Source organism: Eleutherodactylus coqui, chromosome 11 (assembly GCF_035609145.1).
Source record: "Eleutherodactylus coqui strain aEleCoq1 chromosome 11, aEleCoq1.hap1, whole genome shotgun sequence".
In the NCBI taxonomy this organism is placed as follows: Eukaryota; Metazoa; Chordata; class Amphibia; order Anura; family Eleutherodactylidae; genus Eleutherodactylus; species Eleutherodactylus coqui.
Genome location: NC_089847.1, coordinates 54213396 through 54320974, shown reverse-complemented (window position 1 = coordinate 54320974; position 107579 = coordinate 54213396). Strand labels below are relative to the sequence as shown.

General features: G+C 45.6%; 1 protein-coding gene across 5 annotated transcripts; it reads left to right on the top strand.

Moving 5' to 3' along the window:
• Positions 1–35043: 35043 nt before the first annotated feature.
• Positions 35044–101194, top strand: LOC136582858 (transmembrane protein 272-like). 5 transcript variants are annotated; one of them, XM_066584129.1, is made up of 7 exons: positions 35044–35123; positions 46342–46377; positions 55506–55547; positions 75539–75598; positions 75685–75861; positions 78391–78545; positions 99782–101194. In XM_066584129.1, exons 2-7 carry the CDS (start codon positions 46353–46355, stop codon positions 99848–99850), a joined length of 528 nt encoding a protein of 175 aa, XP_066440226.1. In that variant the 5' UTR covers positions 35044–35123; positions 46342–46352; the 3' UTR covers positions 99851–101194. The 5 variants fall into 5 exon arrangements, with proteins under 5 accessions (XP_066440226.1, XP_066440228.1, XP_066440227.1 ...); XM_066584131.1 differs by lacking the exon at positions 35044–35123 and adding an exon at positions 35371–35505 and having other exon boundaries at positions 55509–55547; XM_066584130.1 differs by lacking the exon at positions 35044–35123 and adding an exon at positions 35380–35539 and having other exon boundaries at positions 55509–55547.
• The last annotated feature ends 6385 nt before the right edge of the window (positions 101195–107579 follow it).

Here is a 107579-nt window from a genome sequence, read left to right as displayed (position 1 = left end):
CCTCCCCACCCTAACGAAAATCAAGAAGCTATTACGTTCTTACGATCTCCCCTTTATTTCTTGGTTAGGCCGTAGGAACATCTTGAAGACCTATATTATCCCCATTATCCTCTATAAGATGAGGCTCCTCCCTATATATCTCCCACCCAGCTTCTTTAAGGCGCTCCGCTCACTTTTCTCCAGATATCTCTGGATGGGAAAAAAACCCAGACTGGCCTACAGCCTTCTGACTAGGGGGCGCACGGAGGGAGGAGTGGACCTACCCTGTCCGCGTGAATTCTATCTAGCTAACCTATTGAATCACTGGATAGAACTCACACATCCAAATAGAGACCCATTGATTCAGCGCTTAGCAAAAGGGTCCTATGGCCCTACCTTGGTGGAGGACCTCTGGTTCCCAGAGAACTGGAGGTGTAAGGTTCGCAGAAAAAAACCCCTTTTGGAGGGGGCGATGGAATCATGGGGCGCCCTAGGGAAAACTCTGGCGCCTCCCCCTTCCCCACGCACACCACTATCTGCCCTTTACAAATATATGAATCTTCCTTTGGACTCATGCTCGACACGGGCTTGGAGGATGCTTTCTGAAAAACACTTTCAAGATGTATTCGCCCTCACCCAGGAAGCACCCCTCACTACCCTAAATGAGCTCCTACCTAATCGCCCCCTCCCCTTCCTGACTCTGACCCATATGGTGAGAACCCTAAATGATTTCAGGAAAACCTGCATCTCCTCCAGGCCACTTACCCATTTTGAAACCGCGAATAGTAACCTCTCCACTCCCTCCCTGAGAAAAATAGCTCACATTCGCAAGAACTACGTATCTCGCCCTTCCCGGACGAAACCTGCCTTCCTCATCTCCTGGGAGATAGAACTTCGCATCACTCTATCTGATAGTGAGACCAGATCGATTTTAAAAACAGCATTTGGGCTCTCCGCTTGTGTTACCGCCCAGGAGTCCCATTATAAACTCCTGGCGCGGTGGTACAGGACCCCGCAATGGCTACACGATCACAAGCTGGTGGCAGGGAATGAGTGTTGGAGGTGTGGGAGCTCCACGGGTTCTTATCTCCACATATGGTGGGACTGTCCGATTATAGCTCCCTTCTGGAGCAGCGTGGCGGGTGAGATGAAAAAGATCTCCCCCGATTTAGTGCTCTCCCCTGATGTGGTCTTCCTGTGGAGACCTACCCCTACCTTTCGCCCGACCAAGCATAGACTGATCGCTCTCCTGGTGGATACAGCTAGATCCCTTATTCCAGTGATGTGGAAGCAGAAGGACCCTCCCACGTTAACTCTTTGGAGGGCCAGAGTCGATATGCTAGCAAACCTAGAAGAACTTTCAAGCTGGTCCAATGGAACGCATGACAGGTTCCTAGAGATCTGGGGGCCCTGGCGGGCCATCAGGAGAGCGATTCAGGGTTGAGCCATAGAGGAAGCGTAAGGGTTACGGCGGACAGGCACCCCATCCATACCACGGATGCCTCTCTTGAAACCTCCCCCCTCCCCCCCCCCTGTCGCCCATGTTGCTCCCGAGTTGATCTTCTCGGCACCTGATGGTGTCGGGTGAAAAACCCTTTGGGCAGCATTTCAAACTGACATTCCGGGACCGGCCTATCCTGGAGAGCACCATCTTCCTCCTCCCTCTCCCCCACCTCCCCTTCCCCCCCCCCCTCCACCCCCAACTTATCCTATTTGTACCGTTATTCGTCCTGTGCGTCAGAAAACAGCAGGTGGCTGTTTATATATTCAGGGCTATCAGCGCGGTTGCCACAGCCTCCCTTTTCATTCTCTTCTTTTTCATAGAAGAGGTTCATAGAGTTTGATTCTAGTAAAGTTCCTTTCCCTCTGAATCGTTTTTAGCCACTTTGGTTGTCTCCAACTGGGATAACCAAGGTGACACGAAAAGTATATTGGAATGCTGTTTGTACCTCTTAATATTACTTCTGACTGTTTTTGTTTCTGTAATTCTCACAAAACCAATAAACATTGATTTATAAAAAAAAAAAAAAAAAAAAAATATATGTATTGAGTAGGAACAATTTCCTTATGAAACAATGTTCACAATAAGGGCCTTTGAATGAATGCATTGCGGTGAAGAAATGAAGACACAAGTCCATAGAATTATCAGTAAAACCAAAGGCACACAGTTTACTTAAGTTTGCGGACTAAGAACAATGTTCACTTTCCTTGCATCAAACAGTAAATTCACCAACACTTCTGAAGCATATGCAATGACATATATTGATCCCTTGACCCTCTCTTGATGAAGGGAATGTGGTTGCAAGGCTGAGCAAAGAGGTTGCGGAACTACAGGGTTATTTGTGGAGGCATGGGGGAACAGTACAGGCTCTCCAGTAGGCACACTGTCTTATGACTGTACAGGGACAAGTTAGACTCATGGTTGCGGTGTCCGATTTTCTCCCAGCTTACACGGGGTCTGCCCTGGCTCAGGTTCCTTCTTGCAGGGTCAGAAAAGACTCCACTTCTGCTTTAGACTGTCGGATCAAATCTCTCGGCTCCTGCACTTCTCCAGTACTCCCTTGCTCCTATCTCTTACTTTTTTCTTAAAAGAGAGAATCTCGGGGCGTGGCCTAACCAGCGGAGAGTGCAGACGTGCGGGACCTCAGCTCCTGCCACCACACCGGGAAAACCGACTTAACCAGCGCTCCTGACACCGGACAAAGCTGCCTAACACCAGCACAAGCTGCTCCGCAGGTTGAGGAGCAAAACAAGCCGCTCCGGCCCTCACACGGCGGAAGAGCTCTTTCGGGCCTAGTAGACAGGAGGAGGCCGGGGACTAAATTTTTCGTGCCGCTCCGGAGGCGCGCGGCGGGAAGAGACGGGCGGGAGCCCCCGCAGCTCCACTCATCAGCGGCACGATCCGGCAGCCCTCAGAGGGGCTTCCCGGACGAAAGGTTTGGAGGGGGGAGGATTAAGTTGGCAGGCAGCCAGCGGCGCCGCGGCCGCGGCGACCATTGCGGAGGGGGAGATAATACAGCCAGTCCAGAGGGGGGGCCTGAAAGCAGCTCCCCTCACCAGCGGAAAGAGACAAACGAGGCCTAATTCTGAGCCTACCAGGCGGCGCTGCTCCGTCCCCGTTGTCAGCAGGGCGACCCCCCCTTACTGCACCTCTGCATTCTATTCTCAAAAGGTGCTGCTGAAGCCCATACCCATATCTGTGGGACTGCTAGCGACCTGAAAACAAGTCATACAGTGACCACATCTGACCTACAGGCACTCAGAGACTCTCTTCCCCCCTGCCTACTCACCCCATACTGAGGCACCTACCTGAGGCCCCCTCCTCCTTCCCTCCTGCCTCCCACTGCCTCGCTCTACCCCAGCTGACTAGAGCAGACATAAGGAGAATAGACATTAGCTCATTTAAAAGAGCACACACAGGCTCTGCCTGAATTTTTTAGGGGACCCCGGTCACGGACCCCGAGTAAACTTTACTGCATAAGCCCCCACCGGGCGTGTCTCTTGTTCTGCTCGGACGCACTAGCGGAGGCCTGTCAACTCACGGCGCGTTTTATTGACTGCGCTATTTGCACAGCCCAACCTTAGAACAAAACATCTCCGCCAGGCTCCATTTCAAAGTGATACCGGGCAGCAGGACCCGCCTGATGAATCAAGAATAAAACCATTCCAGGGGGCGGACCTCGTCGCACGAACGGGCCTGAACCGACTCCAATTCAGCATGGGGAAAAACAACAGAGATAAAAGCAGCGATTCCCTGAGCACACCACGACCAGCGAAAGGCCAATCAGATATGCAGAGGTTCCTTAAGGAGAGACCTTCCAGATCCCCACATTCCTCTAGCAAAAAAGCCCTGAATTTATCCGCACCTCCGCCGACCAACATAGAAAGAGAAGGAGAGGAGTCATCAGAAGGAGAGGAAACGGAGCAAGTATCCAGAAGCTTCATGAGAGACCTAATCAGCAAAGCTTTACAACCAATTGTCTCAGATCTCGCTGAGATCAAAGAAGAGGTCAAGCACACAAGTAAAAGAGTAGAAGCCCTGGAAGCCTCCTCATCCTCAATAATCTCACATTCAACAGAGCTCGAGCAAGTGATTAGAGAACATCACCTCCAGCTAAATCGAACCCTATTGCTCCAAGAAGATCTGGAAAATCGCAATAGGCGAAATAATATCAGAATGAAAGGTATTCCGGAATCATGGGCTGCGGAGGCCCTTCCCAAGATCGCAACAGAACTGTTTGCACAACTCCTGGGGCAAGAAAGAGCCGCCCTAATTAAAATAGAGCGTATCCACAGATCACTTCGACCCCCCCCCGGGTATCTCAGATCCGCCTAGGGATGTGATCTGTAAATTGCTAACATACACAGATACCCAGGCCGTATTGGATTCTGCAAGGCGCAATAAGGACACACTGTATGACGGAGCGCCAATTCAGTTCTTCCAAGACCTGTCCCCAACAACCTTAACCAAACGGCGCCTATTGAGACCCCTGTTGGAGGCACTGAGAGCCAGGGACATCAGGTATTCCTGGCTCTTTCCTTTTGGTCTGGGACTTAACATCAAGGGTCGCCGGTACAACATTCGTACACCAGAGGACCTGCAGAAATGCTGGCCCCTCCTTGAGATGGAACCGATGGACATCCCCTCATGGCTCCCGCTTCCGGAGCTCCCTACGCTTCCCTCTTTACTTCTGGCGGAGGCCGCCCAGAACTCAGGAGACACCAGATCCCCTAGAGGAAAGAAAAAGAAAAATAAAGAAGGCTCTCTGCAGGAGACCACCTGAGTATTCGTCATGCTGAAACCCGTGGCTGATTTAATGTTGGGAACTTAGACAGAGGGGATGCTTACTCCCCCTCTGGCTGACAGTTTCCCATAGGAGTTGATAACATTTGCGTTTTCATTTTCTTAGATATTATGACCTGTTGGTAGTGGCGGGGCCTGCCCCATCTGGGCCCAGGCCTAGCCTAATTGCTGATAATTTGTTATTGTTTCTCACCCCCCTCTTTTTACCAGGTTGCGGATTGGTGGGACTTCCAGTTGGACGAAAGTCGTTCTGGACAACGGGACACCGTCCCTAGCACTTGGCCTTTGCCCGAGCTGCCTTCCAGTACTACAGCCCCATCCTCAATCCACCTGCCTCTAACTACGTCTTACGGGCTCTCTTGTCAGCCCGCTCTCTAAAACCCACACCTCTCCTCCCCCCCCATTCCTTCCTCCCCCACTCTCACCTTTCTCCCCCCTTCCACCCTTGTCGTGGGCCTTTTGGACGCATTTGCTCTAACGCTCACACTTTACAAAACCCCCAAGGGAACGCCAAGGCAGACGCCTCGTGTCACAGTCTTATTCTCTCTCTTTCGTCTTTTGAACTTGCAGGTTTGGACCCTCTCCTAGGAAATCGGACCCACCATGTCTCCTGTGCGTATCACGTCGCTCAACGCCCGAGGTCTGAACTCGCCAAGCAAGAGGCATAATGTCGCCCATCTCCTCAAAAAATGTAAGACAAAAATCCTAATGCTACAAGAGACACATTATAAAAAAGACAAACATTTCACCCTCCCAGGGATGGGATTCCAACAACACTGCAATAGCACCAACCCAGCCTCGGCCTCCAAGGGAGTTGCCATTATGATACACAAGTCGGTTCCCTTTAAACTAGACTCCCTTTTGCAGGACGGAGAGGGCAGAGCGTTATTCCTAAAAGGCTCAATTGAAAACACAAAATTAACGCTAGCCAATCTCTATGCACCAAATGGGGATCAAGTTCCCTGGTTAATCAGACAATTAGAGACCCTAAAACAATTCGCGGTGGGCCATATCATCTTGGGGGGGGATCTAAATCTTACATTGAATCCGCTTTTAGATTCCTCAACACGCCGATCCCAAGTCCCTCAAACAAAACTAAGAAGGCTGCATAGAGCTATGCGGGAGGTGGGTGTCTTGGATGCCTGGCGCCTCCGTCACCCCTCCACTAGGGACTACTCCTTCTTTTCCCAGGTTCATGCTTCTTTCCAGAGACTAGACTACCTCTGCGTCTCCCCAGGCCTACTATCCTACATCAGGAATGCCTGTATTGATTCTATCACGGTCTCTGACCATGCTCCAATTCACCTAGACATCTCTATACCACAGCCTGTGCCTGGCGAGTGGAGGTGGCGCCTCAATGACTCCCTCCTAGATTCCTTGGAGGATAGAACTAGGATAGAAACCCTCCTAGAGGAATACTTCAGCATCAACTCAGAGGGGAGTGTTGGGAAGCCTGTAGTTTGGGAGGCCCATAAGGCTTATGTTAGGGGGTTATTGATAGCGTTTGGCTCCAAAGTAAAAAAGCAAAAACAAAAACAAATAGATAACCTGTTATCATCAATAGCTACAACCGAACAGGCCGCTAAACACTCCCAAACAAAAGACAGGCTGGACACACTAACCTCTCAAAGACATCAACTCCGTTGTCTCCTTACAGATAAGTACAACAAAAAACACCTGTATCGAAAGCAGGCATACTACGCCCACGGTAATAGAGGCAGCAAACTCACAACAGCTCTACTAAAGAAGGCTAGAACTAGGAATGTGATCCACTCCATAAAAACGCAGTCGGGGACCGCGGTCTCCTCCACGCATGAAATTGCGAAAGAATTCCAGCTCTTCTACACAAAGCTTTATAACCTGGAGGGGTGTGTGACTCCCCTAATAGCACAGAATATGACGGAAAATATAGACGCGTTCCTCGGGTCCCTAAACCTCCCCAAACTAAAAGCAGCTGAAGCCTCATCACTAATAGCCCCGATTACAGAAAGGGAGATAGAGGATGTCCTCAAATCCTTCCCTCTCGGCAAAAGCCCAGGGCCCGATGGCCTCTCACTAACCTACTATAAGGCCTTCATGAAACAATTAATCCCCAGATTAGCTGAGACGTTCAACGCTCTTCTGAGTGGAGCTGAACTCCCCAGGCAAGCACAGGAAGCGCATATCACCCTCATATTAAAGGATAGCAAGGACCCCGAGCAGTGTAGCAGCTACAGGCCCATCTCGCTTATAAATCAAGACGTTAAGATCTGGGCCAAACTCCTGGCTAGGAGAATGGGAGACTTTATACCTGCACTGATAACACCGGAACAGGCAGGTTTTGTTCAGGGAAGAGAGGGAAGGGAAAATTGTTTAAGACTCCTCCATGCTGCAAAATATGCACAAACACGTAAAATACCGGCTGCGTTTGTCAGCACTGACGCCGAGAAGGCGTTTGATAGGGTGAACTGGATCTTTATGGAAAGAGTGCTGCTTAGTTTCAAGTTCCCTCCCACTCTTGTCGCAGCTATCTTCTCCCTCTACTCAAAGCCGCATGCTAGACTTAAAGTTAACGAATCCTTATCGCCACCATTTGATATTCGGAACGGGACAAGGCAAGGTTGCCCTCTGTCCCCTACGCTTTTTATCCTCACCATAGAGCCGCTCCTCCAATGGATAAGACAGGACCCAGTTATTAGGGGACTGAAGGTCCATTCACACACCTTATCTGCGGCGGCATTCGCGGACGACATAATGTTTGTGGTCACCAAACCAGAAAGGAGCCTACCCAGACTCACTTCAATGCTAAAAGACTTTGGAGTTCTTTCGAATTTCAAGGTAAACTTTGATAAGTCCATTATACTTAACATCTCAATCCCGAAGGCACAATGTGACTCCCTGAGATCCAGTTCACCCTTCAAATGGTCGGAGACGGTGGTAGACTATTTGGGAGTGAAGCTACCCAAAAAGATTGAGGACTTATACCTCCATAATTTTCAACCACTCATCGCTCAAACAAAATCCTTATTGAGGCAATATGACCTCCCGCTACTTTCCTGGTTCGGGCGGAAAAACATTCTAAAGTCTTATGTACTCCCCGTAATCATTTACAAACTGCGCATGATCCCGATCCGCCTACCCCCCTCTTTCTTTAAATCGCTTAAATCGCTTTTCACAAGCTTTGTCTGGAGACAAAAAAGACCTAGACTTGCTTTCAGCTTAATGACAAGACGAAGAACAGAGGGGGGGATGGATTTGCCGAACATCCTGGATTATTATCAGGCCATCCAAATTAGCTACTGGGCGGACCTAACACACCCGGCGAGAGACCCAATACTTCAAAACCTGGCGAAGGCCTCTCAGAGCGACTCCCTATTGGAGGACCTGTGGTTCCCGTCAAAACACCAATATAGGGCAAAAGGATTCAATCCCCTACTTCGAGGCCCCTGCGAAACATGGGATAAATTCAAACAATCGCTTGCGCCAGACCCTTCGCCACTGCTACCCATCAGAGGACTGGGTAGATTAGTAGGAATCCAGCAAGACTCAGGCTCTATGAGCATCTGGAAACAATTTGCAAATAGTAAGCTGGAAGACATCCAGAATTTAGCACACAAATCGCCAGAGGAGATCATGTCCACCCTAGCCCCCAATAACTCCCTCTCCTTTCTGCAAAAAGCGCATGTGAAAAAAGTCCTTAATGACTTCCAGGTTAAATACAAATCAACCAGACCCAAGACACAATTCGAAAATGCCTTGAAAACAAACTCATCGGGCTCAAAGAAAATCTCTATTATAAGAAAGAGCTACATAGCGCCCCCTTTATATGCTAAACCCACTTTCATAATCACCTGGGAGAAGGAACTGGGGATCTCGCTCTCCACAGCCGACACCAAACTAATCCTGAGCCTGGCGTATGGCCTGTCCCCCTGCGTCCTTATGCAGGAGTGTCATTATAAATTATTAGTTAGGTGGTATAAAACCCCCCAGTGGCTCTTCAGCTATAAATTAGCCCCACACAATAGGTGCTGGAGGTGCGGAGGAGACGTGGGCTCCTTCCTCCACATCTGGTGGGAATGCCCGGGTATCTCAGGATACTGGACGGAGGTAGAGAGAGACCTGAGAGCCCTGTCCCCGGACTTCAATCTAACACCAGACAAGGTCTTCCTGTGGAAACCATCGACCCATTTTCACCCGCGCAAAAACAAGCTAATCGCACAACTGATTGATGCAGCCAAAGCTTTAATACCTCTGAATTGGCTCCAACAAACCCCGCCCACAGCAAACAAGTGGAGAGAAAAGGCTGATCTGATATGCAACCTGGAAGAGATCACGAGCTGGTCAAAGGGTAACCAGGAGGAGTTTATTACTACCTGGTACCCCTGGAGAGACCTGAGAAGGAAAGCTACTGAACAACAACACCGGGCCTTGGGTCTGGACAGGGGAGGAGGGACGACCTCCTCGCCCCTGCATCGGTCGGTTGTGGAGGAGTCGGGCGACAACTCGGTTTCTCGGGACGGGGGACCTGGCCTCGGGCGTTGAGCGGTGACGCACCTACATCGTGAGACGTGGAGCTCCGACGAGTGGAAGGTAAGGGAGAGAGGATCCTGTAGCAAGTCGCCTTGGGACCCCTCCCCAGTCCCCTGACCCCATCCCATCCTCCCCTCTCCCAATTTCCCCTTTTCTCTCACTTGACCTACCCTCCCCTCCCCTCTTCTTCTATATCCATAACTCTACGAGTTAGAGCTACAGCCTGCAGACTGTACTCCCCAGCATTTTTCTCCCGAAACGTTTTTCTAGTGTGTTTTCTGTTAGTTCCCTCCCTCGCTTCGGCCCCCGACGCCGGGGGGACGGGAGAGGGAAAGAATTTATTTTCCAAAAGCAGTTATGATACATTGACATGGCCAAGAATTTTTCACTGTAATGTTTGAGTAATGTGGCTATTGTGTATGTAAGCCTGAAAAAATTTTAATAATAAAAAACTTTGAGTTAAAAAAAAAAAAAAGAGAGAATCTCTTCTTCTAGTGACTTTCCAAATTATTCCATAATAAAACTTTATATGCATTAATATGGTGTATTCATATTATTGGTAGGTGCACGTAGACTTACCCTCTTTTTGCGAAGCCTTTATTGGTCAGACATGTAGATTGAAGTACATAGTGACATCAACTTCTAATGGCGCTACATGATGCATCACTTTTGCGCAGTTAATATTGTTCTTCAATTATTTTAGTTGTAGTTTTAGATAGCGTAATACATCATGTTGACCAATATCTAGTGACGCGGCACCTTATAGATGCCAGCGTCACTCCGGGGCATCACAGTGTTAACCGTATTGATTGGACCTTGGAGTTGGCCCTGATGAATCCTTTTTGACCTGGTTGAAAATGTATTATCTATCTCCTTTGGTCTAATTGACATTTGCATATCTCTCTATATGACTATATAACATTCTATGCAGCTAGCATCCTTTCTGACAGAGTTTCCATTCAAATATGCGATTGTTTGCCCTCTTTTTAGAGACGGCATAACATGTACATTCAGGATTTAGTTTATTGTTGGGGACAGTAACGATGGGCCTTTTTGGTCCGGTTCCCCGCAAACAGCGGTATTTCACATTGGGCTTCTCCTACCTATGACGTGGGGATAGTGGGAGTCCCTTGCGTGTCTCCATCTGCACATGCGCGCGGTGGGGTTACTCTCGCGAGAGTCTCTATGTTGGACTACAGCCGGGCCTCCCCCGATGATGTAGCAGGGGCGCTTTGGATATGACGCTGCACTAATTGGAAGGGCACGGCGTTGATGGTCTTCAGCTCCACATCCTCCTGACGGACTTCTCAGCGGTCCTATCGTATGTATGCAATCTGTGGGTTTGTCCTCATGTTCAACAGTCATTGGTGTAGTGGTTTTATAAATATGGTGTCTATGTACTAAGGCATTTGAGCTTGAAAAAGGCTGGTTCTTCAGCCGAAATGTTGCTGTCCGTTTTTAGTTTGTGTCTGGGGAATTTTGAATAAAGGTATGTTTTATACTTTACACAAGAAGGATGTGAATGACCTCTTCCATCTACTTAACGTCCTGTGCCGCTATGCTATATAATTTCTTGGATTGTATCTTTTTGGAGCCCATTGAAGTCTGGACTCAGCTTTAGGCCTTAGTCAGACGAGCGTTTTTTCGCGCGATTTGCGCATCGCATGTCGCATGCGCATGCGCAAATCGCGTGACCGGAGGCGAAAAATCGCGGGAAAAATCTGCACCTAGCCGCGTTTATCGTCGCTGCAAAACGCCCGTCTGACCGGAGAAAAATCGCAGTGCGCATCAAAATGCGCATGAAACTTCGTCTGACCGGTGAAAAAAATGATTTTGGTGCGCACATAAAACGCAGAACGCAGATAGGCGCGATCTGCGAATCGTCGTGTCCTATAATTTTTCGCATATGCGCATAAAAAGCGGACATGTGACCGATACCATAGCGAACCATTGGTTCTATATATGCGCAAATCGCATGCGCATGCGCAAATCGCGCGAAAAAACGCTCGTCTGACTAAGGCCTTAGAGTGCACGGCTTCTAATTTTTCTCACCCCCACTGAAAGTGGTATTTGCATAGGAGTGCTGCTGTATCTCTATTGTTCTCTATCTCTTACTTGTCGCTCTCTTCTTCCTCTCGCTTTCCGCGCTCTTCTCCACATGACTCTCTTTTATGGACTGCCCTTAATTCCTTCCCTTTCACCAGTCCTCTGGGACTCTCTCTCCTTCGTCACCTGACCAGTTTTCCCCAATCGCATAAATCCACTTAGATAAAGTGACTGAGCATTAGATAATTAGCTGCAAGCAGCCAATCAGAAAGCACGCTGTTGCTAGGCAGAACACTTTAACCCATTATTCGGGGAAAAACTGGGTTATTTCCCTGAAGGATGCCTCCTATGTCCCCCTAAGGGCTCATAGCAAGGTCCTTAAGACCTATTAACTCTATACCTACCTTGTAGGAACCTCCATGTCACTACAGTTCCCCCCTACTTAGAGCAGAGCCATCCTCAATGTTAACTATGATCTAAGGGATGAGACAGGATATCAACCAATGGTTACGATAGGTCGTTTATGTTTAAAAGAGAATTTGAGTACTTGCAAGTATTTTTTTTTCTGAATTAAAAACAGGTCAAGATGAAGTCTTGAGTCCCAGCTGGCTATGAGGCCCTCACATTATTCTTCTCCCCACATTCTGAAAACTGCACATATCACAGTTATGCATAAAACAACACTTAATTGAACTATAAGGCAGGTGACCTGGAAGGGAAGAATTAATAGGCTAGAAGCTGAAAAAGGTTATGAATCATAAGTCCCAAAAAGTCAACAGTGTTCAAACAACCTGGGAGAGAAAATATCTAAAACCATACTGTTAAGTACGGGTTAAAAAGTCTACAAGGTGACCACCTTTCTGCAATGAATTTAGAGATCATCTTCTGGTGCAAAGGGGCACACAGACCATAAGTTCAGGATGCACCATGCGGTCCTCTAGGACTGCATCCTTCATGAGCAAGTAAGAAGCTACAACAAACATCTCCAAGAAGTCCTTGGGGCAGCTGCCTTGAATGGTACAACTTCGCTGAGTAGTCTCTCAGGGCACGAACCTTGTAGTAGAGTCTCTGAGTAGTCTCTCAGTGTACAATTTTTTTGTATTTGTAATCCAAAGGAAAAAACAAGTTATAATCCAAGGGTAAATGAAAAAACACGGCAGAAAAAATCAAGGAAGAGAAAAAAAATTAGAAGCAGACAGTTACTCATGATAACGAGTTGGTAGCTGTCCTCTGGTGCTCCTTGTGGAACGTCTGGAGGCCAGCACTGGAGTTGCTAGCAGTCTTCTCTTGGGTGTAGGATGGGAGGAATCTGCTGTGGATTTGGTTGTGAAGTTCACTGTGCTGGGGACTGTAGCATCATCAATGGGCTGTGGTACCAGGTCATTGGATCAGCCAGGTCAAAGATAATTGGACAGGGAGTGTCTTGCTGCATTCTTGTTTCAGAGTACAAGACTCAGAGTACTACATATATCAGAATGGTCTGGCTCCTCAAGCTTCTGAATCTGTCTTTTCCTGGAGGTGGCCTGGTCACATGGCATAGTTCAAGCTGGTTGCGATGAACAATTTGAGGTCTCTTGTTAGTCTGAGTAATGTAGTACAATCCTTTCTCTTGAGAGGAAATAGATGATATAACGTAAGGTTTTAGCTCCCACCGGGAATCGAGCTTGCCAGTTTGATGTTCCTTTTGGAGCCAGACTTGATCTCCAATTTGAAATGATATAGCATGGGTATGTTTATTAAAGTCCACTTGTTGTTTTTGTCACACTCCTTCTGTTCAGGTATTAACAATAAGCTGAGCTTCCTTGAGGCATTGTTGATGTCACTGCACCCATTCGGTAGATGGTAAAGGATTAAGTTCATCGAAAACCTGAATTCCCAGCACAAGATTGGAGGGTAGTTTTACTTGTCTGCTGAACATCAAATAATAAAGTGTGTACCTGGTAGAGCAATGGTGGGTGTGATTGTAGATGTAGATAAGCTCTGGGAGAAGGTCAGACCATTGCATTCTTTGATGCTGAGGAATAGTCTGGTTTGTCTTTTCACAGAGTCCATTCCCTTGTGGATGGTAGGCAGTGGTATGGAGTTTCTTGCATTTGTAAACACTACAAAGTTCCTGAAACAATTGGGATTCAAAGGCATATACTCTATTCAAAATAATTTTCTCTGGACACCCGTAGTAGAGAATAAAGTGCTTCCAGACTATTGCAGCTGTGGGCTTTGCAGTCAGATCTTTGACTGGTACTGTAAGTACCAGTAGTGGTAATGGTGACTTTAGTATAATGATCTATCATGGTCACATAGTTTTTTCTTGAAAGACTAGGCTCAATCTTCAGGTGATCAATGGCTAAGAGTTCTAATGGTTGAGAGGCAATGATGGGATGGAGGGCAGCCTTGTGATCAGACTTGACTTTATCTAGTCTCACAGATCGAACACTCCTGACACCATTTTCTATGTTGGCTCTCATCCTGACCCAATATAACCTGTTTTGAGTTGTGGCTTCAGTCTTTTGGACTCTGAAATGCCTGGATTAGTCATGGTACGCAGCAAGGACTTGGCTAGCATCTCGTTTGGTAATCAGTGTTTAATGTACTCTGTTACCAGAGTCAAGATCTGTGAAATTTCTCAAGATAGGGCCTTTAAAAAAAAAGTATTTTTCTCTTCCTCCAGAGTCGCTGTAGTTCGGGGTCTGGCACTTTTCGACTAATCTGCTTGGGAAGCGAACCAGACAGTAAATACTCCTGGATGTTTCCAAAAGTTCTACTGTTCTGTTGGAGATGGAGCCATCTCTAGTTCTCATTCTGGAGATCCTGGAATTGGTTGGACGAGTCATTTGTGACTGAGCTTTGTTGGGATTGCCAGACACTGAAGTAAAGCATTTCCACCTCTTCCCATTGATCTTCTTCAGAGTAGTTTACAGACATAGGTAATTCGGACAGAGTATCAGCATTTTTGTTAGCTTTGCTAGCTTGGTATTTCACAGTAAAATTAAAGTTGGCTAATCTGGAGAACCATCTCTGCTCCAGGTCTCCAAGTTTTCACAGAGTTCAAGTGGCCTTCTGGATTGTTGTAAGTATAGGCTATACATTTTGCTGCAGCTAGATAGTCTTTAAAAACTTTTCGGTAACAGCCCACGTGAGGGCTAGAAATTCTAGTTTGAAGGAACTATAATTTTGGCTATTTTGTTCAGAAACTTTCAAGGACCAAGTAGTGTAAACAATCACTCTTTCCTTGCCTTCCTGTACTTGACTGAGGACTGCACCTAACCCCCTAAAGCTGGCAATCGTGTAGAGGCTGAAAGTCCGAGTGTAATCAGGGTATGCCAGAATTAGAGCAATCAATCTTTCTTTAAGGACTTGCAATGTGTGTTCCTGTTCTTATTCCCAATTGACGGGAATAGGCTTCCAGTGTGGCTCTTTGGAATGCCCTCTCAGTAACTCATACAACGGCTCAGCTATGCAGGTGAAATTTGGGATGAAAAGCCTGTAGTAACCTACAAACCCTAGAAAACTACAAACTTTCTTAAGGGTCTTAGGAGTGGGACAGTTTTTGACAGCCTCGGTTTTCTCTGGATTAGGATGTACACCTTCAGTGCTGACGATGTGGCTCAAGTTTCGGACTTGGGTCGGCAGTTTTTTCTCGATCAGGCTCGTACATTGGTACTTGCCAGTAGCCACTAGTGAGATGTAGTGTAGAGAAGTAAGCTGCAGAACCTAGAGCTGTCAAGGATTTCTCTACTCGGGCAGCGGGTATGCATATTTATGGGTGATATTATTCAGCTTGTGACAGTCAACACAGAAGCGGATACCTCCATCTTTCTTCATGACCAGCACTATGGGCACAGCCCAAGTGCTATAACTCCCTCGAATTATGTTAGCATCTTTCATTTCCTGAATCATGGACTTGACTTGCTGATAAGAAGATGGTATATGGTGATATCTCTCTTTTATAGGAAGTAGTCGCCCGTAGGAACGGTATGCAAGATGCTTTTAACACCCAGCAGGTACATTCTTGTTGACCGTAGCAGTGGCAGTGTTTGCAGAAGAACCGCGTACCTCATGGGTAGCTTCTGGCAGGCCGAGACAACCCCGGAGAAGGCCTACGCTCTCTTGCCACAGGCTACGAACAGTAGCTAAATTATGGGCCAGTTCAGCCATCTGTTTTCACATCTCCTGAATTGGCTGTTCCGCAGGCACACCAGTCTGGGTGGCCTGTCGAAGTTATTTACATTTGCAAGGATGAAGCAGCCTCTTTTCTCCCATGATACCAATAAAGGTTTTGGAATCGTCTATCTCAGCTGCTTGGGGTTCCGTTCCCAGTACTTGGATGGCCCATTCCTTGAAATCAAAAAAGCTACTAGTGGGGTGCTGGACAGACAGCATTTTTAATTGGCTGCTGAGGGTTTGTCAGTGTTCCCTCTATGAATTGTGCCCATAGGGCCTGATTGGATCCATCAGCTTCTCTAGGGTCAGGGTGGATCACCGCTTTCATGTCTTCCTGCAGGGACAAGGCGTAATCTCGGAGAGTCTCGACTGACTTTTGCCTTTTATTAAAAAAAAACATTTTTTGATTTCTGACATGTTGTGGGCCACAAAGATACCTTGCAGCCTTTCCAGGATTTGGTCCACTTCTTTCTTTTGCGCTCGGGGGCAAGGTCTTTATTTCCCGGGCAGCTGCTTCTTCTAATTGTCCCATCAAAGATTCAACCTTCTGCTCCATGGTGAGCGGGTACAGCCAGAACAAGGCTTCCATCCTGCTTCTAAACTCCCTCAATGTACGCCTCTCCCCACTGTACTTTGGCAGCCAAGGGGCACCTAAACAATAAGGCATCATCAGAGATGCAAACCTGGAAGAACTAGGGGCTGGAGGAGAGCTTGGCTGCTCTGTATCACTACTGTCGGGCAAGTTGGTATGTAGTTCAATGTTGTTTCACTTTTGGCGCTATTACTAAAAATGGGATGCTGCCACTTTAAATATTGAAATTTTCAGCAGAATCTCAGAACAGAGGTCTATATCCTGTTCGTGATGCCAAAAATCCCAATGCTGCTGCAAGGAGATGGCAGGGGTAGCTTGAGTGAGTGCGCCAACTCTGGCCTAGTCATGGTGGTGGTTACTCTGCCTAAAATGGTAGCTCATGTGGCAGGTGGGATTCCAAAGGGACTCTTGGCGATAACAATTAGAAATTTATGTGAGTCCGGTGTGATGCTAGTGCCTTTGAATGAATGCATTGCGATGACGAAATGAAGACACAAGTCCATAGACATATCAATAAACCCAAAGGCACACAGTTTACTTAAGTTTGCAGACTGAGGATAATGTTCACTTTCCTTGCAGCAAACAGTAAATTCCCCAACATTTCTGGAGCATGTGCAATGACTTACATTGATCCCTTGACCCTCTCTTGATGAAGGAAATACGATTACTAGGCTGAGCAGAGTTTGCGGAACTATAGGGCTATTTGTTGAGGCATGAGGGGAACAGTGCTCTCCAGTGGGTACACTGACTTTTGACTGCGCAGGGACTAGCTAGACTCATGGTTGCAGTGTCTGTTTTTCTTCCAGCTTACACAGGGTCTACCCTGGCTCAGGTTCCTGCTGGCAGGGTCGGAAAAGACTCCGCTTCTGCTCTGGTTTATGTCGGATCAAAGCTCTCTGCTCCTGCACTTCTCCAGTACTCCCTTGCTCCTCTCTCTCACTTCATGCTCTCTCCTTTCACTCACTTCTCACTCTCTTCTCCACCTGACTCTCTATCCCGCTGCACTTGACTCTTCTCCCCTTCAGCAGTCCTTTGCGACTCTTTCTCTCTACCTCTCTCTCTCCTGGGTCACTTGACTAGTTTCCCCCAATCACATACATCCGCTCAGATAGAGCGGCTGGCCAATTAGATAATTAGCTGCAAGCAGCCAATCAGAGGGTGTGCTGTTGCTAGGCAGAACACTTTTAATCCATAATTCATGGAAACACAGGGGTTTTCCCCCAAAGGGTGCCTCCTATGTCATCCTAAGGGCTCATGGCGAAGTCCCTAAAACCTATTAACCCTATGCCTACCCTGTAGGACCCATCCGGATTACTACATCAGTATATTAGTGTAGTGTAGTGTGATTAGTATATTAGTATAGATGTCGAGTGGTCAGTATATTAGTGTAGGTGTAGTGTGATGTGTCAGTATATTAGTATAGTGTTATTAGTATATTAGTGTAGTATAGTGAACAATATAGGAAGGGAAGTGAAAGGCTAGGCAAAAATATACAGCTAATTAATACCTTTGAGAACATTGCTATTAGAAGTGAAAAGAAAGAACAAAGACAAAAAATTCAGAAGGCAAGTAGAGCTGCTTTTACACCCTCTCTCATTGCAAACAGTCGGAGGGGAGGAGAAAGGAGATGAGCTGTCAAGGGAAGGGCGCACTAAGAGACGCCTACGGCCGCGTGGAGAGTCCCTCAGTCTCTGATTGGGCAAATTCTCAGAAGGGGTAAAGTCAAGGCACTATGCAGTGGCAAAGTATTGCGTGTCAATTATAAGGACAAGAGGGATGTCCTTATATTGAGCACAATACACGACCACAGCAATACCCCTTGGCCAGTACGAGGTACCAGTACAGAGACCTCCAAGCCAGACTGTGTCCTTGACTACAATAGGTACATGGGAGGGACGTACAATGTGGAAAACAAGGCTGTGGTATAAAAACTGGCCATGCACATCATACAGGTGGTTCTGTTTATTGCCTAAGTGCTATATCAATGTGCAGGCCAGAGGAGCACCGTTCTTGAATCTCAGGAGGAGGTCATCAAGACTCTAATTTTTGGGGACCGGGAAAGGAGGGAGCCCAGTATTTCTCGAAGTGATGCCACACATATTGTACCAGGTCAACACCATTCTAGTGAATTTTCCTCCACTTGTAGAAAAGGAAGGACCCAAAAAGTCTGTTACAAGGGAAGACACCATATATCACTGTGAAACGTGCCCCACACTGCCGTTTTATGATTTACCCTGATGTACTCCGCACAGCTTGTACATAAAGCCACGTGCTGGTCCTTCCCTTCTGAGCCCAGTTATGTGCCCAAACAGCAGTTTAAATCCACATGTGGGGTATTTCTGTGTCTGGGAGTAATATCTTTGGGTGCTTTTTTTCCTTTTGCCCCAGGCAAAAACTAAAAACCTGGGGATAGACCTAAATATTACTGGAAAAATTGTAATTTTTCGTTTCCAAATCAAATTATTAAAAAAAAAAGCAATCACAAAACACCTGTGGGGTCAAATCGCTTACCATCCCCCCCCCCCCCCCCCCCCTCGATGAATTCCCTGAGGGGTGTAGTTCCAAAAGGGGGTCAGTTCTTGGGGGTTTCAAACTTCTGCGCCCTGCTATGTGCCCAAGCAGCAGTTTACATCCACTTAGGAGGCATTTCTGAAAACTGCACAATCCGGGTACAGCATTTTGTTTCTCGGCTAAATCCTGCTGTTAAAAGAAAAAAATTGTTTTAACTTGAAAATGTGCAAAAGAAAAAAAATGGAACTGTTCTAATTTCTGAAGCATTTTTCTTTAATTCCTGGGAAACATCTAAAACATTAATAAACCTGATATATAGACTCTTAAAATCAACTTAATTAGGCCTTTCTCACACAGGTCATTTTTACAGCATTTAGGGCAGCATTTCAAATTCTGCGCTAAATAAATGCTGTGAAGCGTTTCCATTGAATTCAATAGGGGTTCCTAGACAAGCGTTCAAACGGCATTTCGAACTGCGCAATTTTGGAATGCTGTCTGTTCTATTTTAGTATGTTTCAGCACTTTTTAGTGCACTTCATCACCCAACGCAATCATTGGGTGCATTAAAAAATGCTCGCAAGCACCTTTGAAAATGTCGTAAGGCGACGTGTTTAAACAGATGCCAGTATGTGAGCAGCCTGAGGGTAACTTCACATTGATTTAAACGATAGCTGCGCCTGCCGTTACAAGTACCGACCGCTACACAGAGGTTGGCGCGGGGACTTCCGCTGCTTCAACTCTGAGCTCTGTGTAATTGCGGTGCTGACAGCTTGCGCCTACTCAGCTGATCGGTCGGAGTCCTGAGCGACAAACCCTATCCGATCAACTATTGATGACCTTTCTTATGTTACAATCGCATTGCAAAATAAAAAAAAAAATCGCAGAAGCGCAAACTTGCGATTTTTCTGTGATGCGATTTAAACATTAGAAAGTCCTATTGAAGTAGTGAAAAGACTTCTGCTCAAGCATTGGCTTCTGCAAAAAATACCAGGAATAACAGAACTGGTAGCCCAACTTAAATTCCTATTAGGCATGGAACGAGTGGAGACAGAGAGACACAAAGAAAAAGCAGCAAAAACATTTTTCAAAAAATGGCAGATCTTCCTCCAGTCACACTACACCGCCCTTTCAGTCTACAACCTGGTACCTAATAGAGGAGGCTAGAGACTAGGGATGAGCGAGTATACTCGCTAAAGCACTACTCGCTCGAGTAATGTGCTTTAGCCGAGTATCTCCCTGCTCGTCCCGGAAGATTCGGAGGCCGGTGCGGGGCGGGGAGCTGCGGGGGAGAGCGGGGGGGAACGGAGGGGAGATCTCTCTCTCCCTCTCTCCCGCCCGCTCTCCCCCTCTCCCCGCTGCGACTCACCTGTCAGCTGCAGCGGCTCCCGAATCTTCAGGGACGAGCAGCGAGATACTCGGCTAAAGCACATTACTCGAGCGAATAGTGCTTTAGCGAGTATACTCGCTCATCCCTACTAGAGACTCTCTGGGAAGACTGAAAATCAGCAGAAGACAGGAAAACGGGACAGACCGGAATGGAGCATGAGACATAGGATAGGGTCTGGATGGGGACAGCAAGAGGAGAGGAGGTTAAAAATATTGAAAGTACCCCCTTCTGGTTATTTTCTTTAACTTTTTATTTATTTATTTAATACATTTTTAACATTTATTTATTATTATTATTATTATTATTTTTTTTTTTTGTAACACACAGATTTATACAAAGATAATGGGAGGATTGAAAGTGCCGAGTAAACTATAACAAGAAAATAGTACAAAGGATCAATATGTTTAATATGGCATTGTATTTTTCCAAGATGTATTTTATTTGTATATTATTTTATTAAGATTACAATTCAAAAAAAAAAAGGAAATAATGAAAAATATTTGCAAAAATTAAAAATAAAAAAGATGTTTGAAAAAAAAAAAAAGTCCTATTGACATTTGCATTAAAAAAACGCTAGTGGGTAAAAGCCCGTAGGGCTAATGTCCATGACCATGCTGTCCACGACAGGCAGAGCTGCAGCGTTTTACACATATGGCTGTGGGCATGAGCTCTTACAAGGAGAAAGATGCAAAGTTTGTCAAAATTTTCAGTAAATTTTTATATTTTTTTATTAATAACTAGCTTACCTGTCACGCGTTGCTGCGAAGACAGACATAAATACATACATTTGTTTTTATATATCTAGATAACAACCAATCGCAGCGCAGCTTACATGTTACCTCAGCTTTATAATATATAACACCCAATCACAGCGCAGCTTTCATGTTACCTCAGCTGAAAGAAATAACAACCAATCACAGCGCAACTTTTATTCTGCCTCAGCAATATAAAAAAATAGCAACCAATCACAGCGCAGCATTCATTTTACCTCAACGGTATAATATATAGCAACCAATCACAGCATAGCTTTCATGTAACCTCAGTAGTATAAGAAGTAGCAACCAATCACAGCACAGCTTTCATGTAACCTGAGTAGTATAAGAAGTATCAACCAATCACAGCACAGCTTTCATGTTGCCTCAGCAGTATAATATATAGCAACCAATCACAGCACAGCTTTCATGTTACCTCAGCAGTATAAGAAATAGCAACCAATCACAGCACAGCTTTCATTTTACCTCAGCATTCTCAATATCCAGCAATTGTCTTGCGAAACGTTCAGCGGATGCATCATCTTGTAGTTGAACATGCATCCCGTTGCTCGTAATGCCTTTTGCTTTCGTGCTTGAAATGGAAATCAAACGATCTTTGTTTGGGGGGCATAACTGTCGACAATGTTCGCACACGCGGCACCTATGGTAGGATAGTTGTACTATGCCAGTAATCTTCCCAGGGGTGTACTCAACAACTTCCTAAAGTTTCATGGCAATTGGATGAATGGTGTAGTAATGCATAAAGGACAGACAGACAGACATACATTCATATTTATATATATAGATGACATCAGGAAGTGAGAGAATTAGATTCCGTACATAAAATTTGGACGCTAATTCTTTTGCGCTTAGAATTGAATAATCGAGTTGGGACCCATTACCTTTTCCTATTTATGATATAATCAATGCTCGTGCCAAATTACATTGGGAAGTGAGAAAATTAGATTCCGTATGTAAAATTTGGACGCTAATTCTTTGGTGCTTAGAATTGAATAATCGAGCTGGGACCCATTAGCGTTTCCTATTTATGACATAATCAATGCTCGTGCCAAATTTCAAGTTTCTATGACATTGGAAAGTGAGAGAATTAGATTCCGTACATAAAATTTGGACGCTAGTTATTTTTGTGCTAGAATTGAATAATCGAGTTGGGACTCATTAGCTTTTCCTAATTATGACATAATCAATGCTCGTGCCAAATTTCATGTTTCTACGACATCGGGAAGTGAGAGAAGTAGTGGCAATGATGGAAATCGAACGATCTACGTGGGGGGGGGGCGTAACTGTTGACGACGCTCGCACGCGCGCCATTTATCATAGGATAGTTGTACTATTCCTATAATCTTCCCAGGAGTGTACTCAACAACTTCCCAAAGTTTCATGACGATCGGATGAATGGTGTAGTAGCGCATAAAGGACAAACAGACAGACACGCAGACACACAAACAGACAGACAGACACGCATACATTCAGTTTTATATATATAGAAGACAAAATTTATTGATGAAAATTTACTACTAACAAATATGAAACGAAAAAACAATCTCAGAATTGCGTCAATAAGTAAAAGCATTCAAAAGGTATTACCACATAGGGTGAAATGAAAACAAAGATCTGGTATCGTGTTAGCCAGTAGAGCAAAATGTGATTGTATTTAAAACCATATTCCTAGACCCTCCCCTTCTGTGTTACAGGCAACCTCCTAACTTGAGGAACTTTATAATCAGGAGTGCATTGCACTCTGACACACAAAAAGGAACTTATCCCTGTAATGTAAGGAGCTGCAATACCTGCTCACATATACTGACTGCGGACAGGATACGGATCCCCAACACACAGCAGGACTATAAGATACCAGGGACATTTACATGTTCCTCATCCGATGTTGTGTACCTGATCATGTGCAGTAAATGTCCTGTTGGGGGTCTTTATGTTGGAGAAACAGGACAGAAACTGAAAGCAAGGATGAGATCTCATCGCCACACGATTAAACACAGAAAAAGAGAATTGCCTGTGGCCGAGCACTTCTCTAACCATGGACATGACATAGGAGATATGAGAGTTTTGATATTGAAGGATGGTTTCAATCACACATAGGGTGATCAATGTCAGATTTGAAAAATAAGGCTTAGTCCTTAACCCCTTAGTGACCAGCCCATTGCCTTTTTACGTCCTGGCCTGCTGGGCTTAATTCCCAGAGGACGTAAAAACATGCCTCCTCTGGGAATAAAAGAGATGAAAATGGAGGGTAGAGCAAGACCCAGTGAGGGTGGTGGAATATTTCTGGAGTACAAAGTGTTTCCAATGATGGAGTATTTAAAATGATGGAAGTGATGCCAACCAGATGACGCTCCACCAGGGTGGGTGTGAGTGTAGCGAAAAGAATGTGAAAAAAAACTGGTATGGGGGCGCCACCCTCTAATCTACTAGAAGATAAAAGATCCAATATGTGATAGTGAAGGCACTTCTTTTATTATTTTACAAGATAAAAACCAGCAATTGAGAACGCGTTTCGGGGACACACCCCTTCGTCAGTTCGGCTAGATTGGACACTGAGTGATATGTAGAAATAGATGGTGGGGGAGTGATTAACAAAGAAAGGGGAGACAAAAAGGGGAAGAGGGGAGGGGAAAAATAAACAAAATTCATATACACAATGAAATCTCACAAGTGTATCAATACGATAAATATATAATAGAAACATCTATCTGAATAGTGATAAGATATATATGACAAAAAAATAAATAAAAAATCTAAAAGAGAATGCAAACATCCGTACATGTAAAATAACATAGAATTTATACAAAACAAATATCTATATACCGTATATACTGGCGTATAAGACGACTTTTGAACCCCGAAAAATCTGCTCTGAAGTCGGGTTCGTCTTATACGCCGGTAATACAAAAAAAAGAAAGTGTCAAAAAAAAAAATCATTACTCACCTCCCCCGGCGTTCTGCGGCGCTGCTGCAGGCTGTCGCTCCCTCCTGGTCCCTGGCAGAGCATTGCTTTCTGGACGCAGGGCTTGAAATCCCCGCCTGCAGAAAGCTAATACTGTGATTAGCTAACACACGCTATCAGCCAATCACAGCCATTCAATGACATCATTGAATGGCTGTGATTGGCTGAAGGCACGTGTGTTTTCTGGAGGTGGGGATTTCAAGCCCTGCGTCCAGAAAGCAATGCTCTGCCGGGGACCAGGAGGGAGCGACATCCTGCAGCAGCGCCGCAGAACGCTGGGGGAGGTGAGTAATGATTTTTTTTTTTGCTCCGCTGTATTCCCGGCATATAAAGTGAAAGTTGGGGGGGTCATCTTATACGCCCCGTCGCCTTATACGCCGGTATATACGGTATATAAAATAGGATGAAGACAATCCTGAGTTAAATACCAATCTTAAAAATACCAATATGAAAGCAGATGGACTGAAAATCGTGTGCTTGCTTTCAGCTGACTAGAATGACTGCAGAATTAAAATGCATGTACAGCCTATTGGGAAACATGATATAATTACTACACCCAAGAGGGTGCATAAATAAGTGTGTATATGCATATGCATGTGAAAATGAGGGGGGAAAAAAACCAAAACATCTATTGGAAAGCTACTTCAGAATTGTGTGCATTTACAGCATTGGGTTCATGGTGTGGAATAAAGTTTGAAGAAAAAAAACAAAAAAAAACTTTTTGTGTCCAACAAAAATAAGAATAAAACTAAATAGAAATTGAATAAAAAGGAGCTCACCAACAGGATGCCTGGGGGTGACACAATCCCAAAGGTGTTTGGGGTGTGCCCATTAGGTTCTGGGCACAAAAGAAAAGTGATGAGTGTCACTTTTCTATTGTGCCCAAAACCTAATGTTCTCAGTATTCTACTCCCTACTATCTCTTTGCAGTCTCTGCAGCTTCTTATTAAGGATTTATTTTTCTATACATAACATCCTAGCTGTCAGAATCCTATCACACCTGGGGAATTCTGGGTGTGATCTGAATGTGTTGATCTCTTCCCATGTGAGTGTTATGCAGTCATTAAGGGCAAAGCATAAACTATCCCGTTTCTTACTAAGAAGGTCGCATAAATCAATACTGCATTTTACACTTACATCCAAGAAGCCATGCGGATACTGTCTGATACAGACTATTACATTCCCCTCTCTTCAGGCCCAACCATCCCAATTCAAAAGAATTTTCTTGATCTTATCCAGGCTGCATTCAATAGCAATATCCTCAATAAAAAAGAAAGAGATTTTTTCATTATTAGTCATCCTCGCACTCCTATTTTTTACCATTTGCCAAAAATCCATAAAGACACAATTAATCCCCCAGGCCGGCCCATAATCTGTGGTATAAACTATCACGTCTAACCTTTCTCAATATATAGATATCCTGCTCCAAGGATATGTAACAAGCCTGAGGTCCCACCTCAAGGATACCCCATCACTTATAAAATTACTATCCCAAATAGAATGGAAACCCGCTTACGTGTGGGCCACCTTGGATGTCTCTGCTCTGGGTTTTTTACCCTCATTTTCACATGCATATGCATATACACACTTATTTATGCACCCTCTTGGGTGTAGCAATTATATCATGTTTCCCGATAGTGTCCAATCCAGCCGAACTGACGAAGGGGTGCGTCCCCGAAACGCGTTTTCAACTGCTGGTTTTAATCTTGTGAAATAATAAAAAAGAAGTGCCTTCACTATCACATATTGGATCTTTTATCTTCTAGTAGCTTAGAGGGTTGCACCCCCATACCAGTTTTTTCCACATTCTTTTCCTCTGGGAATGACAGCCCTGCAGCCTCTGGACGTAACAGCTCCATGCTGCTGGTTGCTGGAGATAGCCGACAGCATGGAGCTGTCATTCCAGGCCGCGGGACCTCACCCCCAGTCACGCGATTGCCGGTATCCACGTTAAAGTTAATGAAAAGTTTAAAAAAGTTAAGATTTCAGCTCCCCTTACGGATCGGATCCATAAGGGGAGCTGAGAATACTCACCCCCTCATCCTCTGCGCCGTCCGGTGTCTTCTTCATTCTCCCCGGCCCTGCCGCCGGTGTCTGCGCATGCGAGCCAGACGCGTTACGTCACGCGCATGCGCAGAGAGTCGGGAGGCCCTGGAAATTTAAAAACTCTCCCGGCTAGTATGAGTAGCCGAGAGCAGGGAGCTGTCACCGGGAGCCACTGTATGCGGTTCCCGGTCACATGATCGCTGCTATCCAATGGATAACAGCAATCATGTAAAAGTTAAAAAAAGATGAAAAAGTGTAAAAAAAAAGAAAGTTTGTCTCATCTCCCCTCATGAAATTAGGTACCTAAGGTCCCCAGATTTATCCGCGAACCTTGCCCGCCTTCTGTGCACACGTCCGTCGCAAAATGGCGGACGCAGGCGCAAAAGCCGCAGATTGGCGGAGTAATTTAAAATCTCCCTGCATTTGGCTACTAAATGTAGCCAAGAGCCTGGAGATTTCATGGGGTGCCATGGTACACGTTTCCCAGTCACGTGATCGCCGTTATCCAATGGATAATGGCGATCACGTAAAAGTAAAAAAAAAGCTCAATTTTCACCTCCCGTCCGGGATCCGATCCGTGAGGGGAGGTGAAATTACTTAACCAAGGCCACTGCGATGTCCCCGATGGGATCCTTATCTGCAGACCTTTCCCCAGTTTTAGCGCATGCGCCCGTCGCCAAAATGGCGGACGCAAGCGCAAAAGCTGGGGAGGGCGAGAGGAAATTTAAAATCTCCTTGCTCCTGGCTACTAAAGGTAGCCAAGAGGTTGGAGATGTCACAGGGGGCTGCGGTGAGCAGTCTTCGGTCACATGATCGCCCATTATGCAATGGATAATGGTGATCACGTAAAAGTTAAAAGGCAGTTAAAGTTTGACGCTCCATTCAGTTTGGGCCCCGTTGTCCATTCAGACAGAAGATTAGGGCCACAATGGGTATGTTTCTGAACAAGGGACAAATGGGGGTATACATTTGGGATGAAAGTCTTTATTCCTATGTGTGCTGTACAAAATAAACTATTTTTAAAATGACACGATTGCCAAAAAAACAAAAATCTTAATTTTTTCCTTCTGCTTTGCTTTGATTCATTCACCGCTAGATGAATTCGTTAAGGGGTCTAGTTTTTAAAATGCGGTCATTTGTGGGGTTCTCTGTCTTTTTGGCCGCTCAAGGGCTCTACAAGTGGGCAAGCAAAATGTCTGTTCTGAAAACCACCCGCTGCTCCTTTCTGTTAGGACCCCGTTGTGCATACGGACAGAAGCTTAGGGCCACAATGGGTATGTTTCTGAACACGGGACAAACGGGTATCCATTTTTGGGTGAAAGTCTTCATTCATATGTCTGCTGTCCAAAAAAACGTGTTTTTAAAATGACATAATTGATTAAAAAAACATGCGCTAAGAGGTCTAGTTTCCAAAATGAGGTCATTTGTGGGGGTCCTCTGCGTTTTGGCCGCTCAAGAGAGGTGTGTGTACACAATACTCAGCACTTCATTGCGATGCGTGACTAACGGTGAGCCATTCCCCCTTTGTCATATGTTTGCAGTTGTCTCTTAATGAATGTCGGCTATTGATTGGTGTAGGTGTAATATATATGTAAGTGTTTTTCTAATGTGCTGCATGTTTGAAAAAGACCTTATACAGGTTGAAACGTCGCAGCTGTATATGGAGGAATAAAGGCTTTTTTTTACAACTATTAAGGAATCCTGGAATGCTGACTTCGCCATTTTCATAGAATTGGCCACTCAAGGGGTCTACAAATGGGCAATGGGGCGAAAACGCCTTCAAGCAAAATGTCTGATCTCAAAAGCCACCGGCTGCTCCTTTCGGTTTGGGCCCTGTTGTGCATACGGACAGAAGATTAGGGCCATAATGGGATGTTTCAGAACACAGGACAAACAGGGGTATCCATTTTGGGGTGTAAATTCTCATTTTCATGTGCATTATAGGAAAAAATCTTGTGTTTAAAATTACGTATTTGCAACAATATGAAATTTTATTTTTTCTCGTCTAAATTGCATTAAATCCTGAAAAGAAACTGTAGAGTCAAAATACTCCTGACCCCCCTCAGTGAATACATTAAGGGGTGTAGTTTATAAAATCGGTTAATTTGTGGGGGTATCTATCATTCTGACACCTATGAGCCTTTGCAATCTTGGCACGGTGCAGGAAAATAAAGTGTTCCTCAGAATGTTGATAATTAATGTTAAATTTGTACGGCTCCTAAATGGTTAAAAAAAAAGAAAGTGTTTCCAATGTGCGCCCAAAATAAAGTAAACGGATGGAAATATATATCCTATCAAAAATATCTATGTTATTTTTGCACATATTTGAGATATTGCAGTTGGAAATGTGAAATAATGATCTTTTTCAAAATTTTCCAATTTTGGCGCTTTTAATAAATATACACAAATTATACCGGTCTATATTTTCCGCCTAAATGAAGTACAACATGTGGCGAAAAAACAATGTCAGAATCACTTGGATATGCAAAACCTTTCTGGTGTTTTTCCATGTAAAAGTGACACATGTCAGATTTCCAAAATTTGGCCTGGTCATTAAGGCGCAAACAGGCTTGGTCACTAAGGGGTTAAGGCTAAAATAGGTCATGGCCTTAAAGGGGTTCTGTCAGCAAAAAAAAAATTCTATACTCTCCTGTACCTCACCGGGCCGTTCACCAGACACCCCCTCGTGACGTGTTGCGCGCCCGGTGTCACGTGCCAGCCACTGACCAGGGCAGAAGTACTTGCTACCCGGCAGTGGTCGAGGCAATTGCGGAAGCTGGAACTTTGCCAGCTCCTGCACTGCCTTATACAGCCTGCAGGACGGACATGGGAAGACGAGAAGGTGTCTGGTTAAAGGCCCGGTGAGGTACAGGTGGGTATAGAATTTTCTTTTTGCTGACAGAACCCCTTTAAGGGGTTAAAGGACAGTACTTATTGAACTGACATTGGTGATACCCTAAGGCTGGGTTCACATAGGGCAGATCTGGCGTGGAAATCTTGCCCCTGCGGAAAACCGGGAGATTTTAGCGGGATAAGCAGTTTCAAAAGCTGCGGCACTTAGCCGCGGGTTTTGGAGCAGCTTTGCCGCATGCTTCTCCGTTGTTGCCGGCTCTCCCATAGAGAGGAGCGAGGTCGCAACGGAAAAAAAAAAAGAATTGACATACTGCATCCCGGGAATCCGCAACAGCTAATGCTGGCTTTGCCCCGATGGATATCCCCCCCGTGTGGACGAGATTTTTGACAAATTTTGTCCACATGCCTTGCGAATCCTGGGATTGGCGGCTGCAGGTAGATTTGCTGCAGCCAAATTCCGCAGGGAAATTCTGTGGCAAATCCGCCCTGTGTGAACCCAGCCGAACACATCAGACACCGTCCCTCCAACAACATTTTCCAAAGAAACCTGCAAACCATCCCCTTCAGAGGAGCTTACAAACCTACAAAAACCCTTCTGCTGCTGCACTCCTATAGTTCTACAATGGGGAGCTAGGATTTCTGCGCACATCCCTGTGTCCTCTATTATCCCTTTCCTTTCAGTCTATTTTCGGTTTGCTTACACCGGCGCTGCTGATTTGTCTGGATCTTATTTCTCCTGAAAAGTTGGTGCATACCACATCTTTTTTTGCTGGATTTGTAAAATGACGGATTACTTGTTAGACCCCGTGAACGCTATAAATACGCTATTATGGCTCCGTGTAAAACAGAGTTATTGAACTAAAAACAAAACCCCATGAAAACCTGCACAAGTGAATGTGGCAGAAATTCCACAGCACACAGGCCCAATGTCCACGGGCGGAACTGAAATGTGGAATCCGCGTGGACAATTCACAGTTCAAGCCGCCCATAGAGGAACATGGGCGTCCGCGCTGGAATTAAAGCATGCAGATATCTTTTGTGGTCTAGAAAAGAAATCACAGCATGCTCCATTCCAGTGTGGGACCTGCACAGATGGCTTCCATTGACGTCAATGGAAACTGTCCGATCCGCGGCCCATCCTCAATGAACTGCGGAAGGGCCGCCGATTTTGTGGGAAAGCAGGAGTTAAACAAAAAAACTTTAAGTTGTGCTGCGCATGCGCGCCAGGCGGTGTGTCCACGTGCATCCATAGAACAGAAAAGAGAGGACCCGGACTCGGACAGGTAACGCAGTGTCCTCGGCCACGGGCAGGGTTGGATTTCGCTGTGAGCTCCTGTAGACATAAGCCTTACAGTACAAGTAATGTGGAAGAGATTTCTTTAAATTTTCAAATGGTGCAGAAAGTTTCTACAACGAATTTGCAGCGTTTTTGAAAAAAACATTCACAGCTTGTCTACGTATGCTGCAGATGTCTGCAGCAGATCCACTGAAAAAACATCAACACGGTCAGATCTTTAGCATTTAGTTGTGGATTTGGTCTCTACGGTTTTCCTGCATATCAGCTGCAGTAGATGCAGTCCGTATGAAGGAGGCGACATACTGGGTTCAGTCAGGGTGTTGGCTTACATTTATAAATGATATTAAAGACCTGCATTTTAGGCATCCAGCGCACGGCCAAGTGCAATATCGGGCTGTGAAACTCGATATTGCGCTCGGGAACATGCAGATGCAAGGCGTTTTCATGTTAAAAAAAACCCCTTCCCACGCTTCAGTGAGGTTGCGATTGCGAGGTCACGCTGGAGGATCGGCAAGTGTTTCCCATTGTTTTCAATGAGAACCCTTGCATCGCACTTGCGTACACATCACAATACGTTTTTATGTCCCATTGTAAAACAATGCACGATGCAGTCAGAGGGAACGCCCAAAGATAGGACATGACGCAATTTTTTTTCCACACCGCAATGAAAAATCGCTCCTGTATAAGGATCCATGCAAAAGTGTGGGGTACATATTCGTGCGTGATTTGTGTGTCTCGCAACTCGGAAATCTTGTGCGTTTTCCACGGCTATGTGAAAGTGGCCTCAGCAGTACTGTTTATACACTGTTGTTTTTCAGAAGTGAGTTTGAAAGTTACATTAACCCTTTAACATATAATTTCTCAAATATTTCTTTAGATTTTTTGCGTGCACAAATCATGTGCATTTGTGCGCAACAAAACACGCAACCGTGCTCCCACTCATTAAAATGGGCGATTAGATCAATATGCGCTCTTTCGTATGTAAATACACAAGAAAATAGAGCGTGCTGCATTTTTTTTGCACGAACAAAATACGCTTATGTGAACGAGCTCATTGAAATCAATGGATTCTATCCATTGCGTATTGCGCAAATTTGTTTGTGCTTAATACGCTGCACAAATACGTTTATGTGAATCCGGACTTACAATCTTTTTCTTTCATTATGGTTTTCAAACATTTCAATAGAAAATGTTCTCTGTCTGTGATTTTTGGATAAGATATCAAGAAAAAAGGAAAATTCAGGTTGTAAACCCTGAAACTAATATTGGAGGGCTGCTGGACGGACCGCTGGAGCACAGACTTTTTGTTGCTTTCTGCGGCGGGCTGTGAGGAGTCATGTGTTCAGCCTGTGGCATGTGACTCCGGGTCTCCTCCCCCTTAATCCACTTAGGCCCCCTGTCCACAGGCGTTGCGGTATCCCGCGGCGGATCTCCGCCGCCGCCGCCAAATCTCCGCCGGTCAGCCCTATCTGATAGGTAGGCTGACCGCGGAGAATCGCAATGATTCTCTGCTCGTGGCCAGTGTCGGGCGCTTTCCATAGCAGTGTTATGGAAAGCTTCAGAGGGCGTGATTCACGCCCGTGGACAGGCACCCTTACTGTAGCTGTGTGCGTTTGGCCTCTTCTCTTAGTACATAACCCTCCTTCACTACTAATGGCTACTATAGGCAGCAGAGCATCAGGCATCTGTTTCAGCCTGTCCCCCAATCGTTATCCCCTTAACAACCACCCATACATCTTTTGACGGCGGCCATGGTATGTAGAAGGCTGACAGGAGGAGGGGGCTCCCTCTGTCACCCATTGGACCCACATCATGTGATTGCAGGGTCCCAAAGAGTGGCAATGGCACCTGGAGGCTGGAATATAGGCTTGAATATTGTCACCCAGTGTTACTCATGCGTATATTTTGCAGGTAATATGCGGTGAATGGAGCCAATGGACTTTCATAGTTCCATTCACACCAGCGTGTAGACACTGCATATCGAATCGCATCAATGGAAGCCGTCCGCACGGAACCCGTCCTGAAATAGAGCATGCTGCGATTTGTTTTCTGCATGCGGAATGCAGCTTAAATTTAAAAATCCCCTCTTCCAGAAAGCACTGCATCTGATTGGCTGACCGCTGTGACCAATCAGAGGCAGCGCTCAGCCGTCATTGAATGGCTGAGCACGGCTTCTGACTGGCATACATGAGTGATGGCTTTTCATGTTCTTTGGAACGCATCGACCATTGTTTTCAATGTGACAGTGAAACCCATCACACGGCGTGCCCACGAGTGTGATGTGAGGTTTTCCATTGACAACAATGGGAAGCTCTTACTGATTCGCTAACGCACCTGAAAGCCACGCCTGGGGATCGCTACTGTACTGAAGTGATGGGAGGCCTCACATCGGCGCGCGTCTCTCAGGCCGATATCGCACTCGCCCGCATGTAGTTAACGTGAGACAATGCAAAAAAACTAAAAAATTTTGTTGGCCATTAAGGTGCAAACAGGAGTTAAGTTGCCCCAAGTGAGACTACGGAGAGGCTGAGGGGCGACAGCAGCAGTACCACAGAAGGTCTGACCGGCAGGGACCCCTCACTGAGGTGATGCCCCCCTTCCTACAACCCAGGCAGGGAGCCCTCAGTGAGGAGTCTCCCTCCACCCTACACACCCAGCAGGGACCTCTCACTGAGGAGACTCCCTCCACCTCAAACACCCGGCAGGGAGCCCTCACTGAGGAGACCCCCCACAACCTTACATGCCCTGCAGGGACCCCTTATTGAGGAGACCCCCTCTACCCTACAGGGACCACTCACTGAGGAGACCACCTCAAACACCCAGCTGCGGCCCGCACTAAGGAGACCCCCTCCACTTCACACACCCAGCAGGGGCCTGCACTGAAGAGACCCCGGACACCCCACAGGGACCCCTCAATGAGGAGACCCAATCCACCCCACAGGGACCCCTCAATGAGACCCTGGCCACCCCACAACCTGGTAGGTACATGTACTGAGGAGACCCCCTCTACCTCACACACCCGGCAGGGGCCTGTCACTGAGGAGACCCCCTCTACCTCACACACCCAGCAGGGGCCCGTCCCTGAGGAGACCCCCTCTACCTCACACACCCGGAAGGGGCCCATCACTGAGGAGACCCCCTCTACCTCACATACCCGGTAGGGGCCCGTCCCTGAGGAGACCCCCTCTACCTCACACACCCGGCAGGGGCCTGTTCCTGAGGAGACCCACTCTACCTCACAGACCCGGCTGGGGCCCATCCCTGAGGAGACCCCCTCTAGCTCACACACCCGGCAGGGGCCCTGTCCCTGAGGAGACCCCCTCTACCTCACACAACCGGCAGGGGCCCGTCCCTGAGGAGACCCTCTCTACCTCACACACCCGGCAGGGGCCCGTCCCTGAGGAGACCCCCTCTACCTCACAAACCCGGCAGGGGCCCGTCACTGAAGAGACCCCCCTCTACCTCACACACCCGGCAGGGGTCCGTCCCTGAGGAGACCCTCTCTACCTCACACACCCGGCAGGGGCCCGTCCCTGAGGAGACCCCCTCTACCTCACACACCCGGCAGCGGCCTGTCCCTGAGGAGACTCACTCTACCTCACACACCTGGCAGGGGCCCGTCCCTGAGGAGACCCCCTTTAGCTCACACACCCGGCAGGGGCCCGTCCCTGAGGAGACCCCCTCTACCTCACACACCCGGCAGGGGCCGTCCCTGAGGAGACCCTCTCTACCTCACACACCCGGAAGGGGCCCATCACTGAGGAGACCCCCTCTACCTCACATACCCGGTAGGGGCCCGGCCCTGCGGAAACCCCCTCTACCTCACACACCCGGCAGGGGCCTGTTTCTGAGGAGACCCTCTCTACCTCACACACCCGGCAGGGGCCCGTCCCTGAGGAGACCCCCTCTACCTCACACACCCGGCAGGGGCCCGTCCCTGAGGAGACCCCCTCTACCTCACACACCCGGCAGGGGCCCGTCCCTGAGGAGACCCCCTCTAGCTCACACACCCGGCAGGGGCCCGTCCCTGAGGAGACTCCCTCTACCTCACACACCCGGTAGGGGCCCTGTCCCTGAGGAGACCCCCTCTACCTCACACAACCGGCAGGGGCCCGTCCCTGAGGAGACCCTCTCTACCTCACACACCCGGCAGGGGCCCGTCCCTGAGGAGACCCCCTCTACCTCACACACCCGGAAGGGGCCCATCACTGAGGAGACCCCCTCTACCTCACATACCCGGTAGGGGCCCGTCCCTGAGGAGACCCCCTCTACCTCACACACCCGGCAGGGGCCTGTTCCTGAGGAGACCCACTCTACCTCACACACCCGGCAGGGGCCCATCCCTGAGGAGACCCCCTCTAGCTCACACACCCGGCAGGGGCCCGTCCCTGAGGAGACCCCCTCTAGCTCACACACCCGGCAGGGGCCCGTCCCTGAGGAGACCCCCTCTACCTCACACACCCGGTAGGGGCCCTGTCCCTGAGGAGACCCCCTCTACCTCACACAACCGGCAGGGGCCCGTCCCTGAGGAGACCCTCTCTACCTCACACACCCGGCAGGGGCCCGTCCCTGAGGAGACCCACTCTACCTCACACACCCGGCAGGGGACCGTCACTGAAGAGACCCCCCTCTACCTCACACACCCGGCAGGGGCCCGTCCCTGAGGAGACCCCCTCTACCTCACACACCCGGCAGCGGCCTGTCCCTGAGGAGACTCACTCTACCTCACACACCTGGCAGGGGCCCGTCCCTGAGGAGACCCCCTTTAGCTCACACACCTGGCAGGGGCCCCGTCACTGAGGAGATCCCCTCTACCTCACACACCCAGCAGGGGCCTGTCCCTGAGGAGACCCCCTCTACCTCACACACCCGGCAGGGGCCGTCCCTGAGGAGACCCTCTCTACCTCACACACCCGGAAGGGGCCCATCACTGAGGAGACCCCCTCTACCTCACATACCCGGTAGGGGCCCGTCCCTGAGGAAACCCCCTCTACCTCACACACCCGGCAGGGGCCTGTTTCTGAGGAGACCCTCTCTACCTCACACACCCGGCAGGGGCCTGTCCCTGAGGAGACCCCCTCTACCTCACACACCCGGCAGGGGCCCGTCCCTGAGGAGACCCCCTCTACCTCACACACCCGGCAGTCCCTCTGCCTATTGCTGAACGTCTGTATATCACGGCGCTGCATCTTCCCGCACGGAGGTGAGAGGCTCCTTGCTGCTCACTAGTGGGACAGTCGCATCCATCACCCGCAGGCTCCCGTTATATCGTACACCGGCTGTTATGTACTGTGTATAGTGCAGGCTACAACGCGAGACTCCGTCCCCGCATCCAGCCCTTGAGCTCCCGGTCATCCAGCCCTTGAGCTCCCGGTCATCCAGCCCGTGAGCCCCCGAGTATTGAGCTCTTTACGGGACTTGAACTGATTCCAACTTGGAGCTGTGTGCCGCCTCCTCCCTCTGCTGCAGTGAGGGGCCGGTCCTGGGCCGGGCCTGCAGCTGTTCGGCTGTCCTCAGCACTGGTACCAGGCCAGACGGTGCTGGAGGCAGGGACGGGGACATTAGAGAGCGCCTTATCCGCCGAGGTGAGGACGGTATACCGAGGCTGCAGCCCGTGAGGTAGATGACTGCAGTATATAGCTACATGTATGTATATGGGGGTGCGGGCAGCAGCGCACTTGTTTACACAGTGGAGGGAAGGCATGCAGGGACGGCAGGGCGGCGGCATTGGCAGACCTGATAACTTCAGGCTGCGGAGTGGTCGGTAAGTGATGCACTGCAGATCTCTGTCATCCGCGAAGGTCAGGGAAACTTCCCAGAAGTAGTCTGCTGGATGTGTGCAGCAGCCTGCATCTGTAGGGGACTAGTTCCCAGCATTGCTGTGTAATTCCCTCACACGGGGCGGCAGTACTTTCCATTATAGAACTGCTGTGACTGCAGACAGTCCGTCACTAGAGAGTGTGAATATACGCTACGGCCGCGCTCACACGCCGTCGGTAAGACGTAACGCTTCAAACGTAGAGGTTTTACCGTAAATTACAAGCGGCGTTTTGAAATACATTGTACCGAGTTCAACAGCGTTTTTTAACGCTCCCGACCATTGTGATGGGTGATGAGGTGAGTGTGAAACGCACAAAAATAGAGCAGACAGCAGTAGAAAATCGCGGCATTGGAAACGCTGTGTTCAAACGCTAGTCTGCAAGGGCCCATTGAAATCAATGGAGGCGCTGTACAGTGTTTACCGTGGCGTTTCAAACACCGCGATAAACGCTTTAAAGGGCAGGCAGGCTGAGAATGGCCTCAGGGGGGTCTCACACGAGCGAATTTTAATTGCAGATTCCGTAATCTTTGTCCGTGCGGATGATAGGCAGTAACACCGGGCATTGAAATGCATGGACTAACGCCGGGTCACTCACACTTGCAGGAAGCAAAATCGCAACATGCTCTATTTTACCGTGGATTACGCGATATGAGCTCCATTCATGATGCATTCGATCCGCAGGGCATATGCTATTAACATTGCGTATGGGCACGGATTCGTACGCACGTTGCTAGGAGAGCAAATAACAAATGGTATGAAGACAGCAGGAATTTGTGGACAGACAATGCAGGACTGTCTGGGGAGCAACAACCCGTCTAAACTGTCCGAAGCCTCCACTTGTTCTTCTGGGCTCCTCCTCAACAAGTGGTTTGTACTACAGCATTATACATTAGCCAAGGCTGGAGAGCACTAGCCCATTCTGAAGACATGGAGCCCGGAAAGAAGTATCCCGCCCTGAAGGCATGGAGCTCAGAGAGCACTAGCCCACCCTGAAGGCATGGAGCCCAGAGAGCACTAGCCCACCCTGAAGGCATGGAGCCCAGAGAGCACTAGCCCACCCTGAAGGTATGGAGCCCAGAGAGCTTTTGCCTGTCCTGAAGGTATAGAGGCCCAGAGAGCACTAGCCCACCCTGAAGACATGGAGCCCAGAGAGCACTAGCCCGTCCTGAAGGCATGAAGCCCAGAGAGCACTAGCCCTCCCCGAAGACATGGAGCCCAGAGAGAACTAGCCCGCCCCGAACACATGGAGCCCAGAGAGAACTAGCCCGTCCTGAAGGTATGGAGCCCAGAGAGCACTTGTTCGTCCTGAAGGCATGGAGTCCAGAGAACACTAGCCCGTCCTGAAGGCATGGAGCCCAGAAAACACTAGCCCACCCTGAAGGCATGGAGCCCAGAGAGCACTAGCCCGTTCTGAAGGCATGGAGTCCAGAGAGCACTAGCCCGTCCTGAAGGCATGGAGCCCAGTGAGCACTAGCCCACCCTAAAGGCATGGAGCCCAGAGAGCATTAGCCCATTCTGAAGACATGGAGCCCAGAGAGCAGTATCCCGGCCTGAAGGCATGGAGCTCAGAGAGCAGTAGCCCACCCTGAAGGCATGGAGCCCAGAGAGCACTAGCCCACCCTGAAGGCATGGAGCCCAGAGAGCACTAGCCCACCTTAAAGGCATGGAGCCCAGAGAGCACTAGCCCTCCCCGAAGACATGGAGCCCAGAGAGCACTAGCCCGCCCCGAAGATATGGAGGCCAGAGAGAACTAGCCCGCCCCGAAGACATGGAGCCCAGAGAGAACTAGCCCGTCCTGAAGGTATAGAGCCCAGAGAGCACTTGTTTGTCTTGAAGGCATGGAGTCCAGAGAACACTAGCCCGTTCTGAAGGCATGGAGCCCAGAGATCACTAACCCGTCCTGAAGGCTTTCAGAACGTCTCACCATGACAGCACAAGAGAATATCACCTCAGCGATAGAAGGGCGTTTCGGGGGGTTTGGCTACTTTCTGATTCCATTCCCTACTTGGGACCTTTCTTCTGTGCGGACGATACGCTGTCCATACGCGTACATCAGTGCTGAAAACTACATTCATATGCAACCATTCGCAGTTAGTTTCCGTGGTCATTCGCAGGTCTTCCGCTGCAGACATCCACATGCGGAATCCAACCCGCCTGTGTGAGCCCGGCCTAAGTCCACTTTCACACGGCAGTATTTTGGATCTGTTAGTATAAGTCAAAAACAGCAAAGAATCTTGTTGAGAAAGATATGGCTCTCTGCCGGCGACCTTGCTTACCTGTCTTTTCTTCTGTACTGCGGATTGGGTTGCCGGCGCACATGCGCAGTACAGATTTCCCCCGCTCTGTCGCTAGGTAGTGACACGGATTCCACTGCCTTTCTACAATGATTATTGCGGAAGGGCCGTGGATCGGATGGCTTTCATTGACTTTAATCAAAGCCGTCTGCATGGAAAACGCTCTAAAATAGAGCATGTCGCAATTTTTTTTATCCGTGAGCGGAAACCACAACTGGATTCCACTTGTGTGCATGAAAATCACTTTCCCATTGTATGCTAAGGACGGACATTGCTGCGGAATCCACGGACAGACGCCCGCCCACCGCAGATTCCGCAGCAGAAATCCACCCATGTGCATGAGCCTTTAGGGCTTAAAACAGACAAACGTGTTTGCGAAGGTTTTCACGTGCGTGAAACTCATGCCTCGTGCGCAAATCCTGTGTACAAGAAGGGATCGGAGGAAAGCGGCTCCTTAACACTTTTAATTTTCTTGTAGTCCAAAAAATCCATAAAATTACAAATGGTAGGTACCACGGTCAGCCCGACCACCTGAAAACCTTCACGCTAAACTGGGGTAAGTACTTCCTACTACCCAGATGAAGATAGAGTTGTGTTATGCAAGTCTAGGGCAGCTTACAAAAAGGGAGGGGAAGGTATGACCCGGCATGAAACGCAGGGATTAGAAGACAGCTGGCCCTAATTTGTCTTTAAATAGCCATTCTATTCCACGGTAAGGGAATATCGCGCACGTGGGAACTGGCATTTTCAGCGCACCAATTACATTACTATGCGCTGGCACGTGCGTATCAGCCTGTTTAGGACCATCTCCAAACCCTGCGCATGCTCAAATACACTTAGCTGCTTTAAGCATATTTTAAGATACATTCATCTGTTGAAGCCCTCAGGATTTATTCCCACGAGCGTATATACACGGATATATGCGACCATCTGAATCATTGGTTTCCAATGCATTCGTTCACACAGGCGAATTTATGGTAAAAACTTCACACCATAAAAAATGGAAGATACGCGACCAAATCTGCACCTTCAATTATACCCTGGGTAAAAAAAGAGTTCTGCTTCTAACTATTGACCGATATACGCCGGAGGCTCCCATAGGAGTTGGAAAAAAAGGGAGAAGGAGGCAGTATAGGGTTTTCCAGGGTTGTGGCGTATTTTTTCACTAATACGACGTACCCAGCCATGTGAATGGACGAGAAAACGCTAATTAAGCTCAGGACTTGATCGCGGAAAATCGTCCATTCATGTGAATTTACAGGGCGGACGTGTGAACGTAAAAATGCATATGCTCGTGTGAAGGAGCCCTAAGACTGGCTTCACACTGCGCCTTGCGAGAAAAGGGTCATACACATGAGCAATAATGTGGAAAAACATCACGGCACGTCCTATCTTTGTGTGTGGTCTCGCATCACATCTCCCATTGTTCTCAATGGGGCCAGTGGCAGCATCGCACCGCGGCAGACGATCACTTCTTCCCCAAAGTGATGCAAGGCTTTTTCTTGTCCAATGCCGGGAAAATATGACAGCTGCCACTATTTAACTATTAGAAGTAAGGCTGGATTCACACTAACGTATATCGGCTCGGTTTTCACGCCGAGCCGATATACGTCGTCCTCATCTGCAGGGGGGGGGAAGGATGGAAGAGCCAGGAGCAGGAACTGAGCTCCCGCCCCTCTCTGCCTTCTCTCCGCCCCTCTGCACTATTTGCAATAAAAGGAGGTGGGAAGGGGTGGGGGCAGAATTAGTCCCGCCCCATCCTGCCTCTCCCCATTGCAAATAGTGCAGAGGGGCGGAGAGGAGGCAGAGAGGGGGCGGGAGGTCAGTTCCTGCTCCTGGCTCTTCCATCCCCCCCCCCCCCCCGCAGATGAGGACGAGGTATATCGGCTCAGCGTGAAAACCGAGCCGATATACATTCGTGTGAATCCAGCCTAATTCTAAGGATTTATACCGACCGGGGGATTTCTGGGCTGCGGCGTATTTTTTTGCTAATACGTTGCACCCAGCTGTGTAAATGGACAATGCTACGTTTGTCCGTGACTTGATTGTGGCTTTTACCTTTTCACTTTCTATCCATTAGAAATATTACAGGCAGAATCCCTGTCGGTCCATATCACAAGCCCCTAGTTGTCATGCCTTAGCACATGCGGCCATTGTTTATTTTTTTTCTTCAAGAAACTGGTTTCCTGGTATAAAACTAGCATGAGCTCTCCTGCAGCGAATAGATCTTTACATGTTTAGTTCAGCCCAATGCACACAGGCGTATTTACACTGCGGGATCTGGAGCTCTGGATCCTGCAGCCTATACAGCCCATAGGACATGCATTGAAAAATCAACTGCGATATTCAGCTCGCGGGGTGGAAATCACAGCACATCCTATTCTAGTGAGACCCTCACAGAGGCTTGCACTATCCACGTCATCGCTGGCCTAACGGCTTTGACAGGTAAGCCGAGGGTCAAAGGCATTAGGCCGAATGCACATGGCCGAGTTGGATTCTAACTGCGAGGTTCTCGCAGCGGTATGCAATAATATGCCCTTGCAGTGATCTCCGGCTTACCTATTTGGCGCCTTCACGCTGCGCTGTGGACGTCCCAGCTGGTGCACATGCGCAGTGCAGAGCGAGCGCGTCAGCAATGATGTGGATGTGCGAGCCTGTGCGAGGCTCGCACTGAAATAGGACATGCTGTAATTTCCTCACTGCGAGTGGAATATTGCAGTTGATTTCCGCTCATGGGCACGGAAATGCATGTCCTATGGGCTGTATTTGCTAATACAGCCCGTGTGCATTAGGCCTACTCTGAGGACTTTAAATAGTGCATGGTCAAGTCTGCTAGTGGGACTAAAAAATGTAAGAAAACAAAAATTTACTTTTTCCTTTATAAAGTCTTTTATTAGTGGATTGAAATAAAAGATTAAAAATAATTATACATAATTTGTTTTGCTGCGTCCGTAATGAGCTGAACTATACAATTATCAAGTTATTTTACCTGCATAGTGAATACTGTAAGGAAAAATAAAAAAATGTCAGTATTACTGGTTTTTGGTCATCCCAGCTCTCAAAAAAAGCTGAAAAAAGTGATCAAAAAATTGTATCCTAAAAGGACCCAAAGATATCAATGCAAACATCACCTGCAAAGAAGAAGCCGCCGCAGAGCGCAGGCAATAAGGAACAAAACAGTTATGGCTCCCGGGCTATAGCAACACAAAAAGGGGCGAGCGTGATATTGGGCCATACAACTCGGCCCGATATTACGCCCCGGAACGTGCGATTTCCACACAGATGCAAGGCGTTTTTGTGTCAATGAGAAACCTGGCATTGCACTCACATCCTCCTCATATGCTGTGCGATGTTTTTTTCTGGCCCCATTCTGGGGCGAGGCGTTCTCGACGGAATGCCCAAAGATAGGGCGTGCCACGATCCTTTCCCACACCTCGATGCGGAGGGGAAAAAAGAATGTTTATGTGTATGACCTCATTGAGAATAATAAGTGGGATGGTATTGAGTAAATGAATGGATGGATAAGTAACCCTGTAGTACATATTTGTTCAGGACCTCTTTTCATATGTATATGGAGTGTTGATGCAACTCATTTCTGGTAGTTTCACGCAGTTTTTTTGTTTTTGGCTTTTAGGGCTCATTCACACGGGCGTTGGCGATTTTCAGTGGGCCGTGTCGCAGCCACAGCGCGTCCAAAAATCACATGAATGAGCGCACAAACCTCCTTATTTTAGGAGTAGGGAATCACATCGCATCTCACGAAAATTGCTACTTTGTAAAATGCGATAAATAAGGAGGCTCCATAGGGAAGCATGGGCTGCAAAACATCGACAATCGCGGCAGCATAGAGCATGTTGCGACTTTTTTTTCTCACAACATCACATCAGACAAAACATGTGGTTTGTAGCACTGTCGCATCGCGAGAAAATCGCGCAATTTTGTCGCCCCTATGAAAGCGGCCTCACTCTCATAGAATAATAGAAACCCTTTTAAAAAGATTATATATTTTCGGCTTTTCCCATTCATAGTCCCATAACATTTTTATTTTCATGTCGACAGAGCCTGTGAAGGCGTTTTATTGCGAGACAAGCTTTAAATGGTACAATTTTTTGGTTTATACAACATTTTTAGCACTTTTTCTTTAGTTTTTTTTATGAGAAAAAAAAATTGGAATTTTGACCATATTACCTATGGACTTTTTTCACAGCATTCACTGTGCGGGTCACATAATGCTCTATGTTTTGGTCACTATTTAGTGATACCAATTTTGTAAATGATTTTTAGGTTTTTTTTACATAATAATAAGGCAGCGCTCACACAATCGTATTGGGATTGCGTATTATGCGGGCTGTGTACATCCATGTGGTACGCAGTAGCTCGCAGGCGATCTATTACATTGCCTTACGCAGTTCCGCTCGCATTAGCACGTCAATATTGCGCAATCTGCCAGTGCAAAATAGAACGCAGCATGTTCTATTTTGCCGCTATGTATGCGAGATAGAGCCCATTGTTCTCTATTTTGACATATATACAATTACATTGTGTATGGGCTGCGGGTATACTCATCATCGGTAAGCGACGGTACAGGAGATATAAACAAAAGGTGTACAGCGCATTACTGCCTGCGTGAGTATACGGTCATGTGCAGTACAATTTTACCGCCATACGCTGCCGTACGCAGGGTCACGGGCAGGTCCACAGCTGTGAAACGCTACAGAAGCCCGTCGGCCTAAGTGGGGACAAGCGGGTGTTTAAAAAAACTGTAAATATTTCATCATCATTGATGAGGTGCGCCAAACACAAGAAATAGAACAGACTCCGCTTGAAAATGAACAGATGTCTGCTAGGCTCCATTGTACACAATGGGACCGTTATACTGCGATTAGCGCAGCGCTCAGAACACCACGCTACTCACCGTAAAAAGCGCCTTCGCGAGGAAGGCCTGACACGGGCATTTTTTTGTGTGTGTTTAACGCTGAATTTTCAGCGCAGCGCAAGACGCTGTCATGGCTTTGTCTGGGTAGAGCTGGAGGGATCGCCCACAGCTCGCAAGTGCCTACCTAGACGGAGGTAGAATAAAGTGCCTGACACCTGGTAGGGATTGGGAATACCGAGAGCTGCTCCGGCCTCCGGATCATGTGTGAGAGTGGCCTGGGGCCTCCCCGGTACTGGTGCATCTTGGGTGGGGACCTGGGGTTGTCCTGGGGGAGTGAAAGGGTGCACCCACAGCTGGCGATTGGCTACCTTATATTCCTGCGGTGGTTGCTGATCTCTACTCCAGAAACCAGCATGACAGCTCCCGTCCACCGCTATGACTGTCATCGCTGGACTCCCTGCAATGTCCCCCGCTGTCACTCTCACCGTTGGTCTCAGTGCGCTCCCCTTTGCCGCGGTCACTCTTACTGCTGGGATTCCTGCAATGTCTCCCGTTGTCACTATCATACAATATGTCATGCCGTCCGGTCTCTGACCAGAAACCAGCCACGCTCGGAGCCTTTTTTCAGCGTATAAGCGCAGCGCTAAATGCTGTCAGAGGCTCCCATTGACAGCTTCAACGGAGCCTCTCACACAGCCTCAGACAGCCGCTCGATCGCGTCACTTTTCAGCCCCGCCATTTACGAGTGGAGTCTGTTCTATTTTTGGGCGTTTAGCTCTCCTCATCAACGATGAGAAGTGCAAGAAGCGGGCATCGGCTGCAGCATCACTGCGGATGAAAACAGAAGTAAAACGCGGCAAAGCGCAGCGCTTTCAGCAGCGCCTGTGTGAGGCCTCGCTTACACAGGCATTTTTGTACAGCGTTTAGTGCTGCGCTAAACACTAAAACACTCCCATTCATTCCAATGGGGCTGCTCACACAGGGCTTTTGTAGGTGTTGCATGTTCTATTCTTGGCCATTTTCAGCCCTGCGTTGCCCATTTAAATAAATGGGCTGCGTTTTAAACGCAGATTGCTATGCCAGCAAGTCTAAAAAAAAGTTTCCAGCTTCCTTGGCTACATTTTCAGCTGTGCTTAAAGCGCTGTCAACACGCATGCTAACGCTGCCGAAAACCTAATAAACACAGTGTTGAAGAACGCAGCGTTTTTGCAAACGCCTGTGTGAGGGAGGCCTGAGGGAAACCTAGTGGTCTTAAACTTCTTTCACGTTGATCCTTCATAGACTACACAGCATTACTTCAGTATTCTACAAGCCTATCATGCCCTACCACAGACCACCAGAAATGGAAGACCTGGAGACCATTGTTAGGCCTCCGAGTGTCATAGCAAACTACATGCACCCCACGACTGTGCCGAAGGGAACTTATGGGTGACAGAAGGAGCCCCTCCCTCTGTCAGCCTCTTAGATGCATGGTTGCACTGACTATTGGCTATCAAAGGGTTAAACCTCAGGGATCACATCTAGCTCTGATAATGGCCATTAGTGGAGGAGCTCAGCTGATATCATACAGACCAGCTCCTGGCAACTGACTTTTTATGCAGCACTGAAAGGCCTCATGTCCACGGGGAAAATCCGGCCCGCCGCGGATTCTTCATGCAGAATCCCGCAGCGGGTCCCTCCATTCCCACAGACATGAGGCTAAAAATAAGATTAAACTTACTTGTCCGGACGCTGCGGATCTTCCCTCCGTCGCGGCCGGATCTTCTTTCTTCGGCCCGGCGGATGTGCTCGGCATGCCTGCAGCGTGCCGCACGCATGCACCGGGCACTCCATTTTTTTTTTTAACTCCTGCTCTCACGCGCTACCGCGCCGGAGAGCAGAAATTCAGGTACGGGTGTGCCATGGATCCGGACGGCTTCCATAGGCTTCAATAGACCGTGGAACACCCGCACTAGAAATGGAGCATGCTGCGGGTGTTTTCCCGCACACGCAATCCACGCCTCAGGGGAAAATGACATCCGCAGGTATTTAACTACCTGCAGGTGTCCAATGCATCCCTATGGGGCGCGGATCACGCTGCGGATTTTTAATCACATTTTACCAGTGGACATGAGGCCTAAAAAGGTGTATTGGTGGTCATTAATGGGTTAATTGTGGGGCGCTCTTGTCAAATACGTTTTATCAAGCTATTACTTTAATTTTTTTTTTTTTTTTTAATCCCAACAACCCCTACAGGATATTATCCTTTTTCCTTATCTCTCTGCCCTCCTGGGAGCAAGAATAAACTTGTTGCTTGCACGTTACACCCCTCCTGCTCCACCAACTGAACTAGAAAGTTAAACAAGCTGCGTGCGGCTGATGTGTGGCTCCAAGAACGGGTGTTTCAACAATTAGTTTTGCTTTCTGTTGTATTTTGTTCTCGCTAATCTCTAAAACCACCTTGCATTTTGGCAAAATAACTGAGAAACATGTTACATATAGATCGTGTGGCCGAACACTAATAGAGCCGTGAAATACCCCAATGGTGAGAATGTAACTGCAATACAGCTAAACGTATGTTAATAACCAGTTATCAGGGGCCTCCATCAAATGGGATCCTAACATTCAGATTCACCTCTCTTTGGGCCCGTGGCCTCCAAATGAATTGGGGCTAATTAAAATGCCTTGAACAGATCAGGCAGAGGAACATCCACTATGGGGGCAGCCGCACCTCCAAATATTCAGAAGGCAATCTTGGATCCTACATGCTCTAATTCATTTGGAGGCCATTGGCCCAAAGAGGCTAGTCTAAATGTTTGCGTCCCATCTGATGGGGTGGCCTTGTGGCTGACAGATGGGCTCTCACAATTTTCTTAAAATGTGCGCCAAGAACTCCAGTTGTGTAGATAGCACATTTAGCAATGTCATGTATTCCCCATTGGTATATTTCATGGTGTTACTAGTGTGCTATTGTACTTTGCATATATTTGCTTTTAGCCTCTTGAGGTGGGGTTCACACATGGTGGATTTGCTGTGAAACTTCTGTGTGGGTCCCCCTCATGGAAATTCCGTGGCATGTACAGTAGCAGGAAAGTGGATGAGAGTTTTAAGATCTGCACTAAACCCGTGCGGAAACTGGCATGCGGTGCGGAATTCAGTTCAGCAGCATGTCCATTTTAACACCGTTTTCCCTGCAGAATTTACCCCTTCTCAACAAGAGGGTGGATTCCACACAGGAGTACGCTATGAAAACCCGCCAAATGGTGAGAGTTTCGAGGCAGGCTTTCTGCAGCTGATCTACAGCGGAATGCCCACTGCGGACATTCCGCTGCAAATCAGCCCCCATGTGGGCCCGGCCTTAAAGTAAAACGCACCTACATTTTTGGAATTTCCTTTGCATTGAGGAACAGATGTCATTTACTTGTGGTAAACATGTGTTTGTTTCTTTTAGAAGTTGCCACCATGGGGGAAATCTCAGCCAGCTCAGGTGAGTCCAATATTGTTTGCATTGTATGAACACCTTTCATAGGAACTAGACATTCATCCAAGCATAATAGGTTTTGTTTACATGGCCCTGCCTTATGCAAATGCTTTCCACAGGAACTAGGCATTCATCTTAGTCCACACAGGCTGCAAGGGCTATTTCTAATGGAACTTGGACACTGATATATGACGGCACCTCCATTCTCCCTGAAATACAGAGAGTTTCCAATACATATGATATTAAAATTCTATTAGATGGATTCATATGGCAGACCTGGGGCCATTTGTTTGGGACCCCAGCAGCTATGGTAACCTATCAATGGGCTTACTGGGGTGTTTACCTCACTATGTCACACTTGTTTGATTTTACAGTCAATATTGACCTTGACATCTGAGCCTGCTTTCACATGTACTGAAATATTCTGCCACATGGAAAAATCCACGTGTCTAACATGGAGATTTTGACGCAAATTTGAGCAGAATCACTGCGGATATGCAAAGGCGCATCAAAATTTACATGTAAGGCTTCCCTCACACAGGCTTTTTTTTACCACAATTATTGCAGCGTTTTGAATAGGGCCTCGCAGACAGGCGATCGATTGCGGCGCTGGACAGCGCCTTCCAGCACCGCCATTTTCGAGTGTTGTCAGCTCTATCTTTGTCCGTTTAGCGCACCTCCTCACCCATTACAATGATGGGTGAACTAAAACACGCTAAAATAAAACTGAAATTACAGCAAAGCGCTGCAATTTGAAATTGCGGCACTTTGCCACATTCATGTTTGAGGGAGGCCTTAGACATTTGAATTTTGATGCTTATATCCCATGATGGAATATTCCATCACTTGTAATAGCACTGTTAGCCTGGATTCACACAGGACGGATTTGCTGCGGTTTTGCCGCGGATTGCCGTTGCATGTCCGCACTGCGGCAAAACCGCGGCGTTTGCAGTTCAATACAGCACAAATGAGTTTTGGAAAAAAGCTGTTCTCACAGCATGGATTTTTTCCGCACAGCCGCAGTGGGAAATGCAACTGTGGCGCGGTTTTAAATGAAGCAGCATGTCCATTCTTCTGTCTTTTCACAGCGCTTTCTGTCCATAGACCTCTATGAACGCAGCTAAATCCGCACCAAAATACGCTGCAAAAGTAAAAAAGCGCTGCGGAAAAAAAAACGCTTGCGGATTTTTCCGCAAGAAAATCCGCAGGAAAACCCGCAAGCCAAAATTAACCTTTGAAGCGGTTTTGCCGCAAAAGCAGTTCTTCTGCGGCAAAACCGCAGCAAATCCACCCTGTGTGAACCCAGCCTTAGTGCTCAAATGGTTGCAGTCAGAGATTTCCCTGATCCCAGTTGTTACAGTGTGAGCTGTTATTTAGTTACCATCTCCCCCTGTTGATTGCACAGGCCCCTCTTTTGTGTCTGTGTGATCATTCTGAGCCTCTAGAGAAGGTAATCCATGATGTATATTGGAAAGACAAAGCAAATAGGGCCCGACCACACTGAATTCTGCACCATCCTTTTCACGTATGGAGTGCAGAAGTGTGTCCCAGCCTGAGCTCCCGCCCCCTCTCTGCCTCCTCTCCACCCACCTGCACTATTTTCAATTAGAAGAGGTAGAACGGGGGGGGGGGGGGGGTTAATTCCCAGCACTTAGCCCCGCCCCGTCTCCTCTCATTGCAAATTGCGCAGAGGGGCGGGGAGGGGGTGGAGAGGGGGCGGGAGCTCAGAGCACTGCTCCCGGCTCTTCCAGCCTCCTCCCCCTGCAGAGAGAGATGCCATATATTGGCCGGCATGAATACCCGGCCGATATACGGTCGTCTAAATGCGCCCTAAGGTTGGGTACTCACAGGGCGTATTCCCGGCGGAAATCTCGCGATTTTGCCACAGCGAAAAAACGCGAGATTTCCGGCGGGAAGGCGCTGCTTTAAAACCCGTGTCACTCAGAATGGACATACTGCGGCCTGCGAATCCGCGCCGCAGCGCCGGCTTTGCCGAGACAGATTTGCCTTCCCGTGTGAATGAAATTTCTGAGAAATCATGTCCAGATGCCTGGCTAATCGCGGGATTAGCGGACGCAGGCGAATTCGCCACGGCAAAATTCTGGATGGAATTTGCGCGGGAAATCCGCCCCTTGTGAAGCCAGCCTAAAGGAAAGACTGATGATTCTCCTCTCTTTTGTAACCACTTTTCGGGCTTAAAAAGATCACATGGCTTCGTAGATTTCCTGACAGATCCCTTTATAACGTAATGCAATTGCATTACATCATATTAAAGGAGCGATCAGAGCAAATTAGTTTTGAAAAGTTTTATTAATTAAAAAAAACTAATTAAAAAAAAAACTAAAAAAACTTTTGCCGTATTTATAATAAAAAAATCTGAATATTGAAATCCAAAAACATTTGGTATCACTGTGTCCTAAAAAGTCCAATCTATCAAAATTATGCATAATTTACCCAACACGGTGAATGTCGTCAGAAAAAAAATAGCGCCAGAATTGCGCTTTTTTGGTCACTCTGTCTTCAAGAAAAATTGTAATAAAAAGCGATCAAGAAGTCATATGTACTCCAAAATGGTATGAATAGAAACTACAGACATAAAAAAATGAGCCTCTGCACAACTATGTCAACAGAAAAATAAATGTCTGTCAGAGGATGGCAGTAGAAGATAATAAAAAAAAAATTAAATACTTTTGAAAAAAAATAAAAGTAGAACAGCAAAAAACCCACAACAACTCAAATTTGATATTCAGTAATCATGCTGACCCGTAGAATAAAGTTATCATGTCATTTTTGCTGCAGTATGTGTACGCCATAGAAACAAGAAGCACCCAAAGATGGCAGAATTTAATTTTTTCCCATGTCACTCCACTTCAGTACAAGCCCTCAGACATCTACGTCAATGGTAAAATAAAAGTGTTAGCATTTTTTAAAAGGGGGGAGGAAAAGATGAACATAAGAAAAAAGAAGGCTGCGTTAAACACATCTCAAAGTGCCATTTACACTGGTGAGAAAATTGTGCAATTTTTCTGGCTATGCAAGAATGACGCGCCTGGGGATTCCTTCATCCCTGTGGGGAATCCCTGCAGTCGTGGTGGGGGTGAGGGGAATCCCCGTGGGGCTGAAGGGATTCCCCGCAGTGATGCAAGGAACACTTTGCATCCAGGGGTTTCACATGGATTGCGAGGGCATAACCAGTGTGAAGCAGCCCTTAAAGAAGCTTTTCAAAACATATACTCCTTCAAATCCACAGATTCACATGAAAACAAATCAAAGGTGAACTTGCTTATAAACCCCCTGCCCCAAAAGAGGCACACAGTCACATCATCTGTTCTTAGAACACATTATAAGTAACAAATCGGCTATGCAATTTAACATGGTAGTCATGTGAATATATTCCATCTGGTGTTAAACCTTTCAGTTTGACATTCTAAGGGATTATTCCTACTGCACTTGATATCTACATGGCCTTGACAATTAACTGCACATTTGCCACACACGCAGATGATAACAAAAGATGCCTCCCGTTGTCATGGAGACTTCAGGTGCGTATGCGTGCCTGGCAGCAGAGGCGGCACACATGCAAAATGAATAGAAGGATAAGACGCTTCGGCTTTTAATTTTTTTTAATGCAATCTCTTTTTATTCAGAGAAAATGTAGAGGCAAACACACATTTGCGAAGGAAGACACGCAGGTCTCAAGTTAAGGTCGAATGCACATGGGCATGCACGGATGTCGCATGGGGAATCTCGCATGGAATCTGCCGGCGACCCTACGTACCTGTCCGTGCCTTCTTTCTTCTGTACTGTGGATCTGTGCGGAGGTGCCGGCTGGTGCGCCGGTGCACATGTGCAGTACAGATTTTTTTCTTTTAAATCTTTTGTTTTTCACGCAGAATCCGTGGCCTGTTGGCAATGTCAATTGCTGATCGGTCGTAGGTCGGACAGCTTCCATTGGCTTCAATGGAAACCGTCGGTGCGGGAACCGTAGTAAAATAGAACATGCTTCAATTGGTTTCCACTCGTGCATGAAGAATCTTTTTTCCATAGCATGCTATGGAGGGTTATTGCTGCGGGATCCGGAGGCAGACACCGGCTCCGGATTCCACAGCAAAAATCCGCCCGTGTGTATGAGGCCTTAGTTAAAGTTTGGGTGGAGTGGTGAAGTGGTTACAATTGGATTATGTGTTGTAAAGTCCAACAAGGGCTGCCAGACTGACGAAAACCTATTTCTAGTGTGAGACTCCAAAATGGCCAATTCTTTAACCTCTTCCAATCCACTGTCTGACGTCTGAAGACATTATGATTTAAAGCTGTACAGCTCCGATGTTGAAAGACAGCCGTCGGGGCTCTCTTAATGTATATTCCCAGCCTCTCTGCTGTCGGAGCCTATCCAACGTGTCACCTCATGCAGTACTGGCTTTAGTCAGCATATAGCACCGTTGTATAATGGCAGAAAAAGAGTAAGCCCCCTAGGAAAACCAGGATACAAATTGGATTGGAAAGGGTTAAAGCTACAAATCTGAGATATTTTATCTCTCCACAAGGCAATTGATGGAAGTTTGGGTTCTTTGCATTTCTGAGGGATCAGTGATTTTGCAGCACATATTAGCACAGCTGCAAGGCTTATACGTGAAGAGTGGAAAAGAGAGAAAGGTCTACATAAAATTACTAAATCAGGGGACAAGCTGATTGAAGTTAAACAGATTTTATTTATCTGCTAAGTTATCATTGACCAGAATGGTCTAATCAATAGACATTCCCACCACAGATGTAGTAAACTACTTTTGTGTGTGTTGCATTGACAACACTTGTCAGATGGTGCTAGGTTTGGTTTCTAAGGCCTCGGTCAGATGAGCATTTCCTCCTGAAAGTAATGCCTCTAATTGGCTGAGCACTGTTACCAATCAGAGGCAGCGCTCAGCTGTCATTGAATGAATAGCTGAGCGCTGCCTCTGATTGGTCTCAGCACTAAGCCAATCAGATGCAGCACTTTCAGGAGGCGGGGATTTTTAAATCCATGGCCAGAAGAAAATGATGTAGAACAGTACCGGGGAAAAGACATGCCAAAGTCCTGACAGCGCTGCTAGGTGATGTATTATATATTTTTTTCCAGCAGCTAGGGGTTATTTTCGGGGTAGGGCTTATACTTCAAACCCTTCCCCAAAAATCTCTGCAGCAGTTGCCTTCATCCCATTGCTTTCAATGGGGCAGCAGCGGCGCAAGACCCATCGAAAGCAATGGGATAGCATTGGGCTCCTGTACCACAGCTGTGGCAGGGAATTCTTTCGTCTTCGCGGTAACACAGGTTTTTTCCATAGAAAAACCTAAATTAAATCCTACAGAGAAAAACTATCCTCCAAACAGTTCCTAGGCTACATTTACACAGTAGAATAAAGAACATAAACCACCATAGATAGCGTGTGGAATAACAGATGGAGAGGGGAACTTTCCCTCTATGATGCAGAATAAGAGACCGTATCTGCCTATAGCACATGTCCAGTCCTAAACAAAACGCACCTGACCCATATTCTTTGGCCACTCCCTATCCCTACCTGGGACAGGAGTAATCTACTAAGCATACAACTACCACCAGTAACCAGAGTACTTGGCTTGATGCGCAGGAAAAAACATGAGACCAAGCTCCAGCTCTTATGCCAACAACCATCAGATGAAGACTGAGAATACTCAGCACTGGTTCAGAGCAAGACAGGAATTAAAGCCCTCCATAATTGCTAGGCAGGAGCAACAGAACACTCTGATAGACACTCCCACCAGTGCTGAGAGGAAAATCCAAAAAAGCACTAGCATAAACCAGACCTCTGAGATTGAAAACCAAAGCCTGCAACAATATATAATTAACATACTATAAATATAAAATCTACACATTAATGGCTCCTTCACATGGGCGCTGCAATTTTCGGCTGCCCGCAGTGCGGCCGAAAATCACATGAGCGAGGGGCAGCCATGACCAAGTCACGGCTGCATCTCCTGTTTTGTCACCCATATACGCCGCAGATACCATCAGACTGGGGGAGAGAATTTAGCTCTGCTAAACTTACTCCCTCTCTCTGCCCCTTACCAGTTCTGGGCAAAGGGTGGGGGCGGAGGGGGGAGTGTGCTGAACTCCTGCCCCCTCTACGCCTCTTGCCGGCTGCTATCAATGGGACAGGGCAGGAGCTCAGCGAAGTTAGTGTGCTAATCTCTCGCCCCCTCCTTTTGCCAGCAGCCAGAAAGGGGGAGAAAGTTTAGCAGAGATGCTGCTAAACTTCCTTTCACCTCCTTTTTCCGACAGCTCTCATAGGCTCCCATCAGATGGTAGCGATTTTCGGCCAGCATGTTATCGTGGCAAAATTGCTGCGATAAAACGCTTGTGTGAAGGCAGCCTAAGTGAGAACATAGAAAAGATAAATGGGCTAAGTTTTTAGCAAAGCTGACTATAAAAACTTAAATTTAAAAGGTTTTGGATGAAAAAATGACAGATTTTACAAAAAATTTTTCACAAATATCAAAAGATTAACCACTTCATGACACACATGCGACGATTTACACACTAATTGCACATAACCAGTACAGTTAGGACATAAATAGCCGTCCACAGCATATGCTGTGTATAAAGCTGGTGCTGGAGCAGAGCCTGCTTCATACTCGGTGGGTATATTCTGTCCATAACACCAACACCTGCCTGCAACAGCTGCAATGAGAGATAACTCTGATAGCATCTGGTAACTCTTTGAATGTCTCAAATGGTCACCCAACATTATATTACAGGTGGGCTGTTCAGGTATCATGGCTGTCTGGGGACTTTTAAAGGACCCCAGGGCAGCAATGATCGTTTGCCTATTGAAGATGTGTCAGTGGTACGTCTTTAATAGGCAGCCTGTTAAAATACTGTATAATGCAATACCGTATATTTATGTGTAAGTGATCAAATGATCGCAAGTTCAAGTCCACTATGGGTGCTAATAATAAAAAAAGATAAACTATAAAGATTTTTTTAATTATTATAAAAAAAATATTAAAGGTAAAAAGAAAAAACTTTTCCCCAGTCATCACATATAAAAAATAAAAATCTAATAATTGGCATCACTATATACGTAAAGGTTCAGTTTATTAAAATATTATTAATCCTGCATGATTAAGGCCTCGGTCAGATGACTGTTTTTTGCCGCGATTTGCGGATCGCATGACAGATGCGCATCCGCAAATCGCGTGACCGAGCCGACGATTTGCCGAAAAATCTGCAGCTAGCAGCGTTTTCGGCGAAACAGGCCCGATCAAAGGAGGGCTGTCCAACCCATTGAAATTCAATGGAGCCGGCAATACAGCAATGGGCTGCCGGCGAGCGCGGCATGAATTTTCGGGAAGGGCTTAAAAATATAAGCCGTTCCCTGAAAAACATCCAAAAATGTGTAAAAATAAAAAAAATATATACTCACCTTGTCCCTGCAGCCGGAGTTCAGCCGCAGCCGGCCGGCAGTTCTCCTGAACTGCGCTGTGTAGTATTCAGCAGGCGGGGATTTAAAATCCCCGCCTGCTGAATGGGCTGTCTCTGATTGGTCACAGCCCTCATTGCTGCCTTTGATTGGCTGAGCGCAGGGACCAATCAGGGCAGCTCTCAGCTGTCATTCAATAGCTGAGAGCTGCCCCTGATTTGTCCTTGCGCTCAGCCAATCAGAGGCAGCACTCACTCACCCATTCATGAATTCATGAATGGGTGAGAGCTGCCTCTGATTGGTGAGGGCTGGGACCAATCAGAGGCATCCCATTCAGCAGGCGGGGATTTTAAATCCCCGCCTGCTGAATACTACACAGAGCAGTTCAGGAGAACTGCCGGCCGGCCGCGGCTGAACTCCGGCTGCAGGGACAAGGTGAGTGTATATATATATATATATATATTTTTTTTTTTTTTACACATTTTTGGATGTTTTTCAGGGAAGGGCTTATATTTTTAAGCCCTTCTCGAAAATTCATCCTGCGCTCGCTGGCAGCCCATTGCTTTCAATGGAGCCTGCTGTATTGCCGGCTCCATTGAATTCAATGGGCAAACATTATTCTTCTCTGCCACAGCTGTAACAGCTGTGGCAGAGGAGAATGATCTTTATAGTATATGTTCTCAATGGAGTCGGCGCTGCTGCCGCCGGCCCCGTTGAGCGCATATATAGAACACAAGGAATCGCAGAACGCAGATAGGCGCGATCTGCGATTCCTCGTGTCCTATAATTTATCGGACATCCGCATAAAAAGCGGCCATGTGACCGATCCCATTCCGAGGCCTTATTCTGTCCGAATGAAAGTACGCAATCACAGAAGTGTGCTTTTTTGGCCACTTCATCTCCAAGAAAAAAAATTAAATAAAAAGTTACAAAAAGATGTATATTCCTCAAAATGGTACAAATGCCAACTACAGGTCTTCCTGCAAAAAAAATCAACTCTCACAGAGTCCCTTTGATGGAAAAATAAAGAAGCTATAGGAAACAAAAGATGGCAAAAGAAAACAATTCTTGTTAAAAAAAAAAGGTTATTTTTTTAATTATTACTATATAAAGAAACTAAATAAATTTGGTATCGTTGTGCTGCCACAGACCCACAGAATAAAGACAAAGTGTCATTCTTACTGCTTCATGAATGCCATAGAAATTACCCCAATTTATTGTAAAAAGATTTATTGATTATGGAGAATATAGACATGGCATCCATCAGCAGATAAAAATACAAAGGAGAAAAAGAAAGCGAAAGCACAAAAGGAGAAATCAGTGAAAACGTCATACATGTATCTGCATGTTTTGTATTTAGAAAAAAGAAAGAACTAATATAAATCAACTGCTTGTAGTGAAAAGAACGGGAAGTTTTATAAATCTACTTAATAAACTAGCTGTCAACTAATTATAGTGACCCTTTTCCTTTGTAATTCTATGAACATTTTTGTGTTGCAGAATAACAGGAAATTCTCAGAACTTATGTTTCTTCCAAAAAAAATATTTCTTGCTGTAGTTTGTTATGCTAACATTCCTTACCCATGCTAAGTTGCCAAAATTATTTTCCTGTGATTTCCTACAAGGAACAAATGCTTAAGTGTTATAACTTCAGATATAAACACAATGATGCTAAATTGGTTATCGTTTTTTCTTTTCCAGTAGGAAGCCATGGTGCATCTCGTTTTTCCCTAAAAATAAAATGTAAGGGTAAGATGTGAAATGTAAATTTCAATGTGAAAAGACAAAAATGTTTGCATTTTGTTCATCAGACTTTATAGTTTGATTTAGGTGTGACAAGGTTTTTAAAGAGGTTCTCCACCAAAATGTAATTTTTACAATAATCTGAACCACGTAATGGTAGTGGCTCATTTACACCATATTGTGGACCTCGTTGCATTCTCCAAAAAAGTACCTGATGCCAGCATAAAACACAGCGTTTTCTTAAGCCCTACCTATTGTTTTTTTTTCCTTGCATTAATCAGTGTGTAACTGAATGAGGCCTTATATTTTGAGGGATCAGTCGTACTTTCTACTTTCATTATTTTGGGATATATATACCTTAGTGTTTAAATTTAATTAATTTAAAGGAATTCTCCCATCTCAGCAAGTTATTCCCTATCTACAGAACAAAGTGAAACTTGCTGATCAGTGAAGGTTTGACTGCTGGGACTGCCACCAATTCTGAAATTTCTGCCATGTCCTTAAGTTCTAGCAGCGGTGACTACACATGCACTCCTCTGCTTAATTTACTTCGGTGGTACTGCTGAGTGCAGATCGCACAGGAAAATGGAGTATGGAACAGGTTTGTGGTCACTGAACAGATTGAAGCATGGCCCAGGGGCAAGCTACAAGCTTGAACCAAGAGCATGGATAACTTTCTAGGAGGTGGAATCAGGAACAGAGAGAAGAGATTTGGATCTGGAACCTAGACTATAAAGACAAGTAGCAGACCAGGAACTGGAACTTTGAGATACTGGGAACAGGGTCTAGAAACAGGTCAGGGTCTGAACTACATGATATCAAGTACAGCATCCAGGAGCAGGTCAGGGTTGCAACCAGATATTAACAGCAGGCCAGGGAAGGAACAAGGAAATTCTAGGAACAATATTCAAGTACAGGCTTCAGATAGAATCAGGAGTTGCCATAAACAGTAACTTGAATTAGGTCCCAGATAGAATCAGGACATGCTTTGGACAGAGCCAGCTAATGAAGAGATTAAGACTGGAGCCAAGTTTTGTCACCAAGAGAGCAGTGAGGGTGTGACTGACCAGCGAATGTAATAGGAGTGTAGTCAGGAGCAATCCAGTGGTGAGGAACAGAAGGAGCACTAGAGGTACCAGGCATAGTATCCAAGTGTCTAGGCAACAACACATTAGGAAGTAACCAGGAGTCTAGGCCAGAAGTAGTACCACAGGTACCAGAAGTAGTATTTAAGGTAAGAACTTCGTGAAGAAACAAGACCAAGGTTGGATACAGGATGAATTAAATAGTAATCCAAATTTATTAGAAACAAACATTTTAAAACAGCGCTCTGTGTCTAATGTGAGATGGATGCAATTTTTTTATTTTATAATATACTAGCTTACCCGTCGTGCTTTACTACGAAGACAGACAGACATACATACATACATTCGTTTTTATATATATATATATATATATATATATATATATAACAACCAATCACAGCACAGCTTTCATGTTACCTCAGTGGTATAATATATAACAACCAATTGCAGCGCAGTTTACATGTTACCTCAGCTTTATAATATATAACACCCAATCACAGCGCAGCTTTCATGTTACCTCAGCAGTAAGAGAAATAACAATCAATCACAGCGCAACTTTTATTCTGCCTCAGCAATATAAAAAATAGCAACCAATCACAGCACAGCTTTCATGTTACCTCAGTAGTATAAGAAGTAGCAACCAATCACAGCACAGCTTTCATGTTGCCTGAGCAGTACAATATATAGCAATCAATCACAGCACAGCTTTCATCTTACCTCAGCAGTATAAGAAATAGCAACCAATCAGAGCACAGCTTTCATCTTACCTCAGCAGTATAAGAAATAGCAACCAATCACAGCACAGCTTTCATTTTACCTCAGCATTCTCAATATCCAGCAATTGTCTTGCGAAACGTTCGGCGGGTGCATCATTCTGTAGTTGAACACGCATCCCGTTGCTCGTAATGCCTTTTTCTTTCGTGCTTAAGATGGAAATCAAACGATCTTTGTCTGGAGGGCAGAACTATCGACGATACTCACACGCGTCGCCTATCGTAGGATAGTTATACTATGCCAGAAACCTTCCCAGGAGTGTACTCAACAACTTCCCAAAGTTTCATGGTGATTGGATGAATGGTGTAGTAATGCATAAAGGACAGACAGACAGACAGACATACATACATTCATTTTTATATATAGATGACATCAGGAAGTGAGAGAATTAGGTTCCGTACGTAAAATTTGGACGCTAATTCTTTTGCGCTTAGAATTGAATAATCGAGTTTGGACCTATTAACTTTTCCTATTTATGACATAATCAATGCTCGTGCCAAATTTCATGTTTCTATGACATTGGAAAGTGAGAAAATTAGATTCTGTACGTAAAATTTGGACGCTAATTCTTTTGCGCTTAGAATTGAATAATTGAGTTGGGACCTATTAACTTTTCCTATTTATGACATAATCAATGCTCGTGCCAAATTTCATGTTTCTATGACATTGGAAAGTGAGAAAATTAGATTCTGTACGTAAAATTTGGATGCTAATTCTTTTGCGCTTAGAATTGAATAATTGAGTTGGGACCCATTAGCTTTTCCTATTTATGACATAATCAATGCTCGTGCCAAATTTCAAGTTTCTATGACATTGGGAAGTGAGAAAATTAGATTCCGTATGTAAAATTTGGACGCTAAGACTTTGGCGCTTAGAATTGAATAATTGAGTTGGGACCTATTAACTTTTCCTATTTATGACATAGTCAATGTTTGTGCCAAATTTCAAGTTTCTAAGACATCAGGAAGTGAGAGAATTGGTGGCAATGATGGAAATCGAAGATCTACGTGGGGGGGTGTAACTGTCGACGACGCTCGCACGCACGCCATGTATCATAGGATAGATGTACTATGCTAGTAATCTTCCCAGGAGTGTACTCAACAACTTCCCAAAGTTTCATGGCGATCGGATGAATGATGTAGTAGCGCATAAAGGACAAACAGACAGGCACACAGACACGCATACATTCAATTTTATACATATATAGATGTTCAAACTTACCTTGTGTGACAGTGATATCTACTCAGGACACACCGCTATACCCATAAACTAGGGATGATACAAGTATGTAATAGATAACTAATGGCCTCTGACCCCTGTCCAGTTTGGACATCCATATGTAGGGTTTACCTAGAGACAAAGAGACCCTAGGCTTTGGCATCAGAGTAACAAATTTAAAGTCAAAAATATATATACCAGTGCTCAGGTGTAAACCCAAAGTATTACCAAGTGGCAAAGACACTTACTTCCAATAGGGGATAGTGGACCTTCCTCCTACCCTCTTCCAGAATGACTCTTCAATACTCAAAATCCAAATTTTGGTTTATGCATCTCCAGGTTATCATCCATAACTGTCAGGGCTCAGTCACATGGGCATTTTAATGTGCGATTTATTATTTTTTTTTTTTTGTGTGTGTGTGCAGAACGCAAATGCACAAAAATTTGCATGACCGAAGCGGGCGGCGCGCAGAAAAATTGCACTTGGCCACGTTTTTCTGCACATAAAGTGCGCTGCCCTTTATCTCTTGCTGTGTCTGTAACAGCTGCAGCAGGGGATTCCTTGGATGTGAAACCCCTGGATGTGACAGCATTTCACCTTTGGTCAATGGGGCCGGTGGCAACAGCGCTGAGCCTCTCAGGGGGCAGGTCTGACTCACACCCCCTTCACACCCACTGCAGGACGGCCGCGCGGAACTCCGGCTGCCGGGAGCAGGTCAATATGTATATTTTTTTTATTTTAACACTTTTCTGGATGAATTGCAGGGAAGGGCTTATATATTTAAGCCCTTCCCGACAATTCATCCCATTCACGCCGGCAGCCCATTGCTTTCAATGGAGCCGGCTGTATTGCTGGCTCCATTGAATTTAATGGGCAAACATCGTTCTTCTCTTCCACAGCTGTTACAGCTGTGGCAGAGAAGAATGATTTGTCTTCTATATGTTCTCAATGGGGTCGGCGCTGCTGCCGCCGGCCCCATTAAGCGCATATAGAGAAGAGAACAGGAATCGCAGATCGCAGATAGGTGCGATCTGCGATTTCTGTTCTATAATTTATTGGACGAGCGCATAAAAAGCGCTCATGTGTCCGATACCATTGCAAAGCAATGGTTTTAAAAAATTGCCGGACGCATGCGCATGCGCAAATCGTGCGAAAAAACGCCCGTCTGACTAAGGCCTAATAGTGTCTTTTATATCTGCCCCAGTGGTAGTAGTGACCCCCACAGTAGCCCGGGTAGTAATAGCACCCCTCTGCGACTGATATACTTAGCTCCTACTTGTCTTCAAAACACCACTGCTTCTCTGCTCATCGCTGCTGCAGGTGAAAGCATGTGCGCCCAGACTCCTCCTACCTTCGCCTTTCCTCCTTTGAAACCAGTAAGGAGAGGTTAGGGTAGGAGAAAGCCAGGTGCACACATTGCCGTCAGTTTGTGCACCTGTAACAGTGCCACTAAGTGATCACTTTTGTGGTGACTAGACGTTGGCGCGCATGCCCACAGAGAGTGCTCTGAGTGTCCCCTTTGGCATTCTTGCCATAGATGCTCCACCACAGGTCTATATTATAACAATACTGATACGAGATGTTAAAGGAATATTTCCATATTGGCAAGTTATCCCCTCTCTACAGGGAAGAGCTTGCTGATTGGTGAGAGTCAACTGCTGGGACCTGAACTGATTCAGAAAAATCAAGGCCGAGAATTTTACAACATAGAATTCAATGAATGGCCAAGCACTGCCTGTGATTGGCTGAGTGCTGTGACCAATCACAGGCAGCACTCAGCTGTCATTCAATGAATGGCTGCGAGCTGTCTGTGATTGGCTGAGCGCTCAGCCAATCAGATACAGCCCCTTTAGCAGGCGGGGATTCTAAATCCCCGCCTGCTGAAAGAGCTTCAGAGCAGTGCAGGGAGAAGACAGGCTGGGCTCGCCTGAGTCCCGACAGCTGCAGAGAGGTGAGTATAATTTTTTTTTATTCTTAACACATTTTATTGATCATTTTTAGGGAAGGGCTTATATTTAAAGTCCTTCCCCGAAAATCACTGCAAGGGTTGCTGGCAGCCAATCGTCTGCAGCGGGGCGTCGGCAGCAGCCGCAGCCCCATTGAAGGCAATGGGCATGGACCTGCATTCACACATGTTTGTGAACGTATATGGGTGTGCACTTTTGTGTGCACCTATGTACGGCACACGCACACCCTCGTGTGAATACACCCTTACAGAGTTGCCATTATATGCATTGCTAATTTTTCTTTGTCTAAATGATGATTATAATCCATTCACTCGAGGTCGACTTTCGGTCACTTTATGGCTCAACTTTCTCCATGCTTTCCTATCCTTGATCGCTTCTTTCAGTTCTTACATGTGCATGTTTCAATCTTGATTGTGTCCAGCCAGTGTGCTCTTTGTCGTCTTTTTCTTCATGGCCCACTAACTGTGCCAAGCATCAATGTTGTTTCCAGAAAATTGACTTGCATGTCCAAAGTATGAGAGCCACTGTTTTCTGATTTTGCCCTCTAGCAATATTTTTGGTTTGGTATGCTCTAGGACAGTGGTGGCGAACCTATGGCATGCGGGCCAGAGGCAGCGCGCAGAGCCCTCCCTGCTGGCACGCGCCGCTGTTGGCCACTCACCACTTTAGTGAATATCGGCAGGGGCCGTGGCTCCCCTGCCGGAATTCACTCAGCTGTGCAGCTAGCAGCGCTTATCCCGGCGCACACTGTGACATCAGTGTGCAGCCGGGATCCTCCTCCCCCCTCCCGACGTCGGTATTTTTGTATTACATCGCCACCGGAAGTTAGGGGTGATGACACAATTCAGGAATTTGACATGTCACGCCCCCAGCTTGTGATTGTGTGGCTTGAGGAGAGTAAGCGTCAGCGGCGGAGGCATGGCCACATGCAGCGCCGGCGGGATAAGGACAGGGATTTGCGGCGTCAGCAGGACACTGAGCGCCGGTGGCAGCACCACACCCGCTGGCTGAAAAATTGATCTCTTGATTTACATTTCAATTTTTCTTTTTGAAAGCTCTAAGATAAACTGAGAGACTGATTGCTGCAGCTGACTTGCAGGCAGTGGCATAACTAAAGGAATTGCTGGGGATGCGGTTGTACCCGAGCCCAGGAGCCTTATGGGGCCCATAAGGTCTCTCTTCTGCTTATTGGGAGCCCAGTACTATGAATAAAGCATTATAGTTGGGGGCCTTGTTACAGGTTTTGCATTGGGGCCCGGGAGCTTCAAGTTACACCTCTGCATTAAGGGGTTAAGAGAAGTTGGGGGGCACCAAGATAAACTTTTGCACCCGGGCCCATGAGCCTTTAGCTACGCCCCTTCTTGCTCTCCCCTGTTTCTGACATGTTAGAGATATTTGACTGCTGGATAACCACTTAATGCTATATGACGTTCGTTAACGTCATGGTTGCGTGGTACTTAATGCACCAAGACGTAAACTTACGTTATGTGGATGGCGCTGGATCAGAAGCTGTGAATGATGCCAACCTGATGCTTATAAAAAGCTATAATAACACAACATATCTCTAGCAAAGAGACACAAATGCAAAATTTGTCGCAACAAGCAGCCTAAGACCGTCTAAGAGTGGATGGTGGTAAACCCTTTACTTTCACTCGCCGGAGGTTAAAGGTCGTAAGACCTGCTCTCACTCCCTGGAGAGTAACAGCAGCTGGAAGAATGACTGCACTTCACTAAAAAGTGAAATTAAGATTCAAAAGAGGGATATGGCAAAGTGATTTGTTTCTTAATTTTATCAATACTTGTATTTTGTCATTCTGATTAAGGCTAATTTCACACAGGCGATCGCAATATCAGGCCGTGAAACTCTGCCCAATATCGCACACAGGAACGTGCGATGTCCCCTCGGATGCGAGGCATTTTTGTGTCAAAAACACGTCCCATCAAGCCCTGCTGGAGGATCGGCAAGTGTTTTTCATTGTTTTCAATAGGAAAACTCACACTCGCGTGTCCCCCGCACGCGGTGCAATGTTTTTCCAGCCCCATTGACATTCCACTTTTTTTTTCCCAGCACCAAAATGCGATGCAGGTAAAAAAAATTAAAAAAAAACGCTCATGTTTATGAGAAGGAGTTTCATATTTGTGCATCTCACAATGCGCTAATCTTGTGCGTTTTTACTTGAAATAATATTTAAGACTACTGGTGCAAAATTAAGTGATATCGGGGAGCTCTGGTTTCTGGAATTCCGAGATGTTGCTGAGAAACCCCTGCTCGATACTTTGTTGGACACATATCATCTACTTTCAAAATAAACAATTGGGAAATCCCAGCCATAGATAAGAATACACCCACCAAACTCTGAGAGAATGGCATTTTATCAGGATAAATAAAAATGTATATTTTTTTGATAAGCAATTATTTAATGACAAGACAGATGAACATATCTGATGCTTGACAGACCTATGTGAAAATGACGTGGTTCCTGATAGTTATTTTGGAGTTACAAGACAAGTGTCTTTGCGATTATTCATATACTCCCTATTTGGGACTTTTCACACGGGATGGCAATATGCTACAAGATGCAGCCAAATCTACAGCTGTGGAATTCCACACTAAAATTTCAGACCTAACTGCGGATTTTGTTGCAGAATTGCAGGCTGATTTTAAGCCATTTTCAATGCTGCATCAAAATCTGCATGTAACCTGCAGAATCTACCGCAGCTTGTGGTTTGTCATGCGGCCTATTCTTTCCTGTGTGAAAGGTTCCTTTTTTTTTTTTTTTTTTAATTCGAACATTATTTTTACTAATTAATAGAGATGAGCGAACACCAAAATGTTCGGGTGTTCGTTATTCGGAACGAACTTCCCGTGATGCTCGAGGGTTCGTTTCGAACAACGAACCCCATTGAAGTCAATGGGCGACCAGAACATTTTTGTATTTCGCCGATGCTCGCTAAGGTTTTCATGTGTGAAAATCTGGGCAATTCAGGAAAGTGATGGGAATGACACAGTGACGGATAGGGCAGGCGAGGGGCTACGTGTTGGGCTGCATCTCAAGTTCACAGGTGCCACTATTAAGCCACAATACCGGCAAGAGTGGGCCCCCCCCCTCCCAACAACTTTTACTTCTGAAAAGCCCTCATTAGCATGGCATACCTTTGCTAAGCACCACACTACCTCCAACAAAGCACAATCACTGCCTGCATGACACTCCACTGACACTTCTCCTGGGTTACATGCTGCCCAACCGCCCCCCCTCCCCCCCCACAGCGCACACCAAAGTGTCCCTGGGCAGCCTTCAGCTGCCCTCATGCCACACCACGCTCATGTCTATTTAGAATTGCGTCTGCCATGACGAGGGACCGCAGGCACACACTGCAGAGGTTGGCACGGCTAGGCAGCGACCCTCTTTAAAAGTGGCGGGGCGATAGCCCACAATGCTGTACAGAAGCAATGAGAAATAGAATCCTGTGCCACCGCCATCAGGAGCTGCACACGTGGGCATAGCAATGGGGAACCTATGTGCCACACACTATTCATTCTGTCAAGGTGTCTGCATGCCCCAGTCAGACCGGGCTTTTTAATTCATAGACACAGGCAGGTACAACTCCCTATTGTGAAGTCCCTGTCGACCCACAGCATGGGTGGCTCCCTGGGACCCACCGGCGGTACACAGAAATATCCCATTGCATTGCCCAACACAGCTGAGGTAGTAATGTCGTGCTTAATGCAGGTGGGCTTCGGCCCACACTGCATGCCCCAGTCTGACTGGGGTTCTTTATAAGTGTACAGATGTAGTAAAAACTCCGTGTGCACCTACAGCATGGGTGGGTGCCAGGAAGCCACCGGCGGTACATAGAAATATCCCATTGCATTGCCCAACACAGCTGAGGTAGTAATGTTGTGCTTAACCCTTTCCAATCCAATTTGTATATGGTTTTCCTAGGGGGCTTACTCTTTTTCTGCTGTTATACAACGGCGCTATATGCTGGCTAAAGCCAGTACTGCATGAGCTGACACGTAGGATAGGCTCCGACAGCAGAGAGGCTGGCAATATACAGTAAGAGAACCCCGACGGACGTCTACCAACAACGGAGCTGTACAGCCTTAAACCCTAATGTCTTCACAGGTCACACAGTGGACTGGAAAGGGCTAATGCAGGTGGGTTTCGGCCCACACTGCATGCCCCAGTCAGACTGGGGTTCTTTACAAGTGGACACATGTAGGTTAAACTCCCTGTGGACCCACTGCCTGGGTGGGTGCCAGGAAGCCACCGGCGGTACATAGAAATATCCCATTGCATTGCCCAACACAGCTGAGGTAGTAATGTCGTGTGTAATACAGGTGGGCTTCGGCCCACACTGCATGCCCCAGTCAGACGGGTTCTTTAGAAGTGTACAGATGTATTAAAAACTCAGTGTGCACCTACAGCATGGGTGGCTCCCTGGAACCCACCGGCGGTTCATAAAAATATCCCATTGCATTGCCCAACACAGCTGAGGTAACGTCAGCTGTAATGCAGGTGGCCTAAAAATTAATTTGATTACACTGTAGGCGAGGGCCCACAAAAATTGCTGTATCAACAGTACTAATGTACATCCCAAAAATTGGCCATGGCCAGCCAAGAGGGCAGGTGAAACCCATTAATCGCTTTGGTTAATGTGGCTTAAGTGGTAACTAGGCCTGGAGGCAGCCCAGTGTAACGAAAAATTGGTTCAAGTTAAAGTTCCAATGCTTTTAAGCGCATTGAAACTTATAAAAATTGTTCTGAAAAATTATTTGAGTGAGCCTTGTGGCCCTAAGAAAAATTGCCCGTTCAGCGTGATTACGTGAGGTTTCAGGAGGAGGAGCAGGAGGAGGAGGAGGAGGAATATTAGACACAGATTGATGAAGCAGAAATGTCCCCGTTTTGGATGGTGAGAGAGAACGTAGCTTCCATCCGCGGGTGCAGCCTACGTATTGCTTACGTATCGCTGCTGTCCGCTGGTGGAGAACAGAAGTCTGGGGAAATCCAGCCTTTGTTCATCTTGATGAGTGTTAGCCTGTCGGCACTGTCGGTTGACAAGCGGCTACGCTTATCTGTGATGATTCCCCCAGCCGCACTAAACACCCTCTCCGACAAGACGCTAGCCGCAGGACAAGCAAGCACCTCCAGGGCATACAGCGCTAGTTCAGGCCACATGTCCAGCTTCGACACCCAGTAGTTGTAGGGGGCAGAGGCGTCACCAAGGATGGTCGTGCGATCCGCTACGTACTCCCTCACCATCCTTTTACAGTGCTCCCGCCGACTCAGCCGTGACTGGGGAGCGGTGACACAGTCTTGGTGGGGAGCCATAAAGCTGGCCAGGCCCTTAAAGACTGTTGCACTGCCTGGGATGTACATGCTGCCTGATCTACGCACATCCCCTGCTACCTTGCCCTCGGTACTGCGCCTTCTGCCACTAGCGCTGTCGGCTGGGAATTTTACCATCAGCTTGTCCGCAAGGGTCCTGTGGTATAGCAACACTCTCGAACCCCTTTCCTCTTTGGGAATCAGAGTGGGCAGGTTCTCCTTATACCGTGGATCGAGCAGTGTGTACACCCAGTAATCCGTAGTGGCCAGAATGCGTGCAACGCGAGGGTCACGAGAAAGGCATCCTAACATGAAGTCAGCCATGTGTGCCAGGGTACCTGTACGCAACACATGGCTGTCTTCACTAGGAAGATCACTTTCAGGATCCTCCTCCTCCTCCTCCTCCTCAGGCCATACACGCTGAAAGGATGACAGGCAATCAGCCGGTGTACCGTCAGCAGCGGCCCAAGCTGTCTCTTCCCCCTCCTCCTCATCCTCCTCATGCTCCTCCTCCTCCTCCTGTACGCGCTGAGAAATAGACAGGAGGGTGCCCTGACTATCCAGCGGCATACTGTCTTCCCCCGCCCCCGTTTCCGAGCGCAAAGCAGCTGCCTTTATGGTTTGCAGGGAATTTCTCAAGATGCATAGCAGAGGAATGGTGACGCTAATGATTGTAGCATCGCCGCTCACCACCTGGGTAGACTCCTCAAAATTACCAAGGACATGGCAGATGTCTGCCAACCAGGCCCACTCTTCTGAAAGGAATTGAGGAGGCTGACTCCCACTGCGCCGCCCATGTTGGAGTTGGTATTCGACTATAGCTCTACGTTGTTCATAGAGCCTGGCCAACATGTGGAGCGTAGAGTTCCACCGTGTGGGCACGTCGCACAGCAGTCGGTGCACTGGCAGCTTAAAGTGATGTTGCAGGGTGCGCAGGGTGGCAGCGTCCGTGTGGGACTTGCGGAAATGTGCACAGAGCCGGCGCGCCTTTACGAGCAGGTCTGACAAGCGTGGGTAGCTTTTCAGAAACCGCTGAACCACCAAATTAAAGACGTGGGCCAGGCATGGCACGTGCGTGAGGCTGCCAAGCTGCAGAGCCGCCACCAGGTTACGGCCGTTGTCACACACGACCATGCCCGGTTGGAGGCTCAGCGGCGCAAGCCAGCGGTCGGTCTGCTGTGTCAGACCCTGCAGCAGTTCGTGGGCCGTGTGCCTCTTATCGCCTAAGCTGAGTAGTTTCAGCACGGCCTGCTGACGCTTGCCCACCGCTGTGCTGCCACACCGCGCGACACCGACTGCTGGCGACATGCTGCTGCTAACACATCTTGATTGCGAGACAGAGGAGGAGGAGGAGGAGGAGGAGGGTGCTTTAGTGGAGGAAGCATACACCTCCGCAGATACCAGCACCGAGCTGGGGCCCGCAATTCTGGGGGTGGGTAGGACGTGAGCGGTCCCAGGCTCTGACTCTGTCCCAGCCTCCACTAAATTCACCCAATGTGCCGTCAGGGAGATGTAGTGGCCCTGCCCGCCTGTGCTTGTCCACGTGTCCGTAGTTAAGTGGACCGTGGCAGTAACCGCGTTGGTGAGGGCGCGCACAATGTTGCGGGAGACGTGGTCGTGCAGGGCTGGGACGGCACATCGGGAAAAGTAGTGGCGACTGGGAACTGAGTAGCGCGGGGCCGCCGCCTCCATGATACTTTTGAAGGACTCAGTTTCCACAACCCTATACGGCAGCATCTCAAGGCTGATGAATTTTGCTATGCGGACGGTTAACGTTTGAGCGTGCGGGTGCGTGGCGGCGTACTTGCGCTTGCGCTCGAACACTTGCGCAAGCGACGGCTGAACGGTGCGCTGAACTACACTGCTGGATGGGGCCGAGGACAGCGGAGATGAGGGTGTGGGTGCAGGCCATGAGGCGGTAGTGCCTTTGTCCTGAGAGGGGGGTTGCATCTCAGTGGCAGGTTGGGGCACAGGGGGAGAGGCAGGGGTGCAAACCGGAGGCGGTGAACGGCGTTCGTCCCACCTTGTGGGGTGCTTGGCCATCATATGTCTGCGCATGGTGGTGGTGGTGAGGCTGTTGGTGTTGGCTCCCCGGATGAGCTTTGCGCAACAAAGGTTGCACACCACTGTTCGTCGGTCGTCAGGCGTCTCTGTGAAAAACTGCCAGACCTTAGAGCACCTCGGCCTCTGCAGGGTGGCATGGCGCGAGGGGGCGCTTTGGGAAACACTTGGTGGATTATTCGGTCTGGCCCTGCCTCTACCCCTGGCCCTGGCCACCGCACTGCCTCTTGCAACCTGCCCTGCTGATGCCCTTGACTCCCCCTCTGAAGACCTGTCCTCCTGAGTAAGCGTTGCACACCAGGTGGGGTCAGTCACCTCATCGTCCTGCTGCTCTTCCTCCGAATCCTCTGTGCGCTGCTCCCTTGGACTTACTGCCCTTACTACTACCTCACTGCAAGACAACTGTGTCTGATCGTCATCGTCCTCCTCACCCACAGAAAGTTGTTGAGACAGTTGGCGGAAGTCCCCAGCCTCTTCCCTCGGACCCCGGGAACTTTCGAATGGTTGGGCATCAGTGACGATAAACTCCTCTGGTGGGAGAGGAACCGCTGCTGCCCAATCTAAGCAGGGGCCCGAGAACAGTTCCTGGGAGTGTTCCCGCTCCTGAGCAGGTGTCATTGTAGTGGAGTGAGGAGGCTGGGAGGAAGGAGGAGCAGCAGACAGAGGATTCGGATTTGCAGCAGTGGACGGCGCAGAACTGCGTGTTGACGATAGGTTGCTCGAAGCACTTTCTGCCATCCAGGACAGGACCTGCTCACACTGCTCATTTTCTAATAACCGTCTCCCGCGTGGACCCATTAATTGGGCGATGAATGTGGGGACGCCAGAAACGTGCCTCTCTCCTAATCGCGCAGCAGTCGGCTGCGACACACCGGGATCAGGAGCTCGGGCTGTGCCCACACCCTGACTTGGCCCTCCGCGTCCTCGGCCGCGTCCACGTCCTCTAGGCCTACCCCTACCCCTCAGCATGCTGTATTACCAGTGATTTGATTTCACAGGCAGGAAATAAATTGGCGCAAGACTGCAGGCCAAATATAATTTTTGCCCTTTTTGGAAAACGAAAGGCCCCACTGCCTCTAGTGAATGAATTATCTAAGTTTAATAACTGTGCTGTGTCCCTGCTTATGTGTCACAGAACGTGAGGGTAGCAGAGTTATTATAACTCTTGGAGAGCAGGTATTTTTTTCCCAATTAAGGAAAGCAAATGGCGAAGCCAGCAGTAAAGCGTAGCTGGGTGCGTCTGATTTAGCAATGTTGTTCAAGCAGCTCACACGTGTCCACCGCCCTTAGGACGGACAGAGGCTGGACAAATAGATTTGTTTTCAGTTTTTTTCCACCAAAAGGCAGCACTGCGTATATTCAATGAACATGAGAAGTTTAATAACTGTGCTGTGTCCCTGCTTATGTGTCACAGAATGTGAGGGTAGCAGAGTTATTATAACTCTTGGAGAGCAGGTATTTTTTTCCCAATTAAGGAAAGCAAATGGCGAAGCCAGCAGTAAAGCGTAGCTGGGTGCGTCTGATTTAGCAATGTTGTTCAAGCAGCTCACACGTGTCCACCGCCCGTAAGGACGGACAGAGGCTGGACAAATAGATTTGTTTTCAGTTTTTTTCCACCAAAAGGCAGCACTGCGTATATTCAATGAACATGAGAAGTTTAATAACTGTGCTGTGTCCCTGCTTATGTGTCACAGAACGTGAGGGTAGCAGAGTTATTATAACTCTTGGAGAGCAGGTATTTTTTTCCCAATTAAGGAAAGCAAATGGCGAAGCCAGCAGTAAAGCGTAGCTGGGTGCGTCTGATTTAGCAATGTTGTTCAAGCAGCTCACACGTGTCCACCGCCCTTAGGACGGACAGAGGCTGGACAAATAGATTTGTTTTCAGTTTTTTTCCACCAAAAGGCAGCACTGCGTATATTCAATGAACATGAGAAGTTTAATAACTGTGCTGTGTCCCTGCTTATGTGTCACAGAACGTGAGGGTAGCAGAGTTATTATAACTCTTGGAGAGCAGGTATTTTTTTCCCAATTAAGGAAAGCAAATGGCGAAGCCAGCAGTAAAGCGTAGCTGGGTGCGTCTGATTTAGCACTGTTGTTCAAGCAGCTCACACGTGTCCACCGCCCGTAAGGACGGACAGAGGCTGGACAAATAGATTTGTTTTCAGTTTTTTTCCACCAAAAGGCAGCACTGAGTATATTCTATGAATAATAACTGTGTTGTGGCCCTGCCTATACAATTCTTTCCCTGCAGTATCAATGGAGGGTGCAATGGTCTGCAGAGGCGATTTTGAGAAGCAAAAAAAAATGCAGCACAGCTAACAGCAGCCTGGACAGTACTGCACACGGATAAATATGGCCCTAGAAAGGACCGTTGAGGTTCTTGAAGGCTACACTCACTCCTAACACTCTCCCTGCCTATGCAGCACTTCTGTCCCTAATGCCAGGTGCAACGGTCTGCAGAGGTGATTTTGAGAAAAAAAAAATTTGCCACTGCTAACAGCAGCCAACACACAGCTATCAGTGGCCCTAATAAGGACCTTTGGGGGGTCTTGAAGCCTACACTAACTACCAATTCTTTCCCTACAGCAGCTCCGGTACAAACAGCACTGTCCCTCATCTAACTCACACCGCATCTGAGGCGAACCGCGGGAGGGGCCGACTTTTATGTTCGGGTGACACCTGATCTCCCCAGCCACTCACAGCAGGGGGGTGTTATAGGGCTTGAACGTCACAGGGGGAAGTTGTAATGCCTTCCCTGTCTTTCAATTGGCCAGAAAAGCGCGCTAACGTCTCAGGGAAGGAAGTGAAAGTAACCAGAACACCGCATGGTGTTCGTTACGAATAACGAACATCCCGAACACCCTAATATTCGCGCGAATATCAAGCTCGGACGAACGCGTTCGCTCATCTCTACTAATTAACTAATTATTGTTTATTCCTGACCTATGGGAGTGCATATGCATGGGACTCTGAAAAGACTCAGATTTTCATACCGCACACTGATTTCAGAGGGGGGACACCGCTGGATTGCGGGAGCTGGAGTGTATAAAATAATGTAAATCGCTCAGCTCTCTATCACGTCCCCTAACAGCAACGTATCTTTGAATATGGTGCTGTGGGGCCATGACAGGTTCCCTTTAATGCTGCTTCTGTGACACTAGATGTCAGTACTGAGCAAGAGAACATACATTAACCCCTTGAGTGGCACGCCCGGAAATTTTCCGGGACGAGCTCCACTGCTCATAGTGACATAGCCCGGTATGTATCACTATGGGAGCTGCAGAGCACAATGCCACAAGCTGTGACAGTGTGCTCTGCCTGCACAGTCCCACAAAGAACAAAGCAAGGGCTTTGAAAAACCAGCAGAAGATATTGCCGACATGTCGGCAATGTCCTGCTTTGTTTACAGGTTGCCATAGAGACCATCGGCTTGTCAGAAGCAAGCCGATGATCTCTGTGACAGGGAGAGCTTGGTGCTTGGCTATCAAAGGACAGCTAGGTACCAGCTCTTACAGCAGAGATCAGAGAAAACCTCTGATCTCTGCTGTGTTAACCCTTTACATGCTGCAGTCTATGTGACTGCAGCATGTAAAGGGCTGTCACTGCAGCATGTAAAGGGCTGTCACCATCGGACCCCCAGAATGTGATCAGGGGGTCCTGATGGGTCCCTGTGGAAGTCCCCTAAAGGGACAAAAAAAAAAAGTTAAAAAAAAAAAAAAAGTTAAAAAATTATAAAAACACTTGTCTCCCTTTACTTTGTAAAAAATCAAAAATTTAATCACACATGTGGTATCCGTGCGTCGTAATGACCCAGAGAAGGAAGTTAATACATTATTTAACCCCTTAATGACATGGCCCCTTTTTTTCTTTTTTCCCCATTTCTTTTTTTCCTCACCCCTGTTTAAAAAATCACAACTTGTCCCGCAAAAAACAAGCCCTTATATGGCCATGTCAATGGAAAAATGAAAAAGTTATGGCTCTTGAGACGCAACTGCAAAACTAGTTGAAATTCAATGATTAGACCATTTTAAAAAACCTGCCCTGGTGGGCACGACAGGGTAGTAGGAAACCCACCACTCAAGGGGTTAAGTCACACAGATCCCCTTTTCCCCATACAATAACAGCATAGTATGACACTTTTTGATATACACTGGTCCCACAAAACAATATGGAGACACTGCAGTATAAATTGATACTCTTTTTCCCCTTAAAAAATATATACTTCCAACATAGAGTAAAACATTTTATAAACAGAGCCCTATTGTACACGCAAAATAAATCTTTTTGATAGCATTCTTCTTTACTGTGTTAGAAGCGCTTGAGCTTCTAGTTCTTATACCTGAGGCTTGTTTCCTGCTCCTTATTTGTATTTAAAAGGACAATTCTGTAAGAGGGGGGAATTTTTTTCAAGTACAATAGTTATGGAAAATATATTTTTCTAGAATATTTGGCATTTTTTTAAAATTATTTTAGTTGTACTATACATTTTAACATTAAATACAAAATATTCTTAGCTAGCAGTCAGCACAGAAGACTAATAAAACTCCTGAATGATGGAGCAGACTATTGTTTGCAACCTTTTGCAGAGGGAAGAGGTTATGTGTTTGCTGCTGTCATTCTCCGGTTCCTGGCGGCAGAGCTGTGTTATGAACCCACCGCTATTAGAAAGCATAGGAGACGGCCCAGATGCTTTGTAATGACGCCTATACTGCTGCTGGTACATATTTGCAGAGGGCTTTGTACATTCGTGAATCCGGTGCTGCAATGCTCATCTATATCTGCAAGCCACTGGGGTTGAAACTACAATGACTGTAACCAGTGGAGTTTGGCTGACAGATGGGAAATCTTTGGTTTGCACATATGAATAACTGCATTTTTTTTTAATAGGAAGCTGTAGAAGGATACAGATCAACGAATAGTGTTGGAAGACAAGTGATCCGTATCCATGCCCACATTCTCAATACTGTATAAACCTGATTTTGATCAACCTGCATACCACCCCTGAGCGGTGGAAGCGGACTACCTGTGATGAGGATTATCCGTTCTGTCGCATCCGACCTTCGGTCACTCTATGGATCAATGTTCTCCTCCCATTTCTGTCTTTCACCACTTCTTTCACTTCGGTGATTGACATGTTTGTGGTGGCCTTGATTGTATCTAGCCATCTTGTTCTTTGTCGTCCTGATCTTCTCTTTCCACTGACCTTGCAAAGCATCAGTACTGTTTCCAGTGAGTTAGCGGGCATCACATATGCAAAAAAAGAGAGCCGCTGTTTGATGATTTTTCCCTCTAGTGATATTTTCGGTTTGACGCAATCTAACACAGCCATGTTTGTTGTCATGGCAGTCCAAGGTATCCATAGCATCCTCCTCCAGCACCATAGTTCAAACGCATCAATTTTCCTTCTGTCTGTTTTTCTGAGCGTCCAACTTTCACAACCATACGCCGTTATGGGAAAGACGATTGCATTGACCAGTCTGGTTTTCATTGCAATGCTAAAAATCCTTGCTTTCCATTTTCCATTCCTTGCATTGGCTTCCTACAAAGTGTTATCCGTCTCTTGATCTCAGGTCCAGATTGCCCATTGCAATCGATTTTTTTGATCCAAGGAAGATGAAATCTTGGACCGTCTCGACTTCTTCATTGTTAATTTTTATGTTCACTGTACCGTTGCCGACCATGGTTATGGCTTTCGTTCTCTTGCTGTTAAGGTACAGTCCCATGCGCTTGCTTTCCTTTTGCACTCGTCGGATAAGGTATTCCAGGTCCCTTTCACTTTCCGAAAGCAGAATGGTGTCATCTGCATATCGAAGGTTGTTGACTAGAGATGAGCGAGCACGCTCAGTAAGGTCAGTTACTCGAGCGATTCTCGCTCATCTCGAGTAACTGCCTTCTCTCTCTCTCCCCCGCCACCCCTCCGAGCATGCTCTGAGGAGAAGGCAGTCACTCGAGATTAGCGAGAATCGCTCTAGTAACTGACCTTACTGAGCGTGCTCGCTCATCTCTATTGTTGACGTTTCTGCCACCGATTTTTTTTTTTTTTTTTTACTCAGATTTCTAATTCATCCAAATTGTATTGCTTCATGATCATTTCTGCGTACAGATTGGTGCCGTGGTGATTTAATGCAGCCTTGTCGTACGCCTTTCTCAATTCCGAAACCAATCCGTGTTTTTATAAGCTGTCCTGACTGCTGCTTCTTGGTTGTTGTAAAGCGGCCTTAAAGGATGTCCAATATGTTCTGGGACGCCCATTTGCTTCAGACACTTCCAAAGCTTGTCATGTTCAACACAAGCGAATGCTTTGCTGTAGTTGATGAAACACTCGTTAACGTCCTTTTGATGCTCTTGGGTCTTCTCCATGATCTAGCTCAGGTTCGCGATTTGGTCTCTAGTGCCACATCCTTTGCCGAAGCCAGCTTGAATGTCCGGCAGTTCCCATTCAACAATTGTTACAATGAGATTTTGTATGATCTTTAAAAGAATTTTGCTCGTGTGAAGTGTGAGGACGATGGTGTGGTAATTGGAACGTTCTTGAGCATCCCTTTTTTTTGGAAGTGGGGCTACCTGTACAGGTAATGTAATATAGATAATTTACTTGAATGAGGCTGTGCTGCAGTTCCCTGTACTATACCGTGTAAATGCATGTATAAATTATATAGTATATGTATTTTCATAAGTCAGTAGTGTATGGGAACAGCTGAAACTTTAGACGGTATTTTATTATGGGAAAGTGGCATATTTGTCACCTTGGTGGTGGGTCATGTGCCCCAGGTGCTGGGAGAGTGCCAACTCTGCCTTGGCTAGGGCAATTAGATACAGGGCTGGGACAAAAAAGTTAACTTATTGTCTGGGTCACTGAAAACCTAGCTACAACTGAGCCTGTAGTTCTTCTTTTTGACGTATTTAAGACTAGGTTCACACCAGCGTCCATCATGAGACCCAGAAAATGGAATGCCAAATTTGTTATATGATGGAAAGAAACTGTGCCAGACAGACCCCATTGACTATAACTGCATGCATCCTGTCACCTTCCCGCCTTGCTGCACTTTCCTGGATACAATTGGGAAGTATGTTGCGCTGTTCTGTCCATTTTGTTCCAGATCTGCCTTGGAGACTTCTAAGGGAAAATTTTCCCTGCAAAATTAGTATTCGGTCTCAGTCACATGGGCTTATGCGGGTTTCAGTTGTGTAAATACGCTGCGTATTATGCATGCAAAAAACATACACAGAAAGGCCCATTGATTTGCTGTGAAATAAGCATTAAATGTACAGGTTTCCTGTGTACTCACTGCATATTTGCGCAGTCCCATTCATTTCAGTGGCCTATTGCAGTGCATAGTAAGGACCAAAATAGAACATGCTGCGTTCCTTTTATTTTTCACACGTCTGAACATTGCATGAAAAAAAACAACAAATTTGAACGAATCCATTGAAATCAATGGGTTCTATTCACTATATAATATAGAAGTAATATACTGCACACATATGCTCGTGTGAACGAGCCCTTTAGGCAAACTGCTGAACTCTCCTGTTACATTGATATTCTTTATTTTAGGGTCGCAGGTATTTAGCGTGTTGCTGTGGACCGTGCTCAGCATTGCCATGGTTATTATAGGTAAGATGAACAGAACAGTATCACTAGCTAATTGGTTCTAAATATGAAACACAATGATCATGATTTTATTTTTTTTTGTTCTACAGGATCAGTGCATGTTGACAACTGTCCAGTGGAGCCAAAAATCCCAATCTACCTGATAGTGGCTGGGGTGTTTCACTTACTGGCTTTTGCACTTATCCCACTGAAGATGGTTGCTGAAAAGGTGGCATATTCCATTGAGAGTATTCTGGGCATTTTCTCCTTTTGCTGGTTTATTGCAGGTAGCTCCTTTACTAAATAGTGACTGTACAGCATAACAATGTGCCCTTCCTTACTTTTCTTTTTAACACAACATATCTGAGATGTGTGGCACGAGATGACCGGCTATATAAGTACAGCAACTCAACATGGTATTGATTCCACAAGTAGAATCTGGAGGGTTATTGGGCACTTCCGTCAACTAACCACCCACAGCTCCATGGTATTTGGAGGTGCAGGATCTTGGGTGCAAATGGACCTTGCCACCACTTTCCATAAATGCTTGATTGGGCTCATTTCCCGCAAACATGCAGGATCCGTAGGAACCCTGCAGAATGCGGTTTAAACCAATTCTGGCAAATTGGGTCCGGTGGCATGGTGCATTATTCTGCTGGAATATCCCATCATTGTGGGGGTACATTATTTGCATCCTTTTATGAACTTGGTCACCAAGCAGTAAAACATAGCAGGCATCAGTCAATGACTTGTTTAGGCAGACCAGGGGACCCAGCCCATACAATGAGAACACATCCCACCCCAGTATGGAACCACCACTAGCCCTCACAGTGCCTTGCTGATAACTAGAGACCATGGCTTCATGGGGTCTGCGCCACACACAACCCTTACCATCAGCCTCAAACAATTGGTACTGTGACTCATCAGACCATGCCACATGTTGCCAGTCCTCTAGGGCCAGTTAATAACCTCACAAGCCCAGGTAAGGTGCTCTGGCAGATGACATGATGTTGAGAGAGATGCTGTGGTGGCTCTTCTGCTCCTATATCCCATGGAAGCTAAAGAACACTGCACTGGCCTTCAGGATATGCATGTGAATCCTCCTTCATTGAATGCTGATGTTATTTCTGCCAGAGCAGCTTGTCCCTTTACACAGACAATTCTAGCCAGATGCCATTGGCTGCCATTGTCAACCACCTCGCTCAGAAGATAACCCCTCACGAATTGCCATATTTTTTGGAGTATACGACGCACTGGACCATAAGACCCACCTAAGTCTTAGTTGGAAAAAAGTAAGAAAAAAATATTTCAAACCAAAATAAATGTTTCACAGAGTGGACATGTGCCGCTGACATATTTAATGGGAAACCTCGCTTCACACTTGCATGCACATCACACTCCATGCAATGTGTTTTCCTGTCCCATTGAAAACAATGGATGATGCATTCCAAGGAACGCACAATTTTGGACAATAGGTTCATATTCGTGCGATTTGCACGGCCATTTGAAAGTGGCCTTAGGGCTCTTTCACGCGAGTGTCGTTTTGAGTAGGTGCATGAGAAAATCTCTCTTAAAAGAACCCATGGTTTCCTTTGGGTTCTTACAGATGAACGATTTTTTGGACACGCTGAAAAAATAGTGTGTCAAAAGATTTTTTTGACACTGAGATTTCTCTTCATCAAAAGATAGGGCATATTCTATATTTTGACGGCTCAGTGTCGACGGCTCCCATATACTCCTATGGGAGCCATCCAGCAAAGGGTGTGGCACACTCGCTAATTCCAGCCGCGACGTGCTCGCAGCTGCTATCTGTTCAGCCGATTTAACACTCAGATAGCCGTGCTGTTTTAGCGTTAAAATGACACTTATGTGAAACAGCCCTCTGGCCTTAGTCAGACGGGCGTTTTTTCGCGCGATTTGCGGATCGCATGACGGATGCGCATCCGCAAATCGCGTGACCGGCGCCCGAAAATCGCCCGAAAATCTGCTCCTAGCCGCGTTTCATTAGAAACGGGCTGGAGCTGTCCAGCGCATTGCATTCAATGGAGCCGGCAATACAGCCGACTCCATTGAAAGCAATGCGCTGCGGGCGAGTGTGGGATGAATTGTCGGGAAGGGCTTAAATATATAAGCCCTTCCCTGCAATTCATCCAGAAAAGTGTAAAAATAAAAAATATATCTATACTCACCTGCTCCCGGCAGCCGGAGTTCCGTGCGGCCGGCCTGCAGTGGGTGTGAAGGGGGTGTGAGTCAGACCTGTCCCCTGATTGGCTCAGCTCAGAGCAAACATCGTTCTTCTCTGCCACAGCTGTTACAGCTGTGGCAGAGAAGAATGATTTGTCTTCTATATGTTCTCAATGGGGTCGGCGCTGCTGCCGCCGGCCCCATTGAGCGCATATAGAGAAGAGAACAGGAATCGCAGATCGCAGATAGGTGCGATCTGCGATTTCTGTTCTATAATTTATCGGACGAGCGCATAAAAAGCGCTCATGTGTCCGATACCATTGCAAAGCAATGGTTTTAAAAAATCGCCGGACGCATGCGCATGCGCAAATCGCGCAAAAAAAACACCCGTCTGACTAAGGCCTCATAGTGAGAAAAATGCGGTATACAGGTGTGGGCATTCCTGAGCCATCACCTGAGGTAATGCCACTTCACAATCAATTTATATATGGCTATCCCGTGACTTTTGCACATCAGTGTACAGCTTTAAAGGTTCTATATGGTTGTCAGGTTTTTTTAGGAATTCATAAATGGACATTAAATGTGTGTTTTTTCCATGAATTGATTTTTGTTTTGCCTTTTTTTGTCTCCAGGTAGTGTCTGGGTGTTTAGAGTCTACCAAGAAAATCCACGACGCTGTAATGATCTGGTTTACAAATTTGCATTTGGAATCCTGATCTTCGAGTATATCTTTATAGCCTTCGCAGTTGCGGTTATCTGCTTACTGACGTGCTGTGCTGGTCTCCTGGTAAGTAGTCGCTGTGATTTAATAAGGATTTTTTACAGATTAAAACCACAAACTCCTTTACCTCTAGAATAGAGAAATGGCTTCACCCAGCCTTCTTAATGGTCTGTGTACTCCAAAACCAGGAGTCCGTCCTGTCTGAGCAAACAGGAAAGGCTTCCCTAAGGACCGAACACAAACAAATACTGCTGCATCAGTGCACCCTCAGGGCTTTTTCACACTACCACATTTGCGCAGCATACTGCGTGCGCAATACTCAGTGAATAGAACCCGTTCATTTCAATGCTTCGTTTACATGAGCGTATTTTGCACACAGATTTCTTTCGCACAAAAACAGATACGCAGCATGTTCTATACTTGTGTATTACGCACAGACATGGCACGTGCTAAATTAAATTGCCCATTGAAATCAATGAAAGCAAGCTTGTGTTTTTTGTTTTTTTTTTTCACGTGCAAATACGCACAACATGTGCTCGCAATAATACAGTAAAACAAGCACAGGCGCATGCAAAAATGCAATGCCCATAAGCACAAATGTGCAAACTTTTTATACAAGCTTTGTTACCGGGAATTAAAAACAAAGCCAGACTCCATGTACAGACAGCTGTTTCAGGGTTTTTGCCCTTCATCAGTGTAATAGTAGGAGTCTGGCTTTGCTAGTGAGAGGCCTGGGACGAGGGTCAGAAACACTACCTTTTCTCCTTAAGGAGAACTATATACAGTGAGTGAAGAGACTCAAATGGTTTCCATTTGAAAGCACTGTTAGGCTTCCTTCACACTCAGGTTTTTTTTGTCTTTTTTTTGCTTTAAAAAACAAGTCATGAATTTCATCCTTTTTTTTGAAAATGTACAGATGCTATTTATTTTTTTTTATTCATGCATTTTTTTTTAATATGTATTTTTTCATGCATTTTTCAAGTGTTGTTGAGAGTCTTTGGCCTCATGTCCATGGAAAAATCAGGCCTGCGCGGATTACTCCTGCGGATGCACTGTAATTATCGGGGGTTTTTTTCATGCGGGAGATCAATTGACATAAGAGCTCCCGCACGCGTGATCCGCACTGAAATGGAGCATGTCGCGTTTTTTTCACGCACGTGAAATCCGCAAATCACTTAAAATACCATCCGCGGCTATTTATTTAACTGCGGATGGTCAATGCTTTCCTATGGGATGCGGCTTTGCTTTTTTCACGTGGCAATTTGCTATGATCTTGGCTGCTTTTCTAAGGCTCCTCTCACACATGAATGCGACAAAGCACTGTGATTTTACTTTCACTTTCAGCCACAGCTCCCTGCAGCCAACAGCGTGTTTTAGCGCACCCCATCATTGTGATGGGTGATGAGGTGCGCTAACAGCCAAAAGTAGAGAAGACAGTGCTCGAAAATCACGCTTCTGGAAAGCGCCGTCCAGCGCCGCAAACAAGGCCACATTAATTGGGAGCATTATACCGCGAATAATGAGACTTTCAAAACTCTGTGTTAATCGCGGTGAAAAGCGCCATTGTGAGAGAGGCCTTTAATGTGTGATAATGAGTGATCTGTGGTATTATCTGTTGACATACAACATATTGCAGTTGGTGCAGTTCACTAGATTGGCCACCAGAGTGCAATAAATCAAAATTAGATTTCTTTTTTTTTTTTACATACAACCTATTGCAGTTGTAACAATATGTATCTAAATTTTCAGGGTCTGGATTGTACAACTTCAGTACTTGAGCAAGTTCACTGATGTAAAATTAGATCACTAAAGAAAGCTGTAAACCCTAAATACAGGGGTCGCATGTGTTCTGACTGTAGTAACTCGTAATTATGGGGGTATAATGGGAGTTTAAAATGAGTACTTGGATATAAGTACCATGTTTCCCCAAAAATAAGACCCTGTCTTATATTAATGTTTGCCCCCAAAATGGCACAGGGCCTTATTTGGGGGGGGGGGATATCTTATACTTACCTAGCAGGCGCCACCCAGAGTGCCTCCCGCTGGTCTCCGCAGTTCCGGACAGGCTTGCTTGCAGTTCTCAGCGCCAACAGATCACTTGCTGGTAACAGGTTTTTTAAACCCCGCTTCCAGCAAGCGATTGTTCTGATTGTCTGAGCCGCAGCGCTCGAGAACCAATCAGAGCCAGCGCTTGATGGACCAATCACAGCCATTCAGTGAAGGGACCCAGACGGCGTCTGCTAGGTAAGCATTGCTTTTTTTCACTTAGTGTAGCTAGGGCTTATTTTTGGGGTAGGGCTTATATTTCAAGCCCCACCCTTCTCCGTCCCCAAAAATCAGGGTAGGTCTTATTCTTCAAGGTAGGTCTTACTTTCAGGGAAATGCGGTACTAGGTCACTTTCATGCAGCACTATTTTGGTCAGTAATTACAAGCCAAAACCAGAAGAGGTGCTAATCTTTTTATCTTCGTGGTATTTTTTTTTCTGTATAATTGCCATTCTTGGCTTTGGTTTACAAATACTGAAGCACAATACTGCCCCAATACTGCCTTCTGAATGAGGCCTTGGACTGTTTCCATGCAGTGCAGTTTGGGTGCAGTTGTTGCATGCATTTTATTTGCCAAAGCTGGGGCCGTATCTCAGAAAAAGAGGAAAAGTGTAAGCCTTCCCTCTATATTCCCCTCGTTAGTATCTACTTCAGGATTTCTTTAGTGAGAAAATAGTCCCGACACTCGGCAACCCTTCTCACAAGATTCATTAAAAGGGTTGTGCCAAGATAGAAAATGATTAGAGATGAGCGAACGTACTCGTTAAGGGCGATTTCGCAATCAAGCATCGCTATTTTCGAGTACCCGACTACTCGGGTGAAAAGATTCGGGGGGCACCGGGGGTGCGCGGGGGGGGTTGCAGAGGGGAGTGGGGGGGAGAGAGAGAGAGCTCCCCCCTGTTCCCCACTGCTAGCCCCCGCTCCACCACGCCGCCCCCCGAATCTTTTCACCCGAGTAGCCAGGTACTTGAAAATAACGATACTCGATTGCGAAATCGCCCTTAATGAGTACGTTCGCTCATCTCTAAAAATGATCCCTGATTAGAGATGAGCGAGTAGTGCCTTAGCCGAGTATCTCCCCGCTCCTCTCTAAAGATTCGGGGCCGGCGCGGGTGACAGGTGAGTTGTGGCGGGGAGCAGGGGGGGGGGGGGGGGAGAGGGAGAGAGCGATCTCCCCGCTCTCCCCCGCCGCTCCCCGCCGGCCCCCAAATCTTTAGAGACGAGCGGGGAGATACTCGGCTAAGGCACTACTCACTCATGTAATGTGCCTTAGCGAGTACGCTCGCTCATCTCTATCCCTTATCCATAGGATTGGGTATAACTTCCTGATTGGTGTGGGTCCAACTGCTAGGCTTCCCACCGGTACTGAGAACAGCGTTCCTGAAGGTCCCTGCATGAATGGAGCAGAATTCATGCAATCAGTTCAATGGGAGCATCAGAGATTGCCGAGTTAGAGCACTTGGCAAACTCTTACACCCATTGAAATAAATGGATCGAGAGTGAATATGCACGACCAATGCGCCCAAAATACACTGATATGATCTAAGTAATAAAATGTGTTATTCACATTTCAAAGTTACATTCGCAAATCTGAAAAATGGAAGATTGCACTCGAGCCCAGCAAGCAGAAAATGTCTGCAGTATCTGTACCTGCACCATTAATGAGGAGAGAACAATTCTGCTATATTTTTCTCGCTCTCCTTTATTAAATCCGCATTCAGTCAGACAAGTAAAAGTAGCTTTGTGCTATAGCTAGTTTAAACGGACTGTTCATTTATCCGCATGATAAAACACATCAGCCCTACTAGGGAATATGGAGGTCATATGGCTTCCCAGACTCCTGACCTCTTTGATCCATCTGAAAGGCTAGTAGGGGCTGCTACATTTTTGCTACAGCTGGAAGTCGAAGAAGCTGAACCCGTGGATTTAGCTTGAAAAAAAGGCTTGTCTTCATGAAACAACCTTTTAATAGACAGAATCTGTATGTGCAAACTCCTCCTCACTAGGGGGAGCCAACTGCATATGAATGTATACATCTATTGAACTTAATGGGAGATGTATAAAGCTGTTCCATGCACTCCCCATGGTGGGGCTAGTAGGAGAAGCAGTTAGTGCTGCAGCTTCAAAGATGGCACAAGCCTGGCCTTTACAGGAGGTAGGTACACCACTGAACAGAACTAATATTGAAAATTGTGGGGGCTGGTTTAATTGAGAAATGTAGTCTTTGCAGCTATGTCACCGTATTAATAACATCCAGTCCAATCATGTAGATAGGTGCAGCACTCAGGAACTATCAAAGATTTTTGTAGATAAGTTGTAGACTGTATTTACTGTACCACATCTAAGTACACAAGCAGGATACCCAATACAACACCTCCCCTAGTGATCTCATCTCTCTCGTTGGCTAGGTGCATCCCATGGCAGGTGCATCAACTTAGGCATCATCAGACAAATACATGGAACCAAGATATTTCACGGGACCCACTGACGTCCTGGCAAATCCATTGTGCATGTGCCCCAGCACCACATCATACATCCATGCGTCATCGCCCCAAAACGCCATCAGCAGTAGCGCATGTGTCAGCGATTGGCAATATCGCGAAACGCCATATGTCACATAATCATTATCACTGCACATGTGCCATTATCATAGCGCTACGGCGCCTCCTATCCACAAATGTGCTGGAAACCATAGCGCATGCATAACCATTCAATCAGCAGTGTAACGAGATTTCCATGAATGGAGATATCACTATTGCATATGTATTGGTACCATGGCACTGCAATGCCTTTCATCCGCAGAATTGTACAGTAACAAATGTGAGAATAGCAGCATCACACTCCTGTGCCACATGTATTCAACCATGTCTTCACTGGACATAACAGTCTCATTGATGCCAAAGCGTAGCACTAGCCACGGACATACAGTTACCGTGGCAACAAGCACAAATCCAAATGTGTAATGTAAGGTCATAAAAATGAAAATCCATATGCATCCTCCAACATATAGGACAATCAATATGCTGTAACTATCCTAAAGCCCACAGAATAGGGTATAAAATAAGATGTAACATATACCCTATTAATAATCTGAATATAACTCATCTCGTTGCAAAAAATGGAATAGAAAATTATCAAAATGTCGTATGGATCAACAAATAATGCAATTAAAAAGTACAACTTATCCTGCAATAAAATTACAACAAAAAAAGAATGCAGCAGTAAACAAAAAAGTGTGAAAAAATTTTAAAGTTTTTCTTTTTTAAAAACTATTGTATTTTCCAGCGTATAAGACGACCTTTTAACCCCGAAAAATCTGCTCTGCAGTCGGGGGTTGTCTTATACGCCAGGTATACAGATAATTAGGTGCTGTCTAGAGATGAGCGAGCGTACTCGGAAAAGCACTACTCGCTCGAGTAATTTGCTTTATCCGAGTATCGCTGTGCTCGTCCCTGAAGATTTGGGTGCCGCTGCGGCTGACAGGTGAGTCGCAGCAGGGAGCAGGGGAGAGCGGGCGGGAGAGAGGGAGAGAAAGATCTTACCTCCGTTCCTCCCCGCTCTCCCGTGCCGCTCCCCGCTCCGTGCCGGCACCCGAATCTTCAGGGACGAGCACAGCGATACTCGGATAAAGCAAATTACTCGAGCGAGTAGTGCTTTTCCGAGTACGCTCACTCATCTCTAGTGCTGTCCCAAAAAAAAAATCAATACGCACCTCCTGCGGCGCTGCTGCAGGCTGTCGCTCACTCGTGCACGCCGACAGAGCATTGCTTTCTGCAAGCGGGGCTTGAATGCCCCGCCTCCAGAAAGCTAATGCTCTAATTGGCTAACTTAGTCTGGCGTTAGCCAATCACAGCCATTCATGACGTCATTGAATGGCTGTGATTGACTATATAAATTTGGTATTGACATAATCGTATCGGCCTGCAGGATTAATTTAACATATTATACTGCAGGTTGAACGCTGTTAAAAATTTAAAAAAACATGACAGATTTGCAGATTTTGTTAACCTTGTTTCCAGAAAAAATTGAATGAAAAGCAATCAAAATGTTATACACTCCCAAAAATTTGAAAAATGAAGACTAGAGTTCATCCCGCAAAAAAAAGCCCTTAGGCCTCATGTCCACGGGGAAAATCAGATCCGCTGCAGATTCTCCATGGAGAATCTGCAGCGGGTCCCTCCTGCCCCGCGGACATGAGCGCTGAAAATAAGAATTTATAAGAATTTACCTATCCGTAGCGGGCGGCGAAGCTCTGCTCTTCCTCACGGCCGGATCTTCTTTTTCGGCCGGCGGATGAATTCCTCACGCCGGCGGCACGTCGCCGGCACGTCATCGACGTGCCGCTCATGCGCCTGGCGCATCCGCCGAGCCGAAGCAAGGGAGATGCGGCCGTAAGGAAGAGAAGACCTTCCCGGCCCGCTGCGGGTGAGTAAATGCTTTTAAATTCCTATTTTAGTTCTCCCGCGGATCCGGACGGCTTCCATAGGCTTCAATAGAAGCCCGCGGGAGCCGTCCCCGCGGGAGACCTGCACGAAAATGGAGCATGGTCCAGATTTTTTCATGCTCCATTTTTTTTTAAATGCCTTTTATTGACCATCCGCGGGTATTTATCTACCCGCGGGTGGTCAATGCATCCCTATGGGATGCGGATCCGCATGCGGGAGATCCGCTGCGGATCTTAAATCATATTTTGCCCGTGGACATGAGGCCTTAGGGTGCATTCACGAGTGTGTGCGTACATAGGTGCGCACAAACACACATAAGTGCAGGTCCATGCAGCACTGCTTTCAGTAGAGGCAGGCCAGAACCATCCCCGTCCCACTTCACCATCTTTCACTAGTGATGATCGTTCCTGTGTAAAAGGCTCCTAAAAGAAAAAAAAAATGCATGAAGTTCTACTTTAAATGCAACTTGAACAGATGTTTGTATGAACGTATTATTTTTACCTCTGCACGTAAACACTTAAACATTTTTAAATACTCAACAACCTTAAACTATCTTGGGAAAAAATGCTGGACTTGTTGGAAAGCCAGAGTCTGATTCTGCTGCTGGAGTCAGTTTTTGAAGTAGCCATTAGGAGAGGTCTGCACAGAGCTTCTCATCATAAATAGCCTTGTAGCATCTCAGGCCTTTGGTAACTGTACAGTAAACTTTGCTGAACCTCTCTGTAACATGATCTTGCTCCTCTAACTTTGCCATTCCTGCTTCATTAAGATGAAAAGCATCAACTAACACTATTGTAGAAAACGTCTTGAAATTTGGAGTTTCTAGGTCCTGGTCTTCTTCCCTAAATGCTATCATCTGCTGCTCTAGTTCCATAAGGTCGTCATTGCTCAATTCTTTGCCATAGGGGTCAAGTTATTCTATATCACTTTCATAGATGTACAACTGCAGTTGATTACCAATAGCAACCGACCTTCTGGGGTCATCATCTATTGGGTCATCATCTATTATCCCCATCTATGATGGGGTCATCATCTATTAACCCCAGAATTTTTTTCCAAACTTCTCTCATATTTGTCTCTTCATCCCAAGCATCAGCAATATTTTTGATCACATCATAAATGTTATAATCCTTCCAGAGCTCTCTTAAGGTCATCTCATCATTTTGGGTAGCCCTGACAGCTAGTAAGAATGTCCTCTGTGAATAATAGGCCTTAACTCCATAACTCTATATGACGTAAGTTTTTCTTCTTGGCACCGTCGTACTTAAGGCACCAGAATGTAAATTTACATCATGTGAATGGCGCGGGATCAGAAGCAGACCCTGTGCCATCTTTCAGCAGGAACCAGCTGTTACTGTTAACCGGCCTCCAGCTGCAACATCTGAGATCTTTATTTTCCATGGTGATGGTTTTTCGTTTCTTTGCTGCATCACCAGCACTTACATTACATTTGTGTTTCCGTTGCATCATGGCAGGGCAGTACATGATACAGTACTTACAAGGGTATGACAGTGACAAGAGCAAACATCCTGTAATGTACAGTACCAGATCCAGAAGAAGAGGCGGGTACCGCTCGTCTGCTCATCTAACAGCCAACTTCCTCTATACTACAAACCAGACCCCAAAAAGGTGGACATTCCTTGTTGGCATTGAATGTTGCAGAGTACGTTTTGGCTTTGGGTTAGGCCCTGTACATAGGGCTCATTCATGCAGAAGTTAGCGCATTTTGGTCACCTAGACCCACGTATTTCTTCTGCTCCTGCAGGTTTTTGTGTATGCAAATATAGTGCATACACTGAAGTGCCCATGTATTCGCTGCACGAATACACTTGTGTAAACAAGCCCTAATACTATATGTATGGATGGATATATACATATAGTATATGTGTGTGTGTGTATATACTATACTAGCTGATATACCCGACTTCGCACAAGTTAATTTGTTAGTGGTGTTTATCTTGTGTTCACACGGAAATCTTATGAAGTCGTCTTTACTTTAGAGATACCGAGGGAAAAAAATATGTTCACCATTTTGCATGGTTCTTTACGTTACCCAGGAAACACCACGTGGAGGTAACCATGCGACGTTTCCTTTATATAAAATGACATCAGGAAGGGAGAGAATTAGATTCCGTACGTAAAATTTGGACGCTAATTCTTTTGTGCTTAGAATTGAATAATCGAGTTGGGACCCATTAACTTTTCCTATTTATGACATAATAATCAATGCTCGTGCCAAATTTCAAGTGAGAGAATTAGATTATGTGCATAAAATTTGGACGCTAATTTTTTTGCGCTTAGAATTGAATAATCCAGTTTGGACCCATTAACTTTTCCTTTTTATGACATAATCAATGCCCGTGCCAAATTTCAAATTTCTATGACATCGGAAAGTGAGAGAATTAGATTGTGTACGTAAAATTTGGACGCTAATTCTTTTGCGCTTAGAATTGAATAATCGAGTTGGGACGCATTAACTTTTCCTATATATGACATAATCAATGCTGCAAAATTTCAAATTTCTATGACATTGGGAAGTGAGAGAATTAGATTACGTGCGTAAAATTTGGACGCTAGTTCCTTTGCGCTAGAATTGAATAATTGAGTTGGGACCCAATAGCTTTCCTATTTATGATATAATCAATGCTTGTGCCAAATTTCATGTTTCTATGACATCGGGAAGTGAGAGAATTAGATTCCGTACATAAAATTTGGACGCTAATTCTTTTGCGCTTAGAATTGAATAATCGAGTTGGTACCCGCTAGATTCTCCTACTTATGACATAATCTATGCTTGTGCCAAATTTCATGTTTCTACGCCATTGGGAAGTTGGAGAATTAGTGTTCGAGCAATTGCCTTTAGCGAGTATACTCGCTCATCTATAGTCTTTATACATATATAGATATGGCCTGGATGGATAGGGATTTTCATGAAATGACGTCAGAATCTGAGTCTGCCCCATCTGTAGCAGGAGTCGACTGTGACTGACAGCTGGCTTCTCACTATATTGGCGGGGACTAGCAAGAACACGGATCACTGCCTTCGACCTCTTACATGGCACGATCAATGTTATCGTCCCTCTGCTATGAAATTGAAGAGGTCCAATGAGTTGCCAAGGCAACCGGAGGCCTAACAGTGCAATGGCTTGTAATGTAAAAGAATATTGATAAATGTATTATTTGTACATCCTGAAGATCACAGGTTCAAGTTCCCTAAAGGGTCATAAAAAAGTGAAAAAAATTAGTAAGAAAATAAAATCCTTTTGGGAGCATTTTTCCCTTTTTTTATTGTTTTAAAAAAGCCATGCTTGTTACCACCACATCCAACACTTCTTTTTATCCCCTACTACAAATGCCATTGAACAAAAAAGCAAAAAGAGCCAATGTGCTTGTTTTCTTCATTTCACATTCCAAAAAATGCAATAAAAGTGCTCAAAAATATAATATTTACCCCAAAATAGTACTAATAAAAACTACAGCTTATCACACAAAAACACAAGCCCTCACACAGCTCCTTCCATGGAAAAATAAAAACGTTATGGGTCTTTGAATGCAGCAATGCAAAAAAAAAATTCCAAAAAAAGCTTTTTATTGGAAAAAAAGAGGAAAAACATAGAAAGATATATGATTTTGGTACCATTGTAATCATACGCACCCACAGAATAAAATGATCATGTCATTCATGCTGTATAGTGAATACCATTAAGCAAAAAAAACAGCTTGGATGTGTTTTTTACCCAGTACCTCCAAAATAAGTTATACAATACATATGTACCCCAAAATTGTACCAATAAAAACTACAGCTTGTCCTGCAAAAAAAAAACATGCTCTTTCACAGTATCTTCTATGGAGAAATAAAACAGTTATGGGTCTTTGAATGCTGTCAAGCAAAAAAATATATATATTTAAAAAAAAAAAAAGCCTTTCATCGTAAATAAAAGAAAAACAAACATAATTTTGGTATTGTTGTAATCGTACAGACCCACAGAAGGAAGTTATGTTGTTTATACTGCATAGTGAGCGCCTTTAACCCCTTCCCGCTCCAGAACGTACATTTACGTCCTGGAGCGTCGGGTTATGTATGCAGAGAGGTCATGGGGCGACCTCTCTGCATACAGCACGGGCGTTAGCTGTTTACTACAGCTCACACCCGCGGACAATAGCTGCAAATGCTGTTTGGCCGATCACGGCTATTAACCCTTTAAATGGCCACAGGGCTGCCTTGAGAGACTGCCTATCAAGCCATCCCCGTGGGGTGGCTTGATAGGCTGCCTGTCGGAATGCAGTATGACGTAATGCTATAGCATTATGTCATACTGCAGCAGCGATCAAAGCATCGCATATTGTAGTCCCCCAGAGGGACTTAAAAGTAAAGTTAAAAAAAGATGAATAGAGTTTTTTTAATTGTTAAAAAAAAAGAAAGAAAAGTTGAAATCAACCCCCTTTTTGCCATATCTGTAATTAAAAAATCTAAATCATAAAATAAAAATACGTTTGGTATCGCCACGTCCGTAAAAGTCCGATCTATCAAAATTGCACATTATTTTCCCCGCATGGTGAATGTTGTCCGAAGAAAAAAATATAAAGAACGCCAGAAATGCACTTTTTCGCTCACCCTGTCTCCCAGAAAAAATGCAATACAAAGCGATCAAAAAGTCGTATGTATTCCGAATTAGTACTGACGGAAACTACAGGATATCACGCAAAAAATGAGTCCTCGCTGAACTACGCCGACAGAAAAATAAAAAGGTTATTGTGCGCACAAGATAATGGCAAAAAATAATTGAAAAAAAATTAAATGTCTTTGAAAAAAAAAAAGAGTAGTATAGTAAAAAAAACCTATACAAGTTTGGTATCGTAGCAATCGTACCGACCCATAGAATAAAGTTATCATGTCGCTTTAGTTGCAGTTTGTGCGCCGTAGAAACAAGACGCACTGAAAAATGGCGGAATGTCGGTTTTTTTTCATTTTACTCAACTTAGAATTTTTTTAAGTTTTTCAGTACATTATATGGTACTTTAAATAGCACCATTAAAAACTACAACTCGTCCCGCAAAAAACAAGCCCTTGAACAGCGACGTCGATGGATAAATAAAGGAGTTATTATGGAAATAAAAAGAGCCGCATCATTAAGACTGCCTGCAGACGGCCGGGTCGGATCCGGCAGCGAGAATTCTCGCAGCGGGACCCGAGCGCCTGCAGAGAGCAGCGCGTACTCACCGGCGCCCCGCACCTCCGGATCTTTCATGGGCTGGCTGCTGGGTGAGTGCGTTTCTGTGCGGAGCTTGCAGAACATGCCGCGGTTTGTTTGCCGCGCAAGATTTCGCGCGGCCGTCTGCATAGGATTGCGTTTGTTAACGCAATCCTATGCAGGCTTCCAGTGGCGGAAATCCCGCGGGCAATTCCACCGTGGAATCTCTGCCCGTCTACAGGTGGCCTAAGGGGTAAAAAAAAAGAAAAAGAGGCAGAATTTCTTTTCACCCTTCCCCCCAATATCATATGTACCACAAAATGGCACCAATTAAAAACTACAGCTTTCCACGCAACAAAGAAGCCCTCATAAGGTAATATTGATGAAAAAATAAAAAAATATATGGCTTTTGAAAAGTGGAGATGTAAATCCCCCAAAACTGTTGTCCCCAAAACGGTCGCTTCCTTAAGGGGTTAAAGAGTTTTTCTGGGCAGATGCTATTGATGACCTATTCTCTGGATGGGCCATGAATACTTGATTCGCTGGGGTCCATCGCTTAGGACTCTGGCTGATCAGATGATTGGATAACCACTGTCGGCGTCAAAACACGTACAGAGCAGAAGCTCCCTGTGTAATCAGCAGAAGCAGTAATTACAGGTGCAGCTCTCGTTAAACTCAGTAAGCGCTGCGCCTGCAATTACAAGTGCAAATCACTACACAGGGGTTGGAGCAGTCCACTTCCACTCCATACTCCTCTGTGTTGTGGCACTGAGGACCCGTTCACATGAGCGCAGTTTTAGCACATTACAGGCTGAGAAGATCACGTCTAATAGAACTCATGGTTTCCTATAGAACTGTTCAAATGAAGGAATTTTAGACACACAAAATACTCTTACCTAACAAAGATAAAACATGTGACTGCAAATCTCGCATCTAAGGTCCGTGGTGCGAGAAAAGATAGGACCTGACCTATCTTTGTTGCGTGGGAGTTTCCATAGACTTCTATGGTAGCTGGATAACACGCGCCACACAGCTCCCGATCGTGTGAATGGGCAAATTCACCGCTAATTAAGCTCGAGACTTAATAGCTGGAAATCACCTGTTCACATGAATTTTTTCCACGAGTGAGGTGCAAGTTTTTGGTTTTTGTTTTTTAAGCGCGGCTATTTGAGTGCTAAAACCACACTCATGTGAATGAGGCCTGGCAGTGGGTGGTTGCGATTAGCGGCCCTGGACATCCTGGTAGCTCTCCCAAGTCATTGAATAGAGGGCAGGTTGCACTTGGTGCGCTTCATTTCTATGGAAATAGTCGAGCACTTTGTACTCCACTATCTATATTAGGTTTGCAGAAGAGATCCATTTAAGGGCTCAGTCAGACGGGCGTTTTTTCGCGCAATTTGCGCATGCGTCCGGCGATTTTATAAAACCATTGCTTTGCAATGGTATCAGACACATGAACGCTTTTTATGCGCTCGTCCGATAAATTATAGAACAGAAATCGCAGATCGCACCTATCTGCGTTCTGCGATTCCTGTTCTCTTCTTTATATGCGCTCAATGGGGCCGGCGGCAGCAGCGCCGCCCCTATTGAGAACATATAGTAGACAAATCATTCTCCTCTGCCACAGCTGTAACAGCTGTGGCAGAGAAGAATGATGTTTGCCCATTGAATTCAATGGAGCTGGCAATAGAGCCGGCTCCATTGAAAGCAATGGGCTGCCGGCGATCGCACAATGAATTTTCGGGAAGGGCTTAAAAATATAAGCCCTTCCCGGGAATTCATCCAGAAATGTGTAAAAACAAAAAAAATATATATACTCACCTGGTCCCGGCAGACGGCTGGCAGTTCTCCTGAACTGCTCTGAGTAGTATTCAGCAGCCGGGGATTTAAAATCCCCGCCTGCTGAATGAGCTGCCTCTGATTGGTCACAGCCTCACCAATCAGAGGCAGCTCTCACTTACCCATTCATGAATTCATGAATGGGTGAGTGAGTGCTGCCTCTGATTGGCTCAGCGCAGGGACCAATCAGGGGCAGCTCTCAGCTGCCATTCAGCTGAGAGCTGCCCCTGATTGGCTCAGTGCAGGGACCAATCAGGGGCAGCTCTCAGCTGTCATTCAGCTGCATTGAATTCAATGCGCTGGACAGCTCCGGCCTGTTTCTATTGAAACGCGGCTAGGCGCAGTTTTTTCGGGCTATTTTTTGGCCCCGGTCACTCGATTTGCGGATGCGCATCCGTCATGCGATCCGCAAATCGCAGGAAAAAACGCCCGTGTGACTAAGGCCTAAGTTTGCATTTTGGTCACAAAATTGAATTTTAAACAATTTTTGTTTACAATCCTATTTTTATGCAAAGTTGCCTGAAGGTCCTTTTTGTATTATATACGTATTATGTGCTTTCAAAAAATATTTTTAATGCATTTGTTCATGATTGCCAAATATTACATGGCAGCGTTGCAGTGTTTTTAAGAACTGAAGCTCATGTTGATGTAGATGATTGTGATCTTTGCTCACCTTCAATCTATTAATTTTGTTGCTTGTGTGAGTTTTATGCATTAATGTATTAGTTAAAATAATTCTTGTCACAAAGTTAAATAAAGCTAAACAAAGCTTTCAAGAGTCTTTCAAGACAATTGCTATTGTCAGATTAGCTCCTTTCACAAAATATGTAGGTTTTAGCTGCGCACTTACTTTTCGAGGTTTATAATCCCTGTATTTTACACTGTAGGCTGTTACTTTTTGAAAATTTCCAGATTTTTTCCTCTTCAATTCTGATGATTTTTTTTTAAAGATATGTGTTTGTAGACATAGCCCTAAGTTATATATCTGAATTCTGCACTTCTTGAATGTTTGTTTTTAGGAGCTGTGGTGTCTAACTTAATTGTTGGGAAACCCTTTTAACCACTGTTACTATTTTTTTGCCATGTTCTGATCCCTAGGGACGTTCCCACTGCTTGGACTCCCAGCGATCAATCATTTATTACCTACCCTGTGGATAGGTGACAAATTATTTTGATGAGCTAACCCCTTTTAAGGACCCTCTTCATAGGGTGTTAATTGCTTGAACAATTATTTTGTTAGAATGATCATTTCCAATCACTGTCCCGTGTAGACATATGCAGCAATTCAATGATGAGCGATAATTTACTCGTTTGTCCTTGACTGTATCTTTGTTTAGAGAACATTCCCTCCTGTAAACAGACATCTGCCTACAGTTTGTGATGGCACATCGTTAGGGCTTATTTAGACGTCCATGTATTGGCCGGGTTTTCCCGCCCCCAGCCGATATACACTGTCCTTCTCTGCAGGGGGAGGAGGTGGAACAGGAGCATGGCAATGAGCTCCTGGCCCCTCTCCGCTATTTGCAATGGGAGGGGACGGGGGGACTTAGCTCCACCCACGTCCTGTCCCTCCCATAGCAAACAGTGGCGAGGGGCAGAGAGGGGGCAGGAGCTCATTGCCATGCTCCCGGCCCACCCCGCCTTCTCCCTCTGCAGAGAGGGACAGAGTATATCGGCCGGGGGCGTGAAAACCTTATTCCAGCTGCTGTGTGTGTGCCTACCTACCATCATACCTACTGCATTATGAAGTTCTGTTTTCTTCTTTTCTATCGTTGGCAGCATGAGTCATCCCCTCCTTCACTGCCTGTTATTCGAATTGTTATATCTACTGTCCACTGCCTGTTGTGAAATAATGCCCATCACTTGTAACAAATTACAAAGAAGAGAGACCCCTAGTGGCCAACAATTTAGAGTGCTTTTTCAGTAAAAAAAAAGAAAAACAACAATATAATTTTAGGTAAATAAAGTGATTTGCACTTTCCCTAGTTATCACACTGGCTATCACATGAGCACAAGTTGTTTGAAAAGTTAGTGACCAATCAGTGTAGCTCAGTACAGCCTGGTATTTCGCTCTAAATTGCTAGCATTAGGCTACTTTCAGATGAGTCTATTTTTACTCTGTCTTTGGTCTGTGTTTTGCAGACTGTAATGTAAAGGTAATGTAAGTCTATGTATCTATTTAAAAGTCTGTATATATCATGGCTTTGTTTTTAAAACACAGCATGACCTACTGCACTTTTGTCTATTTTTGCATCTCTATTTGCATTAATTTGCATTTCTTTTCAATTGAAAATACAGATCTGTATTTCACCTATAGAAAATAACACCAGTGACCACAAATACTGAGGCAAATACTGTTAACATATAGTTACATTCTCATCTGTAACACATCCGTATTACGTACAGATCTGTATTATGGATGTGTGACAATACACTCATCTGAAACTAGCCTTGGCAGTGCTGTGTAATAGAACCCTTATTCTTAGCCTTTTAACCCCTTAGGCCTCGGTCGGCTGCGGCGTTTTTTGACGCGATTTGTGGAATCGCGTGACCGGTGCCAAAAAATCGCCGTAAAAATCTGCTTCTAGCCGCGTTTCCTTTGAAACGGGCCCGATCACAGGAGCGCTGTCCAGCCCATTGAATTCAATGGAGCCGGCAATATAAGCCCTTCCCTGAAAATCATCCAAAAATGTGTAAAAATAAAAAAAAATATATACTCGCCTTGTCCGTGCAGCCGAAGTTCAGCCGCAGCCGGCCGGCAGTTCACCTGAACTGCTCTGAGTAGTATTCAGCAGGTGGGGATTTAAAATCCCTGCCTGCTGAATGGGCTGCCTCTGATTGGTCACAGCCCTCACCAATCAGAGGCAGCTCTCACTCACCCATTCATGAATGGGTGAGTGAGTGCTGCCTCTGATTGGCTGAGCACAGGGACCAATCAGTGGCATCTCTTTGCTATTGAATGACAGCTGAGAGCTGTCCCTGATTGGTCCCTGCGCTGAGCCAATCAGAGGCAGCACTCACTCACCCATTCATGAATTCAAGGTGAGTATATATTTTTTTATTTTTACACATTTTTGGATGATTTTCAAGGAAGGGCTTATATTTTTAAGCCCTTGCCGAAAATTCATCCTGTGCTCGCCGGCAGCGCATTGCTTTCAATGGAGCCGGCTGTATTGCCGGCTCCATTGAATTCAATGGGCAAACATCATTCTTCTCTGCCACAGCTGTTACAGCTGTGGCAGAGGAGAATGATTTGTGTAGTATATGTTCTCAATGGGGTCGGCGCTGCTGCCGCCGGCCCCATTGAGCGCATATAGAGAACACAAGGAATTGCAGATCGCAGATAGGCGCGATCTGCGATTTTTTTTTTTGTGTCCTATAATTTATCGGACAAGCGCATAAAAAGCGCCCATGTGTCCGATACCATTGCAAAGCAATGGTTCTATAAAATCGACGATCGCATGCGCAAATCGCACGAAAAATCGCCCGTGTGACCGAAGCCTCAGTGACAAGCCCATAACTTTTTACAACCTGCCAAAGGGGGCCTTAATCCCTGAGGACGTAAAAACGTGTCCTGCAGGGATTAATGCCACATGGGCTCTGGACGTGACCAGTCATCCTGGGCTGCGGGCAATCCCCCCCGGCAATGCGATCGGCGCTATCCAATGGATAGCGCTGATCGCAGAAAAGTTGAAAAAAGTTTTTAAAAAGTTAAAGATTCAGCTGCCCTCATGGATCGGATCCATGGGGGCACCTGAGAATACTCACCCCTGTCCGCCGCACTACTCCCCGCTGTCCTGGTCCTCCGGGCCCCAAAGTCGGCCTTCTGCGCATGCGCGCCAGGCGGCATTACGTCAGCCGCATGCGCAGAAGGCCCGGAGCCGCGGGAAATTTAAAATCCCCTGGCTCCCAGCTCCTGTAGGCAGGAGATGTCAGCGGGTACCATTGGATAACGGCGATCGCGGAAAAGTGAAGAAAAGTTTTTAAAAAGTAAAGTTTCACCTCCCCTCATGGATCGGATCCATGAGGGAAGGTGAAAATACTCACCCCCTTCCTCCAAGTCCTCCCGCCGCTTTCAGGATCCACCACCGGCTTCTGCGCGTGCGCCGATGTGGCGCGCATGCGCAGAAGGCCTTTGAGCCCGGCAAATTCAAAATCTCCCTGCACCCGGCTGTCACAGATAGCCAAGTGCAGGCAGATATGGATGGGGACCGCTGTATGCGGTTCCCAGTCACATGATCACCGTTATCCATCATATAAAGTTAAAAAGTAAAAAAAAAATAAGTTTAAAAAGTTTCATCTCCCCTTACGGATCGTATCCATAAGGTCGGATGAAATTACATACCCAAGGTCCCCGGATTTGTCCCCTGATGGAATGTTGATCCGCGGACCTTACCCCAGCTTCAGCGCATGTGCCGTCAGCATGATGGCGGATGCATGCGCAAAAGTGAAGGACTGCCCGGGAAATTTAAAATCTCACTTCTCCTGGCTACCAAAGGTAGCCAAGAGCCTGGAGATATCACGGGGGCCGCAGTATGCGGTTACTGGTCATGTGATCACAGTTATCCAATGCATAATGGTGATCACGTAAAAGTTCCCAAAAAAGTGGAGGTTTCATCTCCGCTCACCGATGCGATCAGTGAGAGGAGATGAAACATCTTCTCGGAGGCTTCCGCATTTGAATCCAGATGCGATTATCCTCTATGGACCCTTTCAGCTGCTGTGCGTGCGCCCGCCGGCAAAGTGCCAGACACATTCGCAGGAGCTGGGGAGCCCAAGAAATTTTAAATCTCCTTGCTCTCGGCGACTAACGGTCGCTGAGTGCTTGGAGCAGTGACCGGAGACCTCGTTGAGCGGTCCCTGGTCACGTGATAAAGTAGCGATATAACATTAGGCCGGTCACCTGACCGGAGAGGAATTACGGGTTCTGCATGCACTTGATCAGCGGTAATCCACGGATCAATCACGTGCATTGGATTACACAATTCCTCCCACTTAGCGAGTCGGAATTACGTAATCCGCTTGCAGAAAATAGAACACCGCATGTTATATTTTACCGCGGATATCCGCGACCTACAGCCCATTGTTCTCTAGGACCATGGATATACCCGCAGCCCATATGCAAATACATAGTGTACGGGCTGCAGGTACCCAGGTCATCTCTTAGTGACGGCGCGGGAAATATAAACAAAAAACGGTGTACTGCGCATGACCGCATGTGTGAGTAGACAGTTATGCGCAGTACATTACTTGGCAATATGCAGCGCCACGTCCGGGCTCACAACTGGGATCCGCTGTGAGCCTCCGCAAGCGGATTCCACATATGGCCGTGTGAGCCCGTCGTTATTCAGACCGCTACCTGTAATACGTAATTTACAAGAATCTCTGGGAACGTGTGCCTTCCTGCAGTTTCCGGAGCAGCTTGCTGAGCGCATTCTGTGTGAGACCGCAGCAAGATTACGAAGCCTCACAGAGCGCCACTTTTTACACCCCATCCCCACCGCTGAGGTCACGAAATACCCCCAAAAAAGCATGGAAGGAGGAGGGATACATGTGGCCATTCCAACCAGCCTCCGTAATTACCCCTGTCTTTAAACATAAAACGAAGTTTACATTATTACTTTTATTTAATATTTAGGGAATGCCAAAAAATGGGGATGCGGGGGGGGGGGGATTATTTTTAGGAAGTCAATTTTTTTCCATACAAGTGGGCAATGGGGCCTAAAATTTATTCAGTTGTACCCTGAAATCCAACGGGCATTCCCTCCATTACGGGCCTATCCATGTGTCCTATAAGTAGATTAGGGCCACAATGGGTATGTTTCTGAACACGGGCCAAACGGGGGTATCCATTTTGGGGTAAAAGTTTTCATTCATGTGTGTACTGTACAAAAAAAACTGTTTTTAAATTGACACAATTGCCAAAAAAAGGAAAATTGTATTTATTTTCCTTCTGCTTTGCATAGATTAATTCAGAACTGTGGGGTCAAAATACACAGTACACCCCTAGATGAATTCATTAAAGGGTCTAGTTTTCAAAATGGGGTCATTTATATGGGGGTTCTCTATCGTTTTGGCCGCTCAAGGGCTCTACAAATGGGCAATGGGGCCTGGAATTTATTCAATTGTGTCCTGAAATCCAACGGGTGTTCCCTCTATTGCAGGCCCTGCCATGTGTCTTAGAAGCAGATTAGGGCCATAACGAGTATATTTCTGAACATCGAACAAAAAGGGGGATCCATTTTGGGGTACAAGTCTTCATTTATATGTGTGCTATACAAAAAAACTATTTTTAATTTGACACAATTGCCCACAAAAATGAAAATCGTAATTATTTCCTTCTGCTTTTCATTCAAAAATTGTGGGATCAAAATACGTAGTACATCTAAATAAATTTATTAAAGGGTCTAGTTTTCACAATGGGGTCATTTGTGGGGTTTCTCCATCAATTTGGCTGCTCACGGGCTCTACAAGTGGGCAATGGGGCCTATAACACCTTCAAGCAAAATGTCTGTTCTGAAAGCCATAGGCTGTTCCTTTTCATTTTGGGCCCCGTTGTGCATACAAACATAAAAGTAGGGCCACTATGGGTATGTATCTGAATACAGGACAAACAGGGGGATCCATTTTGGGGTGCAAGTCTTCATTCATGTGTCTGCTGTACAAAAAAAAATGTTTTTAAAATGACACAATTGCCAAAAAATGAAATTCGTAATTTTTTCATTCTGCTTTGCTTAGATTCATTCAAATACTGAGGGGTCAAAATAAGCAGTATACCCCTAGATGAATTCATTAAGGGGTCTAGTTTTCAAAATGGGGTCATTTGTGGGGGTTCTATATCATTTTGGCCGCTCAAGGGCTCTACAAGTGGGCAATGGGGCCTAAAACACCTTAAAGCAAAATCTCTGTTTTGAAAGGCATTGGCTGCTCCTTTTGGTTTGGGCCCCTTGGTGCATACGGACATAATATTAGGGCCACAATGGGTATGTTACTGAGCACGGGATAAACAGGGGTATCCATTTTGGGGATGCAAATCCTCATTTTCATATGCACTCTAGAAAAAAAAACTGCCTTTAAAATGACATATATGCAGAAATCGGAAATTTTATTTTTCTCCTCTAAATTGCATTACCTCCTGAAAAAAACCTGTGGGGTCAAAATACCCCTGACCCCCCTCAGTGAATACATTTAGCGGTGTAGTTTTTAAAATGGGGTCGTTTGTCATGGTATTTATCATTCTGACACCTATGAGCCTTTGCAATCTTGGCTTGGTGTAGGAAAACAAAGTGTTCCTCAAAATGTTGATAATCAATGTTAAATTTGTACGTCTCCTAAGTGGTTAAAAAAAACGAAAGCTTTTCAAATGTGCGTCCACAATGAAGTAAACAGATGGAAATATATATCTTATCAAAAATTTGTACAGTATGTTTGCACATATTTGATATATTGCAATTGAAAATGTGAAAAAAAATGACAATTTTTTAAACATTTTCCCAATTTTGTCGCTTTTAATAAATATACACAAATTCTATCAGACTATTTTCACCACCTAAATGAAGTACAACATGTGGTGAAAAAACAATGTCAGAATCACTTGGATATGCAAAACCTTTACGGAGATATTCTATGTTAAAGTGACACATGTCAGATTTGCAAAATTTGGTCCGGTCATTAAGGTGCAAACAGGCTTGGTCACTGGGGGTTAAGTTACTGATAGTAGATAGATGGATAATGACTGAATATGACTTTAATTTCTAATTTCAACTTTTCTATGTTTTAGGTGGCAACTCAAGCAGAGTCTCCCGACAGCGAGGCCCATTCGCCACAAGATGAAGAAGCTCTGAAATAAAACGTGTCCTGAAGTCTGGATCACTCAATCACAAGAGTATATAGCATGGGGTGCACAACTTCAGTCGTCAAGGGCCCCAACAGGTCATGTTTTCAGGTTCTCCTATAGTAAGAACACCTGTGGCAATGTCTGAGGCACCAACAATAATTACACCACCTGTGCAATACTGAAGAGACCCAGAAAACATGACCTGTTGGGCTCCCTTGAGGACTGGAGTTGTGCACCCCTGGTATAAAGTATTCTGTGATGGATATAGAGGTGCTGATGAAAAAGACATGAACTATTTAATGTTCCTGGATGACATAATTTAGGAGCTTGTACCCTCATGATTCTGATATACTCACCATATATACTTATAAGGCAATTGCTTTTGTTATGGAGGGAAACATTTATTAAATTAATGGAATTACATGTTGTCACTTTAATTCAAAATCATACAAAAGTTGTGGGAAAAGAAGAAATTTCATTAAAATCTAAGGACTCTGAAGAGCTGAGGCTTCAGACTCGCACATTTCAACATGTCATCCACATGAATAAAACATATGTAAAGCATTAAATAGAATTAGCAGAACAGCAGGAGCCACCTTATCCATAGTATGTAAGATGCTTGGATACTGTGTTGGCAATAGGATATAGAAATATTATGAGAAGGTCCAATACTCTTCAAACAACCCCTTGTTGCACTTCTTGTCTGTTTCATGGGCCGATTTCTACAATAAAGATTCCATGCATTGATTGAATCAAGATTTTGAAGCAGTAAACGATGCTACTGGAGCACAGATGCAACCTTTTTAAGTATCGTTGTCTTTGCACTTTTTTTTCCAAAGCAGACACTAAAGAATTTAAAGGGAACCTGTCAGCTTGAGCATTCTGTCAAATCTGCAGACAGCATCTGGTACAGCAGGAATAGCTGAGCAAATTGATATATACAATCCCAATTCCAAAAAAGTTGGGACTCTGTTGTGTAAGATCTAACTAGATATGAAAAAAAAATGCAATGACTTGTAAATCTCATACAACCATATTTTATTCACAATAGAACCCAAATCCGGAGGTGGGAAGTGAGACTTTTTTCTATTTCATTTTTTAAAGAATTAACTCATTTAGAAATTGATGGCAGCAACAAATCTCAAAGAAGTTGGGACAGGGTTAACAAAAAGTAAGTAGTACTTTTGAAATTCTCCAAAAAGAATCTCACATTTTGATTCATCTGACCAGAACAGTTTTTCATTTTGCTTCAGTCCATTTGTTTGGCCCAGAGACGATTTCTGGATTGTGTTGATATATGTCTTCTTCTTTGCTCTTTTTAAGTACTTAAAATAAAGTCAAAGCAGTAGAAATGCAGTCCTAAGCTCTTACTCACAGGCTGAAGGTTGCGGGTTCAATCTCCGTGTGGTTCAGGTAGCCGGCTTAAGGTTGACTTAGTCCTCCATCCTTCCGAGGTTGGTAAAATGAGTACCCAGCCTACTGGGAGAAGCCAAAAAAGCAAATAGGGCTGGAGTAGAACAGGCAAGAATTGTTCCTGGGGGGGGTAAAGATTGTATGCTTGGGGATCTGATCTTCACTTCATGTCTCCGAGCCAAGTTTGCAGAGGGAATTCCTGCCATGTCATAGATTCCCAGCAACCAAACAGGTGAAGAAACATTGCTTTTTTATGACAGGGAACTGATTATTTCAGTTCTCTGTCACATTACTGGATCTGTTAGTGATCTGATCACATGTTAGTGTGATAGCCTGACTTTGCCAATGGCACTTCCATTAGATCAACACATATATTAAAGGACTTCTGGCACACAGACTAGTCTATTAGCCTGTTCATTTGCACAGTGTTGGGCAGATAGGGGTTCATACTGGTGTTGTGTGACGATTGTCATTGAAAGCAGTTCTGATATGGGTCAGCTGGTATCAGTTGGCTTCTAAATAGATCATTGTGCTATATTACATCTCAACCTAATTGACAGCTTTTTTTTTACAATCTTTATTTATACAGATGTATTTAAAATCCAAAGAAAAGATGAAACAATAAAGTCAAAAAACTACCCCATTTGTGTTTTACATAATTCTCAGGGCTTCTTCCCAGCCCAAGAGAGTCTCTGATTGAAGGAACTGAAGTGAATCAGATTCACTTTAGATTAAGAAATGTAATAGTTTTATGTATGTCACTCAGACAGTAAGTAAGTAAAATTTACTTTAAAAAATCTGTTTGCAGAGTATTGAGTGTGGATTCTTGTTGAATTCAAAAACCTATGACAAATTCATATCAGTGAAATGTCATGTTTTTGTAATAGAAAAGATCTAAGCACTTCCTGAAGAAGGTGTCATTGTCACTATTGATTCATTTTGTATTTGTAGATAGCAGCCAATTTTTAAAGGAAGAGATTGTATCACTTTATTGTGTAGAGTGAAATACACACATTTATGTATGAGGTCTATACATTCTGAGGAAGTGGAGTATTCTGGAGAAAGCAATGCATCTCTTAGACCTAACCAAAAACATGCGCAATTACAAATAGTTAAGGAATTCAAATATATGGGAGTTGTGGTATCTTCTAAGCCTTAAGACTATACGGCTGCCAATCTGCTTCCATTAGTACGAAGGTTTGAGGATAAGGTCAAGGTCTAGAATCGTCTCCCATTGTCTATAACTGGCAGGGAAAATTTCATCAAAATAGTTTGGATGCCACAACTCCTTTTATATACTTCAGAATTTTCCAGTTTAGATTCCATCACAATATCTTTAGACTCCATACGATATTTAGGAGTTTATTATGGAATAAAAAATCTGCTAAAATTCAATTGGGAATCTTTCAAATAAATAAACAGTCTGGAGAGTTGGCAATTCCAAATGCTTGGATATTTTTACTAGCATTTCAATTGCAACAGTTGAAGGGGTGGGGAGAAAAAAATGGGTGGAGGTAAATGACAGATTGATTTCTAAAATGACAGGTTGCAGCTCTGTTATAACGGTATGTGAGAGAGGGATTAAAGAAAAAAAGGATTATACCCGAATACAGCTTTAATAGTTAAATTATGGAATTAATTTAAGCAGATTTTGCAATTAGCCAGATTTACTATATGCCCTCTGGAGGAACCCTAAATTACCAGAGTTTTTTTTAAGATGGAGGGATTTCCTCCATAGGAGAACAGAGGGGTAATCTTTTTAGAACAGGTACAGTCTAGGGGTCTTTTTCTATAGTTTTGAACAATTTAGAGAGCTTTATGACGTTCCCCATAGTTATTTTTTCAGTTCCTTCAGTTACAACATGCGTTTGCTGCTCGGGCCCAGTTAGTATCTGTGCTTATAGTCAATACCTATTGTCAATGCTATTTAAAGAAATTTACAGTATCTTGTCAATATTGGTCTTAATCCCTGAACTTCTATATTAGGTATTGTTGATGGGCTTGGTGGGAATACTCTATTGGGAAATTAGAGAGCATGGTATGAGGTGTGGAAGCTGATTCCTTCCCATTGGATGCAGCCTACACCCCACCCCCGAAAGTAGGAGATCTTGTTGCAAAATGAGATTTATACTTTTGGAAAGGGGGATATAGAACAAAAGGCTGTTTGGCTAAGTTTAAGGAAATTTGAGTAAGATGGTCTGATACATATAATGGATAGTTCACATCAAGTGCTGGTTGCATTGAGTTGTCGTAAAAAAGCTGATGCGAATTTGGAGGGGATGAGGGAGAGAAGTGAGAAGTTTTAGTTTTTTTGTATGTGCCTAAATAAATAAAATATATATTGTATGTGCCTAAATAAATTATAAAACTTATTAAGACACCTGCAAATATATATATGATCATTCCTGTGTAAAAGCACAAGAACGGGGGCGTTAGTTATCATCTGAATGCTCTTTTGGCATGCCTCCTGGGGAGTATTACTCAATAACAGGAGTATCTGAGGCATAATACATTAGGCCATTCGAGTCATCACTTTTCTTTAGTTAAGTTAGCATTAAGATTTTAAATTGTATTAGGTCAGCAGGCAAAACATAAGCATGAACTACTGCAATTCTTTTATTACTGACATATTTTATTCATGTATCCGCTCAAGTACATCTTGGGAAGATTTCAGTAGGTAAGTGGTTAGTGCATTGCCTATTATTTTTACTGATTACAATAGACAAAGTCTTACAACTGAGGGTAATATGATAGGAACGTTTAGCTACCTTAGAAAGTGCTAGAAGTCAGTCATTATATGTGTAAAATGAGATTTTAATTAAGTCAAATTTAGCACAAAATATTAAAGTACTGAATACATTTCCAATATAAAACACATGATTTAATGTTTGCATTGAGTTGAAGGAGTTTCAAGATCTTAAATAAATTAAATTGACACTCCAGTGGGGAGCTCAATATTGATATGCAAGTTAGTACCTACAGGACATTATTACTTGATACTTATTTTCTTCAGATCTTGCTCTTTAGCTGCTTTCCTAGCTTAGCTCTATTAGTACAGAGCTGTAATATGTGACTACAGTTTAGCTACAGTGTCTAACATAAAGTAGTCTGGGACACACCTCCTGTCTCATCATTGGTTCAGGCTGCAACAGAAGCAGATGAGACAGGGGTGTGTGTTACAGACTCCTGCAGATGAAGCGGTATAGCTAAATTATAGTTACAGATCACAGCCTTGTTCTAATAGAACGGAGATAAAAAGCAGCCTAGAAGTAAAATACATATTATATTCGTGTCAAAGTGATATTTCCACTCTGTCAAGGAGAGGTAGTGGGGCCCACACCACATGGCGTATATTGATCAAAGTAAATAAATCACCCACTAAAACAAGTTCAAGGATCATCTCACATATAGCTATGGCCTTATTCACACTGCTAATTTAGCTGCGTCCAAAAATCGTGACCATGTGAAGCATTGGATTCCAATGTATTTATTCAGATGAACGATTTGTGGACGTGTAAAAAAAAATTGTGCCAGAAAAAATAGTACATCGGCGACAGTTTTCTGTCACGATATTATACACTGCGTCAAGAGGTAGGAATTTTGCCAAGATATGCTGGAAACTCTCATAGACTTATATGGGAGCTGAAAAAACAGGAAGGGGTGGGGGGGGGGCAGTTTTCCTGCGTCCAACACTGGGAAAAGAAGACAGCTGGCTCTATTTAAAGCATTAGTAGTCATTCTAAGGATTTCTGCCAACCGAGACCTATCTACACTGCAGCCGCCTGTGTGAATGGCCAAGAACACACTAATTAAGATCATGGCTGCATCTCAACTATTATTCATTCATGCAATTTGTTTTTTTGGCGCGATTGGGTGAATGTAAAAATGCATACTGTTGTGTGAAAGAGGCCTACGGGTCCTTTTAGACATGCTGAGTATTGTTTGAATGAGCGAGTGGCATCACCGCTAGCTCATTCGCTCTCATGTAGCCTGTTTGGACTGGCAAATGCATCGTTGACTTGTTCCAATCAGAATCATTCAGTCTATCACATTCTCTGTATAAGCGAAGGTGAAAGACTGAATGATTGCTGTTTAAACCTAATGATAAGTGAATGAACCAACAATGGTTTATATGCCTGCATAAAATGAACGATTCTCATTGATTGTTCAGTTGTAGGCTCACGTTCAGACCAAACCATTATTGTTCACTTTCACTTGTTTGAATGATATTTTTGAACAATAATTTTGCCATCTAAGACGAGCGATTTTTATATGCGCTCAAAAAGAGCACTTCTAAAAGAATCAATGAGTTCCTATAGGAGCGCTCACATGAGAGAATGTAAGCGTGCTAAACGGAGCGCACCTAACAAAGTTAGGAAAGCATTTCAGGAGTTTCCATTGACTTTTATGGGAGCAGGAGTTAATGGAGACTCCTGCGCTGGGAATAGATACCCCACTGCTTAAAGCAGGGCATTTAAAACATGCTGCCCAGAAAGCACATTTTAAATGTCCCGCTGTAAACTCCTGTTAGCCCCTACAGGGATGAGGGGTCTTCCCGAGAGTTCCCTTAATCCCCACGGTGACTAACAAGAATTTGCAATGAGACATTTAGAAAGGGCTTTTGGGCAGCACCGTTTAAATGCCCTGCTTTAAGCAGCAGGGTATTTTTCCTTCCCCGCTGCTGGGCAATTGCCGAGCAGTAGGGGACTTCTTTCCCCCTCTCTCCCCAAGGGAATTCCCAATGGCGGGGCAGAGTCAGAGGGCTTTCCCTGAGAGTGTGGCTCTCCCTTTTATGGTTTGCTATAGGAAATCTGTGAGAATCCCTGTAGCCCCGGTACTCTCTGCACTATTGGGATTTCCCTATAGCAGAGAGATAGAGCGGACCTATTTGGGATTTCCCCTTAGAAAGGGGGAGAGGGCAGAGCTACATAGCTCCGCTCCATCTCTCCCTACTCTGAGGAAATCCTGAAGTCCTGTGGGGTTTCTCTTTTTCCTTGAGCAGCTGCGCTTCTCCAGGCACAGCTGCTTCAGGGAATGGGCAAATTTCAGGTGCATGAAGATCGGCTCTTCTGGGCTTAGAAATTGTGCGCAGTCACGCAATTTGCGACATGCAATTTTTTTTATTATTATTATTTTTTTAGCGCACATATTCATGCACTAAAAAAATGCTCGTCTGACCGAGCCCCAAGAGCTGTAATGAGGAGACACTAATCTCTTCCACACATAGAGACATGGTGAGGTCAAAAGCACTCCGCTTTGTTGCGATAAAAGCATATTTATAGCCTTCCTTATCAACTTCACTGTATTGCACTTGAGCACAGAATGTGAGATTATACTTAACATTGCAAAAATAAAACGTAGTCCCCTAATAATTCACACCTGCTTAACTTTAATTAACATCATGGTCAAATGGTGAAGCATAAACAATAACTAGTTAATTAGAAATGTTAAAGACAGGAGTTTGCCAAAAGTAAACATCACCTGTGATTCCCAGAATAACCTTGTGAACCAACGTCAGCATCTACAAAAAACAGGGTTGTTTGTCAGTAAAGAAGAATTTATTTATGAACTTCATTTGTATTTTATCTGCATATAGTATACCTGGCAATTAATTAAAAGAAAAAATAATTACATGAGTCCGGCATATAGCAAAACATTCAAATAGGTATTCATCAAGGATTTGATTATCAACTCCTGGAAATTCTGCCAGGAGTTAAGTATTCAAGGACTTTTTTTTACTCCTAGCAATCTCACGCCATTATTTCAAAGTACAGTAGTTGTACATTATTGTACATATCAACTGATACACAGTTACATAATACAAGTATTGACAGAATTAAGAGACAAATCCCAAAGTGGTAACTTGCGAGTCACAATGTGACCGCATTCACTTACATTAGGATTGGATGCAATAGACTACATTGCCATCTTTGACTGTGTAATGTGCTGTGGCAAAGTTGCAGTTTAGTTATAGCCTAAATGTGGAGAAATTGTAAACGTTTGCTGGTAAATATTTCAGTGTTTAAACTTGACACTAATATTATGCAATCTGAGGGTGACTACCCACTAGCGTTTTTTTTCACTGCGAAATTCGCAGCGGGTGTATCGCGATTTTGCGAGATCGTGATTTTAGCTTTACATGTCCCATAGCCCAAAGACCCCTGCAGAAAAAAAAATGCTGCGAATTTCGCAGTAAAAAAAACGCTAGTGGGTAGTCACCCTGAATTGGCACTTTTCAGCATTTAGGATGTGTGTGCAACAATGTCAGTAGCCAATACGTAGGTACCGTGTTTCCCCCGAAAATAAGACAGGGTCTTATAATAATTTT

Bases quoted from the DNA above. Each gene is read 5' to 3' on its own strand.
- LOC136582858 (XM_066584129.1), top strand. From the start codon at position 46,353: ATGGGGGAAATCTCAGCCAGCTCAG. The intron at 75,862-78,390 runs GTAGCTCCTTTA...TTTTGTCTCCAG, and splicing joins CTTTTGCTGGTTTATTGCAG to GTAGTGTCTGGGTGTTTAGA. The intron at 78,546-99,781 runs GTAAGTAGTCGC...TCTATGTTTTAG, and splicing joins CGTGCTGTGCTGGTCTCCTG to GTGGCAACTCAAGCAGAGTC.